The sequence below is a fragment of the Coregonus lavaretus genome, assembly GCF_964263955.1.
Source record: "Coregonus lavaretus genome assembly, chromosome: 6".
Lineage (NCBI taxonomy): Eukaryota > Metazoa > Chordata > Actinopteri > Salmoniformes > Salmonidae > Coregonus > Coregonus lavaretus.
The window spans coordinates 38,551,269-38,695,447 of NC_139993.1; the positions used below are offsets into that span (position 1 = coordinate 38,551,269).

The 144,179-nt window shown below is 43.8% G+C and overlaps 6 protein-coding genes and 1 pseudogene across 8 annotated transcripts in view; 6 read left to right on the forward strand and 1 right to left on the reverse strand.

Moving 5' to 3' along the window:
* Window positions 1-6,240, forward strand: part of LOC311131559 (vesicle-trafficking protein SEC22b-B-like) — a 9,557-nt gene extending 3,317 nt beyond the window's left edge. Inside the window, exons 3-9 of one of the 2 annotated variants that reach the window (XM_084164614.1) lie at window positions 1,230-1,388; window positions 1,558-1,713; window positions 1,860-2,872; window positions 4,254-4,363; window positions 4,549-4,709; window positions 4,793-4,939; window positions 5,326-6,240. In XM_084164614.1, the coding sequence (XP_084020740.1) occupies window positions 2,798-2,872; window positions 4,254-4,363; window positions 4,549-4,709; window positions 4,793-4,939; window positions 5,326-5,477 (645 nt within the window). In that variant the 5' untranslated portion in view covers window positions 1,230-1,388; window positions 1,558-1,713; window positions 1,860-2,797 and the 3' untranslated portion in view covers window positions 5,478-6,240. Of the gene's footprint in view, window positions 1-1,229; window positions 1,389-1,557; window positions 1,714-1,859; window positions 2,873-4,253; window positions 4,364-4,548; window positions 4,710-4,792; window positions 4,940-5,325 lie in introns of those variants that run through there. The other variant, XM_084164613.1, reaches the window with a different exon arrangement.
* Window positions 6,241-21,299: 15,059 nt separating this feature from the next.
* On the forward strand, window positions 21,300-79,761 carry notch2 (notch receptor 2). Its single transcript, XM_084164624.1, has 34 exons — window positions 21,300-21,635; window positions 43,127-43,208; window positions 56,007-56,272; window positions 56,523-56,864; window positions 57,163-57,285; window positions 57,497-57,730; window positions 57,888-58,043; window positions 58,175-58,360; window positions 58,448-58,561; window positions 58,659-58,772; window positions 58,897-59,130; window positions 59,845-59,955; window positions 60,081-60,273; window positions 60,543-60,688; window positions 60,829-60,942; window positions 61,057-61,176; window positions 61,266-61,418; window positions 61,579-61,807; window positions 62,031-62,232; window positions 62,418-62,571; window positions 63,012-63,196; window positions 63,311-63,443; window positions 63,603-63,854; window positions 63,960-64,072; window positions 64,548-65,083; window positions 66,132-66,485; window positions 66,590-66,732; window positions 67,673-67,877; window positions 70,291-70,378; window positions 70,494-70,647; window positions 70,765-71,084; window positions 74,984-75,131; window positions 75,799-75,896; window positions 76,076-79,761. Exons 1-34 carry the CDS (start codon window positions 21,563-21,565, stop codon window positions 77,462-77,464), a joined length of 7,464 nt encoding a protein of 2,487 aa, XP_084020750.1. The 5' UTR covers window positions 21,300-21,562; the 3' UTR covers window positions 77,465-79,761.
* A 539-nt stretch (window positions 79,762-80,300) lies between these two features.
* On the forward strand, window positions 80,301-89,703 carry LOC311131558 (UDP-N-acetylglucosamine transporter-like). Its single transcript, XM_084164612.1, has 8 exons — window positions 80,301-80,658; window positions 81,023-81,246; window positions 81,416-81,570; window positions 85,831-85,953; window positions 86,097-86,271; window positions 86,779-86,897; window positions 87,155-87,288; window positions 87,399-89,703. Exons 2-8 carry the CDS (start codon window positions 81,033-81,035, stop codon window positions 87,487-87,489), a joined length of 1,011 nt encoding a protein of 336 aa, XP_084020738.1. The 5' UTR covers window positions 80,301-80,658; window positions 81,023-81,032; the 3' UTR covers window positions 87,490-89,703.
* Window positions 89,704-90,227: 524 nt separating this feature from the next.
* LOC311131566 (protein FAM78B-like) lies at window positions 90,228-92,026 on the reverse strand (the record flags this gene model as incomplete). Its single annotated transcript, XM_084164623.1, has 2 exons — window positions 91,738-92,026; window positions 90,228-90,750 (listed from the first exon to the last, which is right to left on the reverse strand). The coding sequence occupies exons 1-2, from the start codon at window positions 91,998-92,000 to the stop codon at window positions 90,228-90,230; spliced, it is 786 nt and encodes a 261-aa protein (XP_084020749.1). The 5' UTR covers window positions 92,001-92,026.
* Window positions 92,027-93,647: 1,621 nt separating this feature from the next.
* Window positions 93,648-99,603, forward strand: LOC311131563 (UMP-CMP kinase-like; annotated as a pseudogene). Its single transcript has 4 exons — window positions 93,648-93,726; window positions 94,666-94,816; window positions 99,224-99,362; window positions 99,523-99,603. The product of its transcript is annotated as a UMP-CMP kinase-like (transcript).
* A 17,135-nt stretch (window positions 99,604-116,738) lies between these two features.
* On the forward strand, window positions 116,739-117,989 carry LOC311131555 (forkhead box protein E4-like; the record flags this gene model as incomplete). The annotated part of the gene is made up of 1 exon (XM_084164607.1): window positions 116,739-117,989. One exon carries the CDS (start codon window positions 116,739-116,741, stop codon window positions 117,987-117,989), a length of 1,251 nt encoding a protein of 416 aa, XP_084020733.1.
* A 10,693-nt stretch (window positions 117,990-128,682) lies between these two features.
* foxd2 (forkhead box D2) lies at window positions 128,683-129,795 on the forward strand (the record flags this gene model as incomplete). Its single annotated transcript, XM_084164611.1, has 1 exon — window positions 128,683-129,795. The coding sequence occupies one exon, from the start codon at window positions 128,683-128,685 to the stop codon at window positions 129,793-129,795; it is 1,113 nt and encodes a 370-aa protein (XP_084020737.1).
* Window positions 129,796-144,179: the final 14,384 nt, after the last annotated feature.

The following is a 144,179-nucleotide window of genomic DNA, read 5'->3' on the forward strand; positions in this document are numbered from 1 at the left end:
CGGTGGTAGGCCTGATAACCGACAACGATGAGACAACCTACAGGGTGGAGGTCAGGGACCTGGCAGTGTGGTGCCCGGACAATAACCTCTCCCTCAACGTCAGCAAGACAAATAAGCTGATTGTGGACTACAGGAAATGGAGGGCCGAGCATGCCCCCCATCCACATCGACGGTGCTGTAGTGGAGCAGGTCGAGAGCTTCAAGTTCCTCGGTGTCCACATCACTCAGGAATTATCGTGGTCCACACACACCAACACAGTCGTGAAGAGGGCACGACAACACTTATTTCCCCTCAGGAGGCTGAAAAGATTCGGCATGGGCCCTCAGATCCTCAAAAAGTTATACAGCTGCACCACTGAGAGCATCGTGACTGGCAGCATCACCGCTTGGTATTGCAACTGCTTGGCATCTGACCGCAAGGCGCTACATCATTTCAATAATGATGAGTGAGAAAGTTACAGATGCACAGATCTACATTAATGTAGAAGTGTTTAGAAACATATTCTATTCTTATTTAGAATAAAAAAGTGACTCCAAAATGACACAATACATTATTTACCATTCAATTATTCTGGGCACAAAATTATCTGAAACACAACCAAAACCAACAGGAAATGCATCCAACAAATGTGTAGTCACAAGCTTGATGTAGTCATTGCCTGCTATGAATATGGGACCAAATACTTCACTTTTTACTACTTTAATACACATAAGTGTATTGTCCCAATACTTTTGGTCCCCTAAAATGGGGGGGACTATGTACAAAAAGTGCTGTAATTTCTAAACAGTTCACCCGATATTGCTGGAAATACCCTCAAATTAAAGCTGACAGTCTGCACTTTAACGTCAGTCATTGTATCATTTCAAATCCAAAATGCTGGAGTACAGAGCCAAAACAACAACAAAATTGTCACTGTCCCAATACTTTTGGAGCTCACTGTATCTACCTAAATTACCTTGTACCACTGCACATCGACTCAGTACTGGTACCCTGTGTATATAGCCAAGTTATCATTCATTATTTTTCTATTATTTCTCATTTTTTCTCGCTACATTGTTGGGAAGGGTCCGTAAGTAAGCGTTTCACTGTTAGATTACGAAGTATGTGACATAAAATTAGATTTGACATATATTATAACAGATCTTCAAATAAAATGTTACCTTTACTATCTCGTTATCTCATCCCAGTAATCTCACCCTGTCTGTGACTCTCCCCTGTCGTGTTCCAGTGTTACTTGGGCATCAGGCAGACCCCCTGGCAGACCCCCTATGCCCATGGATGTGGGGCTGCAACGTCAGGGCTGGGGCATGTGACTGCTACTCCCTACAGACTTGCCACACTGCTTTCTCCTACCACAGTTTGGACCAATGTCTCAAAACAATGAGAGGTGAGATATATAGACCTAGGCACCCATGTATACGGGCACCCACATACACACACACACTGATATGGTTGGAAAGTACTGTAGCCTTTCAATGTTTTGTAGAATAAGCTCCAGCTGTATGTGCTTTTGGAGTTTTAGGCATGTGATTGAAACATGGCTATCTATTTTCCAGGGGATGAGCTCTGGAGTGAGATGAAGGAGGAACAAGGGGAGCAGACATGTGTGGAATGGGGCTGTGAGCTGCAGGGAAGCCAGTGTGTGTGTATGGAGAGGAGCTGCTACTCACCCACACCATTACTCTCTGAAGAAACCTGTGAAAACCTGTTGCGTGAGTTTCACCACAAAAATCATAACCAACTGCTGCAACACAAGAGTAAATCTATATTTTGCAAAGAAAATGGTATTCAAAAACTAAACGTTAACATCTGTACATTCATCTCTGTTCCTCTTTCTCTCCACATGTCTCTATCTCAGAGAGAGCTCGCTGCAGCAATGTTAACTGCCCTAAGGTCCAAGTCCCTTCCTGCCCTGCTGATTCCTTCCTCACTGAGCCTTACATTCCTCATGGCCAATGCTGCCCCCTGGTGCCAGCTATCTGCACATGCAACTTTGATAAATGCCCCTTGGCACCCCCGACCTGTCCTCCTGGCCAGCAAGTCCACCGTGTGGAGAGCAGGGATGGTATTCCAGGGGCTTGTTGCCACCGGTACCAGTGTGTGTAGGGTTAGGCACTGCTTAGGCAGCAAAGTGTGATGAGATGATGGGTTGACAGGCAAAGAGAAAGAAGAGAGAAGGGGTAGACAGGCAAAAGGAACGTGCCAGGACATCACACAGAGCTGGACTCCACTGGTTAATAGCTGATGGACTGCATGGGCAATTTTATATTCATTATAGCTCACACATTGACTACAGTTGTTATTTCTGAAATCATGGCATCATGTAACTAAAACTAAATGTAACTAAAACCATTTAACTAAATTCTAAAACGTCACTGATAATGTGTTGGGAGGAATAGGCTACTGTGGCAGTCTTCGAATACCGGATGTCACGTATTTCAGTGCATATTTTCATAATAAAGGAAACAATAGACCCCACTTTTTCTTTTCGTTGTTCTATTACAGGTTTTTTTTCAATAACATGAGTCGTGATTTATATTCTATGCATAGCGGTCATTTTATTTCATCCCAGAGGCTATTCGATTTTAACAAGTGAGGGAGTAACGCGGAACCTTTGGCATTTCTGTCTGGGATTGACGGTCAGATTTGAGCGACACCCAAAGCACTAGCGTTTCCGGCCAGCTCAGCGCGTACGGAGTGTTGTGTTGTCAATCTAGCTGCTGCCTGTCATTAGCTTTCACTTAGCAACACTGTGGCGATCGCAAGTGGTGGACAATAACACATTTGAGTTCCAAAATGGTGCTGCTGACAATGATCGCTCGGTTGGCGGATGGACTGCCGCTTGCCGCCTCAATGCAGGAGGACGAACAGGTTCATATTTCTGGTTTTCCCTATTAATGCCATGTATCTTAGCTAGCACTAGCAATTCAAGCTATCTGTCGACCCACCTACTATTGGCAAATAGTTTGTCGATAGTTTGCTACGTGTGCAATATGGACTTTGTCATCTATCTATGCAGACCTACATTCTTCATAATAAGATCATATTATATGTGCGTGATTGTGTCTGACATAGAAATCCAGATGGACTTATTCCAGCTGTGTCAGTGACAGGCAGCTAATCATCTAATGGCCTAGCTACAGATAATGTGTTTAACCAAAGCTATTTGGTATCCATTGAGTTACAGGATAGGTACTGTTTGGTGTAACACAGATAATTTTCGACCAACCTTAGCTTGACGATACTTTCTTCGTCCTCGATTCGTGGAAACAGGAGTCTCATAAAATGGCCATGTCCAGTTGCACGGGGTCCGTTTGAATGTAGAAAATGCTCCGTTATTCAAATAAATACTTGTTTTGCTCCATGAAGTAATCCAACACTGCCATATTGTCTGTTCTCTCATTGATCGAGACAGTTGGATGAACACCCCAAAGTGCCGCATGTCTTGATCAATGAGAGAAGACTTGAAATAGACAAGATGGCGGTGTACACGTTGTTGGATTACTTAATGGAGCAAAAATTATTTATTTTAATAAAGGAGCATTTTCTTAATTCAAACGGACCCCGTGCAACTGGACATGGCCATTTTATGATACTCCTGTTTCCACGAATCGAGTACGAAGACAGTATCACCAAGATAAGGTTGGTCGAAAATTCTTTGTGCTACACCAAACAGTACCTATCCTGTAACTCCTAGTAATGGATACCAAAAATCTTCGGTTAAATCACATTATCTGGTGTAACAATCTGTAGCTACTAATGGCCAGGCTTAGTCAGCTCGTGAGCCATTTGCTTACCATTTTGAATGATGTTGTAATACTTTATCACCTTTGGTTAATCAAGTAAGTCCATTGAGTAAATTCTGCTCTCGAGTTAATTTGCGATTTGTGACTGTCTACTGTACTCCCATATTCAAATTATTCACCTTGTAGCGAATAAGGCAGCAATGTATTGCTGAGTTGCCATAGGCTACATGTGAGTCTTGCCACATGCTGGAAGAACTATAACATGTTTCCCTTGCTTTCCTATCTGCTCTCCCAAAGGGAAGTGAGAAGGTTGGTCTTTTCTCTGCATTGTAACCGATGCTTGGAAATCATACACATTGTTCCTGTGATGTGTCAGTGTTACTGTTTTTACCATACCCAGACCACCCGCTTCTTTGTTGATAACATTTATATTGATCCCAATCATTGGTTCAGTGTCCTCTTAAATCTGCGTGGATGCTTAACCTCTTGCTCTGTCCTGTGTTTAGGTGGGTCGGGACCTGCAACAGTACCAGAGCCAGGCTAAACAGCTGTTCAGGAAACTGAATGACCAGAGTCCCACACGTTGCACATTAGAGGCAGGCTCCATGTCCTTTCAGTGAGTTCAAACCAGTTAGAGGAAAGACGCCACACACACACACTCTTGGCAAAACACTAGTCATAACACACCTTTCTCAAATGTTATTTTAAAGAGTAATGACTTGCAATAAGAAGTAGGTATCCACTGACCGTTATGCATCCCAGACACTGACTCTCATGTTTCCCTTATGTTTCTCCCTCCAGCTACGTCATAGAAAAAGGAGTAGTCTACCTAGTACTGTCTGAAGCAAGCTTTCCCAAAAAACTTGCCTTTGCTTACCTGGAAGACCTGCAGGCAGAGTTCCATGAACAGCACGGAAAGAAGGTCCCCACTGTGTCCCGGCCGTACTCCTTCATTGAGTTTGGTGAGATTCAATGAAATATATAATCGTTAGAAACCCTCAAAATCCTGTCTTTTTTTATGGAGTTTTTCCCTCTCTGTCTACAGACACCTACATTCAGAAGACCAAGAAGTCGTACATAGACAGCCGAGCCCGTAGGAACCTGGGCAGCATCAACACAGAGCTGCAGGACGTCCAGAGGATCATGGTGGCCAACATTGAGGAAGTATTGCAACGAGGGGAGGCCTTGTCTGGTAATGTCTGCTTCTTGTTCTTCCTTCTCATAGATTTACAGTGATAATGGTTCGTGTAGGTTGATGTATAACTGAAACACCTCTATTATGCAAACCTTATCTCCAATGTCTAACTTGGGCCGGGCTTATTGCATTAGCATAAATGCACATCATTGCAACAGAATGATGATAGGTAGAATTTAAATGATGTTAGGTAGAATTGACTAGATTCACTAATAAAAGGGTGTATCACTTCTCAGTTACATACTGTTCTTCAAGCTCTGACGATAAAGAATAGTGCTTAAGAGGAAGAGGAAGCAGATGCCGTTCTCACTTGTGTTAAATGAAGATTTGTTCTGGTTTCTGTTCCCTCTCTGATCACCTGGATCCACTCCCATCACATCCAGCTCTGGACTCCAAGGCCAGTAATCTGTCCAGCCTGTCAAAGAAGTACAGAAGTGATGCCAAGTACCTGAACACTCGCTCCACCTACGCTAAGCTGGCCGCCGGAGGGGTCTTCCTTATGCTCATCGTCTACGTCCGCTTCTGGTGGCTCTGAGAGAGGAGAGGAGACAGGAGAAGAAGAGCTGAAAGAAGTTTAGCTGTGGTCTTACATTTTATCCAATATGGGATCCCTCCTTTTAACACAAGACTGTTGAAGACTTATTTTCCCCAACTGTCTGTCCATATATCTGTCATGTAATTACAAATGTTATGTTTTATTAACAATTACTAAGTCATCCTGTAGTGGTTATACTTTGAGTTGAAAGAGTGTGAGTGTTGCATGTGAGAATGTGACAGAGGAAATGTTTTTTTTCCTGTGTGTGTGTTACCAAAACCTGTATGATGACAAATATTCTCTTATCAATTTAGTTGTGTATAGCAGTAAGAAAGAAAAAATATCTACATAATTCTATTTACCCAGAGGACATCATAAGGACTTTGCTGTTAATAACACTACTTTTATTATGTTGGTATTGTGGTTTGGTGGAGATTTCTTAAAGGTTAACCTGCTGTTCTGGGGTGATCAATCACATTACCTGTGGTATTGGCTGCAGAAATAATATTCCTCATTCACCTTCATCTTCACACTGAGTGATTGGAACAGTTTAACACCAGACCAGACACATTCATCGGTTGATGTCTAAAGGGATCATCTTTTATTTTGTAAATAGTTTACCCATGTAAAAAAATAAAAATCTAGATGAGAATTATAGCTAGTTTATGTTATGTAGCTGGCTTATGCTAATCAATGGCTGGATAGGATAATGAATTTCAACTTCACAGTTTAACCCATGAATAAAGTGATTTGCACAAAAGTATTGGATTTCTACTACAGCATGCAAACTTGCTAACAAATCAGGATCAAGATACATACTGTACTGTTCTAATAGAAACACTCGTATTCCTGTCTGGTGCTTGTTCATGAACTTTGGACACATAGCCAGTGGTGGTCCATGCATACCATCAGTTCAAAGTCAGACCTCTAAATGCATAAGAGGAAGGTGTGTCATCAGCTGAGTTTCGTTCAAATTGTTATGTTTGTTTAAAAGAACCAGCAGCTACTGGTAGGGCTGGTTCATACATCAGCTCAAGCTATACCTATCCCAGCCAGCAGTTGGTGCCCTTAGCTTATGATAATGTTGCAAGTGAAAATGGCATTCCCTTGCAACTTCTACTGCAACTAGGGTAGTAATGGCAGAAAAAATATAGACTGCTGCTTCCGGGGTAGAAAAAACAATGATCTACATACGTTTAGAAAGTGCTGCTGCCTGTTTCTGGTCACATAGTTTGAACAGGAAGTGGGCATAGCAGAAATGAGAAGCAGCAGAGGGTAGCGTGCAGAGCTAACCACAGGGCACAGGCTAACCTTTTCACCTCTCACCGTACTTTCATCTTCAAGGGAAGCGTGTGTGACTGACTTAGTAGAGACAGTCTTTACAGGAAGGACACATCAGATACCGATGGTACTTAATGAATTCAAAATGATAACACAGCCTACAGTCATCACTATAGTCATCATTCTTCTAGTCTATGTTACATTGCTGGAATCAGCACATATGCCTCACATGAGCTCTTGGCACTTTACTTTATTTCACACCCTATAATAGATGTGTCCAGCACCACTTATAAATCCCTCAATCTTATTTTATGCAAGTAGAAACAGTAACAAAAGTTACTAAACAAGTGGAACTCAATGCTGTAAAACAATTTGCATTTATTTCATGAAATTTACTTTGAAAGGGTAGAGTTCAACAGTATGTTGATCCCTCTTGTCAAATAACTCTCTTGCTAGTCAAATCACTCTGTCTTTGTCTTGTTGGAGGTGTGTTTGAATGGGTTCCTCAGGCCTTTGGTCATGGCTGAGAAGACCCTGACGATGAGAGAGTATTTTTTGGGCTTCTCCTCCAGCTGAGAAATGTCTCGAACTGAAGGCTCAGCACCATGAGGCTCAATGTGAGGGGCTAAAGACAGGAGAGGGCGGGGGGCAAAGAGTGAATGAATGAGAGAGATGTATTTATCATTGTTCTGTAGCAACTGCTATTTATGTTCCTAACACACACCTAAACAAAACTACAAATCTAGCTACTGTTGAGCTCTCAAATATTGTTACCGTGGCAATGTCCATCTGCAGAGGAAATCTGGTCCTGGACTGACTAGCAGTTCTTCTTTTGTCCTCTCTTGGAATGCTATCAGTTGAAACAGAAAGAAATTACAAAGGGAATATGTAAATAAATGTAACTCTTCCTAACCCAAAAGCCAACAATATAGTGTTGAATAACAGATGCAGCTCTTGTATATGTCTCATCATCCCCACATCAATAACACCCCCTAATTGAAAAAACAACAAATCTGTCTGATGTACCTTGAAGATTCTGAGTTTGGTCATTGGAAAACAAAGGAAGCTCCCTCCTTTCTGCTGAGCCTCCATCTCTGCATCTTTATTTACACCCCTGAACACCCTGTGGATATGCAGGTCCTGTGGATACGCAGGAGTCATGGAGCAGCCGGACGCAGAGCAGAACTCAGACAGGACTTGTCTGATGAGCTGCGGAGATGTTGTCATGTCTGCTGACTATTGGGAGGGTCCATCTAGGACTGGGGGCCTAGTCTTTGATAGCAGCCTTATCACCAGTATGCTGACCAGGCAGGTTAAATTATCTTTGGACTTCAGAAGGAATACAGTGGCACTGCTGACGTCTGGGGGGGTTGAGACCTCCCTCAGGCGGCCAGACCTGCTGACGATGTACACCTCCTTTCCTTCCATGTCAGTATCAACTCCTTTTAGTACTCCAGAGATGCCCATGTTGCCAGAAGGAGTGGAGGATCGAGGCGAGGCTTTGGCATTCGAAGGTCAGCTGCTGTATGTGTGTGACAACACCTCGTCATGTCCCCCAGTGTCAACATCATGGGTTGCTGAAGCTCCATGACCTGTTTCACCATCACCCTAGTGAACAGGCTGGCAGTGTTGTTGTAGGCCTGTGATGAGCTGAAAGAGTAGGTAGAGGTCCTCTGTTCTAAGACCGATGCAGAGTAACACAAAGTACCTGGGATGCTGTGGCTCAACATGCTAGTGGATGGTCCTACCTGATCCAACCCCCATGATGAGGGGGGAATCAGAGAAGGCAGCAAACAGAGCTTCACGACTCCTCTGCAAAGGTGTATAGGTCTTCAGAGGAGGCAGTAAGATATGAAAGAGGAGAGCTGCCCTGCCATCTCCTCAGCAGCTCCTTGGACCAGTATTTAATCTCACGAGCCAGCAGCATTCTGTCCTCCGGGTTAAGGACGGAGGAGTTGTCAGACCCTGCCAGAGAGCACTGGGACTCTGGGGAGGTGGCTCCACTCCTCAGGTTCACCCCCAGGATACGAGCCAGCACCGGCAGCAGAATCTTGAGGACCGTCTGGGTCACGATCTTAACGATCTTCAGGCACAGCATAGAGAGCTGCTTGAACGTCAGCTGTAGCCAACAACAGTGTAGTGTTTTTGTCAATATCTTAATTAAGTTTTGCCTCTCAGATGACACCCTACTTTTCACCAGAACCCTATCTAAAGAGACTTCTGTTATTCTTCATGCCATGCTGGATCACTCTCCATTGGCTGGATAAGAAAATAAATATATTTTAGTTGGTGTTCACTGGTGTTAATGAAGTTACGGAGTCACCAGATAGCCATTAGGTACAAGTGTCTATTCCATTAATAGTGATTACCAAGTACATGAGCCATTTGTTCTTGGCTTATGGTTAGAGTGAAGGGTACAGTTAAGGTTGTGTGTAGTGATTGCTGTTGTTGAAATTGAGGCTAGTGAAAGATATGGGACATACTCATCAGTTAGACTTCAAGTTCTCAGGAAATTGAAGAGGACTGGAGCACAGCCTTTCTCTATGTTGAGAGAAGGCATTAGAGTCCTCTGAGCCTCTTTCTCCAGCGGCTCACGAAACCACACCTGGGTCCCTGAGAGGACTCTGGGGAACCACAAAGAGAAATATGGAGTTAAATCTTAAGTTATATGGCTCCCTCTCCTCGTCCTATTTCCTTCACCTGCACTGATTTAATAGCACTGGACAGGTGAAAGCATATCCAACATCACCATAACGCACTGAACGCACCTCAGATGTTTCAAACTAATTCTACAAAAGGCTGAGTGTCTGTGGGATTTCGCTCCTCCCTTGTACTTGATTGATGAATTAAGGTCACTGATTAGTAAGGAACTCGCGATATAGGAGACAGGAGTAGCGACCCTTGTCCTCCATTTTGGGGATGAACAGCAGAGAGAAGTCCCCAGTTTCCTGAAAGTGTGAGTCAACCAATCGCATGGAAGCCTTTGAGGCTGCGCCCGAGAACTGCTGCCTCTCATTGGCCGAGAGGACCAGTTTCCAATGGTCTACGCCGGGAGACTTCATCTTCCAATTAATGTTCACAGAACCAGTGAGAGGCCAATCAACACAGGGTAAGGTGACTGCCCTGCCAACCATTGTCACGACGACATCACTCCAGTCAGGGTCTGATGACGACAAAAACACACACAAAAACAAGTGAGTGAAATAGTGATAGGTCTAACCTTCCAATGGGCTTACAGGGGACCTTCTGCCATGGCTGCTCACACCTATCCAGCTCTATGTGCTCTGTAAAAACTAAAGGTGCTAGTAGAAGGGGTTGCAGTTGGATCAGGCTCTGGCCTCACCACTGATAGATTAGACCTGAGGAGATAAGAGGTGACTAGTGCTGGACCCACAATCAACACTCAGACTTAACCCAGAGACGCACAGCTCTGCTTCTAGAGGACTCTCAAATGGCACCCTATTTCTTAGAGCCCTGGTCAAAAGAAGTGCACTATATAGGGAATAGGGTGCCATTTGGAACGTACCCAGGCTTTTATCCTTCCTTTTTAATCAGTAACTGATTTAGATCAGGAAGACCCAGTGTGTTGTGGACTCTTTAAGCCCAATCAATGGCATTAACCCATACACAAAAATGTATGCACGAATGACTGTAAGTCGCTTTGGATAAAAGCGTCTGCTAAAAAAATATAAAAAAATAAAAATAAATAATAAAAAAAAATAATCCCCTAACCTGGTTGTCTATGTCTTTATTGAAAGGATAAACCAAAAACCAGCAGACACTAGGCCCTCCATGGAATTAGTTAACACACCTGGTCTAGACAATCCTATCCGCCAATCAGGGCTGTGTATGTAAATATATTTACATTTGTATAAACACGCCCCACATGACCAGACAGCATTTCAATGGTAAAAGGCGGCTAAGGGAAATAAATAATAAAAAATATATTATTTTCATTAAATAAACACACACAACACACACAGTGATTTATTAGACATACAGTGATGATTTAAAAAATGTAATTAAAAAGACTGCATGGGGGCTTTAAATTATAAAAAATGGCTGTAAATATCACAGCAGTTGGCAGTGGGAAGTAGGGGTATTGAGTAAGAATAAATAAAAAATAAGAATAAATAAAAATATATAAATATACAGTGCATTCGGAAAGTACTCAGACCCCTTGACCTTTTCCAAATGTTGTTACGTTACAGCCTTATTCTAAAATGGATTACATTGGGGGGTTTTCTCCTCATCAATCTACTCACAATACCCCATAAAATAAAAAACTGAAATATGACATTTACATAAGTATTCAGACCCTTCACTCAATACTTTGTTGAAGCACCTTTGGCAGCGATTTCAGCCTTGAGTCTTCTTGGGTATGACGCTACAAGCTTGGCACACCTGTATTTGGGGAGTTTCTCCCATTCTTCTCTGCAGATCCTCTCAAGCTCTGTCAGGTTGGATGGGGAGCATCGCTGCACAGCTATTTTCAGGTCTCTCCAGAGATGTTCGATCGAGTTCAAGTCCGGGCTCTGGCTGGGCCACTCAAGGACATTCAGAGACTTGTGCCGAAGCCACTCCTGCATTGTCTTGGCTGTGTGCTTAGGGTCGTTGTCCTGCTGGAAGGTGAACCTTCACCCCAGTCTGAGGTCCTGGGCATTCTGGAGCAGGTTTTCATCAAGGATCTCTCTGTACTTTGCTCCGTTCATCTTTCCCTCGATCCTGACTAGTCTCCCAGTCCCTGCTGCTGAAAAACATCCCCACAGCATGATGCTGCCACCACCATGCTTCACCGTAGGGATGGTGCCAGGTTTCCTCCAGACATGATGCTTGGCATTCTTGGTTTCATCAGACCAGAGAATCTTGTTTCTCATGGTCTGAGAGTCCTTTAGGTGCAGTTTGGTCGGGCGGCCAGCTCTAGGAAGAGTCTTGGTGGTTCCAAACGTCTTCCATTTAATATTGATGGAGGCCATTGTGTTCTTGGGGACCTTCAATGCTGCAGAAATGTTTTGGTACCCTTCCCCAGATCTGTGCCTCGACACAATCCTGTCTCGGCGCTCTACGGACAATTCCTTTGACCTCATGGCTTGGGTTTTGCTCTGACATGCACTTTCAACTGTGGGACCTTATATAGACATGTGTGTGCCTTTCCAAATCAGGTCCAATCAATTAAATTTACCACAGGTGGACTCCAATCAAGTTGTAGAAACATCTCTAGGATGATCAATGGAAACAAGATGCACCAGAGCTCAATTTGTATGCACAATTTACAATCTGTAGGTACCAAGTATCATGCAGGATCGTGAAAAGCTTAATTTAGGCCCTATGGCTGTAAATATCACAGAGTGGGCCTTTCCGTAGCAAGGCCAGAAAACCACCTTCTCCTTTAACTCTAGTGTGGCTATACTCCAAGCCACAAGCTGGTTGTCAACATTCCTGTTCTGTCTGTGACACATACTCTGTAGTTAGAGTGTGCATGATTAATGTGACCTTCTGAATTTCCTGTCAAATGTCCTATTTTATATCAGTATCTTGCAACTTCAGTAATTCATTCCTCGCCCCTCTGTTCTTTACAATCTCAAAACCCCATGTTCCCCTTACTATTTATAAACCATCAAGTCACACAGTTTTTGAGGCCTGCAAAATCTCTCACTGCCCCGTCTCCCCTGTTGTATCTTTCCACATTCGGTAAGTTCTCATACTTCACGTCAGACACAGATCTACTATGTAGCATTAGCAGGGAAGGGGAGTAGAATTCCACCACATGGGAGAGCTGAAATGTCAGACTGATTAAAAGAACGAAGGAGTTGAGAGAGCGATGTATTGCTCCCCCTCCTGTCCTTTCTCTCACCCTCCTCTGTATGTTACCATGGCAGCAGGGGGTGCGTGACAGTCATGTGAAAATAAAGCTGATTGGATTAAAATACTTTGTGTGATCAGGGGTAAGGTAAAACTGCACATGCACTAAACACACCATAAACTGATTAAATATATACACAGACACAGGCAGACACACGCACAACGTATTCACACACACACAATCACGTTAATTGCATAGAGCATGGCATACAAATTTAGACCACAGTGATATTGATACAATAGACAATGCATGCCACGCTAACTTCACTAAAGAAGTTTACTGCAAAAGACTCGCAAACACACAAATAGGTACACTCAGTCCCTCATGTCTCCTGCACATTTTTTACTTTAAAAAGCAACAGCACCTTTAATTGATGACATCCAAGCCACATGCTGTAGACCTTGTTTGAGGGGAAATTCAATGACAGATCGTTGTTCCAAGCTTATGAAACATGGATTAATTCAGTCCAGACCAAGAGCCTCACTAGACAGGATGTGAGGATAAAGGCCCACACACACAACTGTCCTGTGTAAAGTAACATGTGTTTAAATGATGGACGTGACCGTGCAACGTACATGCAGTGTTATCAGTTTCTACTACAGTAGTACAAGCCCCTCTATTGTAGTTCTACAATTTAGACGTAATCATTTTTACTATAACAGAAAAATATAATTTCAAGAATACTGGTCACGCTCTGTTATGGATAATTATATGATGCTGACAGTAAAGGGGGGTTTCCTCCTTTCCCCTGGACAGTATTGAATAATATCAATAACAATCAATGTCATTAAACCATTGTGTTTCCCTCCTCCCAGTCTCTTCCTGTTCCTCTTCTCTCACGCTCCCTCCCATCCAGCTCCCTCCCATCCAGCAGCTGTACGGCAGTGGACCACGGGGTCGTAAAAGCGAGGGTCGAAAGAGGAAGTCAGCGGGACCTTGTGAGTTATTATCCCTCCCCACCCCCCCAACGTACACACAGGGGCCTGGGAACTGTCCTCTTCTCACAGAGGACCACAGTGCAGCGTGGAGCAGGGCTGTTCTCCAGGCCTACTTCCTCCATCACCCTCTGTGTACCTTACCACCCCATCACAGGCCTGCTATACGTCCACAGCCGTCATAACGACACATGAGCATATATGTACAACAAGACAGCGTTTGTTCCATAATAAAACCATTTGCTTACCATTGCTTTACAACAGATTTGTTCCCACTGTGATCACATGCAGGTACTGCCCTAGGTGTCTGTTACTGTATGGCCCTAAACACGTCACAATGTAATAATTCATGGCAAAGTCATGGGTCTGGCAACAGAAATTGTCACGATCATTTACAGATGGGTCAGACCAAGGCGCAGCGTGATATGCAGACATGTTTATTTATACTGAATAAACAACCGACAAAACAATAAACAAACGAAACGTGACGTCCAAGGTAGACAAACAACATCCATCACACGGAACAAGATCCCACAACCCACTAGTGCCAAAAGGCTGCCTAAGTATGGTCCCCAATCAGAGACAACGAGCGACAGCTGCCTCTGATTGGGAACCACACAGGCCAACATAGATCTATACATCCTAGAATGTACAACATGGACAAACACAGCCAGGAAAATACACACCCTGACTCAACATACAAGCGTCCTCTGAGTCAGGGCGTGACAGAAATAGAAAATGTACACAATGTATGGCTTAATGGGTCGGACATTATACCGGGTACACCAAGATATGAACCATTTACAACTCAGTCAGATTTCACCTGTGGAGGCCCATGGTTATGGTGTTGAGATGCACCATCTGGGTTTATTAATAGTGTCCTATCTGGATCCCTGGCCTCTTGTCTGAGAGAAAACTGTGAGGTGTGAATACCAGTCATGCCTTTCCTCTAACAGCTCGTGAATTTATGATACAATTAACCCCCGCCTGGAGAAATGCCAGGCTCACTCACTTTACACTATTTCTCTGTGTCAGACTCTCACACACAAACACGAACAAACACACACACGCGCACATGCACTAATACACACACCAGTGCTTTCATCTCACTTGCACCACACTGATAAACACTCATCACTGATATAGAAGAACATCACTTACAGCACCAACACTTCTCTGTACACTGCTTTATTTACTCTCTCTCCCCCCCATCCACCTCCCTTTATCTCTCTCTCACTTTCTCACCCAGTCAGTGTATCATTGTGGTTAAAAGGCCATGGACTATGGCAGATTAGTTTGAGCTCAGTGTACCGTGGGGCCAGAGAGACGGGATATGACTCCAGATGGGAGAGAGCTGGCACCATGAACTCCAACTCCAGCCCATATACCAAGTCAAATGACTCAAACATACACATGCATTTGTTATGGTGTATTACAGAGGTCCTGGTATTGACCTCAGGACTCCCCATATTCCTCTAACTAATCTGCTCCAGTCACATCAGCTCCAACCCTACCACACTACAAACAGACCTTGACCCCGTGACAGACAGTTATACCACTGCTAGCTGCTCGGAGCTGGTTCCATGTATCATGTCTTTGAGTCTCCAGGTCATAAATATGACAGGGAAATAAACCCTGCAGAACCCAGCTCACACTGCTGGGGCCGTCCTTTTCCCACAGTGCAGTATAAATAGCCCAGCATAGTGTAGGCTGGGCAGGGCCACTCAGGGAAGGATCCCACACACAACAGCACATTCCAGCCCACCTGGCCCTGACAGCACCCAGGTCACCTTTCAGGACATACGTCCCCATCCCACCTCCCCAAATAACCTCACACCTTCAAACCGCTCCCCCGCCGACCCTCTGCTTTCTCCACATCCCCCTCAGTAGGACCCCTTTGCTCTGAAGGCATCCAGGCCACCTCGTGCCTGCCTGGTCACTGGGTCCTCGGCTCACGCTCAATGACCTTCCAACCCTGACCACTTTGGAACGCCATGACATGGCACGTTGGCGCGCCCAGGGCCGTAACTAGGGTTTGAGTTTTAGTGAGGTCTGGAAAGAGGGGAGGGGGGGGGGACGGGGGGACGGGGGGATGGGGGTGGTTTGAAAGTTGACATTTTTTTAAAAGTTGAAGCTCATTTATTGCATTTCTACTCAATTAAAACACTTTAAAATGCTATTTGGAAAACAGCAAAACAAGCAAAAATGACCCTAGCCATTATCACCTTGGCTGCTGTAGGTTCATTCACTTCAGTCAATCTATAAAAAACACATAGCCTATTAGCTATACAATTGTAATATGAGAAATGGGGGGAAATATGAGAAATTATTCATACTGACGATGAAACAAAAACGTATGACATTTTTAGAACTGTATTGTTTGCATTTTAATGTAGGCCTATAGCGAAGATAGGCGATGTGGAGATGTTCATATTGAAACATATCTTATTTTTTAAAGTTCCTAACATGTTTGATAAGATTTGTACAGATTTTCTCAGGGGACCCCACATTGGGCCCCACGCCAAGTTTGGGAACTACTGTACAAACCTCTCTCTGCATGCTTCAACTTTCTCTCTATCTCCTCTGCTTCCTCCTTCATGCATTGCAGCCTGCCTCAGCCTCACCACTGAGTGCCACATCACTGTCTGTCTCAGTAGCCTACTCTACTCTCTGTAAAGCAAAGTTATTATAACAATTTAGTAGCTTATTTTTTGCACCTGCTGAGGTAATCTCAGTTTAACGTTCTTACTTCCTCCTTCTAGCTGGCTAAATTATGCTAGGCAGAGCCCTTCAACGTTACTGCAATAGAAGTCTCTGAGCCACCTCACTGACATATCTATAAGTGACTATTTATTTACTAGTTGTGCACACATTCTCCGAGAGTCGGTTTTTGTTTGTTTGGGGGATGTCCATAGACACCGCAGGAGTCGCAGAACAGTTTTAAAATATAGCCTTTCGCCCGGCATCTCGCCAACACCGTCCGCAGCGTCTCTAGACTGTTGCCTATTGCGCGGACTGCGGTAGTTCGTTTTACGTCCGCGAGAGGGCGGAGTTAGCCGTTTGAGAAAGTGGTCAGTGTTCTGCTAAAAAGGCAAATCCAGGAGGCAAATCCGGGGGATGCAGGTGAACATAACGAACAAACCACTGTAATAAATAAATAAATAAATAATTGGTCATTTAGCAGACGCTCTTATCCAGAGCGACTTACAGGAGCAATTAGGGTTAAGTGCCTTGCTCAAGGGCACATCGACAGATTTTTCACCTAGTGGGCTCGGGGATTAGAACCAGCGACCTTTCGGTTACTGGCACAACGCTCTTACCCACTAAGCTACCTGCCTCCCTTAATGATACTATTTGTTAGCAAAGATGCAGGCGCTCAGTCAGATCAAGCTTTGATCGACTCTGGGAGCAATGTTGACCCGTCATTTATTTTATTTATTGTGTACAATCTATATTTTTTAATTGTATGTATTTTTTTCGAATTAGAAAAAATTACCGGGACCTCGGTGTCCCTGTAGGTTTAGTTACGGCATGGGCGCGCCAATGACAACACAAGCACAAGAAAACGCCTCACGCGCTTCCTTACCAACTTGTTGTGGTGTGGTTGTGAAGTAGCCTTAAGCATATTTGCATGTATGAACATCAAGTGCAATATGATATTGTGTGCTGCTGTAGAACTTGATGGGGTTTTGTAGGTCACTTACTGCATATCTCAGTCAGTGTGTGGAGACATTGTGGAGACCAAGGCCTAGTCACTTCTCTATAGCCATCATAACAAATATTTGAGGGAATCAGTGGATAGTTGTTATTAAAGGTCTGAACTTGTGACTTGACAAGACCAGAACTCAACAGTATTTATTGAACATTATTATCCAATGTGTATTGTCAGTATATGTATCAAGGTAAAGGAATACCACAATGTGTAAATAACATTTGATATGGGTTTCTGTCAAGTCAATCATGTACTGTAGTTGAATTATTAACATGTTTAATGATCTGGGTGTTCTCTATTTCCTGACATTAACATTGGCTCATTAACATAACCTCAAGTCACACCAAAATGATTAATGCAATGTGCTTCTTATTTTGGAAGCACATTTCTGCTACTGTATCTCTTAATCTCTAGTATAGACTAGAAACACTAAAGATATTTTGATGGTATAACATGAAAACAGTTGCCTCCAATGCAGTGTCCATCCTTGAAATATCTGTTTGGTGACAGTAGGCAAAGCTTGTCTCCCATTTTCTTGGATCTTGTGTTACAGGAGGGGGTCGCAGTTCCGGAGCGACCCACTAGGTGTCATCCTCCGACAACCTTAGGCACCTCCTCACTCACAGTCTGGACTAATCAGTATCCTATTGGTGTCACCTGTGTCTACCTGTTCACCTGTGTATTTATGCCCTCACTTCCCTGTGTTACCTTGCTCAGTTTTCTCTGTTAGTTTCTGTCCAGCAGTACTACTCAGTGTCTGATCGGAGACCTATGTACAGGTACTTGAGAAGTGTTCTCCCTGTTTCGTTATTTGTTTCAGTTGTAGGTAGTATTTCGTATTTTGGCTGTCAGACGGTTTTTGGAGACTTATTTTCTCCGCCTTTCTTTTATCGTGATAAGTCCGTTATTTTGTATTCTTGCTTCAGGACCACCAGTAAATATCCTTGTTTCACCATCTCTGCCTACTGCCTACTGTTTATCCTGCACCGCACCTGGGTCACATCTCACACCAACCCTTACAATCTTGTAACCCATCTATTCCTCTGACTGACAGCCACTTTATATTGGGGTGTTGTGTGTGCATGCCTTTTCTTATACCTCAATATCTCAACATGCCCTAAGGTCCTGCCCAGTGCTGTGTCGTGCAGACATGTAGAGCTGTCTGTGGTTACATTTCCTACGGAAGTCTAAACGGGTCGGTGAGAAGGGGGAGATAATCTGCCCTAAATATACCCGTTGCTTCCTGTCACCCGGCTCCCCTTTCACTTGAAGGGGCATTAAGATGGGTGTTGCTTCTGGCAGGGTGTGGGTGTGGGTAACGTCGGGGGGGGGGGGATTAGTCCAGGAGTCCACTAGGGGCCATGTTTTATAGATGAGTGTGGTGAATTACATGTAAACAACTCCACCAACCATCAGTGACTTCATGGCTATATGTTTAACTCAGAGGAGGCTGGTGGTAGGAGCTATAGGAGGATGGGCTCATTGTAATGGCCGGAATGGAATAAATGGAACGGAGTCAAACATGTGGTTTCCATATGTTTAATACCGTTCCATTAATTCCATTCCAGCCATATAGCTCCTCCCACCAGCCTCCTCTGGTATAACTATATATTCCTCTCACTTGCCAACTATGCCCCTACAGAAGGTTACTTCCTTCTAGAATGACAACCAGTGATTTGGTTTCCCACGGCTATGAAATCGGGGTGGGTGAGTACCAATGAGAGGGGTACCAATCCACGGGCAATCACTCTTCAGCCCTTTATCTGCCCCCTGACACCAATGTCCACCGCTATAAATCTATTGTCTGGCAGCTGGAGTCTTCCTGATAATCACTGGAGTGGTGTGAACCACACTGCTCCAATATTGGCAAACACACACATTGAATCTCCAGAACTATACACACACAGAACTATACAGAACAATTCAATATATGTTGGCCTACATCTTCCTCAATTGAACAGATCAATGTATCTTAGTTTGTATCCTTGTTTTGCCTCCCAAATCAGGAAATGGGTGCTACAGACTCAAATACATAATTTGTGACATTGCACTGTTCAATCAAAGACTCTGAAGTGAGTCGGGTAGTTTCCAGTTATATGTTCTTGGTTATTAAACATAATAATAATATGCCATTTAGCAGACACTTTTATCCAAAGCGACTTACAGTCATGCGTGCATACATTTTTGTGTATGGGTGGTCCCGGGGATCGAACCCACTACCTTGACGTTACAAGCACCGTGCTCTACCAGCTGAGCCACAGAGGACCACATATTTGAGTTGTTTGTGAAAACAGTCAGTAATGAGCATGTTCTAGCCAGACACCAATGCATCAAGAGAAGGAAGTACAGCAACCCATATTCTATAAATACATTCAATGTTCAGAGGAGTTGATGCTGAGACATAATGCCATATGTTATATCCAAGCAGGGGTTTTCCAACTATATTATGATTTATTTATTTATTTAATTTCGCAATAGCGACGAGGAACTGCAGCAATCAGCTAGTTCTGCACATGGCTAAGCCAGGGGCCCACACCCTCATACACACTTCAGTAGCCTACATCTGGAGTGATATCATTTGAATAACAGTACACTAGAAAGTGACCTACTGTAATGTTTCCTTCTACATTACTTTGGACAAACATGACCGCAGACTCCATTGTGAAATGTATATCATAGTGCCTGTACTTTTAGATATTGTCTCATTTTCAAGTAACTTATGGTCTTGCAATTTGGGATAAAGTGTCCTTTTACAGAGCCAACTCATGATGTATCGTAAAACTCTTATGATATTTGTTGTATGAAATGTTTCTACAGCAGTGAATTTGTGTCCTGTCTGTTAAAAGAGAAGACAATGTGTTTCATGAAGGCAGATGGGAGAACTGAGAGAAAGAGAAAGTGATGGCAATGTAAGGAATAGAAAGCAAGCAAATTTACTTTTGTTGTTGTTGCTTTACCTAGCATTGACCCTGCTGCCATAAGGCTTGTCTTTACATTGATTACCTCCACAATAGAGTTAGGTGAAACCCCTGAGGAGATCAATTTGCTCCCCCTGGTCCCAGCTCTATCGTGAAGGGTGAATAGGTACAGCGGGAAGTCCCAACAGCAGGGGTCCTGCAATGTTTCTTTAACAGGGTGTGAAGGCAAACACATCACTGGGATGAGCTCTTTGTTTAGGTCATGAGCCTGTTATTTACACCTGGATTAGAATGATATGACCACCTCAACCTGCAATAATTGTTGTTATTATCTGTGGATATAGTAATCGATAATTACGTTTGTTGTTATATTGGAGGTTGAATGATACCAATAAAGTGATGCTCTTTTGCTCAAACCGCATGATGGAAGTAGGATTTTGAAGAGATCACAAACCTGTTTCTAATATTGAACTATGTCAAGGCCTACAATAACTCTAATGTATGGCATATCACCCACTATTTTACTGTAGACTACCAGATTGCTCTGTGACTGCTCTGTGACTGCTCTACCAGATTGCTCAGTAACAAATTTGTATTTATGTAGTTTTTTTACTAATCTGTTGAAAGTAATTTTGTTTATCAAAACAACATTGACAGTAAATACTATGGTATAGTTATTGAAGTGAATATTCTGTCACAAATACCAGTAAACCTGCCGATGAGGGCAACCTATAGCTGCACAATAATGATGCGTAAGTAAAGAGTGGGAGTTAAAAGGCAGAACGGAAAATCGTCAACATGTATGGGGAGAAAAATACAAATAAATAAATCAACGGGTTAGATTGGAGTCATACGAAGCTTTGAGAAGTTGAAAACGAGTGAAAATTCCTCCGCCGCCGCGACAGAGAAAAATTAAAGTTAAATTCGAAAGGTGAATTTCTAAAACAATTCCACAATTAAAAACACTTAAATATCTCAGTAATCCGGTTGTAATGCAATGTTTGTTGGGTGAGTGTCAAGTGTATATTAAAATGTGACGACACTCAAACAGATAGGCCTACTCCTCAGATAGATCCTCCTCTGTAACTTCTGCGGAGGAATATATTTTTCTTTGAGTGACTTCAGGAGTGACGGGGTGAGGGGATAGTAGTGAAGAAACTTTCAACAGGGTGGTGTTGTCTTTTATAGAAAAATAGAAACAAAAACGAATATTTTAAAGTTAAAACAGACGCGGAAGAAATAAGGTGAACGGGTGTTTTATGATTTTAACTCAGTAACAGTATTGTTCTTGGCGACAGACTTTTGAGTTCATTTCACTTAACCAGAGACGGAGCTCAGCCTCGCGCTGGCGACTCTATGTGGATTTTACAGAAAACATGGGCCAATTACCCGGTTTTGCTTCGGGCAAAGTATTGGTTTTCTTCGTCTGCTGCATTCGGCTTTCTTTGGGTAAGATACTGCAAAAAACATTTTGTGTGTACCTTTTTATGACCTAAATCGTATTCTCTCGCTAGTTGCTTAGCATCTTTGCACACATGTCTGCATAACAACGCAGATGTGATTTTGACTTATTGATTCGCAAGGTGATTGGGCTAAGTTTGATACAAGGTAACACATTTCGATACTTTGAAACTTTGTCACGTGCTGCTATACATCAGTTTAATAACTTTGTAACAAGAAGCCAGAAAGAACGTTGAACTTGTTACATGGCCTTAGCAGCTCGAGACAAGGTGAAGAATGGGAAAAAGTTACAACACAGCTACTGTTTTCTTTAGCAGTTTATTATTCAGGGTACATTGCATAGGCCTGTTTATATTTTAAATATGTTATATAGTGCACACAATATCACGTAAGATTGATTGATGGTGTTTAATTATAAATTATATTTAGTTGGCGCAATTGAGCTATATTGACTTTATTCTCGAGGGCTCGCACCGCTGCCCAGATGTTAGCTAAGCAGCGCGCTCGCCCATTATAGCTAGGGCTACGAGTGAAAGGAATTCAAAATGGTGTTAGCTGTGAAACTCGGAATTAAAACGTACAAATAAATCTCTGCTTTGTCATTTAATTGAATTTGATGGAGTGTATATTTGAAATGTCCATATGGTATTTTTGTATGTTTTGTCCGTGTGTGTTTAATGCTTATTGCTGATTGGCTCAAACAATAACACGCATAATTGTCACATATTGACGATAATCACAACAATCATAGTGAAAACAATACCATTGTTATCACAATCATTGAAATCATCACACTATGAATTTATCAGTATAAACCAATGATATCAATACAGAAATTGTTATTTTTAGGGACAGATCGAAATTTACTGGGGGGTCCAAAATAGGGGAGGGTTGTCAAACTTTTTTTTTTGCCTAGGGGAGGGTACTGCGTTTTTCCCCTGGTTTACATTCTCTCTTCTGCTCGTATTTTCCCTATAAACAATGGCTTTAGTTATTTTTGATATTACCCTAATAAAGTTGAGAAACGTTTGTGAAGGTTTGCTATTGTGTGGCTATTACTATCTCTCTGGGGTTAGGCCTATGCTTCTCTTCCTTTATATATACAGTACCAGTCAAAAGTTTGGACACACCTACTCATTCCAGGGTTTTTCTTTATTTTTTACTATTTTCTACATTGTAGATTAATAGTGAAAACATCAAAACTATGAAATAACACATATGGAATCATGTAGTAACCAAAAAAGTGTTAAACAAATCAAAATATATTTGAGATTCTTCAAAGTAGCAAACCTTTGCCTTGATGACAGCTTTGCACACTCTTGGCATTCTCTCAACCAGCTTCATGAGGTAGCCACCTGGAATGCATTTCAATTAACTTACTTTACTTTTACTTTGGTCATTTAGCAGACGCTCTTATCCAGAGCGACTTACAGTTAGTGCATACATTATTTTATATTTATCATACTGGCCCCCCATGGGAATCAAACCCACAACCCTGGCGTTGCAAACGCCATGCTCTACCAACTGAGCTACATCCCTGCCGGCCATTCCCTCCCCTACCCTGGACGACGCTGGGCCAATTGTGCGCCGGGTCTCCCGGTCGCGGCCGGCTATGACAGAGCCTGGATTCGAACCAGGATCTCTAGTGGCACAGCTAGCACTGCGATGCAGTGCCTTAGACCACTGCGCCACTCAGGAGTAAAATTAACAGGTGTGCCTTGTTAAAAGTTAATTTGTGAAATTTCTTTCCTTCTTAATGTGTTTGAGCCAATCAGTTGTGTTGTGACAAGGTAGGGTTGGCATACAGAAGATAGCCCTGATAGCTGTTCTTGCCATAATATGGACTTGGTCTTTTACCGAATAGGGCCATCTTCTGTATACCAACCCTACCTTGTCACAACACAACTGATTGGCTGGTACTGTGTATATATCATACAGTGGGAATGCCCTGATACATTTAGTGCGTAAATCTCTGACAGCTGAACTGTGAGGTGGACAATTTATTATTTTAGGAAAGTAACCTAAAAACCCCAAAATATAAATAGCTGTTCAGGAGTCGTATGGCTTGGGGGTAGAAGCTGTTAAGAAGCCTTTTGGACCTAGACTTGGCACTCCTGTACCGCTTGCCGTGCGGTAGCAGAGAGAACAGTCTGTGACTTGGGTGGCTGGAGTCTGACAATTTTTAGGGCCTTCCTCTGACACCGCCTGGTGTAGAGGACCTGGATGGCAGGAAGCTTGGCCCCAGTGATGTACTGGGCCGTACACACTACCCTCTGTAGTGCCTTGTGGTCGGAGGCCGAGCAGTTGCCATACCAGGCAGTGATGCAACCAATCAGGATGCTCTCGATGGTGCAGCTGTAGAGCTTTTTGAGGATCTGAGGACCCATGCCAAATCTTTTCAGTCTCCTGAGGGGGAATAGGCTTTGTCGTGCCCCCTTCATGACTGCCTTGGTGTGTTTGGACCATGATAGATTGTAGGTGATGTGGACACCAAGGAACTTAAAGCTCTCTACCTCCTCCACTACAGCCCCGTCGATGAGAATGGGGGCGTGCTCGGTCCTCTTCTTTTTCCTGTAGTCCACAATCATCTCCTTTGTCTTGATCACGTTGAGGGAGAGGTTGTTATCCAGGCACCACACGGCCAGGTGTCTGACCTCCTCCCTATAGTCTGTCTCATCGTTGTCGGTGATCAGGCCTACCACTGTTGTGTTGTCGGCAAACTTAATGATGGTGTTGGAGTCGTGCCTGGCCATGCAGTTATGGGTGAACAGGGAGTAGAGGAGGGGACTGAGCACACACCCCTGAGGGGCCCCCATGTTGAGGATCAGCGTGGCAGATGTGTTGTTACCTACCCTGTCACCAATTAGATGGAAACCTAGCTATACACACCCTAAAGACTCTGGCAAGTGCGCTAGTCCAGCCCCAAACATCTAAAGAATAAGCTACCAGCCAAACAAGCTTGTAAGAATTGTACTTAAACTCCCCCCTCATACTCATCGGGAGATTTAGCATTTTTTCATCTCTATCTCTGTAATATGTCTGTATCTATGTAATTGTATTTATGTAAAAAATAGGGACCATAATGGAAATAAGTCCCCAACTTTATTGTGTGATCCCGGTCACTTCTTTGTATATATGTATTTTTTTACTGAAAAATCAAATCAATCAATCCAAACGGTGCAGCGGCCAATTGATGAATGAAAAGAGACATCTGTTACAAAACAACAAAAAGTTAAATGACATTCGAAGATAGTCAAATCAAGCCTTCGATACTGGGTAAGCCTACAAGGTAGGGAAGGATATATTTTCTGTTTGTCGAGATTGACAGTCTAGTTATTGTGGTGATGAAAATGCAAACCAGGGGGAGGGTGTTCAATTTATTTTACAGTACAAGGGGAGGGTCATGTGAAAATATTTTTATTGTTGGGGAGGGGGGTGCATTTTTTTAGGACACCTTGAGTTGTACTAGCATTTTGCATGGACTCTCACGATTTACAAAAGAGGAATCACACAAAAGAACACAAGACAATGCAAAACTGCTGCATGTAGGAGAAGAAGCGGGTGGAATGTTGCTGTTGGTGTTTCACATTCCTCCCTCTTTCTTTCTCTCTTTCCCTCATGCTTTCTCTCTCCCTCCCTCTCTTTACTCACTCACTCTCACAGTGCAGCACTCGGCTGTAGCCTCCCTATTCTGTCAAGCAGATGATGCTGTCTTCTGTTGTGCTGTATTAAGTATCATCCCTTCTGCTTATTTTTGTGGCACACAACCTAGTGCTTGCTCCTAGTGATGGCTGCATGTATTTACTCAGTCCAGACGGCATGTGTGTGCACTGAAAAAGCCCAGTGATTGTGCCTGTAACTGCATTGCTTGTTCTGCAGTCTGACCCATGCTGGAGCGTGGTGTGAAATTTAATTTATCTGTGACATGCTGCGCCCTCCGCATGGAACACAAACATCTGTTTATTGACCTGCCCACAGTTCTGCATTACTGAGCAGCTGGTGGCTGAGCGCCTTCTCTTTCCACTGCCAGTGGTGGGCACCGTGTCGGAGCATCAATCCGTCCCAGCTCTGAGTCTGCCTCTACAGACAATTGTAATATTGTTCTATGTTTGTTGCTCCTTCCTCTCAAACCTTTCTCCTCCCTAAGCTATAATGCTCATATTAGAATAAACACCACATGTGTTTTTGCCCTGTTCTTTTGGTTGGGCTAGTAGTAAAAAAGCATCAAGTGGCATAACAGCAAAAAAGAACAGAGCTGTGTCACGAGGTCAACGGGCTAGAGGCTATGGTGCTCCAGATGTGTTTTTAGTCAAGTAGAGAGGGTGCGATCCGATGCAAGGGGGTCTTGGTGTGGTTAACTGCCAAACTGAGCCTGAAGTGGTATCAGTGTTAGATGAGTGAAATAGCAGAGGAGGTGAGAGCAGAATGGAGTAAGAGAGGGGGGGGGGGGATTACAGAGTGTTGTCTGCATTGTTGAGCAGGTTAGCAAATTAACAGGGAATTAAGATGTCCTGCATTCCTGCCCTAGCAGAACCCAGTAATCCTGGAGTCACCAGGGCAGAGAGCTAGTGCCCATGTACAGGGCTCTACTCTACACCCCAGCACTGCAGTGTGAAGGCCACTCCACCAACAGAGCATAGCCCTCTGTGTACACAGCTTTAGATCAGGGGTGCTAACTAATGGAAACAGCAAGGTTATCATTGGGATTTAATTGTTGCTCTTGGCACTCTACATTTTTAAAAGTCGCCTCCCTCGCTGTATGTGACCTAGTCCTAGTACAAACCTAGCTTGATGTTGATGCTGCTGTTTGTGTGGGCCACAGATGTAAGTAACCCTCGGACAAAGTTGTTTAGCTTAGTTTCTCTGCATGCTGAGCCAGGGTATTTTATTGTAGGCTCCCATGGCAACTGTTTGGCCCCTGGATATGGGCTATAGCAGTGTTTCCCAACTCCAATCCTTGAGTACCCCCAGCAGCACACATTTTTGTTGTAGTCCCGGACAAACTCACCTGATTCAACTTAGAGGGCTTGATGATTAGTTGACAAGTTGAATCAGGTGTGCTTATCCGGAGCTACAACAAAAATGTGTACTGTCGGGGGTACTCGAGGACTGGAGTTAGGAAACACTGGGCTATAGCAACTCCAGGAAACTGGGTTACTTCCTCAGTCAGTGCGAACAACTTCCTGTCCTCTCCAATATGGGACTGGTGCCAGTGCTCGGGGACGCCCATGTGTGTGCACCCTTTGTCAGTGTTTCATAATTACTTCCCCATCTCACTCCTCAGCCATTAGTTCAAATCCCCTTCGTCAATCATTCCCTCTCCGCAATGGGACCCAACTAACAGAGCCTCCCCTCCCCAGGGTTTTGTAGGGGTTTCAGTAACAAAGCAGTGGTGAGCATTGAGGGAGGAACCAACGTGTGCCAGCCAGCTGCACAGCAACATGCCAAGGCCCCTGGCCCTGACTAGACATACTGTATGTCTTTGATCTGTGCCCTTTTTTCAATTCCCAGTTGTTCCAAAATATTGTGATTTATCCTTATTGGAGCTTCTGAAATTGACATGGAACTTTGGTTAATATTGAACTTCTGAAATGGACAGAGAACTCTGGTTGTCAAATGTCTTACAGTGCACAGACCAATGCAGGCACATGCACACACGCACAGATAGAGAGAAAGGAAGAGGGAGTGTGAGGACGAGAGAGCGAGCGATATTCCCTTCCATTTCTACTCATGTGGTCATTTCATTGTCCAGCGCACACAGTCTCTGACCGCAGTCACACATGCTCCTGCTCGCACCACTGCACGTGTGGTGGAGGAATCATTACTGGCTGTCTGTGTGTGTGTGTATTGTAACAATACCAGAATTTTGACTTCGATACTGATACCAGGTTTAGTATCACAATACTCTATACCAGGGTTCTTCAATTCTGGTCCTGGAGGGCCGAAACACCTCTGTTTTTCATCCTCTCCTTCTAATCAGGGGCTAATTCAGACCTGGGACACCAGGTGAGTGCAATTAACTACCAGGTAGAAATAAAAAACAGAAGTGTTTCGGCCCTCCAGGACCGGAATTGAAGAACCCTGCTCTATACCATCACGATACGCAATACCAAAACACTATACCACGGCTAAAAAATAAGGCATATTAGCCAAAGTCACAGAATGTGACTTGATCCAGACAGATAAACTCAGCTACTGCTCTGTTCAATCGTTGGGCATCTTTTGAATATCATTACATTAAAAACATTTATACGTCAATTTTTTTCAGAGACATTAATCAATCATACAATCAATTTGAATTTGATTTTACCAATCTACCTAACAACATAATGGTTATCATTTATTTGAATTACATTTACATTATTTAGCAGACGCTCTTATCCAGAGCGACTTACAGGAGCAATTAGGGTTAAGTGCCTTGCTCAAGGGCAGATCGACAGATTTTTCACCTAGTCGGCTCGGGGATTAGAACCAGCGACTTTTCGGTTACTGGCACAACACTCTTAACCACTAAGCTACCTGTCGCCTAGACCTATTCACAGTACAGGTGAATGCATATTCAATAGCAGTGTGTGCATGCATTGAGTTATTGATCTGGTTTTGGCTGATTTCATGGGTCTACTGATCAACAACATTGTACTGATCAACAACATTTGCATAGAAGTAGTTTCTCTTGTAAAAATGTGCGCTGTCTCTTTAACCAGTAATGACGTCATTCACGAGGCAATGGGGGGCGGCCTGTCAGAGCACAGTCAGTTCGCTGAGGCAATAGGAAATCTTTGGGAGAGACTGAATAAGTGAATTAATCAAGTTTTTGGTGGCAATCAGTTCCTGGAGAGAGAGGCAGTCTGGGGACTGGGCTGTATAGACGCCTGCCCCTGTCGCCACTCCGCTCAGCCTCTGCTTCACATTAGCTCCTCACAGCTTCACACTCACATCAGCAGGGATCACAGGCTGCTCCCACCCAGACACTGTAAATCTCATCCGTTCTGCCTTTCTTCTCCTTTCCCGTCACGCCATCTCTTTTTCCCTCTTCATCTCTCGTTCACTCCAGCCATCCATCAGTCAGTAGTAATGTTGAGGAAACTAGATGGAGGAGGTGAGGAAAATGAATAAAAATATAGCTCTATTAGTATGAGAGGGAAGGAGGAAGGGTATGTTTTAGTCATCTATGTGTTAAATACCCTTTGTGTTCCCCCCGTCCTTTCCAACCGACCCCAGTTTTCCTTAGCCGCCTGGTTCTTATCATGTCTACAATGTCAGGAAATTCCCCTAAACCACATTTCACTAATAGAACAGGAGGGCCTCCATTAGGGGAGAAGAAAGAATGTCAGTTCTAGTTACAATAGGCTGGTAAAAGTTATGTCAGCGGGGTGTGTGGTCGTGTGGTGGTACTGTTTGTTGTGTCTGTGTGAGCGGAGTGGGGCCCAGCTGCAGTGGGGAGGATCCTCTCCTCCCTCTCCTCTCCTCCCTCTCCCAGAGTCAAAGCCCGGGCTGGTGGCCTGCTTCTAGGGCTCTCCCTGACAAAAAAAAATCTTGGTTGACCGAAAGTCGTCGTTTTTTTAGACCAATCGATTGGTTGACATTTTTAAATGTGTATTTTTCCATATATAGACACACCCTATGTATTTTAATAAAATTAACTATATGCATTGAGCTTGTCTGATGCTTTAAGTTTACGGTTTGATGAAATAAGACAAATGCCTCAAGAGGGTGCCAGAGATCTAGATAACCAGAAGGGAAAAAAACGTTACCTGACCAAACTGTTCTCCTCGTGCTGGCTTTCGCAGATTCTGCCATTACTCTCCTGAAGTTGCCGGTAATAGGCTACTCGAGGAGTCTGCAACCTTTCTCATGTGGAATGGCAATTCATCTTACCATTTCTACCGATCTTCTTGCCAGTTATGGTTTTCATATGCACATTTTCATGAAAAACAGTTTCATTTAATTTATAATAACGTCTTCATATCTCAAAATAATTGTCATGTGGTTAATCAAAATTCTATCCAAATCTAAATGAAAATGATACAAACCTAAAAAGTAACTTTTATTGCCATTGCCAGCTATGTAAAAATAGCCTAAATAAAGCCAACAAATAAAAACATTGCAGCCTGCAGGTAGAAAATATCCTGATTTTAAAAATAAATATCCTATGAATCACATTGGCTACACATGGCCTGTCTACAACAAACTTGAAACATTGTATCAACTATTAACTTGGCTCTGGCCCAAAGCTTGTACTAGAGAACTTGCAACATTGTATAACATATTCTGGGACTTCGAGAGTTTCCTGTGCCAGTGAGCTCGGGACAGATTTGTGCAAGGGATAAGAAGCAGTGCTTGACTTGGGCAGGTGCTCACCGGAGCGGAGTACCGGCACCTCAAATGTTCTACTGCTTGAGCTCCTGTTCCTCTTATAGAATATTAGCTCAAAAGTATTGTTGAGCTCCTGCACCTAAATATAAACAGTACCAGCACCCAAAATGAGTACTGGAACCTATTTCAGTCCAAGTCAAGCACTGATAAGAAGTAATCAGGTAGGCCTATTTTATGAAGTTCCCACTGGATCAGAGCATTACATTTTTCCCTTTCACGCTGAGTGGTTATCGAAAGGGAGAGAGCTGGAAAGATTTTTCAAATACATTGAGGAAAAAACTATTGTCGTTCTCAATGGATGTAAAAACAGACTTCGTTTGCTGTTTGAGGTGAAGAAAACATTACTTTGAGAAGCTCCACAGGTCATTAGTGGTGGTGCATTAAGCCAATCAGAAATACTATCAGATCCCCAAATGGGCACATTTATATACCTACATTTGCGCGCAGGCCAGGTAGTCTATAGGCCTACTTCTATGCGTGCGCGTCCTAACTCAACATTGACAAGAGGGCTCCAAACAAAAGACTGACTAAATTGACAACTCATAAATGGAATGAAATAAACCAAAACTTGTTTCTCACAAGTGTAGCATAGGTTGTGCACTCTGCAAACAATGTGTCCACTCCGACAATGATAACGGGAAGACTGAAATAATAATACTGAATGCATTAACAGAAATTACCATAACCAAAGTAACAAACATTGTAGATTATAATGATAGGAATTAATGGTAAATGTACTACTTGTGATATATATATAATGGGGAATTGATATACACTAACAATCAAATGCAAACAATTCACACAATGAAGTTAAGAAACAATTAATGTGCACAAATTGGGGGGAGAGAGCACATTCTGGACTGAGAAGTGCATTGTGCATCTGGGCACATGGTCAATTCGACGTCTGCATTGGCCATGCAGCATTTATGGTTATAAGGCCTCAGCAGAAGTCAGGGCATTCATACTTCTTGCACTTCACGGAGTAGTGCAGAGCTGTTGTCAAGGAGGTGACTTTGTGTTTTCTACAGGATGTACCACCTACCCTCAACCAATCATGTCAATGCGGAGCTATACAGAGCCCTCTGCATTGTTACAAAATTTGGGAGGAGCATGGCGATGCGGTACGGAGCTTGATTTGGCCTCTGCAGGCTCCGCAATTGCGTCACACCCTCCATATGGAGCCTCCGACCACATTAATGGATCAAGCATAAATTGGCTTTTAGTCTACGCCTCAGCAATATATTGGTTCACTGAGATGGGCACAAATATATACTGCTGGACTAAAACAATCTCGGTCGACCAACAGCCTAACGACCAAACAATCGACCAGTCGACTAATTGGGGTCAGACCTACCTGCTTCAGAATGGAAATGAAGTAATTAGTGGCAGCCCATCCCAAATCCTGTGAGATCATTGCACCTGCAGTGTTTCCCCTAGGATTTTCAGCAGTGGTGGCAAAGTTAGCTTGGTATAGTGGGCATGGCCAATTGCGCAGTCTCCAACCGAATTGTTTTGAGACTGGCCTCTTGGCCACAGAGAGACAAAGAGCTAATTTCCTGAAATTCTACACTTTTTGCTATGGGTAGAGAGAAAATTATACAGTTTTAAAGCTAGTTTCCTGCAATTCTACACATTTTGCCATGGCTTATGCCGTGTTCTTATGCTATCTGAGTGACTCAAACATTATAACAAAATCAATGGGGGACCCATGCCATGACATTTTTTGAATTTTAGATTATCCCTGACTGTAGTTTTTATTTTGTGATTGTTAGTTCTCAAAGACCTTATTTAAAAATTATATTTTCTAGATTTTCTTCTGCTTTTAGTCGTTTTAAGTTTACACTGAAAACGTTTTACCAACCACTGCTAAATGAATATAGGGGAAACACTGGCCTGGCATTGGGACGGCATGTATGCAGAGCTTTTCAAACCAGTCAGGGGAAAGAGCACTGCTGCTTACTCGGTCACTCTCGCCTTCCCAACTTTCTCTGTTGCTCTTTTTAGCGCTCTTTCTTGTCGCTATACTTTGCTATTTCTTCTGTCCTCCTACTCAGTTCCCCATTGTCCGCTGTTTTTCTCTTGTCTTTTTGCTTTCTGTTTCTTTACCTCTTTATTTTCTACTTCCTGCTTTCTGTCGATTTTTCTCCTTCGTGTCTAAAAGGTTATGAATTTTGGATCAACGTGGTAGCTGGCTTGAGCAGTTTTTACTGAAGTATTTCCGATTAATGAGCCAATGTCTGTAGAGAGAGTGGAGCCCCAGACACGAATTTCACTGTTCAATCATGTCCATATTTTTGGCCCCTCTTTTTAACCACAATGACCACAAATGAGACGGCACAGGAAAAGTATGTCTGTGGCCGTAGGGCTTCCAAGTGTATTTCTGTCACAAGAAGGCTAATAGGCCTAGCATATCATTTTGTAAATGTTTTGATATGCATTTTCTTGCAAATATCCCATTGATAATAGCTTATTTATGCCTATCTGCGGTTAATGCACATGTACACTAAGTTATCACAAGTTAGGATCAGCCTTGAATCATCATTCACATGGGGACAAAAGTGAAGGATCCAGACAGAGAGTGACCTCAGTGTGATCTGTGATGTCTTCCTGTCTAGTTGCATGAATAATAGGGGTATTATTTTCATGGTCAGTTATCATGCAAAGTCACACATGATATCACAGCATAGTTGTACGCAGTACAGCAGTATCTGGTCTGATATGTCAGCTGACATTCACTGGCCTCATGAGATGAGTGTGTGTTTTTGCCTCAGGTGTTCCAGGCTCATTCGGTTGCTCTAAATGGTAGGGGTCATTTCCATGTAAAAGGACTAGGGCTATCAAACAATGAAAATACTTAATCGAGTTAATGGCATTAGTTAATCGTGATTAAGCGAAATTTTTGAGTTTGGGCCCTAAATAAACAATTTTCCATTTAAAAAGCAGTGCATTGAGTTATAGGCATACTACACTGAACAAAAATATAAACGTAACATGCAACAAGGTCGGGGCGTGGATCAGAAAACCAGTCAGTATATGGTGTGACCACCATTTGCCTCATGCAGCGCGACACATCTCCTTCGCATAGAGTTGATCAGGCTGTTGATTGTGGCCTGTGGAATGGTGTCCCACTCCTCTTCAATGACTGTGTGAAGTTGCTGGATATTGGCGGGAACTGGAACACACTGTCGTACACATCAATCCAGAGCATCCCAAACATGCTCAATTGGTAACGTCTGGTGAGTATGCAAGCCATGGAAGAACTGTGACATTTTCAGCTTCCAGGAATTGTTTACAGATCCTTGCGACACAGGGCTGTGCATTATCATGCTGAAACATGAGGTGATGGCGGCAGATAAATGGCACGACAATGGGCCTCCGGATCTCATCATGGTATCTCTGTGCATTCAAATTGCCATTGATAAAATACAATTGTGTTCGTTGTCCGTAGCTTATGCCTGCCCATACCATAATCCCACCACCACCATGGGGCACTTTGTTCACAGCGTTGACATAGGGCAAACCACTCGCCCACACGACGTCATACACGCTGTCTGCCATCTGCCCGGTACAGTTGAAACGGGTTACGACGCCGAACTGCAGTCAGGTCAAGACCCTGGTAAGGACGACGAGCACGCAGATGATCTTCCCTGAGACGGTTTCTGACAGATTGTGCAGAAATTATTCCGTTGTGCAAACCCACAGTTTCATCAGCTGTCCGGATGGCTGGTCTCAGACGATCCCGCTGGTGAAGAAGCCGGATGTGGAGGTCCTGGGCTGGCGTGGTTAAACGTGGTCTGCGGTTGTGAGGCCGGTTGGATGTACTGCCAAATTCTCTAAAACAACATTGGAGGCAGCTTATGGTAAATAAATTAACATTAAATTATCTGGCTACAGCTCTGGTGGACATTCCTGCAGTCAGCAGGCCAATTGCACGCCAATTGCACCTGTGTAATGATTATGCTGTTTAATCAGCTTCTTGCTATGCCACACCTGTCAGACAGGGGTGGATTGTCTTGGCAAAGGAGAAATGCTCACTAACAGGGATGTAAACAAATTTGGAATGTAAACAAATTTGTGCGAAATAAGCTTTTTGTGCATATGGAACATTTCTGGGATCATACTTTGATGACCAACACTTTACATGGGACCAACACTTTTTGTTCAGTATATGTTTTGATTGTAAGGGAAAGAAACACAAAATAAACTATCAGAATGTTTTTAATGGCATTTTCACCTTAAACAACACAAAAGTCACTGTAACATATACAGCTTTTAACAGGTCTGAGTTCATGTAAAATATAACACAGCTATTAGATCTAGCCTAGGCTACTCCTGAGTGGCGCAGTGGTCTAAGGCACTGCATCGCAGTGCTAACTGTGCCACTAGAGATCCTGGTTCGAATCCAGGCTCTGTCGCAGCCGGCCGCGACCGGGAGACTCATGGGCGGCGCACAATTTGCCCAGCGTCGTCCAGGGTAGGGGAGGGAATGGCCGGCAGGGATGTAGCTCAGTTGATAGAGCATGGTGTTTGCAACGCCAGGGTTGTGGGTTCGAAAAAATATATACAGGTAAAAGTCAGTAAATTAGAATATTTTGTTTGTATATATGAATATATTGTTTGATTTATTTCAGTAATTGCATTCAAAAGGTGTAACTTGTACATTATATTTATTCATTGCACACAGACTGATGCATTCAAATGTTTATTTCATTTAATTTTGATGATTTGAAGTGGCAACAAATGAAAATCCAAAATTCCGTGTGTCACAAAATTAGAATATTACTTAAGGCTAATACAAAAAAGGGATTTTTTAGAAATGTTGGCCAACTGAAAAGTATGAAAATGAAAAATATGAGCATGTACAATACTCAATACTTGGTTGGAGCTCCTTTTGCCTCAATTACTGCATTAATGCGGCGTGGCATGGAGTCGATGAGTTTCTGGCACTGCTCAGGTGTTATGAGAGCCCAGGTTGCTCTGATAGTGGCCTTCAACTCTTCTGCGTTGTTGGGTCTGGCATTCTGCATCTTCCTTTTCACAATACCCCACAGATTTTCTATGGGGCTAAGGTCAGGGGAGTTGGCTGGCCAATTTAGAACAGAAATACCATGGTCCGTAAACCAGGCACGGGTAGATTTTGCGCTGTGTGCAGGCGCCAAGTCCTGTTGGAACCTGAAATCTCCATCTCCATAGAGCAGGTCAGCAGCAGGAAGCATGAAGTGCTCTAAAACTTGCTGGTAGACGGCTGCGTTGACCCTTGATCTCAGGAAACAGAGTGGACCGACACCAGCAGATGACATGGCACCCCAAACCATCACTGATGGTGGAAACTTTACACTAGACTTCAGGCAACGTGGATCCTGTGCCTCTCCTGTCTTCCTCCAGACTCTGGGACCTCGATTTCCAAAGGAAATGCAAAATTTGCTTTCGTCAGAAAACATGACTTTAGACCACTCAGCAGCAGTCCAGCTCTTTTTTTCCTTAGCCCAGGTGAGACGCTTTTCGCGCTGTTTCTTGGTCAACAGTGGCTTGACACGAGGTATGCGGCAGTTGAAACCCATGTCTTTCAAGCGTCTCTTGGTGGTGGATCTTGAAGCCCTGACTCCAGCAGCTGTCCACTCCTTGTGAATCTCCCCCACATTTTTGAATGGGTTTTTTTTCACAATCTTGACTAGGGCGCGGTGATCCCTATCGCTTGTACACTTTTTCTGACCACAGTTTTTCCTTCCCTTTGCCTCTCTATTAATGTGTTTGGACACAGAGCTCTGAGAACAGCCAGCCTCTTCTGCAATAACCTTTTGTGTCTTTCCCTCCTTGTGCAATGTGTCGATGGTCGCCTTTTGGACAGCTGTCAAATCTGAAGTCTTCCCCATGTTTGTGTAGGCTTCAGAACTGGACTGAGAGACCATTTAAAGCCCTTTGCAGGTGTTTTGAGTTAATCAGCTGATTATTTTGTGGCACCAGGTGTCTTCAAAATGTAACCCTTACACAATATTCAAATTTTGTGACACACGGAATTTTGGATTTTCATTTGTTGCCACTTCAAATCATCAAAATTAAATGAAATAAACATTTGAATGCATCAGTCTGTGTGCAATGAATAAATATAATGTACAAGTTACACCTTTTGAATGCAATTACTGAAATAAATCAAGTTTTTCAAAATATTCTAATTTACTGACTTTTACCTGTATGTATTCACTAACTGTAAGTCGCTCTGGATAAGAATGTCTGCTAAATGACTAAAATGTAAATGTAAATGTTATCCATGTTCTTCAACATTAACTAGTCACAAGCTGCTACTACTGGAATTGGGATCACTTGCTTAAATCTTTTGATCTGAGAACTACAACAAAAACAGTAGCTAAATGGAATTGATTTCCTGTTATGATTTTTAAATCATTGTGGGAAGTTAGTTGCATCAAGAGGCATTCAGCCATGGCATTGTAAACATGCTTTTGGTTAGCTAGCTAGCTAATGTTAGCATAAAGAGCTATCTACTTCTGGACAAATGAAGTTTTTGCTTTTATCTAAAGAAACCCATGGGAATGTGTTTATGGTTGAACTTTCTGTAAGTTTTCCTTCCAAATTGTCACTAAAGCTGCGCTTTGCACCACAATAAAGACAGACGGCGCAACTGAGACTGACTGCACTGTTGTGTGTTGCGCTTAAAGGTCAGAGCGAAAACGCGTGTGCTTAAAAAAAGGGAAGAAATTGCAACGCGATTATGGGTTTCAAAAATATGAACCGCATTAAAAATGTCACATGTTATTAATGTGTTAACTTTAAAATGGGTTTCAAATGAAACCGAAGTTTTTATTTATTTTTTATGAAGGGATATATACATTTTTCAACCATTTCTGATCAAAGAGATGGAAAAGGGATCTTAGAAAACATCTACCAGAAAAAGTCTTAAATGGTATTAGAGAAATACATCAAAACACAATAATGTTGAAGTAAAGACCCCTGCTAACTAATATCAACACTTTTTTATATTTAGTTTTGAATACAATTTTCTGCCTTCTGTAAGTTTAAGAAACATTGCCTTGTGCCTTGAAATTCTGTTACCAAAAACCCACATATCTTTTAAGCATGAAACACACTGAGAATCTCACTACTGATAGAACTTATCACAGTGGGATAATTATCTTGCTAGAACAAAAGTGGTACCTGCTGTGTGCCGTCCTGGTAGCGATGAACCTACCGTTTCTACTTGTAGAATCGCAATGCTCGTCAGTGGCCAACAACTTGAGTTTGAGCCAATCAGAGCCCACACATGGGGGACCCAACAAAAAAGAGTGCATTTTCTCCGTACATCCACAGATGAGTCAGTCACACTTCATATTCAATGTAGGCTATGGGATGGTAGCTAGCCAAGTGCACAGACGCAATGCACACAACACTAAATACTTCCTCCAAGCTAGCTAACCACTGTAGCTAGTATTGACATTATAATTCAATCACAATGAATTAGTTTCCATTAAACAGCTGCCGAGTTAGTTAGTGCAGTGTCCTTAGCTAACTAAACATTTAGCTAAGGGCTGGCACTGGCAGTATGGGATTTGTGGAGAGTGAATAAAATGGTTTATTCGTGATCTTGCTGGGTAGTTATCTAGCTGTGGCCATCTGGCTAGGATCAAAAAGGGTGTTCTACAAAATAGCAACATTAGTGCAGCTAGCTTGGAATCTACACCATAAGCAACACAGACATGCATTGCCAAACAACGCTACTGCCACTTTCTGGTTTGGAGTATTTTAACAAGGCTGAATGGCTGACGACTTCCAAGGTCTTTGCTGTGTGAACACAAAAGAGATTGACTGCCAACACTGTTCAGAGGTGCTAAGTACTGTCGGCAGGCAAACATTTGACAATCCTACCGGTGTGTGTGAGCTTTAAGATATTTTCAGATTTCTCTCCCTCATGAGAAGGGAGGATAATGAAAGTTCACAGAAGTAACAAGTAAAGGTAGACCTATCAACTATAGTGTTTTTACTGATATACATTTTGTTTATGATTTATTAATTGATTAAAACTGAATTTCCCCCAAAATCTGTAACGGAATTTCTGCAATTGAATTGGCTACCATGGGAAATCATAGTAGTCACAAACCACAGTTGGGTTCACAAGTTTGGACAGCACAGTACAACACAGTAGAGTACAGTACAGTAAATGAATGTATATTTCAGTACAGCACAGTAGAGTACAGAAAAGTAAAGTATAGTTCTGTAGAGTTCAGTATAGCTTTACTGTACTGAGCTATACTGTACTGAACTCTACTGTTCTGTGGTGTACTGAAATATATATATTTTTTACTGTACTGTACTCTACTGTGTTGTCCAAACCTGTGAACCCAACTGTGGTTTGTGACTACTATGATTTCCCATGGTAGCCAATTCAATTGCAGAAAGTCCGTTACAGAACTCTACTGTGCTGTACTTTGATGTCCAAACTTGTGAAACATGATTGGTTCAGATTTGGTCCGGACCAACCAAATTTGGTCTTGCTTTGGGGCAGAGCTCATTAAAATAATAGCCAGTGTGTAGAATAATACCCAAATATGCAAAGAATATATCACATATCTATATACCTTTTGTGTACCTGTTCAGGATACATCACCGTGAAGAGAATAACATTCATATCCATAATTATAATCCATAATATATATTTTTTCAAATTCAATTTGTCATGTCATAGCTGACACCCCATTCTTTCTGCAGACATCATTGAATATCAATTCGGAGCAGATATTTAAGATTTTTTTTGAAAATGTGGACACAAAGAACGGAGGGAGATTTTACCGAAATTCTGTTATCAGAACTCTGCTTGTCCTTTAAAGTGGTAGTAGCTCTGGATTTGTATGTCATGTCATGTAATTGCTTTCAGAATGGTATGCATACAATATGTGACAGTCTTGTCACAGGAACTAGTGTTAACGCTGAGCACACTTCCTGTGCAGTGTTGACGGTCCTGACTTTGCATCTGCACATTTCTTCCAGTAAATGTGTTTATGTAAAATGTTTGTGTAAATTGTTAAAAGTAGTCCTTGTGCATAGAGTTTGTTTTTTAAACTTTGAAATCAGTGTTTTTTGTTTGGCATACATTTTAAGTGCAATTCAATTTTTGTGGAATTACCCTAGTGTGGTTGTGTTTATCACAGTTGTTCATATTAACTAATAACCACTATGATGGACTGAGTTTCTATCTATTGATTCTTGGACCTCAGTCTGATTTCCTTCTTTGTCCTCCAACCATCACTCAGTTGTTCAAAATGTTTTTGACAAAGAACTCTGCTTGTCCTTTAAAGTGGTAGTAGCTCTGGATTTGTATGTCATGTCATGTAATTGCTTTCAGAATGGTATGCATACAATATGTGACAGTCTTGTCACAGGAACTAGTGTTAACGCTGAGCACACTTCCTGTGCAGTGTTGACGGTCCTGTCACACGAGGGTTGGCGTTGCTGTGAAGTCGTCTGACCTACCCTCTTTCTTCCTGGAAAGAGCACCCTTCTCTTTTTTCGGCAGTGACTCGTCCACTGGTTGATCATGGCAGTGAACCCCAGGCAAAGACTTAGACCACATTAAATTAGGCATCAATGAAAAAGGCTTTTTTAACGTTGTCTTTCTAGCAGAAAAATATTTTCACAAACGCATGTTCTGTTCCTTCCTGTTAAAAATCCACATTTTTAGAATGGTGGATACATGGTGATCTGAAATGCTGTCAGCCTTTTTCATACCTTGAGTTTAATCAACACTATCAGCCCACATATTACATTTGAAAATTGATATTGGCAACTAACATCATCATTCTGTTTGGCATGTGCCACCACCTGGTATGCATCAGGACCACTTGAGTTCCATCTCTGGTTGCATCCTTACCACACAATAGAGGATGTGTTTGGGCCTGAGTGTCTGACTGGCAGTCAGATAGATGAGCTTTGTGGTCTCAATTAAGGCTCACTGATGTCTCTGTCTGCTGCATGTTCACTGGCTGACCTATCTGGCTCTAGTAGTTTCCTATGTTGCTATGATCCCCTAGGGTTGGGTTTGCAGTACTGGTGAGATATGCATGAGTTTGGATGGCATAAGACTGAACTATATATTAGGATAATTAGATCTACACTACATGATCAAAAGTATGTGGACACTTGCTTGTTGAACACTTCATTCCAAAATCATGGCCATTAATATGGGGTTGGTCCCCCATTTTGCTGCTATAACAGCATCCACTCTTCTGGGAAGGATTTCCACTAGATGTTGGAACATTGCTGCGGGGACTTGCTTCCATTCAGCAATAAGAGCATTAGTGAGGTCAGGCACTTATGTTGGGTGATTAGGCCTGGCTCGCAGTCCGCGTTCCAATTCATTCCAAAGGTGTTCGATGGGGTTAAGGTCAGGGCTCTGTGCAGGCCAGTCAAGTTCTTCCACCCCGATCTCGACAAACCATTTCTGTATGGACCTCGCTTTGTGCTCGGAAGCATTGTCATGCTGAAACAGGAAAGGGCTTTCCCCAAACTGTTGCCACAAAGTTGGAAGCACAGAATCATCTAGAATGTTGTTGTATGCTGTATCGTTAAGATTTCTCTTCACTGGAACTAAGGGGCCTAACCTGAACCATGAAAAACAGCCCCAGACCATTATTCCTCCTCCACCAAACTTTACAGTTGGCACTATGCATTGGGACAGGTAGCGTTCTCCTGGCATCCGCCAAACCCAGATTCGTCCATCGGACTGCCAGATGGTGACGCGTGATTCATCACTCCAGAGAACGTGTTTCTACTACTGAGTCCAATGGCGGCGAGCTTTATACCACTCCAGCTGACGCTTAGCATTGCGCATGGTGATCTTAGGCTTGTGTGCAGCTGCTCGGCCATGGAAACCCATTTCATGAAGCCCCCTGACGAACAGTTATTGTGCTGATGTTTCTCCCAGAGGAAGTTTGGTACTAGGTAGTGAGTGTTGCAAACCGAGGACAGGCGATTTTTACGTGCTTCAGAACTCGGTTTCCCGTTCTGTGGCCTACCACTTTGAAGCTGAGCCGTTGTTGCTCCTAGACGTTTCCACTTTACAATAACAGCACTTACAGTTGACTGGGGCAGCTCTAGCAGGGCAGACTGACTTGTTGGAAAGGTGGCATCCTATGATGGTGCCAAGTCACTGAGCTCTTCAGTAAGCCTATGCTACTGCCAATTTTTGTCTATGGAGATTGTATGGCTGTGTGCTCAACTTTATACACCTGTCAGCAACGGGTGTGGCTGAAATAGCCGAATTCACTAATTTGAAGGGGTGTCCACATACTTTTGTATATATAGTGTATGTTTTCAAGAGGGTTCTGAATAAATAGATAGAGGAAGGCCTATTGAAAAGGATCAATAACGTTGTTTATCATGTTGCGTGTTCTACATATTTTCCTTCCCGAGAAATCTGCAAGAAATTACTGGGCTTCCCGATATTCCCGTTCAAAGTGCAAATACTATTTAAAAGCATATAATACGAGCAAATGTTGTTGTTGTTGTTGTTGATGTAGCCTAGTTTTAACAGGCCAATGAAGCACTGTTGGCCGATTGGTAAAATATTATGAGGTTTTTACAGTCTAGTGAATCTTTAAATTAGTTTTAGCCTACCTTAGACTGAAAATTGCAGCTTGGTCCTTTTCTCTGCCCTTGCACCTGGCTATCGGGGGAATTTGGGAAGGTTGTGTTTGTTCTTACTTCGCTTATTGTGGTGATTCTGTCAGAGGGAACATATCTGATTCTCTGCTAATCAAACAAATAAGCTGTAGCGGAGATTCAGCATCATGGATAGTGCTGTGGTTGATCAATTGCCCACAAATCGAAATCCGCCGTGAATCATGTGCCATTCTAAGGTAGGCTATATTTGACATAAAAGCGAACATTTAATTATTCCATTCGTTACAATTAGTTATCATTCGTTAGCCTAAAAGTCAATGGTAGGCCTATTTCTAGCAATAAAGTAAATGATCATATCGCAAGGTTTTGTTTATTATTGTTTATTTAGTCACAGCATAAAATAAATGAAACGTGAGCCTTTTGGCTACACAAAGTGGACTATAAAATAAAATAAACAAGTCAAGACCCAGCAATTATTATTTTCCATTATTACTTTTATTCAAGAAAGAAAAACAAACATCTTCATAAAACTTGCTTGTTCAATTCGAGTTCATTAAAAGACACCCGGTTCTTGCATTATTTTTCAACATGAAAAACAGACATGGTCAGAAACAGAGCAACTATAATTGTAAGTAACTGTAATTGTAGCTGACTGATTCTCAAGACCCAGCCAAACAAATGTAGAATAACATTCTACATACAAACTTAGGCTATAGGCTACATAAAATAACCTGGTAGGCCTACCCTGTAGCTAGCAAACAAACAAACAAAAGAATTGTCCTAGGCCGTATCTGTTTATCTTTTTATTTTTGTCTGCTGAAGTGGGCTCTCAAAAAAGCACAGTGCATCAATGCTTCCTGGTATTGGGCGGTTTCTGATCTTCCTCAAATTGGCTGCAGACTGAGAAGGATCTCTCGGCCTCCATGGAGTTTGTTGCTTCAAACAGGCTGAATTCCTTAGACAGGATTTTCAGCAGGTAGGTTTTGCATTCGGCCTCTGCATTAATTTGAGTAAAGCTTTGCCACGAAGATTACATTTTTAAAATGAATAAAAGCAGGTAGGCCTACCTATAGCTCAAAAGTTGGAGCCAATTTTGTTACCGTATTAACTGGAATTAAAGGTTGCGTGTACAGTTTCAGCATAAACAATGCGTGCACTTTGAATTAAGGGCGACTTTGTGTAAATACGGTAGGCTACAACAACGGGCGCACACACACCCTGAGCGTTGATTATTGATCATGCAGAAAGCAGAGAAGGCCGAATGATGACCGATTTTAGACATTAATTTAATATAATTTCCATTTCATATCATGCTGTTCATAGAAATAATGTATTATAATTTACCGGTTTCTGGCAATTATTTATCCCGGGAAAGGGAGTGGGTTTGGGTGGAATATCCCAGTAAATTGTGGTAACCTGGTTCCCACCATTAAACCCTATTCTTGACTGATGTGTTGTATTCCTGTCTGTTACAGCTCTTCAGTGTCTGGATGCTGTTAAGCCATGTGTGAACAATGCTACGTGTGTCACCTTCACCAATGGCACAGGATACTGCAGGTAAGACTGGCTTGGCCGAGGAGGAACCCCTCAGCTGGTTGTTGAGTCCAGGACCATCCCAACCCAAGGGTCAAATCAAACCCCATCTTTCCACAGGCACTGGAAACACTGACTAATACCAATACTGAGAGCACCACCAAAACATATACCTCCACCTCCATGCTGTGTTTTTAAAGAGATCTCAGGGGATCTCCCAAGTCGTTGATACCAAATGAATAAAGACTGCCACTGTATTCAATGGTAACGCTATCATTCACTGTCTAAATCCAGATAGGGTATTGCTTTTTAATGTTGGGCAATTCCACGTTAACAGAGTGACACTAAAACTCAGACTTTTCACTTTCAAATGTATGTGAAACAGAAACCAATGATTGCAAAGTTAAACAATTTCCACAGAAAATGTTACAAAAACACATTTACTTGAAGAACAGTGCAGATGCAAAGTTTGATAACAGAATGACGACACAAACAGCACTAACCGTCATTCTGTTAACAAACTTTGCATCTGCACTGTTCTTCAAGTTCTTCTCTTAACACAGGGGCCCCGCAGGGGTGTGTCCTCAGCCCTCTGCTGTACTCCATATTCACCCACGACTGCGTGGCTTTGCATGACACCAACTCCATCATTATGACCATCCTGTGTCACTTTACTTGGACTAAGAAAATACACTTTATGACACTGTCAAGAAGCATTATGACCAGCATAATCATATAAGCCAGATAGGCCTATCACGTACATGTCCTTATGTCAGTCATTAGTCAAAAAGACGGTGTCTTGTCTTGCTCCTGAAAGGTGCATTGGGGTAGGTGCATGTCTGACATCAATGTGTGCGCAATTACAATGATAATTTAATATGGTCAATTTCAGAAAAATGTATATAACATAAACATACTGTTGACAAGTAGGTTATGGTGTAATGGAATGTTTTTCCTTGTTTGGTGGTTTTAACACTCTTTTGTAGGTGTCATTACCAGCCATAAAATAATGCAATAAATGTCACAACAGGTCTAAATAATGTCGTGACAGTGTTATGACCATATTATGACAGGTTATGACAAGTTATGTCAGCTGTTATGACATATGACATGGTTATGGCCGTGTCATAACATGCTATGATGCTGGGTGTCAAGTAAAGTGTTACCTAATTTTCATTGGAAATTGTTAAGTAGACCTTTTGCTTAAAGTTGTATGGTTTGTTTAACTTTGCAATCATTGGTTTTTGTTTGACATACATTTTAAAGAGAAAATCTGAGTCTGTGTCACTGTTACCATGGAATTGCCTTGTTCTGTAAAGGTCTGTGGGTATTTAGGTTTGTCATGATATAGGCTTAAGCCTAATGCCTTTGCACGTGTTTGTAATTATGACCTTACTTAGCAGAGAAAGATACTCCCAATCTGATCAGCAATTATGGAAGCACACAGCTGGGTCATGAACCTATTACGTTTCATTTAATGGGATGTGAATCTCACACTGTTTCTGTTCCCAGACCTGTGGAATCTGAAAGGTTTGCTGCTTCCAAAATAAATAGAAAACATCTAGGCTATAATCAATGTTTTCAATTCAGCTGCAAGGCAAATACAATACATGACCAAAAGTATGTGGACACCTGCTCGTCGAACATCTCATTCCAAAATCATGGGCATTAATATGGAGTTGGTCCCCCCTTTGCTGCTATAACAGCCTCCACTCTTCTGGGAAGGCTTTCCACTAGATGTTGGAACATTGCTGCGGGTACTTGCTTCCATTCAGCCATGAGCATTAGTGAGGTTGGGCGCTGATGTTGGGCGATTATGCCTGGCTTGCAGTCAGCGTTCCAATTCATCCCAAAGGTGTTCGATGAGGTCAGGGCTCTGTGCAGGCCAGTCAAGTTCTTCCACACCGATCTCTACAAACCATTTCTGTATGGACCTCGCTTTGTGCACGGGGGCATTGTCATGCTGAAACATTAAAGGGCCTTCCCCAAACTGTTGCCACAAATTTGGAAGCACAGAATCGTCTAGAATGTTATTGGATGCTGTAGCGTTAAGATTTCCCTTCACTGGAAGTAAGGGGTCTAGCCAAAACCATGAAAAACAGCCCCAGACCATTATTCCTCCTCCACCAAACTTTACAGTTCATGCTATGCATTGGAGCAGGTTGCGTCTCTTGGCATCTGCCAAACCCAGATTCGTCCGTCGGACTGCCAGATGGTGAAGCGTGATTCATCACTCCAGAGAACGTGTTTCCACTGCTCCAGAGTCCAATGGCGGCGAGCTTTACACCACTCCAGCCGACGCTTGGCATTGTGCATGATGATCTTAGGCTTGTGTGCGGCTGCTCTGCCATGGAAACCCATTTCATGAAGTTCCCGACAAACAGTAATTGTGCTGACGTAGTTTCCAGAGGCAGTTTGGAACTCAGTAGTGAGTGTTGCAACCGAAGACAGACGATTTGTACGCACTTCAGCACTCGCTGGTCCCTTTCTGTGAGCTTGTGAGGTCTATCACTTTGCGGCTGAGCCATTGTTGCTCCTAGACGTTTCCACTTCACAATAACAGCATTTACAGTTGACCGGGGAAGCTCTAGCAGGGCAGAAATTTGACAAACTGACTTGTTGGAAAGGTGGCATCCTATGACGATGCCTCGTTGAAAGTCACTGAGCTCTTCATTAGGGCCATTCTACTTCCAATGTTTGTCTATGGCTGTGTGCTCGATTTTATACACCTGTCAGCAACGGGTGTGGCTGAACTAGCCGAAGCCACTAATTTGAAGGGGTGTCCACATACTATTGTATATATAGTGTATGTTACTCTACAGGTGTATGGAGTCCATTATGTGTCCTCCCCTGTTCTAGAACATGACACTGACCTTGAACTAGGCGTAGGTTTTTACCATCAGTGGTTTTAATGAGAGCGAATAGGAGGATGAGTGAGCCAAAGGAAAAGAACACTGAACTTGAGCTTGAGTCACACACACTGGTTTTAAGGGTGACTATTGAGTAACTGGCATTGACTGCCCCAGAGGGAAGTTTCAACATTCGAGTTTGTCCCTCTTCTCTATTATCTAAAAATATAAATATACTCCTTTGTCCCATATTGAATGTCTATGAGGATAACGGTAGCAGCAGACAGTTGAGTATGTGAAGGCTGGGGCCTGGCAGCGGCTGCTCCTCCTGAAGAGAGGAGTCTTTCAGTCCAAGGCCAGTCAGGTGACCGAGAGCAGGGCAACTGTTAGACTGATTAACCAGTCAGTCTATGTGCCGTCGTCACACAGTCCCGGCTCCTTCCCTCCTGCCCGCCCGTCGGCCGAACTCAAAAGAGTCATTGTGTGAAAATCCCATTATGTGTTTATTAGACTTCCAACATATTAAAAGGCAAGCCGTGAAAAGTAAACAGCAGCCTAAACCCCCCCCCCCCCCCCCCCCCCCCAAGACAAGTGTAATTATGGACTATGGAGCAGCCCAGGGGTGAGAGAGTTAATTATGATGACTACTGTTGTGTTGACATGCTGTCTTTAGGACAAGGCTGGACACCGGCGGTTGACGAGGGAGGCAGGCTGAAATGTGCTCGAAGATGGATTGATGGCTGCCAGTTGGCTTTTGTGCAAAGGGAACAGGAGGATACAGAGAAGGAGATAGGGGCACATTCAGCTGATGCTTAGTAATGCTTTTTCATTGCAGTGCACTCCTCTCTGTCTATCTTTTTGCTTACTGGGGATGTATGAGAGAGATGAGTCTGGGAGGGAGAGGATGGCTGGCAGAATCTGGGAGGGAGAGGCTGGCTGGCTGGCAGAATAGGGTGTGTTGAAGCTGTTGGACCGGTGGGACTACAAACCTTCAGCCAGGGTGTGTGAAAGAGGCGTGTGTCACTGCTGTGTGTTTTGTGTGTCGCCTGTCCATTGAGCCTGGGCCCAAGTGTACCTATATGTCACAGCACAGTGTTGATCTTAAGATTTAGAAAACATAAGCTACGCTACACCAATAAGGCCCAAAGAGAATGGCCGTTGGACGATATTCCTGTTTTTAGGAACTTTCACAAGATACTAGAGCCTAGTACCTGACTGAGCACAGCAACCCTAGGGCGAGAGTGATGGCATCCAAACTTTTTTTCTTTCCTGAACAAAATCCCTTTGTCTATTGCAGTGCCATGGTGCAAACGGATGATTTCTCCTTCTATCTCCTCTTGCTCTCCCTTTCTGGATAGAGAGTTTAGTGTGTGTAGTAGTTTGTTTGACCTGACAGGTAGAATTTGCCTTGGGGCAGAGGGAGGAAGAAAGAGGAGGTAAAGAAAGGAGGATGTCTCTTTAGCAGTAATTTGAGGAGAGTATCTCAGAGCAAGCTCGTCGTTGATGAGCGGTGGGGAGGGGAGAGAGGGGGCAGGAGAGGAGAAAGGAGAGAGAGAAATGACCCTGTCACTGCTCCTCACTCATCACTGACTGTCTGTCAATCATCCCTCAGTCTGCCGGGCTAGATGCCTCTGGACACAACTCACCTGGCTTCTTAATCCTTTGCTCTCTCTCTCCCTCAATTTATCCCCCCTTTCATCATTCCCACCATCTCTTCCCTTTCTTTTCATTTAACCCCTCCACCCTACTTTTTGTATCTCTGTCTCAGTCCCTCAATCTCTCTGTTACCCCTTGTCTTTGCCCCACTGACTTAACCTTACCCCCTTTCTACCCCTGTCTATATGTCTGTCAGTCCTCTTTCATTCTATGCTTTCCCTGCAGAGAGCCATGATGTGATTTCCTATCCCAATGGAGCATCACACAGCCTCAGGTGAAACAGGAGAGAACCAGAAACTCTAGCAGTAAGGAGGAGGGAGAGCAGAGTGGAGGAGCACTGCTTTAGCTCAATCACTTCCTCACTCCTTTCACTGCACTCCACTCCATACCTCTACTCCTCTACTCCACTCCATACCTCTACTCCTCCACTCCATACCTCTACTCCACTCCAGCAGTCCAGCACGCACACAATCACAGTAGCTGATAACACACACACTGAGTGGCCAGGCAAACACATGACCAAAACCTAAGTCAATAAAACCCTGTGATTTTGAAGAAACAAACCCAAGGCGTTGGTTTTTCTCTCCATACTCTGAAGTCATCACAGTCCTCTTACCCACCACAGCCCAACTAGATGCATTGATAGTGTGGAACCACACAGATAAGAGACTAAAGCCAGGCCCAAGGGCACCTTGAGACTAGGGAGTGGCTGGCCTGGCGCTGGGACAGTGGAGCTGGGAAGGGGTGAAGTGTGGCTGGCACAGAGGGCTAGGAAAGGGGTCTGCCGGCGGGGGTGTTGGTGAATGTCAGGGGGGGGTATGACTGGGGCTGTGTGTATGGTCTATGGGAGGGGTCAGGACGGGTGGAGACGAGACCATTCATCATTGCCAACTCTTGTCAACATGGCCCGCTAGCCATGAGGGACTGTCCCTTTTAAGGCTTCCTGCCACCCCCCCACATGTCCACCCACACTCCTCACACACCCACTCTCACCCTCAAAGGGAGGAAGCCTTACAGATTAGTGGGGACTATAACAACCAGATTCTAAACCTACAAGACACTGCAGTGACATGTGGGACTCTGTGACAGAGAGCTGTGGTGATAATGACAATAATGAAGTGGTGGAGCCAGTCTGAAACCAGGACAGCTAAGCTAGGCTAACCCTGTGAAGTTTAAGATGAGAGCCTACAAGTGGTTGTATGACCTCAATGAAATATGTAGGCCTCCTAGACTTTAATAACTATATGACACCACACAACAGAGGAAAGCTGATGGAGCATACAGACTCAAAACGGATTCCTCCTTCTGTCTGTCAGATCTTGATTCTTTTGGAGTGTGCTTTTAAATACAGTTTGCTATTTTACCACACAGCCCAACGTTGGACTCCACCCTCCAACAGTCTCTTTTTCTCTCCTCTCTCCCGCCTTTTATTCCCTCTCTTCAGTCTCCCCACAATCCACCCTTTTTCTCTCGCTATTAATTACTTGCGATTCGCACCCCTCCCCCTTTCCCCCCATCACTCGTGTTGTTTTTGCAGCCTTTCTTTCTTCTCTTTATGAAAAGAGGTTAAAGCTGAAGCTGAACGAGACAGTGTTTGCTTCCAAAAATACCACTCTAACATGTCCTCTGAGTAAAGAGCATAGAAGGGAATGAGCAAAAAGGAATGGGAGAGTTTTATTGTAAAGAAGCCAAGAAAGAAAAGCAATACTTTTTCCATTATGCCCATGTAGTGTCATATAGCCTAGATCAGGTGCGTCAAACATACCAAGGGGGTCATTCTGGACCGGGCCCGCAGGTGGTTTGAGTAAAAAAAATAACAAATACATCTTTATTTTTTAAATATATATATTTGTTTTTTTTGGGGAGGGGGGGCTCAATATACTTTCAAATGACTAAACCCAAATCAAAACTGTGTAGAAATTATAATGGACCTACATTCATACAGTTTCTTGCTAATAATCACCTAAATGAAAGCTAGATAGTCGGGAAGCATAAAAAAATCCCAAAACGATCGATAGAGGATTATTTTTGGGCAATTTTTACGGCGAGGAAATATATCTAATTTTCAGTGCGGACCTCCGGACCTCGTTGAATACCGAATGTGGCCCCCAGGGCAAAATTAGTTTGACACCCCTGGCCTAGATCTTCTAAAAAGAGGCACACATCTCCCAATATTTTCAACCTACACCATCATTTTGGGTTTTGAATTGTTACTTTCTACTGTAGAATAATACTACATACTTGCACCAGAGTCCACCTACGCTCCAGTCCAACCAGCCAAAGCGAATGAGGCGAGTGTGAAATGTGAAAAGGAACCCTCTGTTTGTGCAGCCCGGTCAGTGTGTGACGGCCAGAAAGGAGAGGAGGAGAGCATGACAGAGTTATTAGGCATCAGTGAGCGGGTGGGGGGTAAATTAGAGAGTTGGAGAGGCGAAATCCTCCCCTCAGCCCTCACCCACGCCCCAGTGGACAGGACCGGGAGAGGTCAGCCATCGGAGAGCCAGAGGTAGAGGGAGAGGGGGTGCAGGGACTGAACAGGGGGCCTCTAATGTGAACCAGCTGTAGAAACCTGACACCCCGAGAAGAGAGAGAGGAAAGCTGCAGGGAACTGCACTGAGAGAAAGAGAGGGAAACAGGGAGGGAAAGAAAAAGCCCACATGGAGGATAACAAAGAATCCTATAGATGAGTTTGGCTGCAGAACCTCTGGGTTATTCCTGAAAGTAGAGCTGACTACAGTCTAACTGTGTGGTGAGGAGCAGTCTGGACTGTATTTGACTGTAGGGCTTTGTGCATGATTTATCCAAATTCTTTTTTTGTTCAAGATCTTTTAATTAGTTCAACATTTCAGTGAACAAACTCCACAGGCCGTCATGGTTTGTTGTATTATAGACACTGAGTATACCAAACATTAGGAACACCTTCCTAATATTGAGTAGCACCCCATTTTGCCCTCAGAACCGCCTCAATTCGTCGGGGCATGGACTCTACAAGGTGTCGAAAGCGTTCCACAGGGATGCTGGCCCATGTTGACTCTAATGCTTCTTGATACACACTGGAAACGGTTAAGCGTGGAAAAACCCAGCAGCGTTGCAGTTCTTGACACACTCAAACCGGTGCGCCTGGCACCTACTACCATACCTTGTTCAAAGGCACTTATATTTTTTGTCTTGGCCATTCACCCTCTGAATTGCACACATACACAATCCATGTCTCTGTTGTCTTCAGGCTTAACATTCCTTCTTCAACCTGTTTCCTCCCATTCATCTACACTGATTGAAGTAGATTTAACAGGTGACATCAATAAGGGATCATGGCTTTCACCTGGATTCACCTGGTCAGTCTGTCATGGAAAGAGCAGGTGTTCCTAATGTTTTGTACACTCAGTGTAAGTCATTTTAGGTCCTCTCCTGTTTTCACCTAGACACTCCCATAATAATAATGTGTGTCATGCACAGCCTTGTTATTCTGTTGCAGGGGGTAGGTACTGATTTGGTTAGGGGCAATATTATACTGAACAAAAATATAAACGCAACATGCAACAATTTCAAAGATTTTAGGGAGTTACATTTCATCTAAGGAAATCAGTAAATTGAAATAAAATCTGGTGTGACCACCATTTTCCTCATGCAGCGCGACACATCTCCTTCGCATAGAGTTGATCAGGCTGTTGATTGCGGACTGTCAAATGTTGTCCCACCCCTCTTCAATGGCTGTGAGAAGTTGCTGGATATTGGTGGGAACTGGAATACGCTGTCGTACACGTTGATCCAGAGCAACCCAAACATGCTCAATTCGGGACATGTCTGGTATGCTGGCCATGGAAGAACTGGGACATTTTCATCGTCCATGATCTGTGTACAGATCATTGCGACATGGGGCCGTGCATTATCATGCTGGTACACGAGGTGATGGTAGCGAATGAATGGCATGACAATGGGCCTCAGGATCTCGTCACGGTATCTCTGTGCATTCAAATTGCCATCGATAAAATGCAATTGTGTTTGTTGTCCATAGCTTAGGCATGCCCATACCATAACCCCACCGCCACCATGGGGCACTCTGTTCACAATGTTGACATCAGCAAACCGCTCGCCCACACAACGCCATACACGTGGTCTGCGGTTGTGAGGCCGGTTGGACACCAAATTCTCTAAAACGATGTTGGATGCGGCTTATGGTAGAGAAATGAACATTCAATTCTCTGACAACATCTCTGGTGGACATTCCTGCAGTCAGCATTCCAATTGCATAATCCCTCAAAACTTGAGACATCTGTGGCATTGTGTTGTGTGACACAACTGCACATTTTAGAGTGGCCTTTTATTGTCCCCAGCACAAGGTGCACCTGTGTAATGATCAGGCTGTTTAATCAGCTTCTTGATATCTCACACCTGTCAGGTGGATGGATTATCTTGGCAAAGGAGAAATGCTCATTAACAGGGATGGAAACAAATTTGTACACAGAATTTGAGAGAAATAAGCTTTTTGTGTGTATGGAACATTTCTGGGATCTGCTCATGAAACATGGGACCAACACTTTACATGTTGCGTTTATATTTTTGTTCAGTGTATATTGAATAGAGCACAAAAAACTGAAGGACAGCTATGTATCGCTGACGCCGTGACATTTTATTTTGTTAACACCGGTTTGATAAACCCAATTAAATTCAATCAAAGTTTGGACACACGTACTCATTCCAGGGTTTTTATTTTTTATTTTTTTACTATTTTCTACATTGTAGAATAATAGTGAAGGCATCAAAACTATGAAATAACACACATGGAATCATGTAGTACAGGTGTGCCTTCTTAAAAGTTAATTTGTGGAATTTATTTCCTTCTTAATGCGTTTTAACCAATCAGTTGTGTTGTGACATGGTAGGGGTGGTATACAGAAGATAGCCCATATTATGGCAAGAACAGCTCAAAGCAAAGAGAAATGACAGTCCATCATTACTTTAAGACATGAAGGTCAGTCAATGCGGAATATTTCAAGAACTTTGAAAGTTTCTTCAAGTGCAGTCGCAAAAACCATCAAGCGCTATGATGAAACTGGCTCTCATGAGGACCGCCACAGGAAAGGAAGACCCAGAGTTACCTCCGCTGCAGAGGATAAGTTCATTAGAGTAACCAGCCTCAGAAATTGCAGCCCAAATAAATGCTTCACTGAGTTCAAGTAACAGACACATCTCAACATCAACTGTTCAGAGGAGACTGCGTGAAGTGGGACTATCATTTGTTTTTCAACAGGACAATGACCCAAAACACACCTCCAGGCTGTGTAAGAGCTATTTGACCAAGAAGGAGAGTGATGGAGTGCTGCATCAGATGACCTGGCCTCCACAATCACCTGACCTCAACCCAATTGAGATGGTTTGGGATGAGTTGGACCACAGAGTGAAGGAAAAGCAGCCAACAAGTGCTCAGAATATGTGGGAACTCCTTCAAGACTGTTGGAAAAGCATTCCAGGTGAAGCTGTTTGAGAGAATGCCAAGAGTGTGCAAAGCTGTCATCAAGGCAAAGTGTGGCTACTTTGAAGAATCTAAAATCTATATACAGTGAGGGAAAAACGTATTTGATCCCCTGTTGATTTTGTACGTTTGCCCACTGACAAGGTCCCCCTGCTCAACAAAGCACATATACAGGCCCGTCTGAAGTATGCCAATGAACATCTGAATGATTCAGAGGAGAACTGGGTGAAAGTGTTGTGGTCAGATGAGACCAAAATCGAGCTCTTTGGCATCAACTCAACTCACCGTGTTTGGAGGAGGAGGAATGCTGCCTATGACCCCAAGAACACCATCCCCACCGTCAAACATGGAGGTGGAAACATTATGCTTTGGGGGGGGTTTTCTGCTAAGGGGACATGACAACTTCACCGCATTAAAGGGACGATGGACGGGGCCATGTACCGTCAAATCTTGGGTGAGAACCTCCTTCCCTCAGCCAGGGCATTGAAAATGGGTCGTGTATGGGTATTCCAGCGTGACAATGACCCAAAACACACGGCCAAGGCAACAAAGGAGTGGCTCAAGAAGAAGCACATTAAGGTACTGGAGTGGCCTAGCCAGTCTCCATACCTTAATCCCATAGAAAATCTGTGGAGGGAGCTGAAGATTCGAGTTGCCAAACCTCAGCCTCGAAACCTTAATGACTTGGAGAAGATCTGCAAAGAGGAGTGGGACAAAATCCCTCCTGAGATGTGTGCAAACCTGGTGGCCAACTACAAGAAACGTCTGACCTCTGTGATTGCCAACAAGGGTTTTGCCACCAAGTACTAAGTCATGTTTTGCAGAGGGGTCAAATACTTATTTCCCTCATTAAAATGCAAATCAATGTAGAAAATTTTTTACCTGCGTTTTTCTGGATTTTTGTTTTGTTATTCTGTCTCTCACTGTTCTAATAACCCTACCATTAAAATGATAGACTGATCATGTCTTTGTCAGTGGGCAAACGTACAAAATCAGCAGGGGATCAAATACTTTTTTCCCTCACTGTATTTAGATTTGTTTTAACACTTTTTTGGTTACTTCCATATGTGTTATTTCATAGTTTTGATGTCTTCACTATTGTTCTACAATGTAGAAAATAGTAAAAATAAAGATAAACCGTTGAATGAGTAGGTGTGTCCAAACTTGTGACTGGTACTGTATGTCCTCTTTTCTTTCAACACTGTTGAATTTCAGAGAGATTTTTAGTTTATAGCCATCTCCACAGTAACATATAGTGTTCCCTTGTCTTTAATCATACATTATAGGTCTTACTGCTGAAATATAAAACTAATACTAACGTGGACATGGTCGGCTTTGTTTGACAGGCTGCTAATGTGATCTATGTCAGGGGCACAGGGGCCGTGTCATCATTCTTTCAGAGGGTTGAGAGGTTGTCATGGAGTAGAGGGGCATTAGTATTGTTGTGTTACCTCTAAGCACAGCCTGTGTGTGTGTGTGTGTGTGTGTGTGTGTGTGTGTGTGTGTGTGTGTGTGTGTGTGTGTGTGTAACTGGAGAGGAGTACTGAGACAGGGAGGAGACAGCATGGAGGGATGAGGGGGAGTTCTGGGGAAGTAACTATGCCTGTGGAGCATGTCCAATCGGAGAGAGGTGAGGAGGTCTGTGTCACAGCTCTTTGAAGATTTGTTGTCCTCGTCTTTTTAGAGGTTGTGTGTGTGAAACAACAAGTGTGTTAAAACAGGTGTGTGAACCCTCGGACTGTGTGATGAATACTTGGGTGAAGACGACACTTACACACTTCCTATTGATCTTCTCTGGGCTTCTCTCTGTCATGAATCATGACAGCCGGAGTTTCCCATGCTCTCTCAACCTAATATTTTCAAGCTGCGTTTAGTGCAGAATAAATATAGTACGTGTGAGACTCCATTTCAAAAGATAAAAATTATTCTCATTTGCTGTCCGTCAATTATCAATTATTAAAAAATATATAACCGGTTTGAAAAAAAGTAACTGTGTGTGTGTGGGGTGACATGTGAGAAGGCTGTGTTTGTGTTCCTGTCGTCTGTTACCTGAGCCTCCCCAGGGAGGTAGGTATGGCGGCCTGTATCTGTGAGGCAGCAGTTCACTCTATGGCTGAGATTCCCTTGACAGTGTGTCGGCAGTGTGCCAGACACACACTCAGCAGCACTGAGGAGCAAAAGGCCCTTGAGACAGTGTCTGCCTAGAGCAGGGTGACTGACCACTGATGATGCTTCAACCTCGGTTTCTGACCAAAACCAGCAGATAGGACTTCCAAAAATACAGACACAACCAAGACAAATGACACAACAATGGGTGGAGTGCAGGTTTTCATTTGTCCTCTTGTGCAAGATTGTAATTCCCTCTGTGCTGTTCGTCATGTGGTTAAATCACTTTACAGAGAGAAGAAAAGATAAATAGATTCCCTATGTCTTGTGATCTAGCAAACACACACATACGCACTGGTTCCAAGTGTTTGTCCAACTCCACATACGATTGTTCTTGTTTTTAGTTTTTGCCACTTGGTCAACTTCCATCTAAAACCACCTCGTCACGTCCTTCTGCTTTTTCATTTTTGAAAAAACTTGACCTTGCTGTCACCCTTTCCTCTGCTCAGCTCTTTGCAAATGACTTAGTTCCAGTTAAATTGACATGACTAGTCCAAATACTATTTTCACTGTATTAATCACTGTATCTTACACTATGACTGATATTTACTGTCCACTATTGCTGCTCCTCTTCCTCTTTGATGTATAGTGTTTGTTGTGTAGGTTTCTATAGCTGAAAATGTGCTGTCTTTAATGTGGTAGCTAGCTGAAAAAACTCCTATTGTCCTCTTTCTACAGGTGTGCCGCAGGCTTCCTGGGTGAGTACTGCCATCACAAAGACCCGTGTCACCCTGGTTACTGTCTGAATGGAGGGAACTGCTCAGTGGCTATGTCGGGCATCCCGGGCAGCCCCACCTGCTCCTGTCCCCTGGGCTACACCGGGCAGCACTGTCAGAGCCCCCAGAACTCCACCTGCTACCCCAACAACCCCTGTGCCAACAGAGGAGTATGCACCCTGCTTTCCCTCGACAAGTACAAGTGCCAGTGTGCCCACGGATGGACAGGTCAGCTCCTCTCTGACTCAAACTGTTGCGTAATACTGTACAGTCCACTCCTGATAAGTGCTGTGCAGTTCACTAGTCTAAATCCCAATACATTATTTCCACTATTCGTCATATGTTTGGTGCACGTATTCAGGACAGTCCTTAGCCCTTGCATTGATTAGAACGCTGTACTGTATGTTGTGGTCATGATAAGTAACCACTGTTATATAACCTAACCTCAGCCCTCATCTCTCTCGCCCTGTGTGTCCAGGCATACGATGTGAGCGTGTGGATAGCTGTCTGTCAGGACCTTGTGCTAACGGAGGCACCTGCAGATCCCTGTCCGGGGCCAAGTTCAGCTGTACCTGTCCTCCAGGCTACTGGGGTCCACGCTGCCTCAACGACACTGACGAGTGTGCTGCCTCCACCCCGGTGTGTCAGAACGAAGGGGTGTGTGTCAACACCCCCGGCTCCTACAGGTGTAACTGCGCCCCCGGGTTCACCGGCCGCCACTGTGAGACCCCCTACATCCCCTGCTCCCCCTCGCCCTGCCTCAATGGGGGCACGTGTCGCCCAACCTCTGAGACCAGCTACTGGTGCCACTGCCTGCCAGGTGAGAGAGAGCGAGGGAAAGAAAAAAAGAAAAAAAGAGAGAAAGGCAATTGTTGCAATTAATGTTTGAGGTGCAAACACTAGAATCCTGCTGGCGCTCTAACACTATACACCGTTATTAAAACCCTACTGTACCCAATGGAGCTTTGTGGGCACAACAATCAAGCACTGTGTTATCTGTTTACAATATAACTTGTCATCACTATGATAACTGATACATTATATGACAGAGGTTGCTAGCCAGATTGGTAGTAGTGAAGTAATACGTATCATTTCTATCTTTGTCACTCTCATGGCAGGCTTCAATGGGACTAACTGTGACAACAACATTGACGACTGCCCCGACCATCACTGCCAAAATGGAGGGACCTGCATGGATGGTGTCAACACCTACAATTGCAAATGCCCCCCGGAATGGACTGGTAAGGATAAAGAATAGTGTCTGTTTGTCTTTTTTCTTTGTTTCAGTTTCTGTCTTTTGTTCAGTGTCTGTGTTTCTGTCTGTGGTTTCTCTGTGTTTCTGTCTGTGGGTTCTCTGTGTTTCTGTCTGTGGTTTCTCTCTGTGTCTTAATGGGGGACTTTTTTCTTCACTCTAGTCTCACATGTCCAACTCTCTCCCCCAACCCCCTGCAGGTCAGTCCTGTACAGAGGATGTGGATGAGTGTCGCCTGCAGCCCAACACGTGTCAGAACGGGGGTACCTGCAGCAATATCCAGGGCAGCTACACCTGTGTGTGTGTCAATGGCTGGAGTGGCCTGGACTGCTCTGAGAACATAGATGACTGTGCTACGGCTGCCTGCACCAAGGGCTCCACCTGTATTGACCGTGTTGCATCCTTCCTCTGTGTCTGCCCCTATGGAAAGACAGGTGGGGGACAAACAGCCTGTCTACAGTGTAGATATATACAGATGTCTCTTATAGACAGATCGATGGATAAGTAGAAAGATAATGTATTAATCCACAAGGGGAATCTATAAGCACAGAAAACACACAGGCTGAGTGACTGTTGAATATTCCCTGCCAGGTTTGCTGTGCCACGTGAATGATGCCTGCATCAGTAGCCCGTGCCGGGATGGGGCGCAGTGCGACACCAACCCTATCAATGGCATGTTCAACTGCAACTGTGCCCCAGGCTACAAGGGGAGCACCTGCAATGACGACATCAACGAGTGCATCATTGGTGAGTGACAGATCAAAACACATGATTTAGATTATACAGACTATTCTGTAAGAAATATCCTTCCTCTCCCTTTGGTACTTTCTGTACTCCTTTATAGTTCTGTCTAACTAACCTCTCAGGTTTCCCCTCAGGTCCAAACCCCTGTGAGCACGGAGGATTGTGTGTGAACACGGATGGCTCGTTCACATGTAACTGTGCAAGAGGTTATGGTGGGCCGCGCTGTGAGACGGACATCAATGAGTGTGTCTCCAGCCCCTGCCAGAACGACGGCACCTGTCTGGACCGCATAGGAGACTACAGCTGCATCTGTATGGAAGGTGTGTGTGATCAGTGATTCCCTATCTCTCTTTCTCACACACACACACACACAATACTGTTGTGTAATATTCTCTCTCTGTTTCCAGGATTTGAGGGAACACACTGTGAGATTGACATCAATGAGTGTGCCAGCTCTCCATGTCTGAACCAAGGGATCTGTCTGGATCAAGTCAAACGTTACGTCTGCCAGTGCCCTCTAGGTTCGTCTGCCTTTTTGTAATCAAATTCATTTCTCATAGTGTTTCAGAAGGTGTCGAGCTACAGTATTTGACGCTGAGTTCCGTCCCTGGCCTTTAGGATTCAGTGGGGAGATGTGTCAGATCGACATTGACGAGTGTTCCAGCACACCCTGCCTCAACGGGGCCAAGTGTATCGACCGACCCAACGGTTACGAGTGTGAATGTGCTGAAGGTACTAGCCAACCTTACCCATTGCAAATGTATATACCTTTGCATGTTAAAACCATGATGTTTAAACTAAAGCATTAACACAGGGAATATTTAACAGTTACTCAATGTGTGGTTTCTCTCCCCAGGCTTCTATGGGCCACTGTGTAAAGAGAACATAGATGACTGTGACCCAGAGCCCTGCCACCATGGTGTGTGTCATGATGGCATCGCCACCTTCTCCTGTGACTGCGACCCAGGCTACACCGGCTCCATTTGCAACATCCAGGTTATGGAGTGCCACAGCAACCCCTGCCAGAACCGCGGACGGTGCATCGACCTGGTCAACAAGTACCAGTGCAACTGTCTGCCTGGCACCTCAGGTGAGCAGAGATAAAGAATGGGTGGAATATTTTTGGGTTATAAAAACTTTAGTAATAAGGGGAAACCAGTGCAATAACAGAATGTTTGGATAAACAAAAACATTAACTCACATACACTGTGCACGGTGCATCTCTGTCTACATACTATTTGTGAAACTTAGGTCTAGACCATGACTGATTTCTAGTTTGTGAAACTGTAGTAGACCATGACTTCATTGGTGTTTGTTATGTATCCCCAACTATCCCTTTTAACTGCTGCTCACTCAGTGCTGTCAGCCCCAAAGCTCTGTGCTGTGCTTCTCTGAACTTGAAACACCAGCAGTTCCTACTCTGTTCTGTGGAGTAGAAGTGGCTTCCTGCAGGGTAGAGCAGAGCTCTCAGCTCAGTGCACTCAGACAGGAGGGGATCAGTCATAAGGGTCGGCCCAGCTCTGCTCAGCCCAGCACGCTGCCCTGGCCTAGGGGATTAGTGCAGGCTAGTGCACTGGTACTGTACACACACACACACACACACACACACACACACAGGAGTCAGCTTAGGTCACACACATACTTTCACTCGCTCAGCTCACTCTCTTTGGAACACACCTGTTAAACACTGTCAGCTAGTCCACTGCTCCCCCTGGTGGAGGCCATTGGAACTGCAGCTACCTTTTGTAATGGAGTGCCTGTTCAAAAAGCTTCAAAATGCATCCTCTTCTGGTTTTCTTCTCAGGGGTGAACTGTGAGATCAATGTTGATGACTGTGCCAGTAACCCCTGTGAGTATGGGGAGTGCCAGGATGGGATCAACGAGTACAAGTGTGTCTGTGCTCCAGGATACACAGGTAAACACACATACTTCTCCCTCTCAACTATTCAGATGCATCTCCATGTTAATGACAGTACATGCCTGATTATTCCAGTGAATGAATGAACTAAGAAGTCATTTTCTGAATTATTTCTCTCTCAGGTGCAAAATGTGACGTGGACATCAATGAGTGTAATTCCAGCCCGTGTATGAGTGGGGGTACATGTGTGGACAAGGTGAACGGCTTCATCTGCCAGTGCCCCCCTGGCACCCATGGCCCCCTGTGCCACTCTGGCACCGACCACTGTGCTCCCCGGCCCTGTGTACACGGAGACTGTGTAGAGCAGCAGAGCGGGTATGCCTCTCTCTAGCTCTCTATCACTCTTTCTAGAGTTGCGTACTTTATGTAAAATAATACTTTTCCCAACCCATCGGCATACTGTATGATTGCAGGTTATATGAATTTTGAATTGTATTAGTAGCCCCATTAGCTGACGCCATGACGTCAGCTAATCTTCCTGGGGTCCAACATATAGTTTATATGATACACATGATAGAAATGCATACTTCAAGTTATTCTCTGTCTGTCACTAACCCTTACTCCCTCCCCTGGTCTGTATGTAGGTACCACTGTGAGTGTGAGTCTGGCTGGGTGGGGCAGCACTGTGACCAGGAGAAGGATGAGTGCCAGTCCAGCCCCTGCCAGCACAGTGGCACCTGTGTGGACAGACTCAATGGATACTCCTGCCAGTGTCGCCCCGGATTCACAGGTCTGAATCAGGGTTTTATAAATCCTTTATTCATTATTCAGATGATCCCATTAAACTGCAGTCCCCAATATATTCAAATGTTTTTCTGTTCACTGTTTTATTTAAAAACTCACTAATTTCCTTCCTCCCTCTCCCCTCAGGTGTGAACTGTGAGGTCAACATAGAGGAGTGTGCATCAAGCCCATGTGAGAACCATGGTACCTGTGTGGACGGAATCAACAGTTACACCTGCCAGTGTGCCCCTCCGTACTCAGGTAACAATACCATCCACACTACTGTATTACCCAGGACATATTCCCTCTGGTGGAGCTGACGTTGATTGTATCATGGGCGTTATGGATATTAACAATATTTCTGTGTGTCCACAGGAAAACACTGTGAGGAGGAGTTGGTTCCCTGTGCGTCTCATCCATGTGAGCGGGGAGGTGTGTGTCAGCCAACCCCAGACTACACCTTTTACACCTGTAGATGTCCCAGTGGCTGGCAAGGTGGGTATTCACATAGAGGGAAAAGGTGTGAGTGTGTGTTGGGGGAGATTTTCTACCATAATGTTAATTAAAATGCTATGTTTGAATAGGCCCCCGCTGCACTGAGGATGTGGATGAATGCAGAAAGAGCCCGTGTCAGAACAGGGCCCGTTGCATCAACAACCAGGGCAGCTACGTGTGCAAGTGTCAACCAGGCTACAGCGGCCTCAACTGCCAGACCAACATCGATGACTGCTCCCCCAGTAAGTTATCACCCAGCTCTTGGGAACACTCACACGGATAGCCCAGGCAAACTCACATCACATATTGTGTATATTCTCTATGAGCATCTTGTGTACTGTACTAATGTATCGATCTTCACAAACAGCTTTATGGGTCTCTCTCTCTCTCTCACTCTCTCAGACCCGTGTCTGAACGGCGGTTCCTGTGTGGATGGAGTGGGAGGGTTCTCCTGTGACTGCCGGCCAGGGTTTGATGGGGAGCGCTGTGAGACAGAGGTGGACGAGTGTGCCAGCCAGCCTTGCCGGAACGGAGCCGTGTGCCGGGACTACGTAAACAGCTTCGTCTGCGAGTGCCGGCCAGGCTTTGACGGAATCCTATGTGAACACAACATCCCAGAATGCACTGAGAGGTAGGTTACAAAGGACTTTAACTGCAGTCACTGTGTTAAAGTGTTTAAAGTTGTTTCAATCAAAATTATTCTTCAATGAATTTTCCTTTTTGATATGTGGCTACTTGTGGACTGGGACGCATTTAGAAAAAAGTATTAAATTGATTTCCGTTGCAACACGCAAGGACTTCCATCATCTTTGACCACATATCTTTCTTTCTCTCTCTCCCTCTATTTCCCTCAGTTCCTGTCTGAATAACGGGACCTGTGTTGACGACATCAACACCTTCTCGTGTCGTTGTCGTCCTGGTTTTTACGGGACCTTCTGTCAGTATGAGCAGAATGAGTGTGACTCTCAGCCCTGTAAGAACGGAGGGACCTGCACAGACGGCCTGGGATCCTACCGCTGCACCTGCCCTGTGGGCTACAACGGGCAGAACTGCCAGGTAGAGAGAGGAGAGAGAGAGAGAGAGAGAGAGAGAGAGAGAGAGAGAGAGTGTGGGTGTGTGTAAAATGGCGTTGAACTGAAAATTACTTTTAAAAAAGGTATCTGATTATAACATCTCTCTTTGTCTGGTTCTTCATATGAAAAGCAATGCTAACATTTCCTGCTCCGTTTGTCCCATTGCAGAACTTTGTGAACTTGTGTAGCCAGCCACTGTGCAGGAACGGAGGGTCCTGTTCCCAGTCAGAGACCACCTGGTCATGTCACTGTCCTGTGGGCTGGACTGGTCTATACTGTGACGTCCCCAACATGTCCTGTCAGGACTATGCTGCTCGGAATGGTGAGCATTCCATGCCTCTACAATACACTGTGTTTTATTCAGTCACCTCTCTCAGTAAACAGTCAAATAGTTCACAATCAGTCAAAGGGATAGTTCAGGATTTTGGCAATGAGGCCCTTTATTTACTTCCCAAGAGTCAGATGAACCATTTTTATGTATCTGCGTCCACTATGAAGGTTAGAGGTAGTTTTATGAGCCAATGCTAACTAGCGATGACTTGTTAGTAACTTTCTTCAAACTGCATGCAGATACATAAAAATGGTGTCCACGAGTTCATCTAACTCTGGGGAAGTAGATAAAGGGCCTCATTGCCAAAATCCCAAACTATCCCTTTAATCAAATTACATGTTTACAAAGACAGATGGATGAAATATAAAGATGATGTAAAGGTATGTAAACCATGCTGATTATGGCTAATATGTTGTGTGTGTCTCTGTCAGGTATTCCAGTGGAGATGGTGTGTAAGTACATGGGTCGCTGTGTGAATGTTGGTAATGCCCACAAGTGTCAGTGCCAGCCTGGCTACACTGGCAGCTACTGTGACAAGACTGTGGACGAGTGCCAGTCCAACCCCTGCCGCAACGGAGCCACCTGCATGGACTACCAGGGCACATATGAGTGTATGGTAAGTTGTGTGTGTGTGTGTGTGTGTGTGTGTGTGTGTGTGTGTGTGTGTGTGTGTGTGTGTGTGCATCTATGTGTGTCTGTGTGAACATCTAACAATGTGTCTCTGTTCCAGTGCAAGGCTGGCTACCAGGGGGTGAACTGTGAGTATGACGTGGATGAGTGTCACTCTAACCCTTGTCGTCATGGAGGAACCTGCATCAACCTCATCAACCGCTTCTCCTGCGCCTGCCCACCTGGCACACATGGTAAGCAGATACCGGAAGATTCTCTCTTGTTTTATCAATCTCTTTCTCTCTCTTTTTTTTCCTTGCCCATTGGTTTTACATAATGTACAACTACAACCGATGGTCTAACCTGACCTCTCAACCGATGGTCTTTCCTCTCTCTCCTCTCCCCCTCTGTAGGTGTTCAGTGTGAGGTGAACGTGGACGACTGTGCTCCCAAGCCTGGCTCCAGGGGGCCTCGCTGTCTGAACGGGGGCCAGTGTGTGGATGGGGTGGGCCGCTACACCTGCTCCTGCCCCCCTGGCTTCGCTGGGGAGCACTGTGAGGGGGACGTCAATGAGTGTCTCTCTGGACCCTGTCACTCTCCTGGTAGCCTGGACTGTGTGCAGCTGGCCAACGACTACCAGTGCCGCTGTCGCCTGGGCTACACAGGTATAGAACTACACCCCTCTGTATATGTTTTAAGACACATCAACACCTGTTACCTAGCATACCCCGCACTCATGCTGTGTAACATGACATCTCTCTCTTTTTTAGGACGACTCTGTGAGTCCATGGTGGATCTGTGCCAGTCTAAGCCGTGCCATAACAGTGGTACCTGCTCCATGAACATGAGCTCAGTGCATGGATACACATGCACCTGTCAACCAGTAAGTCATATAATGTTACTGTACCCTTTTACAATGTTTGTTTTCCAATTGCCAGACTGCTGTGTTTCTATGTACTCCATGTACCAGTTTGCTGATCTTTATCTCTTTCTTTTGAATGGATTTACAACCGCATTGAAACTGCATTGTGCTGTATAACATTGTATTCACCTCTAATGTAGCTGTGGAGTGAGTGGCTGAGTGTCTATTCTTTCCCTACTGGCTTGTTTCCCTAACTACTAACCATTCTCCTCCTCCTTATTCTTACCTTTGCTTCAGAGGGTGAGACAACATAGTTCAGGTATGACTGAGAACAGCAGTGTTCTAGGAAGAGACCAAACTTAGTACATTCTCACAGGTTTTCTGACTAGTCAACTGCAGGAATGTAGGTTATGAATGTAAAACCGAGTCCACAGGTATCTGCCTAACCAGTCAGTTCACATGTCTGATGCCTACTCTCTCTCGTCTCCTTGTTCAGAGTTTCACTGGCTTCAACTGTGGAGAGGTAGAGGGCTACAACTGTGCCCAGCTGCGTTGCCAGAACGGCGGGCACTGCCAGGATTCTCAGGGTGATCATCTGCACTGCCGTTGCCAGCCAGGCTTCAGTGGGTCACGCTGCGAGACCGCCCACAGCTGCCAGAACCGGCCCTGTCTGAATGGAGGCACCTGTATGAAGGACCCACACCAGTACAGCTGTCACTGCCCAGCCCACTTCTCCGGCAGGCACTGTGAGAATGTCATTTTCGACCAGTCCCCCCGCACCCCCTCCTGCCCTTATGTAGAGTGTGAGCAGCGGTCCGGGGATACGAAGTGTGACCCGCAGTGCAACAACCATGAGTGCCAGTGGGACGGCGGGGACTGTTCTCTACATTGGCACCGGCCATGGGTCAACTGCACCGCCCCCGTGCCCTGCTGGGAGCTGTTCCGCAACGGCCGCTGTGACCCGGAGTGTGACAACTCCGGCTGCCTCTTCGACAGCTTTGAGTGTCAAGAGAGCACAAAGTCATACTGCAAGTATGTACAAGAGTTAGTAACAACATAAACACATCAATACACATGTACACTCAGTGGCCAGTTTATTAGGTACACCAATCTAGTACCGGGTCGAACCCCCCTTTGCCTCCAGAACAGCTTGAATTCTTCAGGGCATGGAAACGTTGCCCAATTGGTATCAAGGGACGTAACATGTGCCAGGATAACATTCCACACACCATTACACCACCGCACCACCCTGTACTGTTGACACCAGGCAGGATAGGGCCATGGACTGCTTACGCCAAATCCTGACTCTGCCATCAGCATGACACAACAGCAACCAGGATTCATCAGTCCAGGCTGTGTTTTTCCACTCCTCAATTTCCAGTGTTGTTGATCGCGTGCCCACTGGAGCAGCTTCTTGTTTTTAGCTGATAGGAGTGGAACCCGGTGTGGTCGTCTGCTGCAATAGCCCATCCGTGACAAGGACCGACGAGTTGTGCGTTCCGAGATGCCGTTCTGCACACCACTGTTGTACTGCGCTGTTATTTGCCTGTTTGTGGCCCGCCTGTTAGCTTGCACGATTCTTGCCATTCTCCTTCGACCTCTCATCAACAAGCTGTTTTTGCCCACAGGACTGCCGCTGACTAGATGTTTTTTGTTTGTCGCACCATTCTCGGTAAACCCTAGACACTGTTGTGCGTGTAAAGCCCAGGAGGCCGGTCGTTTCTGATTCTGGAACTGGCACGCCTGGCACCGATACCACACTCAGTCGCTTAGGTCACCCGTTTTGCCCAATCTAACTTTCAATCGAACAGTAACTGAATGCCTTGATACCTGTCTGCCTGCTTTATATAGCAAGCCACGGCCACGTGACTCCCTGTCTGTAGGAGCGAAGCATTTTCGTGAATGGGGTGGTGTAGCTAATAAACGGCCCACTGAGTGTATATCCTTATTAAGAGAATATTACGATTATTACGAGAAAATGTATACAATAAATTCAGATTTTAAAGCTTTTTAACACACAGGAAGTCCTAGAGTCTTCTGAATTCCCTAACCCCCTCCCTCTGCCCTTTCATATCTACAGGTATGATAAGTACTGTGCGGACCACTATGCAAACAAGATCTGTGACAAGAGCTGTAACACAGAGGCATGTGGCTGGGACGGCCTGGACTGCTCTGAGGACACCCCTGCTAAGGTGGCTGATGGCACACTGGTGATCATAGTGTTACTGCAGCCTGAGGAGCTGCTGGGAGACTTGAGAGGCTTCCTGCGCTCCCTGGGAACCCTGCTGCACACCAACCTCCGTGTCAAAATGGACGCCCAGCAGAAACCTATGGTGTATCCTTACTATACTCTGGAGCACGACAACGACAATGAAGGACAGTCTGCTACAATGAAACGTAGAGGCAAACGGGAGATGGACAAGGAGGTTCTCGGGTAAGGAGATGTCTTTCTCTCTCTCTTTAACTGCTAGATAAGATGAAGTGTGAATAGTCCTCCATGTTGTGAAGTAAGCCTAACCGAAGTTGTGTTTGTTGCAGGTCTAAGGTGTACCTGGAGATTGATAACCGAAAGTGTGCTGAGATCTCCATGGACTGTTTCTCCAGCACAGAGCTGGTTGCATCCTTCATCGCTGCAGAGTACCTAAAGTCTGCGCTGCCCTACCCTGTGGTCTCTGTCGACAGTAAGTCCCTCTCCTTTTTCCTATTGTGATTTCACAAACACCACATCAAGGCGGTGACCCGATCCTGTAGGTTCATGCCCTACAACATTCGGAGAGTACGACCCTGCCTTACACAGGAAGCGGCACAGGTCCTAATCCAGGCATCTCCCGTCTGGATTACTGCAACTCGCTGTTGGCTGGGCTCCCTGCCTGTGCCATTAAACCCCTACAACTCATCTAGAATGCCGCAGCCCGTCTGGTGTTCAACCTTCCCAAGTTCTCTCACGTCACCCCGCTCCTCCGCACACTACACTGGCTTCCAGTTGAAGCTCGCATCTGCTACAAGACCATGGTGCTTGCCTACGGAGCTGTGAGGGGAACGGCACCTCCGTACCTTCAGGCTCTGATCAGTCCCTACACCCAAACGAGGGCATTGCGTTCATCCACCTCTGGCCTGCTGGCTCCCCTACCTCTGCTGAAGCACAGTTCCCGCTCAGCCCAGTCAAAACTGTTCGCTGCTCTGGGACCCCAATGGTGGAACAAGCTCCCTCACGACGCCAGGACAGCGGAGTCACTCACCACCTTCCGGAGACATTTGAAACCCCACCTCTTTAAGGAACACCTGGGATAGGATAAAGTAATCCTTCTACCCCCCCCCCCCCCCCAAAAAAAATAAATAAATAAAATAAAATAAAAAATGAATAATTGTAAAGTGGTTATCCCACTGGCTATAAGGTGAATGCACCAATTTGTAAGTCGCTCTGGATAAGAGCGTCTGCTAAATGACGTAAATGTAAATGTAAACCACCCTAATGGTAATGTTACATAAGCACACCTGATTAAACCCACTTATTATGTTCTTTGCTAAAAATGGACACTTTGCTCCATTACTCATGCTCTGAATGCAGAGCCCATTTCAGATTGCATCACCTAGTTAAGAGTTCCATGTCTCCTCCTCCAGGTGACCCTATGGACCCCCAGAAGCCCCCCTTCATGCTGTACCTGGCTATGGGAGCAGCCGTCATCATCCTGCTCATCCTGGTGCTGGGCGTGCTGGCCGCCAAGAGGAAACGCAAACACGGCATCCTCTGGCTCCCCGATGGCTTCCTGGCCAAGAAAGACGACAAGAGGAGAGAGCCCCTGGGCCAGGACGACTTCGGCATGAAGTGAGTGGAGAAAAGACAGAGGTTGCGTCCGAAATGGCACCCTATTCCCTGTATAGTGCACTGCTTTTGACCAGGGCCTGCATACGGTCTAATATATACACATACACATATACACACACACACACACACACACACACACACACACTACCGGTCAAAAGTTTTAGAACACCTACTCATTCAAGGGTTTTTCTACATTATAGAATAATAGTGAAGACATCAAAACTATGAAATAACACATATGGAATCATGCAGTAACCAAAAAAGTGTTAAACAAATGAAAATATATTTTATATTTGAGATTCTTCAAATAGCCACCCTTTGCCTTGATGACAGCTTTTCACACTCTTGGCATTCTCTCAACCAGCTTCACCTGGAATGCTTTTCCAACAGTCTTGAAGGAGTTCCCACAAATGCTGAGCACTTGTTGGCTACTTTTCCTTCACTCTGCGGTCAGACTCATCCCAAACCATCTCAATTTGATTAAGGTCAGGGGGTTGTGGCGCACTCCATCACTCTCCTTCTTGGTCAAATAGCACTTATACAGCCTGGAGGTGTGTTGGGTCATTTTCCTGTTGAAAAACAAATGATAGTCCCACTAAGCCCAAACCAGATGGGATGGCGTATCGCTGCAGAATGCTGTGGTAGCCATGCTGGTTAAGTGTGCCTTGAATACTAAATAAATCACAGACATTGTCACCAGCAAAGCACCCCCACACCAAAACACCACCTCCTCTATGCTTTACGGTGGGAAATACACATGTGGAGATCATCCATTCACCCACAAAAATCTCAAATTGGAACCAAAAATCTCAAATTTGGACTCCAGACCAAAGGACACATTTCCACCGGTCTAATGTCCATTGCTTGTGTTTCTTGGCCCAAGCAAGTCTCTTCTTCTTATTGGTGTCCTTTAGTAGTGGTTTCTTTGCAGCAATTTGACCATGAAGGCTTGATTCACACAGTCTCCTCTGAACAGTTGATGTTGAGATTTGTATGTTACTTGAACTCTGTGAATCATTTATTTGGGTTGCAATTTCTGAGGCTGGTCCTCATGAGAGCAAGTTTCATCATTGCGCTTGATGGTTTTTGCGACTGCACTTGAAGAAACGTTCAAAGTTCTTTAAATTTTCCGTATTGACTGACCATGTCTTAAAGTAATGATAGACTGTCATTTCTCTTTGCTTATTTGAGCTGTTCTTGCCATAATATGGACTTGGTCTTTTACGAAATAGGGCTATCTTCTGTATACCCCCCCCCTACCTTGTCACAACACAACTGATTGGCTCAAACGCATTAAGAAGGAAATCAAATTAACAAGACACACCTGTTAATTTAAATGCATTCCAGGTGACTACCACATGAAGCTGGTTGAGAGAATGCCAAGAGTGTGCAAAGCTGTCATCAAGGCAAAGGGTGGCTATTTGAAGAATCTCAAATATAAAATATATTTTCATTTGTTTAACACTTTTTTGGTTACTACATGATTCCATATGTGTTATTTCATAGTTTTGATTTCTTCACTATTATTCTACAATGTAGAAAATAGTAAAAATAAATAAAAACCCTTGAATGAGTAAACTTTTGACCGGTAGTGTATATATTGAACAAAAATATAAACGCAACATGCAACAATTTCAAATATTTTACTGAGTTACAGTTCATATAAGGAAATCAGTCAATTGAAATAAATAAATTAGGATTTCTATGGATTTCACATGACTTGGAATACAGATATGCATCTGTTGGTCACAGATACCTGGGGGAAAAAAAAGTAGGGGTGTGGATCAGAAAACTAGTCAGTATCTGGTTTGACCACCATTTGCCTCATGTAGCGCGACACATCTCTTTCGCATAGTTGATCAGGCTGTTGATTGTGGCCTGTGGCCTCCTCAATGGTTGTGCTAAGTTGCTGGATATTTGCGGGAACTGAAACACACTGTCGTACACGTCAATCCAGAGCATCCCAAACATGCACAATGAGTGACATGTCTGGTGAGTATGCAGGCCATGGAAGAACTGGGACGTTTTCAACTTCCAGGAATTGTGTACAGATACATGGGGCTGTGCATTATCATGCTGAAACATAAGGTGATTGTGGCGGATGAATGGCATGACAATGGGCCTCAGGATCTCATCACGGTATCTCTGTGCATTCAAATTGCCATCGATAAAATGCAATTGTGTTTGTGGTCAATAACTTTTATTTCAGCTCATGAAACATGGGACGAGCACTTTACATGTTGCACTTATATATTTACTTTTTTTAATTACTGCACTATACCGGGAATAAAGACAAAATAGTGTACCTCTATAGTGTACCATACTCTGAACTGAGACAAATGTTTGACCAATGTACCATAATGTAGAGCCTCATTCTCCACACCCTTTCCTCTTCTTCCTCTCTTCCCTGCAGGAACTTCAAGACCCAGGATGGAGGGATGATGGACGGAGGCCAGAGCCAGAGATGGATGGAAGAGGAGGCTCCGCCCAAGAAACCAAGGGTGAGAATGAGAAAGAAGAGAGCCATTCTTGGCAGCCATTTTGGGTCAGAAGGCTCACCAGTTGCATACCAGCATGATGCATTGAGTGAGTATCTAAATATCTCCTCTCCCCCAGACTGAGGACAAGCCCCTACTGCCTCTGGGTGTGGATGGAGGAGTGGACAGACGGGAGTGGACCTTACAACACCACAAGGCTGCTGACATCTCTCTCACTCCACCACAGGCTGATCTGGAAGCGGACTGCCTGGATGTCAATGTCAAAGGACCAGGTAGATTTTAAGATTGATTAGGATTGTTGTCAATCAAGTATAAGGATACCTGACGGATTGCCCTTGGTGTAACTGTATATTTTTTTGCTCTGACCAAATTGCAAAATTCTCATCCAGATGGCTTCACCCCCTTGATGCTGGCTTCTCTACGAAACGGAGGGGCGTCTGATTGCGGCCTACAGGCGGAAGAGGAAGAGGAGAGCGGGGGAGATGAGCCAGGACCCAACGTCATCTCAGACCTCATCACCCAGGGTGCAACACTCATGGCCCAAACGGATCGCACCGGGGAGACGGCACTCCACCTGGCGGCTCGCTACGCCCGGGCCGATGCCGCCAAAAGGCTGCTGGACGCCGGGGCAGATGCCAATGCTCACGACAACATGGGTCGCACCCCTCTCCACGCTGCTGTGGCGGCCGATGCCCAGGGAGTGTTCCAGGTAACATATTCATTTACATTTTCGTCATTTAGCAGACGCTCTTATCCAGAGCGACTTACAAATTGGTGCATTCACCTTATGATAGCCTGTGGGACAACCACTTTACTATATATATATATATACATACAGTGGGGAGAACAAGTATTTGATACACTGCCGATTTTGCAGGTTTTCCTACTTACAAAGCATGTAGAGGTCTGTAATTTTTATCCTAGGTACACTTCAACTGTGAGAGACGGAATCTAAAACAAAAATCCAGAAAATCACATTGTATGGTTTTTAAGTAATTCATTTGCATTTTATTGCATGACATAAATATTTGATACATCAGAAAAGCAGAACTTAATATTTGGTACAGAAACCTTTGTTTGCAATTACAGAGATCATACGTTTCCTGTAGGTCTTGACCAGGTTTGCACACACTGCAGCAGGGATTTTGGCCCACTCCTCCATACAGACCTTCTCCAGATCCTTCAGGTTTCGGGGCTGTCGCTGGCCAATACGGACTTTCAGCTCCCTCCAAAGATTTTCTATTGAGTTCAGGTCTGGAGACTGGCTAGGCCACTCCAGGACCTTGAGATGCTTCTTACGAAGCCACTCCTTAGTTGCCCTGGCTGTGTGTTTCGGGTCGTTGTCATGCTGGAAGACCCAGCCACGACCCATCTTCAATGCTCTTACTGAGGGAAGGAGGTTGTTGGCCAAGATCTCGCGATACATGGCCCCATCCATCCTCCCCTCAATACGGTGCAGTCGTCCTGTCCCCTTTGCAGAAAAGCATCCCCAAAGAATGATGTTTCCACCTCCATGCTTCACGGTTGGGATGGTGTTTAGACCAAAAAGCTCTATTTTTGTCTCATCAGACCACATGACCTTCTCCCATTCCTCCTCTGGATCATCCAGATGGTCATTGGTAAACTTCAGACGGGCCTGGACATGCGCTGGCTTGAGCAGGGGGACCTTGCGTGCGCTGCAGGATTTTAATCCATGACGGCATAGTGTGTTACTAATGGTTTTCTTTGAGACTGTGGTCCCAGCTCTCTTCAGGTCATTGACCAGGTCCTGCCGTGTAGTTCTGGGCTGATCCCTCACCTTCCTCATGATCATTGATGCCCCACGAGGTGAGATCTTGCATGGAGCCCCAGACCGAGGGTGATTGACCGTCATCTTGAACTTCTTCAATTTTCTAATAATTGCGCCAACAGTTGTTGCCTTCTCACCAAGCTGCTTGCCTATTGTCCTGTAGCCCATCCCAGCCTTGTGCAGGTCTACAATTGTATCCCTGATGTCCTTACACAGCTCTCTGGTCTTGGCCATTGTGGAGAGGTTGGAGTCTGTTTGATTGAGTGTGTGGACAGGTGTCTTTTATACAGGTAACGAGTTCAAACAGGTGCAGTTAATACAGGTAATGAGTGGAGAACAGGAGGGCTTCTTAAAGAAAAACGAACAGGTCTGTGAGAGCCGGAATTCTTACTGGTTGGTAGGAGATCAAATATTTATGTCATGCAATAAAATGCAAATTAATTACTTAAAAATCACACAATGTGATTTTCTGGATTTTTGTTTTAGATTCCGTCTCTCACAGTTGAAGTGTACCTATGATAAGAATTACAGACCTCTACATGCTTTGTAAGTAGGAAAACCTGCAAAATCGGCAGTGTATCAAATACTTGTTCTCCCCACTGTGTGTATATATATATATATATAGAGAGATATATTTTTTTGGGGGTAGAAGGATTACTTTTATCCTATCCCAGGTATTCCTTAAAGAGGTGGGGTTTCAAGTGTCTCCCGGAAGGTGGTGAGTGACTCTGCTGTCCTGGCGTCGTGAGGGAGCTTGTTCCACCATTGGGGTGCCAGAGCAGCGAACAGTTTTGACTGGGCTGAGCGGGAACTGTGCTTCCGCAGAGGTAGGGGGGCCAGCAGGCCAGATGTGGATGAACGCAATGCCCTCGTTTGGGTGTAGGGACTGATCAGAGCCTGAAGGTACGGAGGTGCCGTTCCCCTCACAGCTCCGTAGGCAAGCACCATGGTCTTGTAGCAGATGCGGGCTTCAACTGGAAGCCAGTGGAGTGTGCGGAGGAGCGGGGTGACGTGAGAGAACTTGGGAAGGTTGAACACCAGACGGGCTGCAGCGTTCTGGATGAGTTGAAGGGGTTTAATGGCACAGGCAGGGAGCCCAGCCAACAGCGAGTTGCAGTAATCCAGACGGGAGATGACAAGTGCCTGGATTAGGACCTGTGCCGCTTCCTGTGTAAGGTAGGGTCGTACTCTGCGAATGTTGTTTAGCATGAACCTACAGGATCGGGTCACCGCTTTGATGTTAGCGGAGAATGACAGGGTGTTGTCCAGGGTCACGCCAAGGTTCTTTGCACTCTGGGAGGAGGACACAACGGAGTTGTCAACCGTGATGGCGAGATCATGGAGCGGGCAGTCCTTCCCCGGGAGGAAGAGCAGCTCCGTCTTGCCGAGGTTCAGCTTGAGGTGGTGATCCGTCATCCACACTGATATGTCTGCCAGACATGCAGAGATGCGATTCGCCACCTGGTTATCAGAAGGGGGAAAGGAGAAGATGAATTGTGTGTCGTCTGCGTAGCAATGATAGGAGAGACCATGTGAGGATATGACAGAGCCAAGTGACTTGGTGTATAGAGAGAATAGGAGAGGGCCTAGAACTGATCCCTGGGGGACACCAGTGGTGAGAGCACGTGGTGCGGAGACAGATTCTCGCCACCCCACCTGGTAGGAGCGACCTGTGAGGTAGGACGCAATCCAAGAGTGAGCCGCGCCGGAGATGCCCAACTCGGAGAGGGTGGAGAGGAGGATCTGATGGTTCACAGTATCAAAGGCAGCAGATAGGTCTAGAAGGATGAGAGCAGAGGAGAGAGAGTTAGCAGTGCGGAGAGCCTCTGTGACACAGAGAAGTGCAGTCTCAGTTGAATGACCAGTCTTGAAACCGGACTGGTTTGGATCAAGAAGGTCATTCTGAGAGAGATAGCAAGAGAGTTGGCTAAAGACTGCACGCTCAAGAGTTTTGGAGAGAAAAGAAAGAAGGGATACTGGTCTGTAGTTGTTGACATCGGAGGGATCGAGTGTAGGTTTTTTGAGAAGGGGTGCAACTCTCGCTCTCTTGAAGACGCAAGGGACATAGCCAGTGGTCAAGGATGAGTTGATGAGTGAGGTGAAGTAAGGGAGAAGGTCTCCGGAAATGGTCTGGAGAAGAGAGGAGGGGATAGGGTCAAGCGGGCAGGTTGTTGGGCGGCCGGCCGTCACAAGTCGCAAGATTTCATCTGGAGAGAAAGGGGAGAAAGAAGTCAAAGCATAGGGTAGGGCAGTGTGAGCAGGACCAGCGGTGTCATTTGACTTAATAAATGAGGATCGGATGTCGTCAACCTTCTTTTCAAAATGGTTGACGAAGTCATCCACAGAGAGGGAGGAGGGAGGGGGAGGAGGAGGATGATTCAGCAGGGAGGAGAAGGTGGCAAAGAGCTTCCTAGGGTTAGAGGCAGAGGCTTGAAATTTAGAGTGGTAGAAAGTGGCTTTAGCAGCAGAAACAGAGGAAGAAAATGTAGAGAGGAGGGAGTGAAAAGATGACAGGTCGGCAGGGAGTCTAGTTTTCCTCCATTTCCGCTCGGCTGCCCGGAGCCCTGTTCTGTGAGCTCGCAATGAGTCGTCAAGCCACGGAGCAGGAGGGGAGGACCGAGCCGGCCGGGAGGATATGGGACATAGAGAGTCAAAAGATGCAGAAAGGGAGGAGAGGAGGGTTGAGGAGGCAGAATCAGGAGATTGGAGGGCTGAAAAGACACTCTCATTAGAGCAGTTGATAAACTAGTGCTGGTACTGTGCTCACATGAGCAAAGGTTGAAAAACCGTATTGAGTTAACACTCTGTTCCCTTCTCAGATCCTGATCCGTAACCGGGCCACTGAGTTGGATGCCAGGATGAACGATGGCACCACACCTCTAATCCTGGCTGCCAGGCTGGCTGTGGAGGGCATAGTGGAGGAACTGGTGCACTGCCACGCGGACATCAATGCTGTCGACGACCACGGTGAGCCCTGGCATTGTTTCTACATGCATATTGAGTGTCAGGTGTCTCCAACAGGTCGATCACTAGCTACCAGTAGCTCGCAGCCCACCTATGAGTAGCTCACCAAACAATTGAAAGTACATGCAATTTTTCACGTGCTCCACCGCAAACTTTCATTAACAAATCTCACAAGTATCAGGCACCGCAAGCTCCCAGCTACTATCTAATCAACATTGACATTATCCCATCCCTGGTTAGCCACTATTGGCTTAAAAAGCCAAACCTAACACAATATCTGCCAAGTAATTTCCAGCAATATTGCCCACGTCTGTGTGATGCTCGTGCTTGTCTATCACTCTGTGTGAAGCCAGTTGATGTGATAACCATCTTGTGGATTGACCTAAATACTTTCCCCAAGTCCTTATCAATTAAATGTTAACTGCAAAGTAGGCTTACCTGGCTTAAGTATATCATTTGTATCTATTATTTGTTATTTGCTAACTTTTCCATGAAATGAGCATCGGCAGTACAGAACCATCGCTAGACCAGCACATTAGACAGAACATTCCTCACTCGTTAGATGCGCAATTAAAGTGCCAGATGCGCAATCAAAGGGGAATTAAACAAAAAATGTAAATGTTTTAGTTTTCTTCCAGACCAATTTTTTATCTTTCTCTGTCTCTCTCAGGTAAGTCTGCTCTGCACTGGGCAGCTGCTGTGAACAATGTGGAGGCCACCCTGGTGCTGCTGAAGAATGGAGCCAACAGAGACATGCAGGACAACAAGGTCTGTACTACCTCGGTTTACATTTCACATCACCATCTTGTTTTGCACAATTTTTCATACCTCAAAAGTAGCCTTTATGTCAAGCTATGTCCCATATTATATCACTTTAGTATCATGTTTTATTAGCTTTGTACATATACATGTCTTCATGGGTTGTTTTGCCCATTGTGTTTTTCCAGGAGGAGACCCCGTTGTTCCTGGCAGCCAGAGAGGGTAGTTTTGAGGCGGCCCAGGTTCTGCTGGACCACTACTCTAATAGGGACATCACAGACCACCTGGACCGGCTGCCCCGTGACACCGCACAGGAGCGCATGCACCACGACATTGTACGTCTGCTCGATCAGTACAACCTGGTCCACAGCCCACACAACGGCCCCAACCACATGGGCGGGGGAGGGGGACACTCCCTGGTTTGTGGAGGAAACGGAGCGGGCTACATGGGCATGCGGCCCGGGCCCCAGGGCAAGAAGAGCAGGCGGGGCGGGGGGAAGGTTGGAGGTGCTGGCGGGGGTACAGCCAAAGAGCTGAAAGACATGAAGGCTAAGCGGAGGAAGAAGCCAACAGGAGGAGAAGGGCCTGCAGTGGGAGCTGTGGGAGGAGCCAGTGGCAATGGCACTAAAGCTGCAGGAGGGCTGTCAGAGAGCTCAGTCACCATGTCACCTGTGGACTCCCTGGAGTCTCCACACTCGTACACAGGAGACGCTGCCAGGGCCCCCAACACGGCCAACTCTCCTCCTCTCCTGAGCAGCCCCTCCTCCAGGCCCCTGCTGCCTCCAGTCAGCCACATGCTGGGCCAACAGCAGAGCTGGGTGGGCCTGAAGCATGGATACGGTGGCCACATGTTCAGCCTCCTCCCCCAGCAGATTGGTAACGGCCATCCTGGCATGTCCCAGCACCACGGCCAAGGCCTGCTCACCCCCATGAATGTCACCATGAGCCGCGAGCAGCTGCCTCCCATTGTCACCTTCCAGATGATGGCACCGGGGGGCGGGCAGGCCCTGCTGAAGCAGCCCCAGCCTGGGCAGGTGCAGTCACAGGGGCAAAACCAGGGCCAGCCCCACTCTCAGCAGGGCCCTACTCACCTGCACTGCACCCAGGGCATGATGTACCAGATGCCCGACGTGGGCCTCCAGCACAGCCTGTCCCACAGCCTCCCCCACTCTCACGGCCTGGCCCACGGCCATGGCATGGTGCAGGACGGCCAGTCCCGCCAGCAGCTCCCTCCATATCAGGCTATCCAGAGCCCCGTGGATAAGTACCCCACCCCTCCCTCTCAGCACAGCTACGCCACCGCTGGCTCGGAGGGCACCACCCCGGGGCACCCGGCTCACCCGCCCAGCAAGCACCCGTACCTCACCCCCTCCCCCGAGTCCCCTGACCCCTGGTCCTCCTCCTCCCCCCACTCCAACTCAGACTGGTCTGATGTCACCACCAGCCCCACCCCCCTGGGGAACCCCCATGCACTGCCGCCTCCCCGCCACACACATATTCCGGAGCAGCCGCAGTCCCAGCAGACGCAACAGAACCCCCAGCAGCCTCAGCGTGGCAACATGCAGGTGTTTGCATAGATGAGGACTCTCTTAAAGCGCCCAACTCTTAAAAGTTTTGTTGATCTTTGTAGTTAAACTACAACACTTAAAAACTCTTATCAGTCATTTCTTTCATCATTTGTTTTGTCTTATCCTCTCTCTGGTTACAGTAATCACTTTTACACTTCATTGTTACATGCTTTTCTTCCATTTTGCACTTAAAGATAGTGTATAGTCTCTTTTGAGTATTGCTAACTAAAACCAAAAACTGTTTGAGTACCTTGGCCAGTTTGAAATGACTGATCATCAGAAAACAAACAAGGAACCAGAGCCAAACAGTGATCATGTACTGTAAGGAAAATGGACTGTTCAAGAAGGCACCAAGACAGAATCGACATTGGATATTCTTCATTTGGCTTAATCTGCTTCTTCTTGTCATCCCTTTTGGGCCGTTTCTTTTGGCTAAGCCTTATCTTAGAAAAATTTTAAGGACATATTTGCTCATTTAACATGCTATCTTTTTCATTCACTTTGTTTTATGTAGACCTGCCAATGACATACTAATGTTTCATTGAAAATTAACTCTACTTTTTATATGATGGGTCCGTTCACTTATGTTAAGTTGTGTTCTTTAAGCAAAAACGTAGGATTTGTATTTTGGAATGTTTCTCATTAAAATGTGGTGAGGCTATTTTGAGGGGCTGTTGTCGTGTGGTTAGAAAGGTACACACACACATACAAGCTAAAAACATACAGATACATCTCTTCAATGTTTGGTTCTAAGCGAAACTGTGGTGTAAATAGATGTCATTTATCCTGTATTCGTTTTCATTCTTGCCTCTGTTACAGTGTTGCCTCTGTACTCGCCCACACCTTGGGAGGGATGTTAGTAAGTTGTGGCTGTGGTGTTCTGTGTCAGGAGAATCTGTGTTACTGAAGAGTTTAAGATGTATCGTACATTTATGGATACAGAAGAAAATATGGTGACTGATGAAATACCAAATGAAAGAGAAGGGCATAATTGGATGTTGCACTATGTGTCTCTCTATAGATGGTCTCTCACCATGGGGGTTTCACTATGGTGTGTGCAATACGATGAATATGCTTTACACCACCAAGTCAACCACCTTAGTAAGTCCTGCCCCCACTGTTAAAGAACAAGGTTTGACTCTGATACTTGTTACTTTTAAAGCTTATACTTTTTTAAAGCTATTACTATTCTATTTTACTGAATATTGTTCAATATTATCACTGCTCTCAACAGTTTGACTGGTTCTGAAGTTGTACTTTTTTTGTTTGATATGGCAGTTGCTTTTTCCCCAAAATCATTTAATCACCTTTTTGCTTGATTACAATCAGTGCACCTTCTTTAATCGTTTTGTGATTCATAAGCCAAGTCTGAAGATGTTTGTTTTGTAATTAGTATTTTTGTCTTCATAATGTTTCTCATATGAGCACAGCCTTATGTGACCGCTCTGTGACTACAGATAATCATTGATTGTTTCTATTTTGCCACAGCCTTATGTGACCGCTCTGTGACTACAGATAATCATTGATTGTTTCTATTTTGCCACAGCCTTATGTGACCGCTCTGTGACTACAGATAATCATTGATTGTTTCTATTTTGCACCGTTAAATGGAACATCAATGTCTCCAAGACCAAATTGACTTGTTAGCCAAAAACTCATTGCAAATCATTGTATATCCACAACATTGTTCACGGTTTAAGGTATTGTTTGGAAATGTTGCATTTGGACGTATTGTCTAATCAAAGTAGATTATTGTTACAATGTATTCTAGATGAATGTATTTTGACAGAGCAAGATCCAAATACACACACACCTGACATGGTGATTTGCAGTCAATCATTATAAGACTGTTATGATAATGTAAATTGTTTTGTGAAAATTACTAAGTGCCTCTATGAGCAAACCACAAACCAATATCCCAAAAGTAATTTCCCATTCCCCATCTCTGGCACTTAATATCCACTACAAATTACTTCCAATGTGCTATCTCTGGGTCTAGGCCTTTTAGCTCATTGGACAATCCACGTGATCAATTCAGCAGAGCTCATGGAGCATGGTATTTACACTTAAATGCCTCATTATTCAAGGCTATTTTTTACATGCTGTATATAAAAAATGTTTATGTTTATTGTACTTTATTTTTCTGTTAACTATATACATGTTATATGAATGAAGTAGTTTCCCCTCATGTTTGTATAATGTAGAAGATGCCTGTTTTATAAAGAACAAACCCCGTCTGATTGAAAAAAACCAAACAAATGATCAAGTGCATATTATATACATAAATAAAGTCCGACTTTTCAGATCCATCCGCCTATTGTGCATGTGCCATTCTTTCATGGTTATTCACAGGAATTGTTTTTAGAAATGAAAACAAAAAGGTTAAAACATCCATGCATTTTACAACAAATTGTGCTCTGTATTACACTGAACAAATTCACTGATAAAGCAATAATCAAAGCAAAGCATTGATATTATGCTGCTTGGCAGACAATTTTATTCAAAGTGACTTACAGTATAGTGAGTGCATACATTTAAACTGTGTGTATGTGATCTCTGGGGGGATTGAAGCCACAATCTTACAAATGGAGCCTGGAGGAACACACAGGATGTAGTCCATCATTGCCTCAAACCTAAATTCATGTGACCTTACTTGCCAGTATGAGCATACTTGAAGGATGTCTGGACATATCTTACATAAATTAAAGACCAGATTCATCTAAAACTCACAGACAATGCCACTACAGTTTGCAGCAAAATCCTGTCCGCCCCATAGAAATATAATTAATTGTATTTATATGGTCCACCCATCCAGCAGAGGGCAGTGGAGATCGGGCTGAAGGTTAGTTCTTAGTGTTCTGAATAGATGAGGAAGCAAAAATACTGTACAAGGAAGTAAAATCATACAAAATGCTTTTGACTTAGCTATGTCGTTGCAACTTTAGAATATATACTGTCATAGGACATAAAACAATTATGGTATTATGGACAGCTATATCGGTATGAAGGGGCAATGGTTGAATCCCGTTGCTGTGAGCCAGCCTGGGTCAATGGACGCGAGGACTTGAACTGTGGATAAGTTACCTGGCTAGCTACTAACAGACAGCTGAGCTCATTAGCTAGCACTACAGCTCACACTTGTTGAAATTGAGCCGTAATTCTTCAACTTTTGTATTACCTAGCTAGCTTTCCGGTGCTACCAGGTATGTCTGCTAGTCTTGCACTATCAAACTGTATGAGATTGAGTCAGTGGCGCGAGCGTAACATCGTTATCTTGCCTGCTTCCTTTGATGTTGATGAACGATAAAACACCTGCGCAAACTAGCTAGCTAACCATCTTTCTAGGAATGTGTCACCTGATTTGACTGTAATCAAACTGAATATACAAAAGTTGCAAGTATAAAGTTTGTAATTGAATGGTTAGCTTTCTGTCATTTATGCAATGTAGCCTGACTTGTTTTTGGCCCATCAGTCCTTCCTTTGAATGTTTCAAGACTATCCCCTCTCACTGCAGACTGACCAGACTGTACCCTTGCAGTGGCTAACTGTTGTCTCCTCTCCCTGCAGACTGACCAGAATGATTCATCCATCTGTCTCCAACATGGCATCCTCCAGGTTGAAGTACCTGTCTCTGGGGGTGCTGGTGTTCCAGACCACCTCTCTGGTGCTGACCATGCGCTACTCCCGCACCCTGCAGGGGGACGGCCCCCGCTACCTGGCCTCCTCGGCTGTGGTGGTGGCTGAGTTCATGAAGATCATTACCTGTTTGCTGCTCGTCTTCAAGGAGCACAGTGAGTGGTCTGGATAGAGCTGTCCACTTCCCATCTGTAGTATAGCAAAATAAGACTTTGTGTTCATGTATACATTTAGGCCTAGAGGATGACACATGAAAGGGTTAGGCAAGTTATATCTCGGTATCTGACTTTCCCTCTATCTCCCCCTCTGTCCTGTATGGCCCAGGCTACAGTGTTCGGGCCCTGAGCAGTATTCTGAGGCAGGAGATAGCCCACAAGCCTATAGAGACCCTGAAGCTGGCCATTCCTTCTGGGATCTACACCCTGCAGAACAACCTGCTCTATGTGGCTCTGTCCAACCTAGACGCTGCCACCTACCAGGTAGAACAACCTGTTATGGAGTGTGTTTACCCCATAATGACAAAGTGAAAACCTGTTTTTAGACATTTTTGCAAATGTATTGAAAATGAAATACACAAATACCTAATTTACATAAGTATTCACACCCCTGAGTCAATGCATGTTAGAATCACCTTTGGCAGTGATTATAGCTGTGAGTTTTTCTGGGTAAATCTCTAAGAGTTCCTGGATTGTACAATATTATTCAAGCTCTGTCAAATTGGTTGTTGATCATTGCTAGACAGCCATTTTCAAGTCTTGCCATAGATTTTCAAGCTGATTTAAGTCAAAACTGTAACTATGCCACTCAGGAACATTCAATGTCGTCTTGGTAAGCTACTCCAGTGTATATTTGTTCTTGTGTTTTAGGTTTTTGTCCTGCTGAAAGGTGAATTTGTCTCACGGTGTCTATTGGAAAGCAGACTGAACCAGGTTTTCCTCTAGGATTTTGCCTGTGCTTAGCTATATTCCATTTATTTTTATCTGAACAAAAACTCCCTAGTCCTTGCCAATGACAAGCATACCCAAAACATGCAACCTGGTCTCATAGACTATACATAAGATAGAGAATGTAAATCTGGGACACTCAAATTAGTATGATATGTTAAATTTGGCATGGTTACATTAGACAGACGGTTACTTAAGGCAAAAACGAAAGGACGCAAACGTCTAGCAACCTAAAGGTTGCGTGTTCAAATTTCATCACGGACAACTTTAGCACATTAGCTGCTTTTTAACTTATTTTTAGCTATTTTGCAACCATTTAGCTATTTTGTTCCCTCCAGAAATGTAGGAGCTGAGCAAATTTCAGGTCTGCTGAGTGCAAACTTGAACGTTGTAAAAATTCTTTGCAACTTCTAGTGCGCGTTTACTGTGAATACTGAGGCTGTTTAACAGTGGCCAAGTAGGCTACTGTGGCTATTTGATCATAATGTAGGCCTACCAGAGTGGCCTACCATCAAAAACAATGGAGAAAATGCATCCCATAACATTTTTACATGGACATAGCTGTTCTATCATTCAGCCTACAGTAGCAGCCAATGTGTGGTGTTCAATGTAGGCCTACATTCCATTAGACTTTTGAAAGAAACCTGCAGGGCTTGACATTAACCTGTTTATCTACTTGTCCTTCAGACAAGGAGGTGACTGAAAATGTGTTGTTGTTTGGTGCAAGAAACCACTTTACAAAATGAAGTGCATTATTAATCCCGTACCATTATTACAGAGAATAAGACAAATTATGCTACCCTCTGCCTATTGGTTACTTAGCTTATTCAAGCCTGTCTCAAAATTCAACAATGCCCCTTTAAGACAAAAAAAAAAAGCTCTTTACCTGACTATTTTTTTTCAAAGATGTCTAGAAATGTACACGTTTTGTGCTCTTGTAGGAAGCAATCACTCCCCTGTTGCTGACTATAAAGTATCTATAACTGGGCTAATAACTCACTAACTAGCAAAGGATATTAACAAAATGTGCACACGTTGCTACATGCAGCGCTCTGATCTCGAAACAAGCAGCATTTACTCATGCTGTAAACACAGTCCAGTTCAAAGTAAATGGCACCGATCCATATGTAGCAATGGTCTATTTGCATATAGGCCTACTGCAGCTCTGATTGTTTATGCCGCACCGGTCTGTGTAGAATACATGCATGTCAATGCAATAGAATCCTACTCTGATGCGTTCTGCCTACAACAAAATCTCTTGCATAGTTAGTTTTGTTTCGGTATGTTGCATTGAAAGTGGCTAATATTGTGTTGATTCGATCACAATTGCCGCAGTGAAGGGAAACGTTGATAGTGTTAACGGGAAAACTCTAGAACAGTGGTCACCAACGTTTTCTGAGTCAAGATCACTTTCTGAATCAAAATGCAAGCCAAGATCTACCACTCAGATTTTTTTTTAACATTACTTAAAAAACGTAAGCCTATGCAACATTAACCAATTAAAAACAGTACTGTAACAATGAGGTTTGTGCAGTAAGCTATAGGCCCAATACATTATCACCACATATTGCCCTGCCAATGCATTGTAGTTCGGGACATAAAAAAAAAACATATATTTCAACATTTGAGGTAGGCTATATGATCACACCGGTAATAGATCCGTTGTTGTATTACTTGTGAGGCACAGCTGAGTGAGCATACATTTAAATAATGTGCTTTTTATTTGTATTTTACTGGGTTGATGGTGCCTGCATCTGATGGTCAGTCTCATCGGAGGGAGAGAGCAGCAGACTGAGAGCCGCCTCTTAACATCCCTCCGCTCTCCCATGCCAAAAAGGGACAGCGTCGTCCAGCTGATGGTGAAACTCGAGTCGCACCTCATTATTTCTGCCTCATGCACAAATTCATGTTGTTACTCCTATGAACAGAGAAGTGAAATAATCCTCAATATTAAAAAAGACCCAAGCTGCTAATAATAACAACAACGCAAGCCTATAGATACACTTTCCTACTCATTCATTACTGCTGCAGTGCTTGTTGTAGCGCTGAGTGGAAATAGGAAGAACGCACATTTTATGGTTTATAAAAGTGTTAAATACAAAGTGTTGACAGTGCTTAGTAAGAACTTAAACATGAACTCACTCATAAAACAGCATCTCTTTGCTGTATTCGTTGACAGTCTCTCTCTAGTCATGGTTTTAAAAGTTTTGAAATCTCACAGTACAACTTTGCTGTAGCTTTCTTTTATGCCTGCTACGTTACTGCAGACACGGTCATCTGAGCCATCCGATTGGCCAGCGGTAGGCCTATAGTGCACTTGATTTGTTCTCCGGGCCCGCCGGGAAGGCATAGTTTGTACCTTCAGACACCTGAAATGGTTCAAAATGGCAACAGTTCACCTACTTCTCTCTGTGGGCTGATATTTCTTCTTAGAGGGAACATTGTTTGCAACTACTTAGCATGTTAGCTAACCCTTCCCATAACCGTAACTTTTAACATAACTCCTAACCTTAACCCCCTAGCCTAGCTAACCTTAGCCAGCTAGCTAACATTAGCCACAACAAATTGGAATTCGTAACATATCATACGTTTTGCAAATTCATAACATATTGTACATATAGCAATTCGTAACATATTCTATGAATTGCAATTCGTAAAATTTCATACGAATTGTAATTCGGAACATATCATATGAAATGGATGATGGACATCCACAAATGAATACATACCATACGAAATGTAAAATATATCATACTAAATGGAGTGTCTCGGATTTACGTGTACAGAAGAATACGAAATGCTCTGAGACCAGGTTGTAACATGATGCAGCCACCACCATGCTTGAAAATATGAAGAGTGGTACTCAGTGACATGTTGAGTTGGATTTGCCCCAAACATAACGCTTTGTCTTCAGGATATAAAGTTCATTTCTTTGCCACATTCTTTGCTGTTTTACATATCCTTATTGAAAACAGGATGCATGTTTTGGAATATTTTTATTCTGTACAGGGTTCCTTCTTTTCACTCTGTCATTTAGGTTAGTATTGTGGAGTGACTACAATGTTGTTGATCCATCCTCAGTTTTCTCCTATCACAGCCATTAAAGTCTGTAACTGTTTTGAAGTCACCATTGGCCTCCTGGTGTAATCCCTGAGCGGTTTCCTTCCTCTCCGGCAACTGAGTTAGGAAGGACGCCTTTGTAGGGACTGGGTGTATTGATACACCATCCAATGTGTAATTAATAACTTCACCATGCTCAAAGGGATATTCAATGTCTGTTTTATTTTTATTTTTTACCCATCTACCAATAGGTGCCCTTCTTTGCGAGGCATTAGAAAACCTACCTGGTCTTTGTGGTTGAATCAGATAATTGTGTATGTGTAGGGTACAGAGATGAGGTAGTCATTCAAAAATCATGTTAAACACTATTATTGCACACAGAGTGAGTCCATACAACTTCTTATGTGACTTGTTAAGCAAATCTTTACTCCTGAACTTATTTAGGCTTGCCATAACAAATGTGTTGAATACTTATTGACTCATTTCAGCTTTTCATTTTGTATTCATTTGTTACAATTTTGAAAAACATAATTCCGCTTTGACATTATGGGGTATTGTGTAGTGACAAAAAAATCCCAATTTAAGCAATTTTAAATTCAGGCTGTAACACAACAACATTTGGAAAAAGTTGAGGGGTGTGAATACTTTCTGAAGGCACAATTTGTGTCTGGGGTAGTATACTTTTTATGGTTTCTAAATGGTGTCCCCTGTTTTCCCCTTGTCTCTCTCCACCAGGTGACCTACCAGCTGAAGATCCTTACCACAGCTCTGTTCTCAGTGTCCATGCTGGGCCGGAGGCTGGGTGTGTACCAGTGGCTCTCCCTGCTCATCCTCATGGCTGGGGTCGCGCTTGTGCAGGTAAACTCTACTCCATCTCCTTTTCAATCCACTTTTTTAAAACCTGCATTTTACACACTCCAGTGTGTTTGAGTGCAAGTGTGTTTGTATGTTTATGTTTGTGTTTGTGTGTGTGTGTGTATGTATGTGTATCCAATGTCTAGTGGCCCTCTGAGTCCCCCGGGGCCCCTGAGAAGGAGCAGCTGTCTGCAGGGTCCCAGTTTGTGGGTGTGGCGGCGGTGCTGGTGGCCTGCTTCTCCAGTGGCTTTGCTGGCGTTTACTTTGAGAAGATCCTCAAAGAGACCAAACAGAGTGTCTGGGTCCGCAACATCCAACTGGGTCAGTATGAAACGTTTTAACTATACTAGGGTTGTCTTGCAATAAGGGCACTTGTTCCAGTTTTCCATCCCAGAATTACTCTGTTATTATCAAAGATATATTATTTATGACAGAGCTCTAGTACTGTATCTCAACCGTGTCTTTGAAAGGAGTTTTTAGTGTTCCTTCCTCCTCACTGCACAAAAACCCTGCGTTTTTCTCTCAGCTCCTTTTGTGCGAAATGAGTCTTCCTGCTGAGTTTATTTTTACAGCTGAACATGTGAAGCGTATGTTAATTATCCTGTGACTCATTTCCTGGTATGAACTGCATTCATCCTCATACACATTGCATGAGAGTAGTGTTTTAGCATTAATGTCTATGGATGTAGACATTGTTTTTTTTATTTCCAGTCAAACACTGCAGGTGTTATTGTTTTTGATGAAAGCTGGCAGGTTTACGTTTAATCCACGTTCCTATCATTCATAGTCAGTTCAAACTCTCATATCATCTGACCTGTTTGTGTGTAGGAATATTTGGCCTGGTGTTTGGTCTGATGGGGATGTTTGCGTACAATGGGGATAGAGTCCAAGAATCTGGGATGTTCCAGGGATACAACACAATCACCTGGATAGTGGTGGCTCTGCAGGTACATCTCACTATAATTGTTTTACTTCACCTGTCAGCTATAGGTGTACTGTTAGTTCGCAATATACACATTTGGAGAAATAGTGTACGGTTTTAAGTGAAACGGCTTGCACTGTTAATCATGTTGATTGAATATTGCCTTTCCTCTTGACTAAGATGCTACTGCTTTATCTCGTTTCAATTGTGTGAGCTTAGTAGTATTATAGTGTCCCTTTGCCCACTGCTCATCTAGTCCATGTCTGGTGTGTGTTTCTCTAGGCACTAGGAGGGCTGGTTATAGCAGCTGTCATCAAGTATGCAGACAACATCCTGAAGGGCTTCGCTACGTCACTCTCCATCATTCTGTCAACACTCATATCCTACTTCTGGCTGCAGGACTTCGACCCCTCTAGGTTCTCACACACACACATTGTCTCTTGAGCCGGGTAATTTTAATTTCCTAATTGAATGTCCCTTGGCTCTGACACGTGTAATGCTGTGTCTTGTCTTGTGTCCTCTCCAGTGTGTTCTTCATGGGTGCAGTGCTGGTCATCGTGGCCACCTTCCTGTATGGCTACGAGGGCAAGCCATCCCCCAACCCCAGTCGTGCCTAGGGGACATCACAGAGGAAAAAAAGGAGGACCGAAAGAGAGGTCAGGTAAAAGAAAAGAAGAGGATATGAGAAGAGTCGTGTGGAGGAGAGATGAAAAGTGGAGAGGAAGAGAGAAGAGGAGTGAAGTGCCTCAACTGTAAAATGTGACCAGGAAGTGGCCAGACAAGGCTGTTCCTCACCATGGTTACCACTACAGAGAAATACACCCATGAGAAATAGACCCATGAGAAATAGACCCATGAATCATGAGCAAGCTGAGCAGTGTACTGGACAGACCTGTCAGGCAGCTTACTGCACTGGGCCAAAACTAGTTGGGGTGGGTCCCCTTTCTTAATGTTACTGTCATCATCTCAATCATGAAGATTATGGATAAAACAAAGACACCATAATGTTCACACATGAGTTGTGACAATAGTCCAGATGTATTGGACTCCGCAGACATACTGATGAGCTATGTTGCTGTTTCACTGCTATAGAACTCTGTTTGTGGGTCGTTCCACTAAATGAGTGCCTTTTGCGCCCCTTTGATATTTTAAGTAGAAATTGTGCACCAATATTACAGTTTAAAAGCCTGTTATATTAATTGAAGTGCCCTTTTGTATATACTGTATTTCTGAAGACTATTATTTATTTCATGTGATTCATTTACGTCTGGCCCTCATTTTAAGGTCAACCCTGTTACCCGAACTGAACTCTTGTTTAAATATGGTGAAACTATTCCTTTTTAAATATTAAATATTAATTGAACATCTAATAGTCAAACCATAGTGTAAAAAAAGTAAGTGAGCTGGTTCTACTCTTTTTGGCCATTTTCTGTCACAAGGGGATTTATGGCTGTTTTAAGATGAAATTGTCAACCCTGTTACTTTAATTGGTACTTAATAGGCACTTACTATAGTATTATTTATTTTTTTACCTCATAAAATGGGAAAATTTGTTTTTATGAAGTTGAACATGTGGTCTTTGACAGAATGTTAAAATTAGGTGAAATCAAACCCTTTTTTTTTTTACCAAGTTTCACTACTCAAAAGGCACCCAATTGGTGAAACGACCCTTGTACTTTTCCTCTCCTTGTCGTCACTTGATTTGGGGAAGTGGGTAAGGATGACTTTGTTACTGTATTTACCAATCATGAGGAACACAAGTCCGTAAAGGAAATGTTTTCTACATCAAAGACGATGTGTCATTTATATCGCAAGTCCTAATGGTATGACTCACAATGTTACAACAACAGTCTCCCTTGTTGAAGTTCTACAAGTGCTCTGAGCCATGAGATGCAAACACACATGAACACCCACACACAGTCACACACACAGCCACACACTCATGCGCTCCCTATTATTTCTGCCAGTAATACATTTTCTGAGTGAGTGCATATTGTGCATGAGACCTATAGCTCAGAGGATTAACTGATTAAACTGACCCTCTGTCAACACCGAAACATGAATACGGAGCAGCCGTGTGTACACTCATGAACTGGCAATGTGTGACTGAGGGGAACAACTATTACACTTGCAGACTAACTCAAAGACGTTCTTAGAACACGCAAACATGTTATACCTTCATCATTTTATTGAATAAAAAAAACTGCTTGCATGCTAAATCTCCCACCCATCCATTCTGAAATCCTTTGGAATACCTTCCCCACGTTGTCCCACTTTACATATGATTGAATGTACAGTGCTGTACATCCTCCAGACCGAGTCATTCTGTTCTCAGGCACATCTGTTACTGTGAATGACTGGCTCTCAATGGACGTTTGCCACCATGCAGTGTCTACCATACACAGTATGTGATATGACCTACAATATAAACAATTGATTTCTAATATCCTATTCAGCCCACTTGGCCCTCTTGTAATTATGGCTTGGGTGTAGTCACAGAGGGGATGTGTGCATAAGTGTGTGTATGTGTGTAGTCACAGAAGGGATGTGTGTGTGTATATCAGTGTAAAGGCTAGTATGGTTTGCACCTCAGTAATGAGCAGCATGGGGAGTTCATATTGTTACATTCTCAGACTCAGTCTCCTCTCTGGATCTCATACCTGGCCTGGCCCACACTGCTGTTCTCATTGGGCCTGCTGTAGGTGGCTATAGAGAGCCTGTCTTTCCCCTCCCAGTAACACATTAATCCTTGTCTGTAACTGTACTGAGCATGAAGGCTGAATTTAAATGTACTACAATCTTTGTTCTTACATATAAAATACATTATACTCCCCAATCTCACCTGTATTATACCCATAAAGCCACATACATGTACTGCTGTGCCTCTCACACCTCGGGTTAGTCTCAAATGGCCATCAATTCTCCACATAGTGCATTACCTTTAACCAGAGCCTAAGGATAATAGGGTACCATTTGAGACAGCCCTCTACATCACTGTCATAGACCCAGAGCAGTCTGTGATTAAAGATGGCTGCTCTGTCATCTCGGTGAGGCAGCATTGTGTGCAGTAGGCTACAGGCTGCTCCCCTGGAGTGTAGCCCTGCTGGGCCTGGCACACTCACAAAGCAGTAGTCCTCTCTGCTTCTCCAGGGTAGAGGATGTCATTAAGGCAGAGGTCCCTCTGTGGGTCTGACCTGTATTTAGACCCTGCTCCAGGCAGCAGTCCTCTCTCTCTACTCAAAGGCAGTGGTGGGGATTTAAGGCAGCTGTCCCCCAAGTCTCTGTCCATATTGATCTCATCATGGCTGGATGTCTGGGCCCTAGTTCCACCTCCCCTCCCTCTCTCCTTCCTCCGCTACTTAGGAGGGATGACCACCAGGGGTGGGCCCTTCCTGGGCCTCCACATCAGCACCTGGGCGTCATTGGCGTTGGGCCTCCCCAAGGCGTTGGGGGGGATGGGCTCCATGTGGGTTAGGACGCGGGGCTGCTCCTGGTGTGTCCGGCCCGTCAGGGTGGCTCTGGAGCCCAGGGGCATGGAGGGGTCCACCAGAATGTCCACCCTCATGCGCCACTTGACCGTCTGCAGCAGGATCTTCTCCCGTGTGGCCGTGTTGAGGGCCACCAGCCAGGTGGTGAAGCTCTGGTCCCTCTTGATGCGGGTGAGCAGGGGCAGGTTGCTGTCGCTGATGGGCACGGCCCAGGTCACACTGGGGTAGAAGTTATCGTTCATGCTGACGGTGAAGCGCAAGGGCTTGGAGGTGGGCCCTGCCAAGGTGACCGTCTCGGTGGTGTTGCCGTACCAGGGGTAGCTCACCCCGTCTGAGTCACTGATGGCCCTCACAAAACCCTCACGCAGCTCTGGTAGCTCCCAGCTAGACCTGCAGGAGGACAAAAAGTCAGAGGTTAAACTACAGTTTAATAGATGATGGGTTGGAACTTGTTCTTAGTGGGTCATGGATTAACACTGTGTTGTGGCTGGAAACATTGTTTTGAACTGTAGGGTCACAAGGAGATTCAAAAGGCTTTAGGTGTCACACAGCACATTACATTTGGGAGCCTCTGTGTTAGACATTCTCAAAAAGAACAGAGTAAGCCATACAAATTCATTAAAAAAATTGGATAAATGGAATTAGCATTTATATCTCTATTTCACCTCAGGGGTCCATACTGTAGCGTATGTGTGATAGATGGTTCAGTGTGTCAGTGGATTAATATCTTATTGTGTTTGTTGGCCAATGAGAGGGTGTCGGCTGGTGCGACCTGATACCCCATGTTTTTCTGCTGCACCCCCAGACCCCCCACCCCCACCCCCAGTCAGGATTAAACAACCCCTCACATATGCCTCCTCCTCCTCCAGAGAAAAACACCCCCAGGCAGTGCTGGAGGAGGCAGTATGTGTTGCTCCTCAGTGGGTGTGTGAGTGGTTGTGTGATTCTGTCTCCGGGAGAGAAGGGAGCGTGGGAGTGTGTCAGTGCATTTCTCCATCTCTCTCTCCCTCATTTCTGTGAACACAATGTATGTCTAAGAGCAGTTGTTTAGCTTCTCAGTCATTTCTATTTTGATGGTGAAGTCACAGGAACAGAATCAATTGGAACAGAATCAATTGGTGGGCGTTTGAATGAAGGAGGGTGACAGCATAGGTAACCTGCTTTTTGCACAAATGCTCTGCTACATATGCACTCACACATATCCACACATTCATGTCATTTCTGTTGCCACACAAAACACACACACACACACTTCCTACAGCACCAGAGAAGTGACAGTTTGGGACAGAGCATCAGAGGGAGGTGGGAGCAGCTTGCGAGCATCAGTCAGCAGCCTTCTGATGGAGGAATGCAAGACAGGAGGAGAACTCAACTCACATGCCAATGTCGTTGTAGGTGTTGTAGAATTCCATCTGTGTGCATGCCTGGATCCAACCCACCACCCAAGTCTCATTACGGGGAATAGGGGGCATCACTATCCGTGCAGAGGCCTTGAAATAGGGCGTCTTGTAGCGCAACACTATAGGAGAGTTCTCCTCAATGATTGTTGGGGAGTGATCGATAGCGGCGGAAACGTCGTAGACCGCTATGTTTTCGCGTTTGATGCGCGACTTACAGGCGATGCTCTGTATGCAGCCCATGATGAGGTTAGGGTTCTAGTCAGGAGGACCAGACGGGATGATAACACTGTGGACTTGGGCTAAAAGAGTCATCAATCTCTGTCATGTCCTATCGATTTACAGACACTATGCTTAATATGTCACATTAGTCAATGCATTGTATGCATCCAAAAAGGCAATCAGTACCATTCACATTTATGCACAAAGATAAAACAGATAGGTGGTCAGATCTTAGGATAGGGGAGCAGATTAAATAACAGCAGTTGGTGGTATTGGATCCTCTCTATGCCACGGATCGCAGGTGTAGCCTATCGGTGTCTGTGTGGCACTGCCCTCTCTTGCAGTCCGGGCTTCCGTGGGCTCCAGCCCCTCAAAATGATTCAAATCCATACGTCCGCTTGCAGGTCTGTGCCGTTTGATCCTCTTCTTTCTTCCCCGGGCTGTCATGTCACAAGCCGGGGGAAAGCGGCGCACTCAGAGGCGTCGTGTCGATGTCCCCGTTGATGCGGCGCAGGCGGCTCATGGGGCGCGCTTGATCGGAGCGATGACAAAATAGACCACCAGGCATTCCTCACCATGAGTATAAAACGAAAGATAAAAACACCGTCAATGCAGAGAGATCATTGAACGCTTCCTCTCTGCAGAATTGGCTGAACAACAGCCTCTCGCCTCGATAAATCAGCGGGTGAAAAACAAGTGTTCAAGAAGAGAAAAATGATAGACAACAGTTCTATCCAATCCGACAATAAATGTATCGAATTGTCGCTGCATGGCTTGATAAAATCACCGTACAGACACATTAAGGATGCTGATAAAATCCCCGTACAGACACATTAAGGAAGCTGTCTTGTCTCCTCTTCTCTCCCAAGGCGGTGCATCGTCTGGCGCTGTTCAGCTTCCCTGGTGCTGATGATGCTGAGTGAACAGATGAACCGCAGAGGGAGACTGAGCGCGTGGGAGTGCGGGGAGTCCATTATTTCGCGGTAACAGTCTGTACATTTCCTCCATGGCTTGAATGGCTATAGCCTATGACTGCTAGGCTACTCACATTCATCAAGTGTCTGCCTGGTGATAAGAATAGACCGATTTATGGTTTAATATTTTTTGAGCGACATATTTACAATCATGCAATGGCAGGCTATTGTCTAATCTAGCCCCATTCTTTGATGGCAGCACAATTGATAAGATCCGGCCATAATTGTATCATATGATTTTAGGGCAAATCAAAATAGATAGGAGGCAAGCTTGATATTCTTCTAAATAAATAGTGCTTTTCTGATTAAATGCCTAAAATAATTTATAGCCTTCATCAGTAGACTAATCTTTGTTTGACATGATGATGAACCACTGTCGATTTTTTTTCTTAGCTAATAAATCAACAAAGCTAGGCGTGGCATTCTGAGCAGACAAGACTGCACATTTTCAGCTAATAAGAACAAATAGGAGGTTCTACAGTTGATTTATGCCACTTGATACCACATTTAAATTCATGCGATCGGCTCTGTGAGTGAACCTGATGTGTAGACAAAAGTAGAAAAGCACCTCCCCCTAATGACACAGTGGAACTCTGCTGTCCAACTCTGTTGATCCATTTGCCTTGGAGTTGGTTAAAGATCACTCCTGCCTCCAGAGTAGGCATACTTTTTACAAAATAATTTTAGCGTGATCATGATGAAACCACAGGTTGTGTTTCTACTTGGAGGACTGGGTGCAAGGGAAAGGAACCCAGTGTGCCAAAATTGTGGAAGTGTGTGAACATTTGAAATTAGAGTCTGTCAGTCAGGATGGTGATATTTTATATTAGGCCCTGGCTATAAGTCATATATCAACCTGGTCTCAGAGCATTTCATATTATTCTGTACTTAAATCCGAGACACATATGATATGTTACGATTTCTAGCTAGGTGGATAACATTAGCTAGCTGGCTAATGTTAGCTAGGCTAGAGGTTAGGGTTAAGGTTAGGGTTAGGGATAGCTAAAAGGGTTAGGGCTAGGGGGAGGTTTAGCTAAAGGGGTTAAGGTTAGGGTTAGGGGAAGGGTTAGCTAACATGCTAAGTAGTTGCAAAGTAGCTAAAAAGTAATAAGTCGTTGAAAAGTTGCTAATTAGCTAAAATGCTAAAGTTGTCCATGATGAGATTCAAACTTGCAACCTTTTGGTTGCTAAACATTCACATTATGCACCACCCATCCACCCCAACTGACCACCCTACTTTCGTTTTTGCCTTAAGTAACCATCTGTCTTATGTAACCATACCAAACGTAACATATCATACTAATTTGAGTGTCCCGGATTTACATTTACTGAGACCAGGCTGCATATGTTGGTCTCCTCCTGACAGGACTGGAACTCTGTAATACCTACAGTTTATAACCCTGAGACCCAATGGGGGTTTCCCATTGGGGTTTCTGTTCTACACCAACCTGGGTTGACCTGGGCTGGAATGTAGACATGTCAACATTGGGGTTCAAAGGGCATAAGCGCTTTCACAAACACCAATCTTACAGGTCATTCACAGTCCCTCCCTTTATTGACATCTAACAGAAGATAACCTAATTTGACCCACATGACAGTGCTTAGGTCTTAACTTTTCACTGCATTCCAATGTCCTCCTTCCTGAAACAATTCATAGCTTTGACTTGTGTGTTTCCTTTTTACTGAGGTCTTCCCTTGTTCATGTATTCCAGGCTCATGGCTACGCTCATCTGTCTGCAGGCGACCTCTTGCGGACCGAGAGGGGTCGGGGGGGGGGGCTCTGAATATGGACAGCTGTTCGACAGCTGCATCAAGGATGGCAAGATTGTTCCTGTAGAAATCACAATGAACTTACTGAGGAAGGTACACTGTAAAATAGAAAGACTCAAAACACCATGATTGTGTAATGAAACCATGAAAAGTAGTGCATCTAACCTGAGATCTGGTATTTGGAATGTGTTTGAATGTAAACCCAATGTAAGTGTGATGATACATAGAAAGTGTTTTAAAACTGAATAGAAGTACTCTGAAACACACAAAGCAATTCTTCAATTGGAATATTGGTGTTTTTAAGAGAGTGTTGTGAAAACACTCTGGGGGGGTTTTCAGTGCATGTAAACGGAAGCATCAAAAGACAAAAAGTATTTGTTGGGGCAGACTGTGTCTCTCATACAATCAAATAGTTAACAAATGGTTTATAGCCTAAATACTGATTGATGGTAAGGGCCAATGGATACAATTTTTTTGTGGAATTCCCAAAAAATATAATTGAATTATTTAGACATATTAGAAACAGGAGAGCGAGAAGGGGTGAAAGTAGGACAAGAGGAAGCGGGAATTGGATCCCAGACTTCTGGGGCAGAAAGATGGTACATTTAATTGGAATTTCATTGGAAATTTACACACTCAACCACAAAGCCACACTGTAAAAAATGATTCTGGGGTGAATTGAAATTGACTAAAAAAGTTGTTTCAATGATTTGTTAATTTAATTTAACCAAAAAATGTAAGAATAAATCCAACTTAATATGTTTATCAAAATGCAAGTATATTTTATACTGTATGAGGATAACCAAATATAGAGAAAAATTAGTGATTGAACTAATTAGAAGTCTGGTTTTAATCTCCTTGTACTTCCTATCTTGCCACGTGGCTCTGTTGTTAGGATTGTGGGTAATTAAAACAAGTTGTACTTTTTCACACTATGTTGTATGCATGTTTGAAGAAAGAAAAGTATACTTCTATATTAGTATTAAGCAGATCGTTGTTTTTTAATTTTTTCTTTATTTAACCAGGTAAGCCAGTTGAGAACAAGTTCTCGTTTACAACTGCGACCTGGCCAAGATAAAGCAAAGCAGTGTGATAAAAACAACAACACAGAGTTACATATGGGGTAAAACAAAACATAAAGTCAAAAATACAACAGAAAATATATACACACTGTGTGCAAATGTAGCAAGTTATGGAGGTAAGGCAAGAAATAGGCCATAGTGCAAAATAATTACAATTATTATTAACACTCGAATGATAGATGTGCAAGAGATGATGTGCAAATAGAGATACTGGGGTGCAAATGAGCAAAATAAATAACAATATGGGGATGAGGTAGTTGGGTGGGCTAATTTCAGATGGGCTGTGTACAGGTGCAGTGATCGGTAAGGTGCTCTGACAACTGATGCTTAAAGTTAGTGAGGGGGAGATAAGAGTCTCCAGCTTCAGAGATTTTTGCAATTCGTTCCAGTCATTGGCAGCAGAGAACTGGAAGGAATGGCGGCCAAAGGAGGTGTTGGCTTTGGGGATGACCAGTGAGATAAACCTGCTGGAGCGCATACTACGGATGGGTGTTGCTATGGTGACCAATGAGCTAAGATAAGGCGGGGAGTTGCCTAGCAGTGATTTATAGATGGCCTGGAGCCAGTGGGTTTGGCGATGAATATGTAGTGAGGACCAGCCAACAAGAGCGTACAGGTCACAGTGGTGGGTAGTATATGGGGCTTTGGTGACAAAACGGATGGCACTGTGATAGACTACATCCAATTGGCTGAGTAGAGTGTTGGAGGCTATTTTGTAAATGACATCGCCGAAGTCAAGGATCGGTAGGATAGTCCGTTTTACGAGGGCATGTTTGGCAGCATGAGTGAAGGAGGCTTTGTTGCGAAATAGGAATCCGATTCTAGATTTAACTTTGGATTGGAGATGCTTAATGTGAGTCTGGAAGGAGAGTTTACAGTCTAACCAGACACCTAGGTATTTGTAGTTGTCCACATACTCTAGGTCAGACCCGTCGAGAGTAGTGATTCTAGTCGGGTGGGCGGGTGCCAGCAGCGTTCGATTGAAGAGCATGCATTTAGTTTTACTAGTGTTTAAGAGCAGTTGGAGGCTACTGAAAGAGTGTTGTATGGCATTGAAGCTCGTTTGGAGGTTTGTTAACACGGTGTCCAATGAAGGGCCAGATGTATACAAAATGGTGTCGTCTGCGTAGAGGTGGATCTGAGAGTCACCAGCAGCAAGCAACATCATTGATATACACAGAGAAAAGAGTTGGCCCAAGAATTGAACCCTGTGGCACCCCCATAGAGACTGCTATAGGTCCAGACAACAGGCCCTCCGATTTGACACATTGAACTCTATCTGAGAAGTAGTTGGTGAACCAGGCGAGGCAGTCATTTGAGAAACCAAGGCTATTTAGTCTGCCAATAAGAATGCGGTGGTTGACAGAGTCGAAAGCCTTGGCCAGGTCGATGAAGACGGCTGCACAGTACTGTCTATTATCGATCGCAGTGGAGGGTGCAAAGCTGGAGGCCGGGGTAGTGGTAGCCAGGTGGAAAGCATGGCCAGCCATAGCAAAATGTAGATTTATCGGTGGTGATAGTGTTTCCTAGCCTCAGTGCAGTGGGCAGCTGGGAGGAGGTGCTCTTATTCTCCATGGACTTTACAGTGTCCCAAAGCTTTTTGGAGTTAGTGCTACAGGATGCAAATTTCTGTTTGAAAAAGCTAGCCTTTGCTTTCCTAACTGCTTGTGTATATTGGTTCCTAACTTCCCTGAAAAGTTGCATATCGTGGGGGCTATTCGATGCTAATGCAGTACGCCACAGGATGTTTTTGTGCTGGTCAAGGGCAGTCAAGTCTGAGGAGAACCAGGGGCTATATCTGTTCTTAGTTCTGTATTTTTTGAATGGGGCATGCTTATTTAAGATTGAGAGGAAATTACTTTTAAAGAACAACCAGGCATCCTCTACTGACGGAATGAGATCGATATCCATCCAGGACACCTGGGCCAGGTCAATTAGGAAGGCCTGCTCGCTAAAGTGTTTTAGGGAGCGTTTGACAGTGATGAGGGGTGGTCGTTTGACCGCGGACCCGTTACGGACGCAGGCAATAAGGCAGTGATCGCTGAGATCCTGGTTGAAGACAGCGGAGGTGTATTTAGAGGGTAAGTTAGTCCGGATGATATCTATGAGGGTGCCCGTGTTTACGGATTTAGGGTTGTACCTGTTAGGTTCGTTGATAATTTGTGTGAGATTGAGGGCATCTAGTTTGAATTGTAGGCCATAAGGAGTAATATATCATGATGAACGGATATCAAAACCGTCAGGCAAAATGGCGTTCAATGATGAGATGACCCATTCCCACATTTCCAACTTTTAATGGTAGAGGCAAATACAGTATCCTGCAATGCCTGCTGTAAAACCTTCAGTTACTGCTGGTGGATTGAGCACTGTGCTCAACAATGCCTGCCAAAATGGGTAACACTGGCAAATTATCAGATTCATAAATCAATGAAAATACTCCAGAAAAAGTTATCTAATTCTACACTAGACAGGATATAAAGCACCATAATACTATTTAGAAGCTTTAGAGTGGAAACAACACCAAAAGAGAAGGTATCTAATTCTGCACTTAACAGAACTTAAAACACCAAAATAGTGTTTTGAACCTTTTCCGGTAGTGCTCCCAGTCCCTGGCAAGGTGTAGCACAACACCTGATTAAGTGGTGTTACAACACACCGTGTCATGTTTCAAAACATCTCAGGATGTAGTGTTTCAATTCTCCAGAATAATTAAGGTTTCGTCTCCTTTGTGTTGGTGACAGCTCAGTTGCCATTAGTTTTGGTGTTACAAAGCACTTTATTTTAACAGTGTACCTCATCATGGGATGTTTGCTATTCATATGTTTGCACTTAAAGAGGAACTCCATTCAAAAACGATATTTTGGTATTTTTTTCATTACCGCACTGTTGATACAGTCCCAAAATGTTTTGCATGTCAGCAGTCATGTTTTTAAGATATTGGACTGTCAAGAAGCAAAGTGTCACCGGTCACATCCTCATGATGATGTAAAATGCAAACCTACATGATTGTTTTTTACTTTTAAAAATTTGCTACAAATGTAGGATCTTAATTGTATCACCCTGTTGCAGGATAACTTTCCAGCAATGCAGAACATTTAAAACGTGTAGTGTATTTGAGGTTTAAAAAGGCTACTGAAGTGTATTATTTCCACTTTGAAATTTCAGACATGATTTTCCCTTACAAAAAATGTATCAACCCCTACATGAATTATAATCGACATAATGATTAACATTTCCTGTTGATGCAGGATTATTTTCCTGCTGTAGCAAACTGGCTTAAATTAAGATCCTAGATCTGTACTGGGCCCGAGTAGAAAGTGTTGACAAGGCATTCATTTGGAATTGAGTAAAACCGTACGTACAGTCATCAGATCCTGTTTGTACCCTTCCAATTCCTCTGCCCCCATCCCTCTCCCAGGCGATGGAGGAGACGATGCAGTTGGACCAGCCAACGTTCCGCCTCCTAATTGATGGCTTTCCGTGTAACCAAGACAACCTCCAGGGCTGGACCTATGTCATGGAGGGGATATGTTCTCTTCTTTGACTGCAGTAATCAGATGGGAGGCAACTAACTACAGCGCCTTGAATAGCAGGGAAAGAGCAGCGTGCTGTATGATCGCTGATACTTTTCTTCCAAATGCAACTGTCCATGTGAGGAAATGTCCTGATCCAAGACAAAGTGGTCAGTCTCTATTGTATGTGGTAAAGTGTGTGCAGGTGTGTATTGACAGGTGTCTGAAGAGAGGGAAGAGCAGTGGACACTCAGATGACAACAGAGACAGTCTAGAGAAGCGGTAAGGCCCCATCTATCCCAAGCCACCAGACATGTATTATTGTGGTACTGAGATGTCCTGTGTTATGGATGTGCCAGTTTGTGTGTGTCATGTACAGGTAACTGCCAAAATAAAGGAAACACTTGAGTAAATGTGGGATACAAAGTATTGAAGCAGGTGCTTCCACACAGGTGTGGTTCCTGAGTTAATTAATCAATTAACATCCCATCATGCTTAGGGTCATGTATAAAAATGCTGGGCAGGCCATTATTTTGGCCTTTATTTTGGCTACCATGGCTTTGCCCCCATAGAATGAGAATATGCCCATCCACAGGGCACAAATGGTCACTGAATGGTTTGTTGAACATATAAACATGTCAACCATATGCCATGGCCATTTTAGTCACCAGCATCAACAAAACACCAAATTATGGAATTTCTTGTGGAAGAATGGTGTCGCATTCCACCAATAGAGTTCCAGACACTTGTAGAATCTATGCCAAGGTGCATTGAAGCTGTTCTGGCTTGTGGTGGCTCAACACCCTGTCTCAGGGATCATCAACTAGGTGCAGTGGATGGTAAGGGGGCGGGAACATAATTACAAATCATTTATAGACAGCAAATTAACTGCAAGAAGCTGAAACAGATGACTAAAACACTTCAAACCTTACTTAAATTTGTATACAATTACATATACACCACATCAGCAAAAGTATGTGGACACCTGCTCGTTGAACATCTCATTCTAAGTAAGTATTTCACTGTTGTATTTGGCACATGTGGCAAATAAGATTTGATTTGATTAGATTCCAAAATCATGGGCATTAATATGGAGTTGGTCCCCCCTTTGCTGCTATAACAGCCTCCACTCTTCTGGGAAGGCTTTCCACTAGATGTTGGAACATTGCTTCGGGGACTTAGCTTCCATTAGAGCCACAAGAGCGTTAGTGAGGTCGGGCACTGATGTTGGGCGATTAGGCCTGGCTCGCAGTCAGAGTTCCAATTCATCCCAAAGGTGTTCGATGGGGTTGAGGTCAGGCTTCTGTGCAGGCCAGTCAAGTTCTTCTACATCGATCTCGACAAACCATTTCTGTATGGACCTCGCTTTATGCACGGGGGCATTGTCATGCTGAAACAGGAAAGGGCCTTCCCCAAACTGTTGCCACAATGTTGGAAGCACAGAATCCATTGGCCATTGGTGTGTGGGGCAGACTCCATGGTGACTTGTTTTGAATAAGGCTCCAAGTTTTGCACTGCTGCCTGCTGTACCAAAATATAGTTCGTTCTTGTTTTATCTATGAAGAGGTCCATAGCAAATAGCAACCATATGTTTTTATGTATGCCTTTACTCTGTTAATACAGAATCTCTGTTCTAGTGGCGACTCTGTAATCAAAGTTAATGTTATGTAGGCCCTGTGTAGCTCAGTTGGTAGAGCATGGCACTTGCAACGCCCAGGGTTGTGGGTTCAATTCCCACGGGGGGCAGTATGAAAAAAAATGTATGCACTCACTAACTGTAAGTCGTTCTGGATAAGAGCGTCTGCTAAAATGACTCAAATGTAAATGTTATAATTGATGTGGCCAGTGGAGCTCTCCTCTGAAGGACCACGCTGCACCTGCTACAGCAGTCCAGTAGAGGGTAGTATGGGTGTGTGTTTTGCTATCAGTCGTCTGTCTATGTACCTACAGCCTGTCTGCTGACATCTTCACTTTGAGGCCTAGTTTTCAAATCCTGACCTGTAGCAGTACAGTGATACTGACTCAGCCATATAAGGCTTACCTTTTTTAAATTCCTCATCTCAATGTTTGATGGTGCTCCTGACCAACATTTGAGAAAAGGAGTGTGTCTGCATCTGATTCTAATAAATATACATTTCAATTAACCCTAGAACTCATTCATCTAATAAATTGTAATCCACATTTCTGTTTGAACAATGCGATAGTACAGAAGTGAGCTTTATGAGTGCAGTCTACAATTCCTGAAATGCTGGGTTTACTCAGAGTCTTAAGAGTAAATGCTTCACTACTTTGGAACCTTGCACTTCAGGAAGTGAAGTATCCCCATTCCATATATGACCATATGGATGTCTCAGACTGGGATGACATGCACCAGTGAAACGGAACCTCTGACACTGCACTAATGAGGAGTGTGTGTTGGAGACTAGCTGGGTGTCTACCAGGTGAATGGCCTTTTGTTTGCCTAAAGTTTTGTGGAACATAATGGGTGCTGATCCTACCTGTCTGAGCTGGGCTTGGGCTCTACAGGACAATGGAAGGAAAGGGCGAGGGGTGTAGGGGAGGGAAAGGCATGCAATGGGGGGAGGGGCACACTGACCACTAGCGGAATGGATTTAACCACAGGTGAATGAGAAAGCGATAGAGAGAAGTCTGTGCTGATTGGCTGTTAAGGAGGGGTTAAAATTACAATAAACCTGTGAGGGGACGGATTTAATTTATACCAAAATTTGAAATATTTAGCATAAAATATACAGTGATGGAAAAAAGTATTTGATGCCCTGCTGATTTTGTACATTTGCCCACTGACAAAGAAATGATCAGTCTATAATTTTAATGGTAGGTTTATTTGAACAGTGAGAGACAGAATAACAACAAAAAAATCCAGAAAAACGCATGTCAAAAATGTTATAAATTGATTTGCATTTTAATGAGGGAAATAAGTATTTGACCCCCTCTCAATCAGAAAGATTTCTGGCTCCCAGGTGTCTTTTATACAGGTAACGAGCTGAGATTAGGAGCACACTCTTAAAGGGAGTGCTACTAATCTCAGTTTGTTACCTGTATAAAAGACACCTGTCCACAGAAGCAATCAATCAATCAGATTCCAAACTCTCCACCATGGCCAAGACCAAAGAGCTCTCCAAGGATGTCAGGGACAAGATTGTAGACCTACACAGCTTGGTGAGAAGGTGACAACAGTTGGTGCGATTTTTCGCAAATGGAAGAAACACAAAATAACTGTCAATCTCCCTCGGCCTGGGGCTCCATGCAAGATCTCACCTTGTGGAGTTGCAATGATCATGAGAACGGTGAGGAATCAGCCCAGAACTACACGGGAGGATCTTGTCAATGATCTCAAGGCAGCTGGGACCATAGTCACCAAGAAAACAATTGGTAACACACTACGCCGTGAAGGACTGAAATCATGCAGCGCCCGCAAGGTGCCCCTGCTCAAGAAAGCACATATACAGGCCCATCTGAAGTTTGCCAATGAAGTGAGTGTTGTGGTCAGATGAGACCAAAATGGAGCTCTTTGGCATCAACTCAACTCGCCGTGTTTGGAGGAGGAGGAATGCTGCCTATGACCCCAAGAACACCATCCCCACTGTCAAACATGGAGGTGGAAACATTATGCTTTGGGGGTGTTTTTCTGCTAAGGGGACAAGACAACTTCACCGCATCAAAGGGACGATGGACGGGGCCGTATACCGTCAAATCTTGGGTGAGAACCTCCTTCCCTCAGCCAGGGCATTGAAAATGGGTCGTGGATGGGTGTTCCAGCATAACAATGACCCAAAACACACGGCCAAGACAACAAAGGAGTGGCTCAAGAAGAAGCACATTAAGGTCCTGGAGTGGCCTAGCCAGTCTCCAGACCTTAATCCCATAGAAAAACTGTGGAGGGAGCTGAAGGTTCGAGTTGCTAAACGTCAGCCTCGAAACCTTAATGACTTGGAGACGATCTGCAAAGAGGAGTGGGACAAAATCCCTCCTGAGATGTGTGCAAACCTGGTGGCCAACTAAAAGAAACGTCTGACCTCTGTGATTGCCAACAAGGGTTTTGCCACCAAGTACTAAGTCATGTTTTGCAGAGGGGTCAAATACTTATTTCCCTCATTAAAATGCAAATACATTTATATAACATTTTTGACATGTGTTATTCTGGATTTTTTTGTTGTTATTCTGTCTCTCACTGTTCAAATAAACCTACCATAAAAATTATAGACTGATCATTTCTTTGTCAGTGGGCAAACGTACAAAATCAGCAGGGGATCAAATACTTTTTTTCCCTCATTGTATATTTTTACGGTTTTTAGTAGGTCTTCAGATAGTACTTGTGTACTAGGGAGGTGGGGTGTACAGAGCGTAATCACCTAGCCTGCCTGCCTGTGAAACTTGTTTGCTGCTGACCTTTCTGCTTTAATGAAGTTTCACAGAGATAAAGATTGAACACTGGGACTGGAGCTTGGCCCACAGTGTGTGTGTGTGTGTGTGTTTTTGCGTGCGCACACATGCTTGTGCGCTCCTCCCGCTGCTCGTGTGGGGTGAGCATGTGTGCATTTGCGCATTTGCGCAAGCATAAATGTGTAGGCTGGGATGGGACATTGTGATTGCTTGTGTACGTGTGTGTTTAGCTCTCCCTATCTTGTGTGTCTGTGTGTGTAAAGGCCGTGTCTTATCACTGCTCCTCCCTCTGCTGTTTGTCTGCCGATGGACTGTCTGTCTGTCTCTCATCACCAGGCAATGCCAGGGCCAAGATATGTTTTGAGGTGAACAACTAGTGCTGCTGCTGATGTCTAGGGTGACAACAGAAGGCTAGATTGGCAATCATGTAATCAATTAGGCCTTGGGTTTAATTAATTATATATATACAGTACCTTCGGAAAGTATTCAGACCCCTTGACTTTTTCCACATTTTGTTAGGTTACAGCCTTATTCTAATATTGATTAAATCGTTCCCCCCCCCTCATCAATCTACACACAATACCCCATAATAACAAAGCAAAAACAGGTTTTTAGAAATTGTTTCTAATTTATTAAAAATAAAAAACAGAAATATTACATTTACATAAGTACCCAGACCCTTAACTCAGTACTTTGTTGAAGCACCTTCGGCAGCGATTACAGCCTCAAGTCTTTTTGGGTATGAAGCTACAAGCTTGGCACACCTGTATTTGGGGAGTTTCTCCCATTCTTCTCTGCAGATCCTCTCCAGCTCTGTCAGGTTGGATGGGGAGCATTGCTATTTTCAGGTCTCTCCAGAGATGTTCGATTGGGTTCAAGTCCGGGCTCTGGCTGGGCCACTCAAGGAAATTCAGAGACTTGTCCCAAAGCCACTCCTGCGTTGTCTTGGCTGTGTGCGTCGTTGTCCTGTTGGAAGGTGAACCTTCGCCCCAGTCTGAGGTCCTGAGTGCTCTGGAGCAGGTTTTCATCAAGGATCTCTCTGTACTTTGCTCCGTTCATCTTTCCCTCGATTCTGACTAGTCTCCCAGTCCCTGCCACTGAAAAACATCCCCACAGCATGATACTGCCACCACCATGCTTCACCGTAGGGATGGTGCCAGATATCCTCCAAACTTGAACCTTGGCATTCAGGCCAAAGAGTTCAATCTTGGTTTCATCAGACCAGAGAACCTTGTTTCTCATGGTCTGAGAGTCTTTAGGTGCCTTTTGGCCAGCTCCAAGCGGGCTGTCATGTGCCTTTTACTGAGGAGTGGCTTCCGTCTGGCCACTCTAGCATAAAGGCCTGATTGGTGGAGTGCTGCAGAGATGGTTGTCCTTCTGTAAGGTTCTCCCATCTCCGCAGAGGAACTCTAGAGCTCTGTCAGAGTGATCATCGGGTTCTTGGTCACCTCCCTGACCAAGGCCCTTCTCCCCCGATTGCTCAGTTTGGCTCGGCGGCCAGCTCTAGGAAGAGGCTTGGTGGTTCCAAACTTCTTCCATTTAAGAATGATGGAGGCCACTGTGTTCTTGGGGACTTTCAATGCTGCAGAAAGTCCCCAAGGTTTCTGCTCTGACATGCACTGTCAACTGTGGGACCTTACATAGACAGGTGTGTGCCTTTCCAAATCATGTCCAATCAATTGAATTTACCACAGGTGGACTCCAATAAAGTTGTAGAAACATTTCAAGGATGATCAATGGAAATAGGATGCACCTGAGCTCAATTTCGAGTCTCATAGCAAAGGGTCTGAATACTTATGTAAATAAGGTATTTCTGTTTAAAAATTGTAATACATTTGCTAAAATGTCCCAAAAACTTTTTTCGCTTTGTCATTATGGGGTATTGTGTGTAGATTGTCAAGGATTTTATTTTATTTAATCAATTTTAAAATAAGGCTGTAATGTAACAAAATGTGGAAAAGGTCAAGGGGTCTGAATACTTCAGAAAGTATTCACAACCCTTGACTTTTTCCACATTCTGTTTTGTTGCTGCCTGAATTTAAAATGGATTACATTTAGTTTTTTTTTTGTCACTGGCCTTCACACAATACCCCATAATGTCAAAGTGGAATTATGTTTTTTGAAATTTTTACAAATTAATAAAAAAATAAAAAGCTAAAATGTCTTGAGTCAATAAGTATTCAACCCCTTTGTTATGGCAAGCCTAAATAAGTTCAGGAGTAAAAATGTGCTTAACAAGTCACATAATAAATTGCATGGACTCACTCTGTGTGCAATAATATTGTTTAACATGATTTTTGAATGACTACCTCATCTCTGTACCCTACACATACAATTATCTGTAAGGTCCCTCAGTCGAGCAGTGAATCTTTAAACACAGATTCAACATCAAAGACCAAGGAGGTTTTCCAATGCCTCGCAAAGAAGGGCACCTATTGGTAGATGAGTAAAATAAAAGCAGACATTAAATATTCCTTTGAGCATGGTGATGTTATTAATTACACTTTGGATGGTGTATCAATACACCCAGTCACTACAACGATACAGGCGTCCTTCCTAACACAGTTGCCGGAGAGGAAGGAAACGGCTCAGGGATCTCACTATGGAGCCAATGGTGACTTTAGAACAGTTACAGAGTTTAATGGCTGTGATAGGAGAAAACTAAGGATGGATCAACAACATTGTAGTCACTCCACAATAATAACTTAATTGACAGAGTGAAAATAACGAACGTTGTACAGAATAAAAATATTCCAAAACATCCCTCCTGTTTGCAACAAGGCACTTAAGTAATACTGCAAAAATTGTGGCAAACAATTCACTTTTTGTCCTGAATACAAAGTGTTATGTTTGGGGCAAATGCAATAGAACACATTACTGAGCACCACTCTCCATATTTTCAAGCACAGTGGTGGCTGAATCATGTTATGGGTATGCTTATAATCGTTAAGGACTAGGGAGTTTTTCAGGATAAAAAAGAAACAGAATGGAGCTAAACACAGGCAAACCCTAGAGGAAAAGCTTGTTCAGTCTGCTTTCCACCAGACACTGAGAGATGAATTCACCCTTCAGCGGGACAATAATCTAAAACACAAGGCCAAATCGACACTGGAGTTGCTTACCAATAAGACAGTGAATGTTCCTGATTGGCTGAATTACAGTTTTGACTTAAATCTACTTGAAAATCTATGGCAAGACCTGAAAATGGTTGTCTAGCAATGATCAAGAACCAATTTGACAGAACTTAATAATTGGCAAATGTTGCACAATCCAGTTGTGGAAAGCTCTTAGAGAGACTCACCCAGAAAGACTCACTGCTGTAATCGCTGCCAAAGGTGCTTCTACAAAGTATTGACTCAGGGGGGTGAATACTTATGGAAATTAGGTAAACATTTCTAAACACATGTTTTCACTTTGTCATTATGGGGTATTGTGTGTAGACGGGTGAGAAAAATATTATATTTAATCAATTTTGAATTCAAGCTGTAACACAACGAAATGTGGACTAAATCAAGGGGTATGAATACTTTCTGAAGGCACTGTATATATATATATATATATATATATATATATAGTGTATATATCCTGTGTATATACAGTACCAGTCAAAACTGGTACTGTATATACAGTGCCTTCAGAAAGTATTCAGACCCATTTCCTTTTTCCACATTTTGTTACATTACAGCCTTATTCGAAAATGTATTTTAAAAATAATAATCCTCAGCAACCTACACATAATACCCCATAATGATTAAGCGAAAACAGGTTTTTAGAAATGTTTGCAAATATAAAAATAAAAACAGATATACCTTATTTACATAAGTATTCAGACCCTTTGCTCTGAGACTCAAAATTTAGCTCAGGTGCATCCTGTTTCCATTGATCATCCTTGAGATGTTTCTACAACTTTATTGGAGTCCACCTGTGGTAAATTCAATTGATTGGACATAATTTGGAAAGACACACACCTGTCTATATAAGGTCCCACAGTTGACAGTGCATGTCAGAACAAAAACCAAGCCATGAGGTCTAAGGAATTGTCCGTCGAGCTCCCAGACAGGATTGTGTCGAGGCAGCATTGAAGGTCCCCAAAAACACAGTGGCCTCCATCATTCTTAAATGGAAGAAGTTTGGATCCACCAAAACTCTTGCTATAGCTGGCTGCCCGGCCAAACTGAGCAATCAGGGGAGAAGGGCCTTGGTCAGGGAGGTGACCAAGACCCCGATGGTCACTCTGACAGAGTTCTAGAGTTCCTCTGTGGAGATGGGAGAACCTTCCAGAAGGACAACCATCTCTGCAGCACTCCACCAATCAGGCCTTTATGCTAGAGTGGCCAGATGGAAGCCACTCCTCAGTAAAAGGCACATGACAGCCCACTTGGAGTTTGCCAAAAGTCACCTAAAGACTCTCATACCATGAGAAAAATCTCCCGAGTGGCGCAGTGGTCTAAGGCACTGCATCGCAGTGCTAGCTGTGCCACTAGAGATCCTGGTTCGAATCCAGGCTCTGTCGTAGCCGGCCGCGACCGGGAGACCCATGGGGCGGCGCACAATTGGCCAAGCGTCGTCCAGGGTAGGGGAGGGAATGGCCGGCAGGGATGTAGCTCAGTTGGTAGAGCATGGTATTTGCAATGCCAAGGTTGTGGGTTCGATTCCCACGGGGGGCCAGTATGAAAAAAATTATATTAAAAAAATGTATGCACTCACTAACTGTAAGTCGCTCTGGATAAGAGCGTCTGCTAAATGACTAAAATGTAAATGTAAAATGTAAAAAATATTATCTGGTCTGATGAAACCAAGATTGAACTCTTTGGCCTGAATGCCAAGCGTCACATCTGGAGGAAACCTGGCACCATCCCTACGGTGAAGCATGGTGGTGGCAGCATCAAGTTGTGGGGATGTTTTTCAGCGGCAGGGACTGGGAGACTAGTCAGGATCAAGGCAAAGATGAACGGCGCAAAGTACAGAGAGGTCCTTGATGAAAACCTGCTCCAGAGCGTTCAGGACCTCAGACTGGGGCGAAGGTTCACCTTCCAACAGGACAACGACCCTAAGAACATAGCCAAGACAATGCAGGAGTGGCTTCGGGACAAGTTTCTGAATGTCCTTGAGTGGCCCAGCCAGAGACCGGTCTTGAACCCGATCGAACATCTCTGGAGAGACCTGAAAATAGCTGTGCAGCAACACTCCCCATCCAACCTGACAGAGCTTGAGAGGATCTGCAGAGGAGAATGGGAAAAACTCCCCAAATACAGGTGTGCCAAGCTTGTAGCGTCATACCCAAGAAGACTTGAGGCTGTAATCGCTGCCAAAGGTGCTTCAACAAAGTACTGAGTAAAGGGTCTGAATACTTATGTAAATGTGATATTTCAGTTTTTTATTTTTAATAAATTATCAAAAATGTCTAAAAACCAGTTTTTGCTTTGTCATTATGGGGTATTGTGTGTAGATTGATGAGGAAAAAACTATTTAATAAATATTAGAATAAGGCTGTAACCTAACAAAATGTGGAAAAAGTCAAGGGGTCTGAATACTTTCCGAAGGCACTGTATATATATATATACATGTATATTGTATATAGCAATGACAAGAGACAACTTTGTGTCTACTTTTTTGTATGATGCACTCTCATATACTGTAGTATGAACCATGCAGTAGAATAATTTCATTTGTGATGAGATGCTTTAGATATTCAGTAAAAACAAATTAACAGTCATAAATTGTAGGTATGAAATATTGGATGTTATGATAGAGCAACTCTTAGTTGTTAGCCTCTTTTCACTGGATAATAGAGAGAGGGAGCAAGGGAGAAGTGTCTGTTGATAGCTATGAAGATACATAGTGAGGAGAAGAGTTTGAAAGAAACTCCTTGTCCTCTCTCACAGAGCGTGGCTCTCTCTCATCCCTCTGGCCTCTGAAACTCTGACGTCTAATGCCGCGTCTACCTGCGTCACCTCACTGATACTTCATTTAGCCCCACAGAACATTATTGGTTAGCGTCTGCTAAATGGCATATTATTATATTATTATATTATATTATATTATATTATTATTATTATATTATTATTATTATTATATTATTATATTATTATTATTATTATTATTAATAAAATGAAAGGTAGGTTGGGCTACTTTCATAGATATTCAGTCGACAACCCCTCCCCCTCTTTACACATGCACACACACACACACCCACAAAGACTTCCCAGACACCCGACCCAAACCTCATCCCCTCCACCCCTGCCATAAGCTCTTACTCATCCTCCTCCAGTCTGGGCCACATAGCCCCCCAGGAATGCCCCACACAGACACAGCCATATTTAGCTACATCCCAGCTTGCGGAAAGGTTGAGGGAGTTTTCATCTCACAGAAAAGGACAACATCCTATCTTCGATAAGATAGTAAGATCTTAAGATATAAAAAACCTGTTCTTCTTCTTCCCCTAGTATCTCTCTGATACAGTATGATCCTCATGTTTGTCCTTCTCCTTGGTGGCCCTGTGAAGAGCAGGCAGGCCCACAAGACCCTCCCAGTCGGACAGAGCATTACGTTATTAGGCCTTTGTTGCTGTGTGTCATGTTAAACAGTGAGTATTAAGGGAATGTTTACAACATCTTACACACCGTTCTCTGTCTGAGCTCTGCCAGTCTTCTGCAGGACATTCTGTCTCCCAAGATCTTTAAATCTAGTTTATTATTTTTGGCTATTCCATGACTTCACATGAAAGGCTGTTGAAATCCATGAGAGGCTTTCTATTTCAAAACTTTTACAAATGTTATTTAGCACATATATTATTCATATGATACATTACCTTTGAGTCATAACATAATTTAGGCCTATGTAGATTAATGGGTTGGCTACATCAGGAAAAATCTAATGTTTACAAAATCAAAGACTATCTTCATACAGACCTATAAGTACATTTACTTACTGATTACAGTAGCTAGGTTTCATCAAATTTGCAACAGATTTTCATGTGAATATTATAAAATCTGCAGTTAAAAAATATGCGCATTTTCCCACCAGAGTTTTGTGTCCATCAAAACTGACTTTGCTGAGGATAAAAGCCTGCGCGTGATGACGTAGCGCACCTAAAAAACACTTTCGCACTAAAGTTCTCATGTACCGAATAAAAAACACAAGTTCAATGTGTTTCCATTGCATTTTTCACTCTATCGATGGTTTCGTCACTCAAACTGTTGCGATAAATGGCAAACTTGCCAAATCTGGTTTTCGTGCATGCTCTCTAGACAATAGTTCGCTGATAAAGTTGACTGGTTAGGTTATATGATGACATTGATAAGAGCAAGATCATTCTTATTTGTTAATTGGCAGCTAAGCACCGATTGTCACGTCACTATCATACAAATTAAGACCCTCAACATGTATTGGAAAAGAGCATGAAGCTCATCACAGTACACTTTCATCACCCTGTGGAGTTTATCATAACATATTTCATCTGTGATTTTTTTTTATACAGTATGTCTTTACTTGCATAAACTCTGTGGATGGAAACTTGGTTATTGATAATCTTCATGACTGAACTTTTTGAGTTCAGCCTGTTACAGATAGAAGGAATCATAAGAATATCAATGTCACATGACCAACTTTCCAAACGCTTATTTGGTGTGTCAAAACTAAGTGATGCATGTCACAGGTGGAAAATGCCGGAAGTATTCTGGCGACAATTAATCAATGGAACATGTAAACAGCAGACAATTTTGCGGTAGTGTCGTGACATGTAACTAACAAATTGAACAAACAAACGTATCCCTTAATAACTTGTCTGCAAAGTAGGCTATTGCCACCTGCTTATTTCATAGACGATATGTGGGAGCATGTTACCATGAAGTGGTAGCCCTATCACTGGCTCTCCTATCGTTCCTACCAGGAGATTGACTGGAATGTGAAATAACTGTTCACTCGACAAGGTGTGTATTTAGCTTTGATATAGTTAAAAAAACCATGGTCATGCAAGTTGAAACCTTATTTCATTTCAGACCAAATAAAAGGAGAGGATGAAGGTTTATGAGGTAAATGGGTAAGTTAGTATTGAAGAGTTTCTGGGAACCACAGTGGGTGAGAGAACAATGACAACATTAAAGGTCCAATGCAGCCGTTTTTTTTCTCAATATCAAATAATTTCTGGGTAACAATTAATTACCTTACTGTGATTGTTTTCAATTAAAATGGTCAAAAAGAAACAAAAATAGCTTCATAGCAAAAAGCTATTTCTCAAGTAAGAATCTTGCTAGGACTGTCTGGGAGTGGGGGACCTAATTGGAGGAGCCTAATGGGAGGGATATGTAACCTGAAAACAATCTGTTATTGGCAGAGAGGGTTGAAACTCTCTTTGTTATTGGCAGGCCAAAACTACACCCATGCAAAACGAGCTGACATTTAATGTGGTCTTTTCAAACAGCTCTTACACTAAAAGGGTAATATCATAATTTTCACAATTTCACAGTATTATTCCAACCTCATATTGCGGAAATATATATAAAACACAGAAAAATCAACCTAGCTATTTTTGACTGCCTTTAACCAAAATCTGTAATTGCTTGCATTGCTTGCCAAATAGCTAGGCTTTATAGGTAGGAAAGGGAGGTTGAAAATTACCTAAAAGCATTATAAAGTAAAACATGCCCAACAAATCTTGGTAACCCCAGTTCTTCAGTAGCCTAATCCTGGGGTCTTCCACACTTTGCTCTTCCACCTCGTCACCTGATTGCTCAACTGCTCTGCTTATCTGAAAGCAGGATGTCACCTCATTTTCGGTGTCAGTGGATCATTCCTGAGACATGCATGAGGCGCTGGAAGTTGGGAGTTACTCGCCTCATACCTGTCACAGGGGGTTTCCTGACCTGATAAAGACCTAGGGGACTGAACACATCAGTGTCTGAACACATTAGTGACAGCTGCTGAGCCATTTTAAAAAGAGTTGATCAAGTGTGTACCGGTGGAGTTACAGTGGGTATCATAAGTATTCATCCCCCTTGTTTTGTTTTAACATTTTGTTGCTTTACAAAGTGGGATTGAAATTAATTTAATTGATCTACACAAAATACTCTGTAATGTCAAAATACTATGCAACAAAAAAAATATTAATGAAAAATGCAACACTAATATAGCTTGATTAGATAAGTATTCACACCCCCTGAGTCAATACATGTTAGAAACCCCTTTGGCAGCGATTACAGCTATGAGTCTTCTTGGGTAAATCTCTAGGAGCTTTGCACACCTGGATTGTGCAATAGTTGCCCATGATTCTTTTCTAAATTCTTCAATCTCTGTCAAGGTGTTGGAGGTCATGGCTAGACAACCATTTTCAGGTCTTGCCATAGATCTTCAAGCAGATTTAAGTCAAAACTGTAACTTGGCCACCCAGGAACATTCACGGTCTTCTTGGTAAGCAACTCCAGTGTAGATTTAGCCTTGTGTTGTAGGTTATTGTACTGCTGAAAAGTGAATTCCTCTCCCAGTGTCTGGTGTAAAGCAGACTGAAGCAGGTTTTCCTCTAGGATTTTGCCTGTGCTTAGCACCATCCCGTTTCTTTTTATCCTGAAAAAATCCCCAGTCTTTGCCGATGTCAAGCATTCCCATACCATGATGCAGCCACCACCATGCTTGAAAATAAGGAGGCAGTTACTCAGCGATGTGTTGTTGGATTTGCCCCAAACATAAGGCTTTGCATTTAGGCCAAAAGGTGTATTCCTTTGCCATGTATTTTTTGCATTATTACTTTACTGCCTTGTTGCATGTTTTGGAATATTTCTATTCTGTATATTTGTATTCTTCTTTTCACTCTGTCATTTAGGTCATTATTGTGGAGTCACTACAATGTTGTTGAACCATCCTCAGTTTTCTCCCTTCACAGCCATTAAACTGTAACTGTTTTAAAATCACCAATGGCCTCATGGTAACATCCCTGAGCTGTTTCCTTCCTGTCCTGCAGCACAGTTCAGAATGACAACTGTATATTTTTAATTGTCTTTGTAATTGACTCTGTGCTTGAAATTCAATACTTGACTGAGGGACCTTGCAGATGTTGTATGTATGTGGGACAGAGGAAGGGGAAGTCATTCAAAAATCATGTCAACCCCTATTATTTTGAATTGTTTGAATTGTTCTTCCAATTTGACATTACAGAGTATTTTGTGTAGATCAATTAAATTCATTTTAATCCCACTTTGTAATGGAACAAAATGTGAAGAAATACAAGGGGGTGAGTACTTAACCCAGATCTTTGCCCATTGGACTTGGCTCTGAAGCAGTAGCAGTGAAGTTGAGTAACAGAACAAGTCCTTTATCTCACTTACTATCTGACCCTGTGTGCACTCTGTACATTCAGTTCTTTCAGTGTCTGGTCTCCACAACGTGTGTGTGTGTGTGTGTGTGTGTGTGTGTGTGTGTGTGTGTGTGGTGTGTGTGTGCGTGCGTGCGTGTGTGTTGACGTGAGAGTGAGAGAGGCAGTGTGTGTGTGTGAGAACCATATGCAGTGCTATAGCAGGGCAGTGTAGCGTGCAGTGCAGGAGTGAGCAGGGCCTAGCCGGCCCAGGAGAGCCCCAGCACTCTGGTAATCCCTGTGTTTTCAGGAGCCCTGGCCCGTACTTGATGAGCTTGGGCAAGAAAAGGGGTAGCGTTCTCTCTAGTGTGTTTCTCTCTCTTTCTCCCTGTCCCACTTTCATTCCCCTTCTTTTTCTGATGCTCCCCCCCCTCCACCCCTGGAGCCGCTTCGCGAATGAATGGGTTCCAAGTGTTAACTCAGCAACTCTCTCTGTCTCTCTTTCCCTCTCTTCTTTTCCTTGTTTTCTCCGAAAGAGAGGAAGAGAGCCAGATGTGGGGATGCTAAACGCGTACCCACAGAGAGAGAGAGAAACAGAGGATAGATTCTAATCCTCCTTCTAGCTGTGAAAGTTCAAAATGTTGCTGTGGAGTCTGTGAGTTGAAAATGGCATTCAGACATGCTTGGACATATCTGACACCTTGAGTTCTTATTAGCTGTACATGAATTATATGCAGAATCTTAAACATTTCTAAACAGAACTATCAATATTCATGTTAATTTGTCGTTTTCTAAATTAGTGACCAATTGAAGATTTGAATTTAGATAAACACTTGCATGTTGCATATACCATACATTTGTTGCTCCCTCACAGTGCCTGGAGTGCGTTGGTGCAATGTGTTGGTGGTTAAGGGGCAGACTGCGTGTGTGTGCGTGCATGTGTGTGTGTGTGCACAGGGATGTGGGAGGATACAGGGATTACTGTGAGGCTCTAGGCCCCAGGGCAGAGGGACTGTTTCCTGGCCATAGCCCCTGTTTGTCCTGCCTGACCTGGCAGCTCTGGGGCCAGATCCTGCTTGGATACACCCCTGCTCCCACGCCTGTCTGAAGCTGTTAGCCACTGGCTGTGAGTGGCTAGCTGGGCTTAGTGCGTCTGAGCTGTGGGTAGGGTGGGTGCTGGGGGGGCAGGGGACTTTGTGTTAGGATGGCTTAGTGGGGAGAGGAGGGGTGTAGAATGGGGTGGTTATGGTTTATGACTTTGGTTTGATTCATAACACCATTTATTTAATATCAGCCTGTGAGAGCCAGTGAATGAGCCCTGTTGGTTTAACCTTTGCCTTGAACACAGTGTCTCGTTGCCCCTCTTTCACACAAGCTCTGACTGCCCCTCTCGTTTTGCCTCTCTCTATCACACACTCACACTCTTCCCAATATTTTTCTATCCGGGAAAATGTATGACCTCCATCTGAAAAGATTAAATGCATTTTCATAATTTTGTCATAAAGCCATTGAAGCCAATTAAGATTAATTGTATGTTGAAAATCAATAGGAAAATAGTTGTCTTGGAACATTATCTTCTGTCTCTTTGATTGGGTTATTAATGTAACACCCCCAATTTGACCTAATCAATTACAAGTGGAATCATGTGATATCCTAGCTTGTCTATAGGGTGACTTTGTGTAGTATGCTGTTGTTACTACAAAGTCCCGAAACATAACCCCTCCCCTCTGCCCTGAGGAGTGTTTGATTATCAATCTAAAAAAATCCTAATGAAATGGAGGGATATTTACTTTTCTTCCCAAAAGCTTTCACAGTTCAATTGTTTGTTTTTAATGGGTTGTTATTATTTTTCAATTGGTGGATTGAGCGTTGGGTTTTGAATCCCATAGAGCAGCTCTGTCCGTGTTTTTTCTGGCCTAGATATACACTGCAGTCTAGAGCAAACCCACAGAGCCTCAGACGCATGGAGAGAACAGAGAGGGAGAGCTCCCTGGTCCTTCACTCACATAATAACTTGTGATTGGAGCACTTACACTGACTGTGTGTGCTTGTGTCAACAATTTAACACAATTTCGACTTTTTACATTCATACTGTATTGAAACATTTTAGTAGTTTCTAACATGTAAGTATAGGCTGCTTGATCCAAATATCTGAATGTAATGGAGCCTATGCATTCCAACTTTACATGATGTCAAACAAATGTGTTTTAGCTGATTTAATGTAACTGACATAGGTCACAATCATTTTTAAATGAGGATGTGGTCCTTTTTATAAAAGAGGCAACCTTCATCCTACTCTGGAGATAAAATTGTCTAGTATCATTAAGTCCTAGAGTTACAGTGCAACTTCCTTCCTTACCGCATATCATTTTGAAATGTAGATTGGCCTACTCGAAATCATGCTTTGTCAGGGGCTTGTAGCCCCCCCCCCCCCCCCCCCCCCCCCCCCCCCCCCTTGCCACCCACACACTTTTTTCCATTGTCATAGGGTAGCCAGTGTTGTCACTCGACCCCTGTTTATAAAACTGTCCACGCCACTCACCTGGCAAGAGAGAAATCTCATTGACTGCGAGGGCGACAGGGACTCAAGTTAACATAGGGAGGGACCCAAAAGGCACACACAGTCTCTGAGCAAAACAATACATCCCTTTTAACTTTATGGTGCCTGCATTTTTTCAGCTGCTATTTGAAAAAGCAATTTCATTTCAAGCATACATAAAACATATTTTTTTATGAATCTTGAAAATTTCTCTTACTTTTCGGGCATGTGTAACATGACGGCTGAGTCCCAGGACTCGCCAGCCGAGCTGGCCAGCCCTCTGGTCATGTCGCCTAACGTGAGTCTGGACTCCCCTTTACCGCCATCGCCTCTGATGCTGCAGGCCCGGACCAAGGATGTGGTTCTGATCAAGTCTGAGCCCCGGGCAACTAGTTCGAACACGGATCGAGAGGAAGGAGCTACTCTGGGTCAAACCGAGGAGCACCTGCCCACTGGGAGCAGACGTAGGAAGAGGCCCGTTCAGAGAGGGAAACCACCCTACAGTTATATCGCTCTCATAGCCATGGCCATCGCCAACTCCCCCGAGAGAAAGCTCACACTTGGTGGTATTTATAAGTTCATCATGGAACGTTTTCCCTTTTATCGAGAGAACTCCAAAAAGTGGCAAAACTCCATCCGCCACAACCTCACCCTCAACGACTGCTTTGTCAAGATTCCCCGGGAACCTGGAAGGCCTGGCAAGGGCAACTATTGGACTTTGGACCCCGCTGCTGAAGACATGTTCGACAACGGGAGTTTTCTGCGGAGAAGGAAAAGATTCAAGCGCACTGACGTAAGCACCTATCCTGGATACATGCAGAGCTCTAGTGCATTCACCCCGACCCCCATGGGCAGACCGGCATACCCCAGCACCCTGTACCCAGGAATAGGATCGGGTTACGGCTCGCAGCTGGCAGGGTCCCCCCACCCGGCGATGCTGCATCATTATCAGACCTCTGCCGGGCTTAGTCAAGGACAGCCAAGGATGTTCAGCATCGACAACATCATCAGCCAGCAGTCGGCGATGCAGGGAGGAGAGCTCAACCCACTGGGGTTAGGCGGTGGAGAGCTGGGCACCATGTCTGCTAGCTGCTCCGTCACTGGCATTGACCCCTCCAACTGCTTCCAGATGCAGACTGTCAATCCCTCAGGGAATTCACTGGGCAGAGGCGGTGGGGGACTGTCATCAAACCTGGCACCCGGGTATCCTTACTCTTCCTCGGCATCCCCTCCCCACCTACCTTCCATGACGCAGTCCAGTTACTCTCCAGGTAGCTCTCAGGTGTACTGCACGGGGAACCGGCTGTCTCTACCGGCCGTACGCTCCGGGTCTTGCGCGGAACAAACTGAGCAACTACTGGGTCTCTCCAGCCCAATGAACTCTTACAACAACTCTTACATGAAACAAGCCAATTTTGCATCAGGATTAGATCGGTATATGTGAAGAACTGATTTTTATAGAGACAAACAACGATAGAGCCTCAATCCATTCCATTTGAAATAAGTGTGAAACCTCTATTTGTTTGAAATGCAAATCTACATTCCATTATAGTTTTGTTCATATCTCAGTGCTTTTGGTTCGTTTATCTTATGTGTTTTATAACATTAATATTGATGTGTTTTTAGATGTTCTGTAGCCTATCTGCTTGTACTTTTTTGTCCGAGAACAATTCCAATTATTGAACCTTACATTTTTGTCATTGTCACCTGTAAAAAATAAGAGTTCTCAAACAATATTATTAGCCATATACCTGTATACTGTTCTATTTTGTGAAATGTAAATAGTTTATTTCTTTGTGAATTATATTGAAAAGGCCTACATTGTTATTTACCGTTTTTGGTTGCTGTAATAAACACATTTTTTGATAAGCATGGTCTTGTTGCTTGCATCTGTTGAACTGAATAGGCCTACATGGTCGACACTCGCCCCTCTGATTTGAATTATGCCTACTTTAAATTAATAGTTGATCGTTCATTAGACTTTAAATCCAATTCCCATAAACCGTATACCCATTAATTAGTTTTTTCTTCTATACCTAATAGCCTATGCATTTATGTTAACCGAACAAAATATTTACTGATTAATTCACGATAGACCTGCATGGGAATTTTCACACTGACTCGTATGTAAGCTATAAACTTCCTTTATAAAGTCGTTAATTATGTTGATATGATTCGTTTCCCACGTGCTAATTAAAATGACCAAATCAGAAATAGTTGGCCAAATGTATAGGGTTGAATTAGGCCTAAACAACTTAATCTTAATTTAACCTATTGTTTTTTTTACAAACGTCTAGGGAATATATGCAGTATTTTATTTGCCTGATTTGTACAATCCTTTATATTTATTGTTGATAGTAGCACAGAAACTACATGCTTTACACTTATTTTATGTAATGTCACAGTATAAATGTGTGTGGTTATATCATTATTAATCCATGTACGCACTTGTGGATAACCATATGTGCACAGGTTTTGGACTTGACCTAGTTGACCAAGAAGAGTGTAGGCCAAACGGACTTCTTAGTCTAGTCTTATTAAGGCCTAAAAAATATTTAGAACAGATAAATGTTGCTGTTATTGTCTGCTTATGTAGATTTGTTTTATCATATACATTTGGACCTTGGATTGGGCCAGCACTGTTTAGTATGTAAATGTAGTATCGCCTCGAGTCTGCATGCATGCGTAAAGTAGCCAAGTCTATTGACTACATATACAGTGCATTCGGAAAGTATTCAGCCCCCTTGACTTTTTCCGAATTTTTTTACTTTACAGCCTTATTCTAAAATTGATTGAATATATTTGTTTCCTTATCAATCTACACACAATACCCCATAATGACAAAGCGAAAACAGGTTTTGAGATATTTTTGCACATTTCTTATAAATAAAAAACAGAAATACCTTAATTACATAAGTATTCAGACCCTTTGCTATGAGACACACACCTGTCTATAGGCACACACCTGTCTATATAAGGTCCCACAGTTGACAGTGCATGTCAGAGCAAAACCCAAGCCATGAGGTCGAAGCAATTGTCCATATAGCTCTAAGACAGGATTGTGTCGAGGCACACATCTGGGGAATGGTACCAAAACATTTATGCAGCATTGAAGGTCCCCAAGAACACAGTGACCTCCATCATTCTTAAATGGATGAAGTTTGGAACCACCAAGACTGTCACGTTCGTTTACAGACGGGACGGACCAAGGCGCAGCGTGATATGCATACATGTTTATTAACGAATAAACACAACGACAAAACAATAAACAAACGATACGTGAAGTCCAAGGCAGCGCAACACAACATACCTTAACACGGAACAAGATCCCACAACCCACTAGTGCCAATAGGCTGCCTAAGTATGGTCCCCAATCAGAGACAACGAGCTACAGCTGCCTCTGATTGGGAACCACCCCGGCCAACATAGATCTAAACATACTAGATCTAACATAGAAAAACAACATGGCAAAACACAACACAGAAATTACACAGCCTGACTCAACAAATACGAGTCCCTTGAGTCAGGGCGTGACAGTACCCCCCCCCCCCCAAAGGTGCGGACTCCGACCGCGCCACATAAACATAACAGGGTAGGGGCCGGGTGGGCATTCCGCCTCGGAGGTGGATCCGGCTCCGGGCGTGACCACCACTTACTCTCCACCTCCCTGTTGCGCCCCTGGTCTGGTCTGGACCTCGGCGCGCTGCTTCCCCTCTCCTTCCCCCCACGACGTACCAAGCCCTGTCTGGACCCTGGTGTGGGAGACCCCGAACCTGGAGAGGGGCTGACGTCTGGGTCTGGACTGGAACCGCTGACTGGAGCTGAACCCGACGACGGTGGATCGAACTGCTCTGGCTCCGGAGTGGAGCCGCTGACCGGAGCTGGATCAGGCACCGGTGGAGCGGACTGCTCTGGCTCCGGAGTGGAGCCGCTGACTGGAGCTGGACTGGACCCCGGTGGAGCGGATTGCTCTGGCTCCGGAGTGGAGCAGCTGACCGGAACTGAACTGGGCACCTGTGGAGCGGATTACTCTGGCTCCGGAGTGGAGCAGCTAACCGGAGCTGAACTGGGCACTGGTGGAGCGGATTGCTCTGGCTCCGGAGTGGAGCAGCTAACCGGAGCTGGATCAGGCACCGGTGGAGCGGACTGCTCTGGCTCCGGAGTGGAGCAGCTGACCGGTGCCGGACCAGGCACCGGTGGAACAGGCACGGGCCGTGCCGGACTGGACACACGCACCACTGGCTTGGTGCGGGGAGCAGGAACGGGCCGGACTGGGCTGACGACGCGCACCACTGGCTTGGTGTGGGGAGCAGGAACGGGCAGTACTGGACTGGCGACGCGCACCACTGGCATGGTGCGGGGAGCAGGAACAGGCCGGGCCGGGCTGGCGACGCGCACCACTGGCTTGGTGCGAGGGGCAGGAACAGGCCGGGCCGGGCTGGCGACGCGCACCACTGGCTTGGTGCGAGGGGCAGGAACAGGCCGGGCCGGGCTGGCGACGCGCACCACTGGCTTGTTGCGAGGGACAGGAACAGGCCGAACCGGGCTGGCGACGCGCACCACTGGCCTGGTACGGGGAGCAGGAACAGGCCGGGCCGGGCTGGCGACGCGCACCACTGGTTTGGTGCGAGGGACAGGAACAGGTCAGACCGGGCTGGCGACGCGCACCACTGGCTTGGTGCGAGGAACAGGAACAGGCCGGACCGGGCTGGCGACGCGCACCACTAGCTTAGTGCGGGGAGCAGGAACGGGCCGGACCGTACTGGGAACAAACACCACTGGCCTTGTGCGGGGAGTAGGAATGGGTCGGGCCGTACTGGGAACACGCACCACTGGCTTAGTGCGGGGATCAGGAACGGGCCGGATCGGACTGGCGACACGCACCACTTGCTTGGTGCGAGGAGCGGGACTGGGTTCCTTTATAAACCCCCGCTCCTTCTGCTGCCTAACCAGCTCCTCTCGCCGTGCCTCTACACTCTCCTTCTCCCTTATAGCCTCCTGTAGCTCCTCCCTCTGACCAAATAACTCCTGCTCCCTCTGAACCAATAGCCCCCGTAACCTGGTGGCCTCCTAACCTGCAGATCCGCCCTGTCGCTGCCTCCTGCTGCCTCGTCGTCCACACCGTGTGCCCCCCCAAAAATTTTTTCTTGGGGTTGCCTCTCGGGTCTCCATCGTCGGCACTGTTGCCGCCGTTTCACCTCTCCTACCTGGGCATCCTCCTTCATCGCCTTCTGGTAGCGGACGGCCTCCTCCTCCGTAATTCTCCCCCAACCGAGGAGGACATCTACTAAAGTAACCTCCTGTTTAATTCCCGGCGTTTGCTCCTGAACACGCTGCTTGGTCCTCGTTTGGTGGGATCTTCTGTCACGTTCGTTTACAGACGGGACGGACCAAGGCGCAGCGTGATATGCATACATGTTTATTAACGAATAAACACAACGACAAAACAATAAACAAACGATACGTGAAGTCCAAGGCAGCACAACACAACATACCTTAACACGGAACAAGATCCCACAACCCACTAGTGCCAATAGGCTGCCTAAGTATGGTCCCCAATCAGAGACAACGAGCTACAGCTGCCTCTGATTGGGAACCACCCCGGCCAACATAGATCTAAACATACTAGATCTAACATAGAAAAACAACATGGCAAAACACAACACAGAAATTACACACCCTGACTCAACAAATACGAGTCCCTTGAGTCAGGGCGTGACAAAGACTCTTCCTAGAGCTGGCCACCTGGCCAAACTGAGCAATGGGGGAGAAGGGCCTTGGTCAGGAAGGTGACCAAGAACCCGATGGTCACTCTGACAGAGCTCTAGAGTTCCTCTGTGGACGTGGGAGAACCTTCCAGATGGACAACCATCTCTGCAGCACTCCACCAATCAGGCCTTTATGAAAGAGTGGCCAGACGGAAGCCACTCCTCAGTAAAAGTCACATGACAGCCCGCTTGGAGTTTGCCAAAAGGCACCTAAAGACTCTTAGACCATGAGAAACAAGATTCTCTGGTCTAATGAAACCAAGATAGAACTCTTTGGCCTGAATGCCAAGCGTCACGTCTGGAGGAAACCTTGCACCATCCCTACAGTGAAGCATAGTGGTGGCAGCATCATGCTGTGGGGAATTTTTTTAGCGGCAGGGACTGGGAGACTAGTCAGGATCGAGGGAAAGATGAACGGAGCAAAGTACACAGAGATCCTTGAACATGAACACAAGTGTGTGTAGGACAGGTAGATACAATACATGACCAAAAGTATGTGGACACCTGCTCGTCGAACATCTCATTCCAAAATCATGGGCATTAATATGGAGTTGGTCCCCCCTTTGCTGCTATAACAGCCTCCACTCATCTGGGAAGGCTTTCCACTAGATGTTGGAACATTGCTGCGGGGACTTGCTTCCATTCAGCTACAAGAGCATTAGTGAGGTCAGGCCTTGATGTTGGGCGATTCGGCCTGGCTCGCAGTCAGTATTCCAATTCCTCCCAAAGGTGTTCAATGGGTTTGAGGTCAGGGCTCTGTGCAGGCCAGTCAAGTTCTTCCACACTGATCTCGACAAACCATTTCTGTATGGACCTCGCTTTGTGCACGGGGACATTGTTATGGTGAAACAGGAAAGGGCCTTCCCAAACTGTTGCCACAAATTTGGAAGCACAGAATCGTCTAGAATGTCATTTTATGCTGTAGCATTAAGATTTCCTTTCACTAGAACTAATGGGCGTAGCCCGAACCATGAAAAACAGCCCCAGACCATATTCCTCCTCCACCAAACTTTACAGTTGGCAATATGCATCGGGGCAGGTAGGTCTCTTGGCATCCGCCAAAACCAGATTTGTCCGTCGGACTGCCAGATGGTGAAGCGTGATTCATCACTCCAGAGAACGCGTTTCCACTGCTCCAGAGTCCAATGGCAGCGAGCTTTCACCACTCCAGCTGACCCTTGGCATTGCGCATGGTGATTTTAGGCTTGTATGCGGCTTGTTGTCCACGGAAACCCATTTCATGAAGCTCCTGATGACAGTTATTGTGCTGACGTTGCTTCAAGAGGCAGTTTGGAACTCTGTAGTGATTTTTTTAACCGAGGACATACGATTTTTACGCGCTACGCGCTTCAGCACTCGGCGTTCCCGTTCTGTGAGTTTGTGTGGCCTACCACTTAGCGGCTGAGCCGTTGTTGCTCCTAGACTTTTCCACTTCACAATAGCAGCACTTACAGTTGACCGGTGCAGCTCTAGCAGGGCAGAAATTTGACAAACTAACTTGTTAGAAAGGTGGCATCCTATGACTGTGCCACACTGAAAGTCATTGAGCTCTTCAGTAAGGCCATTCTACTGCCAATGTTAATCTATGGAGATTGCATAGCATTGTGCTCCATTTTATACACCTGTCAGCAACATGTGTGGCTGAAATAGCTGAATCCATTCATTTGAAGGGGTGTCCACATACTTTTGTATATAGTGTAGGTAATAGGCATATTTGAGTTGAGGAGACATGTAGGGCCTATCTATGCACGACTTGGAAATTGAATCCATACACCTGTGCTGTGCTGTTCTAACCATACCTCTGGCGAGTCTATACTAAACATTATTGGTATTTATCCTTCTTAAAGCCAATGTATGCTATATCTGAAAATGTGGTCTGAGGTCCCATATGGATGGTGTGACGCGATCGCGAGCCTCCGGAGGCATGCGGACGCCAAATTGAACTCCATACTGCATCACGGTGCACCGCCCAAATTTTGTAACAATGTGGAGGGCACCATATAGCTCCAGATTGACATGATTGGTTGACGGTAGGTGGGGGCGGGAGGTCCTGTATAAACACAAACTCACTTCCTTGACAACTTCCTTCACAACAGCTCTGCTCAACAGCTATGCTCTGCTCCGCGAAGTGCATGAAGTATGAATGCCCTGACTTCTGCAGAGGCCGTAGATTCTGCACGGCCAATGCTGATGTAGGATTGACCATGCAGCGCCTAGATTATGGAGTTTACCTCAATCAGGTAGGCCTGTAATTGGAGTGACCCCTGGCGGTCTCAATGAAAAGTTCGTTTGTAGTGATTTGTGGATTGAAATTGGAACCTGATTCTACTGTTTGTCCACTAGGGGTCATGCAATACTAAGAACAATAGAGTGAAAAGGAAAGGGAATGCATGTAGTAATGTGATGTTGAGTGGTGCAACATTCGGATATTTTGTTTAAGTTTCCCGGCTACAGTCCAATATGGATGGAAGTAAAATCTGTTCTCATCCCTTGAAGAAAATAAAATATTTTGAGGCAATAACAAAAAACGTTTAGGCTACCATGTCCACCACTATAAAGGCTGCACAAACCACTATTTTGAGTTGACAGTCCATTGTCCCAAGCAATCCAGACAAACATGTTTGGTTTATATCCTGAAAACGCTATTCTACAAACAAGTGTTTTTCTCATGTGATTTTAAAATAGACCAAGGTTTATTCCATGATTAGCCTACAATAGAGACCGACTTCTCTGTTGCCTATCCCTCATATTTTCTCTCAATACATGTCTGATCCAGGTGTTGTCGTGGCATGTAGAATAACCAACAGGTGAGCACACATATCAAGGGCAAGAACTGGCTCCTAAGTAATTCGTTTTTTCAGTGTCAGTGTAGGCCTGTGGTGGAGATGCAGACCCATGACACTGCCAGATCCAAGTCCTGGTTTGGGTGATGATCAATTGTAAATGTGCGTCTACAGGTAACTACCAAAATAAAGAAAACACTTGAGTAAATGAGGGATACAAAGTACAATATATTGAAAGCAGCCGCTTGCAGACAGTTGTGGTTCCTGGGTTAAGTAAGCAATTTAAACATCCCATCATGCTTTGGGTCATGTATAAAAATGCCCAGTTACCAATTATTTTGGCTACCATGGCTAGAAGAAGAGATCTCAGCGACTTTGAAAGAGGGGTCTCAAAGGAGCGTAGGGGGTTTAAAGGGAGTGTGTAACCCAATTGAACACTTGTGGGAAATTCTGGAGCGGCGCCTGAGACAGTTCTTTCAACCACCGTCAACAAAACAGCAAATTATGGAATTTCTAGTGGAAGAATGGTGTCGCATCCCTCCAATAGAGTTCCAGACACTTGTAGAATATATGCTAAGGCGCATTGAGGCTGTTCTTGCGGATCGTGGTGGCCCAACGCCCTATTAAGACGTTTTATGTTGGTGTTTCCTTTATTTGGTCAGTTACCTGTATAATCAATGGGTAAGCCTAAACATAATGTTATTTCTCAAAATCAACTCAAGCCTAAGATGGCGAGATAGCTTCGTGAGAGAATAATTATGAAGTAAGATTTGGCATTCCTCCCATGCAGCTGTCTGTGTCCTCGGCTCAGCTCAGCAATGTGAGCAAGGCAGCCGCTGCCAGCTGACGGGCCGGCTCGACCTGCCCTGGGCAGTGGAGGATTCGGGATGGGGAGGGGGTCTGTGACGGACTAGCTGTGAGTGTGTTTAGATCAATTACAATTGAGAGGACCTCACCGTCGACTCGGGAAACGTTAACTTCCCCACGGTTATGCTACCTTCACCCGCTCTCCACCTCAGTAAAAACTGAATTTGAGTCATGCGTCAACAAATGTCAAATGAAGGCCTATAGCCAATTGCCTTGGCATGAATTTACAATATTTAGAAAATTCGAATTTAGTCAAATATAACTTTGTTTATCATTGATGTGTTATCTTTTGCAGTTGGGGATAGCCTAAAATGTAATTCAAATGAATTTCATAATTTGTCTGTATCGGGGAAATCGTGAAAGCCTCATTGAAATATCGATTTGAATATTATATAGACAAAAGAAAGCCATTTTAACCCACCCAAACATTGCCAATAAAGTTGCTGTGGTGTTTTGGGCAGGAGAAGCCTGTAACATGGAGGGCCCTGTTATACAGTTAGCTGATGGCCCTGTACAGAGATGGATTAGGTGCTGATGTATGTATTACAATAACACCATGTTTCTGCAACATAATGAACTGGAATGCGAGCGCTGCTCCTCTCCTGTCATGAAACACATAGACCCTTACACATTAGGCCTACATGCCATGTCATCTGTTCTGCCCATAGCATACTCTGACAAAGACGAATCGGAGCAGGTTGCAGCAGCATACATTTGTGTTTGTCTATATGTGAATTATGTAGAAAATGTAGATGGATATTATTGTTATGGCTTCTTGACAAGTAAAACATAAAACCCGTGAGAAGTGATCGAGGAATGAATGATAAAGCCATGTAAATGGATTCCATAGCTTGTGCTGCCTTTCTCCTCTGAACATAAATAATGAAAGGTAATATTATAAATAAACATGATTATTATTATGATAATTATATTATTATTCGTATAATTAGGATAATTATTATTAAACAGTAGTCATTATATTATGTTATAATTCAAAGATGATTCTTTCATTGGAAAATGCATCCCATAGTCTCAATTCTGAAAAATATTGCTTTCAAATGTCACACTTTGGAATGTGGATTTAAATATTATTTACTGGTCAGTCTCGTTTGTGAATTAGTATATCAGCGCCATGTTTCAATTGAATAATCAGTATATGTATACATACTGTATATAGCCATAAGTTAAACTGAGGAAATCTCCCTTTCGATAACATTTTGTTTACAAAAGTAACAAGTCATACGTTTGTTTAAACCCAATGGACTCAATAATAATAATAATAATAATAATAATAATAATAATAATAATAATAATAATAATAATAATATCAATAGGCCTAATATTAATCATAACAATAGTAATAACAACAGCACAATTATGTTGTTTAAAAAATATGTATTGATATGACTGGATTAGAGTTGGGGTTTCAATATTGTATATTTACAGTCAATAACGTTTACAATTATATTACAATTACTGTGTAGTATTACTGGTTAATAGCATATGTGGTAATTAGAGTCAAAATGGTATAGGCTTATAATAACATGGGATAATATTTGCCCAAACGCATATCATAAAATAACAAAATAACCACTTATTTAATTAACTGTAACGATAATAAACAATTATTTGAGCACTTTTAAATCGTAAGCCTTGGTTTAAGCGATTGTGGATATTTTTATTGCATCTATAGCAATATTTTGTTTTGTTTAGAAGGGTACAAGAGTGTGCATAATTGCAAATTGGAAAACTAAATATTTTGGATATGTTACACATCAGATTCTGAAATTGATTAATAGATCAGATACAAGTGAGAACTGAATGAATCCACCGACTAACAAAGAAATAAACATACTTGTTTTCGCCTTGAAAGCCATCCATAAATATGCAAATGATGTGGTATTGGTTCTGGACTTATGTCTTATTTAGCTAATCAACTTCTCAGATTCTTAAGAATTGACCACTATGAGCTTTCAACACTACTGACACTGTGGAAACGTCCATCCTGTTTGTCATTTTATATAACATGCATTCCATCAACATGAAACCAATACTTCTGATGATATTACATATTTGGAATATGTACGTGTAGTGGAGTATCTTTAACCCAAGAGAATGTGTAAGGTAGCGCACTCACCACTCCTCATCTTGTCCGTCTTCCATTCCCTTTGCACTATCCTTCATTTCCTGCTAACGGTGACACGATGACCACGTGATTTGGACGGCTGAATAAATAGCTTTTGAGAGCTATGAAGAGGAATAGTATGAAGCTCACGCAGGATACTTGCTCTGTGCCTGCGCGTAAAGATATTCATACAAGAATGCAACAGTAAATGAACGACCTAAAATACAAATGCATGAAAGAAAGAAAGACAAATAATTAAGCACCTATGAAGACAGCTTGTAGTGATCCTCAAGTAAATAGCGTTACTGATTTATGACTTTTCCATTCGAGTTTTGTTTTCCTGCGCTTGAATTCAGAAGAGTTTTTTCCTCGGTTAAACGCACCATAGCCCCATACCAACTGGTTGGAGTGGTGTCTTGCTCTCTTCTATATTCCAGTAATATTTCTATGCAGCTCGTCGAAGTAAACAGGAGTTCGCCGTGGTCCTCCGAGGAGCGGGAGAGTGCTATACGCACGGACTGAGTACACCCAGCGTGGGAGCTGAAAAGACTCCGTAAGGAACGAGAGGGAGGACGAGAACCAGTCTCGCCAAGGATGACTCTAGGGACGGATATGTCCGACAACTCTGCTTTGTCTGATGATGTGGACATAGATGTGGTTGGGGGAGACATCTCCGTTGGCAAGGATGGGAAATACCTTCATCGCGATTTCCTGGACAATGACTCGGACGATAATTTGTCTCAGAACGCGGGGGAGAGGGGTTCCTCCCCAGGCCTCAGCAGCTCTGAGTGTCCGGCTGACCAGGTTGGAGTTGGTGGAGATTCAGGGGCCATGATAGGAGATAAGCCTGGTAAGAACGCTCTAGTCAAGCCCCCGTACTCCTACATAGCCCTAATAACCATGTCTATCCTCCAGAGTCCCAAGAAACGCCTCACTCTTAGCGAGATCTGCGAGTTCATCAGCAACAGGTTCCCGTACTATCGGGAGAAATTCCCCGCTTGGCAAAACTCCATTCGTCACAATCTTTCTCTCAATGACTGCTTTGTCAAAATCCCACGTGAGCCTGGCAACCCTGGAAAAGGCAACTACTGGACCCTCGACCCGGAGTCCGCCGACATGTTCGACAACGGGAGTTTTTTACGCAGGAGGAAGCGCTTCAAGAGGCACCAAGCCAACGAAATCCTCAGGGACGCCGGGGGATTCCTGCCCGGGTTCGGATACGGCCCTTATGGGTACAACTATGGACTCCAGCTGCAGAACTTCCATGCCCATAACCCCTATCATCCTCACCTCACAGCAGGCGCTTTCCCTTTCCATAATACACCTTGTGGACTCCCCTCGCCAGCCTCAATATTCCCCACGCCACATCCCTTGCCCTCTCTATTAGGGGCTGATTTACGAAAGCCATTCTACCCTCAACTAAGCCCTACCTTGCCCGGCCTGGCGCCTCTCAAGACGGACACTAACACGCCAACTAGGCCCTCTTTCTCTATAGACAATATAATCGGTGCAGCTAACTCCGTGGCCTCCCCGTACAGCGCACAGTCGGGCAGCCACTGTCACAGTCAGGCTCAGATCCTGGCCATGTTGAACCCTGCACTCACCTCAGCTTCGAACCACTTGAACCTCTCGCAGGAAACCATGCTCCAGCCTGGCTCACAGACATTCTCCAGCAAAACTACAAATCTTAACATTTGTCATTTCTAAACTGGCAGCAAAAACAAAACTCGCAGAAATCCTACCCATTATGGTTCTGTCGTCTTATGTGAAGGTAGGATAAACGTTATTTGAGAAGTAAGAGTGTTGCTCTACCCCTTATGTTTCTGATCGGAGAGGAAAGTGAAATGTATATTTATGTTTGTAAATGTGTATAGGATACAATAAATGGAAGAAGCATGATAGTAAGAAAGCAAATTGGAAGCCAACATTAGGTGTATTCGTTGGCCTACATTGGCCTAGGCCCTCAACTATCTGAGCAAAGATCCAGCTATTTTAACACAAGTTAAATGTCACGTATCTCACTCTGTGGGGAATATTTAATTGTTTCTTAACTATAATTGAGATTTTTATTATGATTTGTATTGTTTATATATATATATATATATATATATATATATATATATATATATATATATATATATATATATATTGTGCGTTGTGAGATAAAGCACTGTTAATACCGAGACCGCAAACTCAGGTTTTAATTGTTAGAAAGCACATTGAGACAAGGAGGGTTATTAAATACAAATCTAACCTTTCCCACTGCCCCTCGTTCTCTTAACAGCGGTGTTGTGGTGACTTTGTATGGAAATTATTTAATGTTGTCAGTGGACAGATATGTGGTTTTGGTGTAAAGCGCATTACCTCACATCCTGTTAAACTGTTGTGCTTTAGTTCCTATCTATTTCATTGAAATTAAAATATCAAACGTATGTTATGTGTATAGACAGAGACACTTAATGTTCATAGATCATTTTTTGTTGTAATGACAAGAATAATAAATGTTTGTGAATTTAAAAAGACTTTCGTTAACTTGTTTATTGGAACGTTTTATTGGCAATATGCCTGCACACATATGTCTACTCAAAGCCTAAAATCACCCTAGGAAATATAGAATGTGTGCGCCTACGTTTTGAACGTGTATTTTTGCATTTATCTAGCTCATCATTGTTGACCCGAGATCAAAGTTCAATCTTTATGTGTAGGCCCAGTTTGAACTCTATAGTCTTTGAGAGGCCTACAAGCGCACTTTCTGGCACAATCATGAGCATACATGGTCATTTACGCATTGGTGCCATAGGTTTAAATCTGCAGTTACATTTCGCGTGCAATCTGTACCAATTAGGAGCATTTATTACAAGTCTATTATCAATTTAAATATCGCCAGTAGCCCATAAATTAGCCTATATACCACTACAGCCAACAAGTGTTATGATGACAGACATGCACATATAGATACAGATTTGTGATGTCTGAACTCCCACATTTCTGCTGTGAAATATATTCTGGAAGGGTGGGCCTCAGGGCGTTTTTTAATGGACAATTTTTCTGGGCAAGTAACAAAGGGTTAAATGAATGGGGACATCAGGAATTTTGAGGCCTCTAATTGAATGTGAGAGTTCTGCATGGATACCCACGATCTTTTGGGGTTTGGTTGCTAATTTGTAGCAGGATTGTTCATCAGGATCCTAATCCACGATAATGCGGATTTTTGACCACTTACTGATGTTGTCGCTGAAGACCGAGTGCCCAGGGGCCTCATTTATAAACTGTGCGTACATACAAAATATAGCCTACGCCAAAATGTGCGTGCGCCGGTTTCCACGCAAAAGTTGGCATTGATAAAAATCTAACTTAACGTGAGAATGTGCTCACCTCCCCGCAAACTTTAGACCATGCGTACGCACATCTCTACTAGTGGTTGAAATATTGTAGGCCTATTGCAAGCTGGCAAGTAAGTAGGCCTATGTTGTGCATATGGGGGAATTGATGAAAAGCTTATTCATAAAAAAAACAACGAAAAACAGGAAAACATATTAACAGCAGTTTGCCATTAATGAGAAGAGCTCAAATCTCTGTGTTTTATTTTCAGAATCTAAAATATAGACATAGGTATCTTTTCCTTATTTTATTTTCATAACCATTGAAGGAAAAAAAGTATCATATTTTCTGGCTGTGATGGGTTCATATTATCGAAGCAGCCATACAACAAATGACCATGCGCATCTCTCATTTAATTGGATCTGGGACCCTTGTAAATAGATAGCCTATTTCAAGTTTTGCAATCCCGTAGGTAGCGCGGTTAATAATATACAGTCGAATTTAAGACGTGAGCAGTTGACCTTTTACATTGAAGTAGGCCTATGTATGCTACTGTAAGTACTGTAATTATTTGTTTTGAATAGCCTGCCCTAGACAATGTTTCAGAATTCGCAGGCAGTCCATCATATTTAAGTTGGGGGAAAAGTTGATGCAAAACATTGTGGAATTCTGCTGACAGGTCCACGACAATTTGCCATTGTTTTCTTTTTCAGAAACTGACACAGTCCTTTGCCAGATACAGCATAAATTACTGGAAAATATAAAACAATTCTGCCAACACAGTAGATAGTCCGGTATCTTATGTAAAATATTTGACAGTATAGGTAGGCGCCAGTATTGCTGTGCCATCATTGCCTATTTAATCTCAGAGCCTATACCAAGGCAGGACATGAAAACCCAATAATCTATTGATAAACTAAACATTAAACAACAATTCATCTCTTGCATAGAAGGTTGGGCTGTAGCATTTAGCCTACTTTTAAATAGTTTTAAATATACAGTCAGTATCAATACAATCAATATCAATACAATCAATAAAATACAATCAATAAAATACAATCAATAAAATACAATCAATAAAATACAATCAGTCTTGCAGAATGTGTCTGACAGGGACTTGCTATAGGCAGCATGCATGTTTAGTGTGAAACATTTCAAAACATTCTGCCCACACCTCTACCGAACTGTGATCAAAAATTGCCATTACTCTTTCAATTAGAAACTGCCATGGCCTATCAAATAGATCCAAATTATATACCAAATGAAGGGCGTTATTGTCACCATAAAATGTTAATGGAGGGCATTTTCCAAGCGGAGTTTTCATTCACAGTTTTACAACAGGTCTGATTTATAACTGGAAACATGATATGTATGGCATGCACCAAATTGATACATCTCAATATTTTTGTAGGCCTACATGCCTTAGATATGTAGTGTGAAATGTACGCAAGGGCAATAAATGAGGCCCCTGGGCATCAATACGCCCTGCAGCTAGTGGTCCCCTCGGAGACAAGCCACACACATTTGCCTCTGAAAAGCGATCTTCTCAAAAGGCGCGCGGCTCTTCGCTTTCATTTCATCTGTGTTGTCGGGGGACAGATACAAAGGAGGCAGCGGAGTTTGCTAAGCACATGTTCCGAGGCAGAGGGGGGGTGTAAAAGCTTCTTTTATTTACCAGATCTGTGTGCAAATGGTTAAATTACTTGGTGGGGTGTTTGACAGCTGATTATTAGGGATAAAGAGTGGGAGGGCTGACTCCTCTGTTCCACTTTCCCCTTCAGCTCACCCAAAGCCTTTGAAGAGAACGCAAACACTTTTATGAAGTCTCATGCATTTATTTTGTTGGTGTGTTAAAAGCCCTGAGAGTAGCCTATACCTTTTATATTATCTTCTTTCATTTCGGTTTCTGTGATGGTGCAACTTTAAGGAACAAACTTAACCAAATCTGTTTTGACGTACAGTAGGCCGATAAAGGGAAAGCTCCGTTTACACATGGTGAAAATAATCCTTCATTGGAACTTTCCTGCCTGTGAAATTAGGCTGTCTAAAACGGACTCAATTAATTCTCTATACATTGCCATTGCACTTGGTCTATGTTAGCCCTTCATGCAGAGGCTATGTGCATTAATTATCCCCCTAATAATGCTAGGAAGTGAAACAGTGAAAACAGAACAGATTAACACAATCGATAGGAAGATATTGTTTGTTTTATTGAAAATGAAAACACATGACTCAGAGCAATTTACAGCACAACTGTCTTGCAAGTAGTGCTTGCAATATTTTTGTTCAATATTGAATGCATTATTAATACATTAATGAATATGAGGTTAATTATATGCCCTGCATTTATTTTGTGCAGTGGAGTAGCACGAGACAAAATTACAGTTATGACAAATATCTATCGATAAAGACACATGTCACTAAACCGTCACTCCTATACCTTAATTATGGTGGGAAGGAGCTAATTTGATTACGTTTCAAATGGTAAAGGTGAGGTCGAATTACACTCAACTAGATCAACTTACATAAACACACACATGCTGATATAACTTTGATCATATGCTGACAGGGTAAGATTGTTATTTTAGCTGATATTATATCAGCCTATATAGGCTATCTCTGTCAAACGTAGATAACAACAGGCCTGCGCCTCCTATTCACCCCATGGCATATTGAATATGTTAGTAAATGTATCGAATAATATATTCATATAGTTTTGAGTAAAATAGTCACTATAGGCTAACACATGGACGTGAAGGGATCAATTGCATGCACCACGGTCGATAGCCGCGTGCAACACAGGCTGCTGTCATCCAGAGAGCACTTATCTTCGGAAAAGAGGGTGTGCCGAAAACATGGTGTCTCATCTCCTTCTTTAAAGTGACCCACAATAAAAATTGGCTTACTAATAACACGGGTCACAAATCACACAAACGTCCTTTAATCCAATTCTATGCAAGGCAACTGGTTATCATCTTAATAGCATGTTCATTCTGCTTTCATTTTTTTCTACTGCGGTGTAGTGACACGAGGACCACCCACTGGCCAGAATTTGTTTCTTTATTTGTCTCTGCGACAGTCGTCTGTCCAACAATTACAGACTTGCGTCTTGGCTCATTTAAAATGAGTTTAACATGCTTTTAGTATATTTAAAACATGACAACAAGATGACTAGGCCTACTCTTCGCCTTTCTGAATAAAATAAATGTATTCTAGGCTTTGACGCGGATTTGCTTTTGATTGGCATGTTTTTCTCACCAGTGTCTTTCATCCAAGTGTGCAGCGGATAATTAGCGCTGTTATTACATTCAGATAGTAACAGGATAAATAGGCCAACCAGTGTCCTCCAATTTTGGATATAGGCGTTGATTATGGCAAAGTAGATTAGATTATCGATTTTTATTTTGTGTCATTGAACGTCTTAAACATATTTTGTTTGGGGAGACCAATGGGATATGACTTTACCCCTACATATCATTTTTGCAAGTGTCACCTTGCTACAAACTATCGCAGCCTCGCCTTTCCTTGGCGCGCGGGCAGGGGATTACATAAAATCGTTTGTGCTTAAACCATCCATATCCCACTCTTGCTCATATGCTAATTACACCACAAATCAATTTGTCACTGCTAGTTGCGCTGTAAAGAACACTAACGACTTTTTAATTAGGGACATCAAGATTTGTATTGCAAGTTCTAATGCCTGGAGAGATAGAAAATGGATATCAAGGCAGCTAATATTTGACACAACGCCCAGTTTGGAAAATTTAATTTAGGCTAATCTTTTTACCTTCTACTGTAATGATATATTGCAGAGTCAACAGGTCTCTGTAGGACTACCTACACGGAAATGATACACCATAATAGGAGCGGAATCGTGAATATTCAGAACGGGTATAGGGGATTGCCATGCACTTGTTCCAAATACTAACCTCTATATTATGTTACAAAAACAACAATATTATAGGCTATAGCCTAATTTCCATAAGCTATGATAAAACATATAATAAAACGGTCAAACATAAACAAAAGTATTACTATGATTCTGATTATTCTGATTATATTCATAACGTCAGAATGTTTTGCAAGTGTAAAATAAATCGATATGCAGGCAGTTGCATATAAGCCTAATAGTTATAATGACAAAATGTAATCTTATTATTTTGTCTTGTAAGCCTACGTCGATAATAGACTTTGCATAAACAAGGGTTACATTTACTCTGTCTTGAAATGTATCTTTACTATAGCATTTTTATGTGGTCAACTGGGCTATGTTTTTTTTTTTGGGGGGGGGGGGGGGGAATTCCTAGTAACAGTGAGAGGCATTGTATTGGTGTTCCTTTATCAAAAACAGTTATCATATTATCATGGCTTTGGCTAAAGTCTTTTTGAGAAGTTGTCAAAGTTCCAGTTCAACTTTGTCATAACATTAGCGTCGGTTTCAAACTTTTTCACTTTGGCCTTTGTAGCCTGTGAGCTGTGAGACTGTGAAAGAGGCAGGCAGATGAGAGGTCCTCTGCGCCCACATAGTGCAGGAATGCGTTGGCCGGGTCCCCAGGCACCTCGAGGCCTGGAGGAGAGGAGCCGAGGGCCTAATGCTACAATAAATCAGGGCCTCCCTTCTCTGCTCCACATCGCCCCCTCCGTGTTTTTGCAGAGGACAGAGGAATCCTCTGCTTAATTAATTTAGAATGTGTAAATAAAGGAAAGACAGTGAACTCCCCTCTTCTCTGGAAGCAAAATATTAACTTTGGAAGCGCTCGCCTCATCGACTTTGACACAGTGTGAAACACTGACGGACACCTGCTGCTGGTCCGGCATCCCACACACAGAGAACACAGAGGGAAAATTACAGTGGATATTAAACTGCACCGATTACCAGACTATGATAACAGGTGATCCAGCCCGCTGTTCACGTGCATGTCTCGCTGCATAGCTCCTTGTCCGGTCCCTCTCAGAGAGCACGCGCAGGGTGAGGGGTAAGACATTGGGCTAGTAGGGATAGCTCAGGGCTTCCAGGGTGAGGGGTGTGATGTATACTCCTTTAATATGATTATTATCTCCATGACAACCTAGCCACCCCTGTTTTTATTTTAGAGTGGGACGTTTATTCGAGTTGTTGTTGGCTTATTGAAGCAGCGCCGGGGACTTGAAAGGGCGAGGGTTGTGACCTTCCCGCTATTGCTTTGATAGCGAGGCACAGCTGTTGGCCCTTCTCGAACACATTGATATTACTAACGGAAGTAGACACTAACAGACGTTAGTAGAGTAACCTAGTATGTCCATTTTATGCGGGGACATTGATAGGCTACACGTTCCTTGGCACTTCGATGAGAGTGTGCATGGAACAAACAAGAAGCAACGTAAGCTGGAAAAGGCGCGTCTTATGAATTGGAATGAAAAGGCCTCCGAAATCTGAATGTATAGGGCCTAGGCAAAACATACCAAACTCTTAGTACCGCAAATTAGTTAACCTCCATATTATGAGGGGCAATGAGGCCTTCCTTCTTCGTTTATTAGCCTTGAGGTTAACTGTTGCAGGCCTAGTTTTCCCATAACTGCTGTAGCCTATTTGTTAACCTATTTCGCACAAAAGATAGGCCTGTTACGCACGGAGTATAGGCCTAATCATACATATAGGTTAGGTGTAATTGAATGTCCAATAATTGGCCGGAGAGCATATTAATTAATCAGTAGATTTTTTTTCATTATGCTAATTTACTTTCTAGATGGTAATTCTTAAGGCTTTATCCTCGAGCTCTCCAAACATAGTTATGTTTTTCGCGCAATGTAACATTTCTCCCTAGCGTATAACAGGAAATTAATGCTGACACTACACCAAAACATTTTAACACGAAAATGTGCACTCAATAATGTGTTGATCAACTTTCCCCAATATGTCTACCCCTTTAAATCACGCGCATATGCACTCCTCAATGGTCTTCTAATTGTTGCATAGCACTACTTCATTTTATTCCCTGCAGTTTACACTGTCTTAGACTTATATGGATGTTATATATTATTTTTATTAACATTTATTTATTTGTGTATGTGTTCTGTTTCAATTGTAAGAATATTAAGGTAGACAATATGATAACTTCAATACCCTCTCAAATTAGGTTTACTCGATTAGGGATTTTTTAAAAGTAAACAAAATAATGATTTTGTTCTTTTTTTGGTTTATTCTTCCTATATGTATGTCAATCAGTACAACAAAACACAAGTCTGTGCTGTATTTTATATTTTGCAGAGAAAATACCTCAAGGACAGTATCTCCCCAGGAAAGGTGAAAAATAAACTTTGTTTAAGTTGACACGTAATATATTGTGAGCTTGTTTTCGGAAAGAAGGGGAAAACCTCGCGATAAAAAATAAAGTTTACTATCCAGAATGAAATGCGATCATGCTGGGGTCGAGGGGCCAAACTTTTTAAGACTAATGTTTATTTAGAGAAGTGAGCGCTGTCTATGCGACTCCCCGTTATCCTAGAATGTAGCACTAATGTCTTTAGCAGAGTTGTGCAGACCACCGCTCGAACAGCCCACCACGGCTACAAGGCTCTGCTGGCTGCCGCGCTGTACAGAGCCGCACCAGGGGACTGCAGTGTCAAAACAGCTAGCTGTAGCCTACATGCAAAATCTATTGTCGACTGTATAACTTCCATGAAGTTAAATTCATTCGAGTTAGTTAGTTCCTTTCAGTGTCCAAAGATGTGCTAATGCGTAACGAAACAAGAACGCGCCAGATGCTGATGACACTCTCTCATTCCATTTGAGGAAGAACGCGTCTGTAGCGGGTACTCCGTTGTACCCGGTGTTTTCTTACAGTTTGTGAAATTGAATTAGTTACGGTGGGGGATCTGACCTCTTACCATACCCACACATTTTTCCACACCCTCAGGTTTGTGGTGTTTCTGGGTGTTTTTGTTTGCTCAGCTGGAATCTCCATCAGACACTGTATCCGAGTCGTCCATGTCTATCTCTCCTATACCCCCCTCTCTTCTCTCCTCTCTTCTCTCCTCTCCTCTCGCCCTAGGTCCCAACGAACTCCCCCCACACGCTCCCGGCCGGGCCTCGCCACCAACATGGATCTGAAGGAGGGCAGATGTGGAAGAAACACACACACACACACACACACACACACACACACACACACACACACACACACACACACACACACACACACACACACACACACACACACACACACACACACACACACACACACAAAGAGAGCAATAATGATACCTAAAACATCACATACATTTATTGTATTTTATTTAGCCCATACATTTTTATTTATTTATTATTGTTAAACTATTCAACAAAAATAAAGGAATTTATTATTATTTAAGGTAGCACTATAATAAAACGTTTACTAGTACTAGCTTATACTACTGCTACTTTTGTTTTATATTACTAGAAGGGGTCCTATTATTTAATAATGAGTTATGTTTCAAAGGCAATTGTCAAAGTAACTGTTCCTCCTTTCACTATCTAACATGCTGTTGTGCACAACACTTGAAGTTGTGTAACAGTGCAGGCTATTTACAACATCACTCTGAGACATTATGTTTGGTAACACTATTGAATAAAACTATTGTGTTAGGGTTACAATCAAAGTACTTTGTATGCTTTTACATTCAATAATTGTACACAGGCAGATTCATGCAGCAAAAGTAGCAGTTTGTTTTAGATATTCTTGTGTAGACTGTCAGAATACACAACTGTGCTTTCTAGTCATTTTGCTCTTGAGTGACGGATTTCCTATTCCATGCTGTTCCAAGTGATTTGTTGTTTCCTGCAAAAGTGCCACTGCAATTTGATAAAATGTCGTTCCATATGATGCCGCATCAGATAACAGCACAGAGCAACCACAACAGCAGCTATAGAGTGTCACGTCACACCCCAAGCACACACTTATGTGAAGAGGCAGTGGTGGAGAATGCAGCATCCAACCTCTCCCCACATCCCCACCTCCTCCCTACCACACACCTCCCTCCTGCCCCATTTTCTCTAAACCGGCAGGTCGAGGTGCACAGGCTCTGACTGAACCCTGAGTAAGTGCACAAAGGGAACTCAAGTTCTCCGGGGGACTCAAGACTCTTAATGTTCCACCGCGCTCCGAACCTTTCCCCCTCCCACTCGTCCCCCTCAGAAGCAGTTGGGTGAAGTAATGAGAAAAGAGAAAAGAGGGGGAAGGGTTAGAGAGAACAGAGAGCCTCTCATTAATAACTAAATAACGCATAATCTGATTGGGCAGGACCTTCACTGACAGGGTCTGCTTTGGCATTGTGTGAAGTGGCAGCAACCCCCTCTTCTGCAGCTAGCGTGTCCTGGTTTAGACATGTGAAGTGTGTCAACCGGCCTAAATATATCCAGTTGTTTTCAAGAAGCAGAGGTTTGACAAGACTCAAGAGCACTTTTATGTGGTTCAGCACCTTGCGAAAAATGTGTGCAGGCAGACAAAACATGTTTGAAGTAATTTTGAATTACGTTCTTGTAGGAGTTTTCGATGATATGAAGTTAGGAAAAGCTGTTTTGATCTACACCACTACTGTTTGTATCAATTCCATGAAGCCAGATCCAATGAAAAGCCTTGAAGAGATTAAATGGATGATTTATGCATGCAAGCCTGGCTTACCTCAGAGAGACAACAGGCTATAATTAGTGAATGTTAGCTATAATCTGCAAGGAAAGTATCAAATATTGGACCTGCGGGCAAAAGTAAAGCATGTTTGAGTCATGTATTTATGCAGGACGTGGACAATGTTGGCAGGATAGGTCATATGACAGTGGAAGCTGCAAAGATACGTAGGCCACACATGCAGACGTGTACACACACACACACACACACATTATACACACACAGATCAATATCTTTCTTTTGTGTGGGTGATTGAACTAGACTCCTGGGCTAACACTTGTTATGCAGTTGGAAAGGGAGAGAGGGGGCGCAATGTCTGTCATTCCCAGAGTGAGATCTCTTCTCTTTTCACTTCCTCTTACAGTTGCTGTTATTCATCCTGCTGTATCCACATAATAACACAAAATAATGACTGCTGCCCACTGTACGTGTGCATGTGTGTTTGTGTGTGTGTGTTTCACATCTGTGTCTGACCTATTAGCACCAATTCAGAGTATTACTAAGCACATTAAAGATGGCAGTGAGGTATCATAAATGGTATTGTGTGTGTGTGTGACATGGCTGGTTTTGAAGAGGGTTGCGGTGCTAAACTCCCAAGTTCAAAGCTAAAGAGAGTAAAAGGGGGAAAGATGACAAGGCCACTAATGCTTCTTATTTAGAGAAAAAAATGTAGATCAAGAAATAAAAGCTGTAGTGAAACAATGGCGTCTGCAGTGAATGGCTGATACAGAGGTGAAGTGGCCTGAGATTGCAGCCTCAGCAGCAGTGTGGAGGGGCATCTGGTCGTGTGTGTGTGTGTATGTGTATGTGTGGTGGGGGGTCATAATGCTCCTCATTATTAATGCTCAGAGTCATTTCAGTGAGGAGTTTTTTCTGATGGGAATGGATGAATAGATGGATGGATTGAGAGAGAGAGGAGGCTGAAGGAGTGGGGGGATGATAAGGATTGGAGAAATTGAGGTTAAGTGGAGGTGTTTAGATGCTGCAGATGCAGAGATAAATAAAAGGAGAGTAGACATCACAGGGCTGTGTGTTCTCAGTGTGTGAGTAGGACCACAAATAGGATAATTGAGTACAAATATCCTTATTTTAGCATTGAGCCTTTGGGATGGTAAGGATATCTTAGGCCACTCTGAGTGCAGAGATCATTGATGAATACAACTTCCTCCAACTCAACAGCAGCAAGACAGAGGCAATGCTGCTAGGCACCCCATAGCAGATCGCCAACATCCTCCCTGCCATAGACGGCCATACCGTTCCCTTCTGCTCACTCATCACTAACTTGGATGTGAAATTTGACTTTACTCTCTCCTTCAGTGCCCATATTACTCACGTCTGTAAAACGTAATTCCTTCACCTGAAGAACATCTCCCGCCTAAGACCCTCTCTCACCACATCTGATGTAGAAAAGCTCATTAATTCATTAATATTCTCCAGAATTGATTAGGGGAACGCAGTACTTGGGGTATCTGCCTGCAAATTCAATTCACAAATTACAGCTCATCCAAAACAGTGGCGCAAGGATTTTGTCAAAAACCATAAAGTCTGCCCACATCACCTCCATCCTTGTGGATCTCCATTGGCTACCTGTCCCTCAAAGAATTTACTTAAAAAAATTATCCTTCTCGTCTACAAAGCCCTAAATGGCATCGGACCCATCTACCTGTCAGACCTACTCTTCCCCTATGAACCTCCACCACAGGAGGCTGCTGAGGGGAGGACGGCTCATAATAATGGCTGGAATGGAGTAAATGGAAGGGTATCAAACACATGGAAACCATGTGTTTGATGTGTTCAATATCATTCCATTTATTCTGTTCCAGCTATTACTTTGAGCCTGTCCTCCCCAATTAATTTGCCATTGGCCGCCTGTGACCTCCACACACCCTATGTTCAAGCCACACCAAACCACTCCATGCCCCCATGCCCTGGCTCCTCCCTCGCACCTCGCCTTTGGAACTCGCTTCCTGACAATCTCAGGGCTGCTCAGACTGTTGGGGCTTTTAAAGCAAGCATTAAGACTCATCTCTATTGGCTGGCCTACCCTTCCTCCTAGACTTTGATTGTTGCTTTCATGATATGGTTATACATGTACAGGTAACTGCCAAAATAAAGGAAACACTTTAGTAAATGTGGGATAGAAAGTATATTGAAAGCAGGTGCTTCCACACAGGTGTGGTTCCTGAGTTATTTAAGCAATTAACATCCCATCATGCTTAGGGTCATGTATAAAAATGCCCAGTTGCACATTATTTTGGCTACCATGGCTAGAAGAAGAGATCTCAGTGACTTTGAAAGAGGGGTCTCAAAGGAGCATTAGGGGTTTAAAGTGTGTGTGTGTGTGTGTTTGTGTGTGTGTGTGTCTCAGTCACCAGATCTAAAGCCAATTGAACACTTATAGGAGATTATGGAGCGGCGCCTGAGACAGCGTTTTCCACCACAATCAACAAAACACAAAATTATAGAATTTGTGGAAGGATGGTGTCGCATCCCTCCAATAGAGTTTCAGACAGTTGTAGAATCTATGCCAAGGCACATTGAAGCTGTTCTGGTGGTTAATGGTGGTCCAACGCCTTATTAAGACACTGGTATAGCCTTTATTTTGGCTAGGTATTACTGCACTGGAGCTAGAAACACAAGCATTTTGCTGCACCTGCAATAACATCTGCAAATCTCTGTACGCAACCAATAAACTTTGATTTGATTTTGATTTGATATCTGTACACACACCTTCCTAATATTGAGTTGCACCCCCTTTTGCCCTCAGAACAGCCTCAATTCGTCGGGCATGGACTCTACAAGGTGTGGAAAAGCGTTCCACAGGGATGCTGGCCGATGTTGACTCCAATGCTTCCCACAGTGGTGTCAAGTTGGCTGGATGTCCTTTGGGTGGTGGACCATTCTTGATACACACGGGAAACTGTTGAGTGTGAAAAACCCAGCAGCGTTGCAGTTCATTACACTCTCAAACTGGTGTGCCTGGCACCTACTACCACATCTATTGCCGCCAGCAGCATACCACCCTGCATCCCACTGCTAGCTTGCCTCTGAAGCTAAGCAGGGTTGGTCCTGGTCGTTCCCTGGATGGGAGACCAGATGCTGCTGGAAGTGGTGTTGGAGGGTCAGTCGGAGGCACTCTTTCCTCTGGTCTAAAAATAAATGCCCTAGGTCAGTGATTGGGGGCATTGCCCTGTGTAGGGTGCTGTCTTTCAGATAGGATGCTGAATGGATATCCTGACTCTCTGTGGTCACTAAAGATCCCATAGCACTTATCGTAAGAGTAGGGGTGTTAATCCTAGTGTCCTGGCTAAATTCCCAATTTGACCATCATTGCCACCTAATCATCCCCAGCTTCCAATTGGCTCATTCATCCCTCTCCCCTGTAACTATTCCCCAGGTTGTTGCTGTAAATGAGAAGGTGTTCTCAGTCAACTTACCTGGAAAAATGAGGGTTAAATACCCTGTTCAAAGGCACTTAAATATTTGTTTTGCCCATTCACCCTCTGAATGGCACACATACACAATTCATGTCTCAATTGTTTCAAGGCATAAATTATTATTTAACCTGTCTCCTCCCCTTCATCTACACTGATTGAAATGGATTTAACAGGTGACATCACTAAGGGATCATAGCGTTCACCTGGTCAGTCTATGTCATGGAAAGAGCAGGTGTTTCTAATGTTTTGTACATTCAGTGTATACAGTTGAAGTCGGAAGTTTACATACACTTAGGTTGGAGTCATGAAAACTCATTTTTCAACCACTCCACAAATTTCTTGTTAACAAACTATGGTTTTGGCAAGTCGGTTAGGACATCTACTTTGTGCATGACACAAGTCATTTTTCCCAAAAATGTTTACAGACAGAATATTTCACATATAATTCACTGTATCACAATTCCAGTGGGTCAGAAGTTTACATATACTAAGTTGACTGTGCCTTTAAACAGCTTGGATAATTCCAGAAAATAATGTAATGGCTTTAGAAGCTTCTGACCAAGTCCATATTATGGGAAGAACAGCTCAAATAAGCAAAGAGAAACGACAGACATGAAGGTCAGTCAATACGGAACATTTGAAGAACTTTGAACGTTTCTTCAAGTGCAGTCACAAAAACCATAAAGCGCTA

What these genes read in the sequence shown, in the direction of transcription:
- notch2 (XM_084164624.1), top strand. Translation starts at nt 21,563, where the DNA reads ATGGGCCAATTACCCGGTTTTGCTTCGGGCAAAGTATTGGTTTTCTTC. An exon ending in ACACATGCACCTGTCAACCA is followed by an intron (nt 64,073 to 64,547) that starts GTAAGTCATATA and finishes CTCCTTGTTCAG; the next exon opens with AGTTTCACTGGCTTCAACTG. An exon ending in TGTCAATGTCAAAGGACCAG is followed by an intron (nt 70,648 to 70,764) that starts GTAGATTTTAAG and finishes ATTCTCATCCAG; the next exon opens with ATGGCTTCACCCCCTTGATG.
- LOC311131558 (XM_084164612.1), top strand. Translation starts at nt 81,033, where the DNA reads ATGATTCATCCATCTGTCTCCAACATGGCATCCTCCAGGTTGAAGTAC. An exon ending in GGTCCGCAACATCCAACTGG is followed by an intron (nt 86,272 to 86,778) that starts GTCAGTATGAAA and finishes GTTTGTGTGTAG; the next exon opens with GAATATTTGGCCTGGTGTTT. An exon ending in GGATAGTGGTGGCTCTGCAG is followed by an intron (nt 86,898 to 87,154) that starts GTACATCTCACT and finishes GTGTTTCTCTAG; the next exon opens with GCACTAGGAGGGCTGGTTAT.